The sequence below is a fragment of the Dysidea avara genome, chromosome 3 (genome assembly GCF_963678975.1).
Source record: "Dysidea avara chromosome 3, odDysAvar1.4, whole genome shotgun sequence".
Lineage (NCBI taxonomy): Eukaryota > Metazoa > Porifera > Demospongiae > Dictyoceratida > Dysideidae > Dysidea > Dysidea avara.
The window spans coordinates 39958693-40102871 of NC_089274.1; the positions used below are offsets into that span (position 1 = coordinate 39958693).

The 144179-nt window shown below is 37.2% G+C and overlaps 12 protein-coding genes and 2 non-coding genes across 19 annotated transcripts in view; 6 read left to right on the forward strand and 8 right to left on the reverse strand.

The window, feature by feature from the left end:
• Positions 1–17501: 17501 nt before the first annotated feature.
• On the reverse strand, positions 17502–33885 carry LOC136250959 (TATA element modulatory factor-like). Its single transcript, XM_066043315.1, has 23 exons — positions 33716–33885; positions 32417–33645; positions 29857–29960; positions 27439–27556; positions 26892–26938; positions 26332–26408; positions 26083–26179; positions 25472–25557; positions 25309–25370; positions 23692–23756; positions 23594–23645; positions 23223–23327; positions 23011–23103; positions 22858–22912; positions 22683–22784; positions 22358–22550; positions 22141–22210; positions 21030–21116; positions 20900–20974; positions 20478–20627; positions 20271–20396; positions 17744–17854; positions 17502–17671 (listed from the first exon to the last, which is right to left on the reverse strand). The coding sequence occupies exons 1-23, from the start codon at positions 33837–33839 to the stop codon at positions 17642–17644; spliced, it is 3258 nt and encodes a 1085-aa protein (XP_065899387.1). The 5' UTR covers positions 33840–33885; the 3' UTR covers positions 17502–17641.
• On the forward strand, positions 33873–43254 carry LOC136250960 (putative RNA-binding protein Luc7-like 1). Its single transcript, XM_066043316.1, has 11 exons — positions 33873–34029; positions 34532–34626; positions 34684–34782; positions 34837–34941; positions 35070–35133; positions 36460–36539; positions 39114–39223; positions 42415–42487; positions 42663–42910; positions 42971–43066; positions 43118–43254. The coding sequence occupies exons 1-9, from the start codon at positions 33969–33971 to the stop codon at positions 42813–42815; spliced, it is 840 nt and encodes a 279-aa protein (XP_065899388.1). The 5' UTR covers positions 33873–33968; the 3' UTR covers positions 42816–42910; positions 42971–43066; positions 43118–43254.
• Positions 43255–54438: 11184 nt separating this feature from the next.
• LOC136250965 (phosphatidylinositol-glycan biosynthesis class W protein-like) lies at positions 54439–61289 on the reverse strand. Of its 2 annotated transcripts, XM_066043321.1 has the most exons (8): positions 60939–61289; positions 60535–60887; positions 59880–60118; positions 58723–58970; positions 57864–58008; positions 56967–57112; positions 56882–56912; positions 54439–54777 (listed from the first exon to the last, which is right to left on the reverse strand). In XM_066043321.1, exons 1-8 carry the CDS (start codon positions 61091–61093, stop codon positions 54442–54444), a joined length of 1653 nt encoding a protein of 550 aa, XP_065899393.1. In that variant the 5' UTR covers positions 61094–61289; the 3' UTR covers positions 54439–54441. The 2 variants fall into 2 exon arrangements, with proteins under 2 accessions (XP_065899393.1, XP_065899394.1); XM_066043322.1 differs by lacking the exons at positions 56882–56912; positions 56967–57112 and having other exon boundaries at positions 60939–61284.
• Trnae-uuc (transfer RNA glutamic acid (anticodon UUC)) lies at positions 57318–57389 on the reverse strand. Its single transcript has one exon. It is a non-coding gene; the product is annotated as a tRNA-Glu (tRNA).
• On the forward strand, positions 60989–71217 carry LOC136250967 (SUMO-conjugating enzyme UBC9-B-like). Its single transcript, XM_066043324.1, has 8 exons — positions 60989–61246; positions 61340–61430; positions 61490–61553; positions 61616–61635; positions 61690–61762; positions 66585–66694; positions 67173–67252; positions 71002–71217. Exons 2-8 carry the CDS (start codon positions 61365–61367, stop codon positions 71063–71065), a joined length of 477 nt encoding a protein of 158 aa, XP_065899396.1. The 5' UTR covers positions 60989–61246; positions 61340–61364; the 3' UTR covers positions 71066–71217.
• Positions 71217–76772, forward strand: LOC136250964 (sphingosine kinase 1-like). Its single transcript, XM_066043320.1, has 5 exons — positions 71217–71652; positions 71758–71901; positions 72224–72318; positions 73915–74030; positions 75708–76772. Exons 1-5 carry the CDS (start codon positions 71217–71219, stop codon positions 76597–76599), a joined length of 1683 nt encoding a protein of 560 aa, XP_065899392.1. The 3' UTR covers positions 76600–76772.
• Positions 76773–76909: 137 nt separating this feature from the next.
• Positions 76910–79301, forward strand: LOC136250966 (sphingosine kinase 2-like). The gene is made up of 2 exons (XM_066043323.1): positions 76910–77932; positions 78275–79301. Exon 2 carries the CDS (start codon positions 78333–78335, stop codon positions 79182–79184), a length of 852 nt encoding a protein of 283 aa, XP_065899395.1. The 5' UTR covers positions 76910–77932; positions 78275–78332; the 3' UTR covers positions 79185–79301.
• LOC136250961 (85/88 kDa calcium-independent phospholipase A2-like) lies at positions 79225–85439 on the reverse strand. Its single transcript, XM_066043317.1, has 7 exons — positions 84511–85439; positions 84151–84390; positions 81452–82016; positions 81171–81336; positions 80683–80768; positions 79845–80173; positions 79225–79636 (listed from the first exon to the last, which is right to left on the reverse strand). Exons 1-7 carry the CDS (start codon positions 85366–85368, stop codon positions 79400–79402), a joined length of 2481 nt encoding a protein of 826 aa, XP_065899389.1. The 5' UTR covers positions 85369–85439; the 3' UTR covers positions 79225–79399.
• A 4423-nt stretch (positions 85440–89862) lies between these two features.
• Trnae-uuc (transfer RNA glutamic acid (anticodon UUC)) lies at positions 89863–89934 on the forward strand. The gene has a single exon. It is a non-coding gene; the product is annotated as a tRNA-Glu (tRNA).
• Positions 89935–95461: 5527 nt separating this feature from the next.
• LOC136248512 (uncharacterized) lies at positions 95462–97702 on the forward strand. The gene is made up of 2 exons (XM_066040287.1): positions 95462–95896; positions 95949–97702. The coding sequence occupies exons 1-2, from the start codon at positions 95462–95464 to the stop codon at positions 96744–96746; spliced, it is 1233 nt and encodes a 410-aa protein (XP_065896359.1). The 3' UTR covers positions 96747–97702.
• A 9790-nt stretch (positions 97703–107492) lies between these two features.
• On the reverse strand, positions 107493–122162 carry LOC136250962 (85/88 kDa calcium-independent phospholipase A2-like). 2 transcript variants are annotated; one of them, XM_066043318.1, is made up of 8 exons: positions 122076–122162; positions 113446–114286; positions 112997–113236; positions 110763–111198; positions 110548–110713; positions 108626–108705; positions 107832–108161; positions 107493–107774 (listed from the first exon to the last, which is right to left on the reverse strand). In XM_066043318.1, the coding sequence occupies exons 2-7, from the start codon at positions 114274–114276 to the stop codon at positions 107959–107961; spliced, it is 1956 nt and encodes a 651-aa protein (XP_065899390.1). In that variant the 5' UTR covers positions 114277–114286; positions 122076–122162; the 3' UTR covers positions 107493–107774; positions 107832–107958. The 2 variants fall into 2 exon arrangements, with proteins under 2 accessions (XP_065899390.1, XP_065899391.1); XM_066043319.1 differs by lacking the exons at positions 107493–107774; positions 107832–108161 and having other exon boundaries at positions 108631–108705; positions 110548–110602; positions 110661–110713.
• On the reverse strand, positions 120326–121573 carry LOC136248513 (uncharacterized). Its single transcript, XM_066040288.1, has one exon. It carries the CDS (start codon positions 121571–121573, stop codon positions 120326–120328), a length of 1248 nt encoding a protein of 415 aa, XP_065896360.1.
• A 1495-nt stretch (positions 122163–123657) lies between the features above and the next one.
• Positions 123658–134206, reverse strand: LOC136250968 (85/88 kDa calcium-independent phospholipase A2-like). The gene is made up of 8 exons (XM_066043325.1): positions 134114–134206; positions 130466–131318; positions 129112–129369; positions 125018–125429; positions 124804–124960; positions 124534–124622; positions 124159–124490; positions 123658–124109 (listed from the first exon to the last, which is right to left on the reverse strand). Exons 2-8 carry the CDS (start codon positions 131294–131296, stop codon positions 123897–123899), a joined length of 2292 nt encoding a protein of 763 aa, XP_065899397.1. The 5' UTR covers positions 131297–131318; positions 134114–134206; the 3' UTR covers positions 123658–123896.
• Positions 134207–143068: 8862 nt separating this feature from the next.
• LOC136250971 (uncharacterized) overlaps positions 143069–144179 on the reverse strand; it is a 184812-nt gene continuing 183701 nt past the window's right edge. For 3 of the 4 annotated variants that reach the window (XM_066043328.1, XM_066043329.1, XM_066043327.1), the window contains 6 exons: positions 144105–144179; positions 143893–144046; positions 143715–143807; positions 143547–143660; positions 143401–143486; positions 143069–143344 (listed from right to left, as the gene is read on the reverse strand). The exon at positions 144105–144179 is cut by the window's right edge and continues 207 nt beyond it. In XM_066043328.1, the coding sequence (XP_065899400.1) occupies positions 143152–143344; positions 143401–143486; positions 143547–143660; positions 143715–143807; positions 143893–144046; positions 144105–144179 (715 nt within the window). In that variant the 3' untranslated portion in view covers positions 143069–143151. Of the gene's footprint in view, positions 143345–143400; positions 143487–143546; positions 143661–143714; positions 143808–143892; positions 144047–144104 lie in introns of those variants that run through there. The other variant, XR_010698857.1, reaches the window with a different exon arrangement.

The following is a 144179-nucleotide window of genomic DNA, read 5'->3' on the forward strand; positions in this document are numbered from 1 at the left end:
AATATTTGGGGGAATGAAGGAGACGTCAACTTTAACAGTATTTACAGTTAGTCATAATAATCTTTTTACAACAGCAGCAAAATCAATAGCAAATGTTTTATCTCACAATCCTAAATTGGAAGAACTTGATTTGAGTTATAATAATATGCAATCAGCAGGGGTTATAGTAAATATGAAAGGAATTGTGAACATTTCAACCCTGAAGAGATTGAATATTAGTAGCAATGATATAACTGAAGAAACAGCAAATTATATAGGTGATGTTTTGTCTCACAATACTAAATTAGAAGAGCTGGATTTGAGTTGTAATAGCTTACAAGCTGCAGGTGCTATAAAAATTTTTAATAGTATGGTAGAGATTGTAACACTGAAAAGGTTTAGTATTAGCAAGAACAGTATCACTGATGAGGTAACAGACTATCTTGTGCCCTTTTTGTGTTGCAACACTAAATTGGAAGAAATTGATTTGAGTTACAATAGGTTACAAGTAGCAGGTATTGTACAGATTTTGAAGGGATTGAAAGATATTCCATCTCTGAAGTTATTGAAAATTAGTAATGGCTATATCACTGATGAAATAGCAAGTGATATTTTAGCTGTTTTATCTCACAATAATGAACAAATCAGTGATGAACCAGCAAGTGGTATAAAAGCTGTTTTGCCTAACAACAATAAAATACAAGAAATCGATTTGAGCGAAATTGAAACATCTATCGCTTTAATTATTTTGAAAGGTGTGACCAACATTTCAAGTATTAGTGTGAATAATAATAGTGTCAGTCACATTGCAGCAATGGAGATGGCAGTTATTTTATCTCACAATAAGAAATTGGATAAGCTTGATTTGAGTTGTAATCAGCTACAAACAGCAAGTGCTATAGAAATCTTCAGCAGAATGAAACACTTTTCAGATCTGAAAATATTTAAAATTAGAAACAATGACATCACTGATGAAGTGGCAAAGTATATAGCAACTATATTTGTGCATAACACAAAATTGGAAGAACTTGATTTGAGTTGTAATTGTTTGCAAACTTCTGGTACTTTGGATTTGTTGAATGGGATGAAAAACATTTCAACACTTAAAGCATTTAGCATTTGTAATAATGGTATTACTGATGATGTAGCAGATGATATAGTAGCTGTTCTGTCTAACAACAAAGCACTAGAAGAAATTGATTTAAGTTACAATAAATTACAAGCACCAGGTGTTATAAAAATTTTGGAAGGGATGAAGAACTCTTTAACTTTGAAAACAAAGAAACTTAATCTTAGTTATAACAATATCACTGATGAAATTGGGTCTAATTTATATAACACCATACTAGATGAAGTTGACAGTGATATTGAATTACAAAATAGATTAGAGATTTTCAGTGCTGTGGGAAATCTATCAAATTTAGTGAACATAGCAGTTTGCGTCAATCATGGCAGTACATTCCAAGGTGGTAATTGCATTGTTGTTATCATGCCTGGTGACATCATATCAGATTTGTATTACAGTGATTTACGAATTGCCACAGTATTAAAAACTCTGAAAAGAATCAAAAATATCTCATATCTGATAGAAATTTCTATTGTTAATTGTTTTATCAATGATAACATTGCAAACGATCTATCAGTTGTTTTGTCTCGTAATGTCAAATTAAAGAAGCTTGTTTTAATCCATAATAATTTACAACCATTTTGTAATACAAAGATGTTTGGGGAAATGAGGAGAATATCAAGTTTAACACTTCTTACAGTTAGTCATAATAACATTTCTCCAGCAGCAGCAATGTCAATAGCACATGTTTTATCTCACAGCCCTAAATTGGAAGAACTCAATTTGAGTTGTAATAGCTTACAAGCTGCAGGTGCTATAAAAATTTTTAATGGTATGGTAGAGATTGTAACACTGAAAAGGTTTAGTATTAGCAAGAACGGTATCACTGATGAGGTAATAGATTATCTTGTGCCCATTTTGTGTCGCAACACTAAATTGGAAGAAATTGATTTGAGTTACAATAGATTACAAGTAGCAGGTGTTGTAAAAGTGTTGAAGGGATTGAAAGATATTTCATCTCTGAAGTTATTGAAAATTAGTAATGGCTATATCACTGATGAAATAGCAAGTGATATTTTAGCTGTTTTATCTCACAATAATGAGCGAATCATTGATGAACCAGCAAGTGGTATAAAAGCTAGTAATAATGAATTAGAACAGATTGATTTAAGTGAAATTAAAACAACCATTGCTTTACTTGTTTTGAAAGAATTGAGTAGCACTTCAACTTTGAAGCAGTTTAGTATGAGAAATAACAATATCAGTTGCAAAGCAGCAAAAGATTTAGCAGTAATTTTATCATACAGTAATACACTGGAAGAACTTGATTTGAGTTGTAATGATATGCAGTCAACAAGTGCTATGGAAATCTTTAGTGGAATGACAGCCTTCTCAAATTTAAGAAGATTTAAAATCAACACCAATAATATCACCGATGCAGTAGCATTGAATATAGCAGTCATTTTATCATGTAACAGTAAATTGGAAGAGCTTGAATTGAGGTGTGATCACTTTGACTTACAAACAACAAGTGCTATAGAAATTTGTAATGGAATAAAAAGGATCTCAACACTTCGGAGATTTAGCATTAGTAACAATTTGTTCGGTGATTTTGCAGCAGATTATTTAGCAGAAGTATTGTCTCACAGCACTAAATTAGAAGAGCTTGACTTGAGTTGTAATACCTTACAAACAGCAGGTGCTGCCAAGATATTAGAAGCAGCGAAAAGCCTTTTCAATTTAATAAAAATTAAAATTAGCAACAGTGGAATTTTTGCAAAGGATATTACGGAAGCTATTTTGTCACGCAATGTTATGTTACAAGAGCTTGATTTGAGTTGTAATTTCTTGCAAAACTCTGGTACTGTGGATGTGGTGAATATCATAAAAAATGTTTCCACTCTTAGAAAGTTAAGCATTAGCGATAATGGTATTACTGATGATGCAGCAGATCATATAGCAACACTTTTGTCTGACAATGTGACACTAGAAGAAGTTAATTTGAGTTGTAATAGATTACAAGCAGCAGGTGTTTTAAGAATTGTAAAACAAGTAAACAACACTGCTACAATGAAGAGGCTTGATCTTAGTCAGAATAATATTACTAGCCATGAATTTTTACTTTCTCTAAATAGCACCAAACTGGAGGAATTTGATGATAATATGGAAATGCAAAGGAGATTAGAAATTTTCTGTGTAATAGAAAATCCATCAAATTTGGTGAATATGATTGTCAGTAATTTTGGCACAGCTTGTCAAACTACAAATACTGTAATTGCTGTTATGCCATTTAGAATACCAGATCTGAGCCACAGTGATGTAAAAATAAAACTTTTAAAGCTTCTTAGAGGAATGGAAGCTACAACTAACATTACAAAACTTCAAATTTGTCATTGCTATATCACTCATGAAGCTGCAGATGACTTAGCAGTTGTTCTATCTCACAGCCTTGAATTAAAACAACTAGTTTTATGTAACAACAATGTACATTCAGCTGGGACTGTTAAAATTATTCAGGGATTAAAAGGTTTATCAAATCTAGCACATATTAATATTAGTGACCATTACATTTCAAATGAAGCTGCAGATGATTTAGCGATTGTTCTATCTCACAGCAGTAGATTAGAGCAACTTATTTTGTGTCACAACAACATACAGTCCATTGGAGCACCATTAATACTCCAGCGTATTGTGAAAGACATTTCAGGTTTGAAACAGCTTAATCTTAGTGGTAATGGCATTGAAGATGATGAAGCAATGCATTTAGCAAAGTTTTTGTCATGCAATTCCAAATTGGAGTTAGTTTGTGTAGGTTCTAATCGGCTTCAGTCGCAAGGTATATCAAAGATTTTCAAAGGAATGAAAAATTTACTGAATCTTAAGAAAGTTGACATTAGTAAAAATTTTATCACTTACGAAGCTGGTGATACCATTGGGGATGTTTTATCACATAATCGGCAGTTGAAGGAACTCAATTTCAGTCATAATAATCTTGGTGCAGCAGGCATTAATAAAGTCTTTCAAGGACTAACAAGTGTTTCATATTTGACCAAACTTAATATTAGCCATACAAACTTAACTGACAAAGGAGCTGATGCAGTAGCAGCTGTTTTATCCCATAATGACGATTTAAAAGAAATTGATTTAAGTTCTAATGTTTTACAACCAGCAGGTATTATTACAATTTTTAATAGCATGCAAAATATTTTCTGCTTGACAAAGCTTGTTGTTAGCTACAATAATGTCACAAATGAAGCAGCAGACAGCATTGCTTCTGTATTGTCTCATAATTATAATTTACAATGGCTGCATTTGGAAAAAGCTAACATGCAGTTGGAGGGAATGTTGGTAATTTCCAAAACTATAAAGTACATTCCAATAAAGCTACTTGATATCAAGAACAATGGAATTACTCTTCTAGAAGCAAATATTATAAGTAATTATTTGCATTGTGTTACTCATCTAGAATTTAATTAATAGCATTTAGTTATTGTGTGTACACATCCCCCTAATTCTGTGTTTTTGTGAACATATTTATTCTCTGTGAACATATTACACTATACTGTACTTTAATGTGGTCATATTGTTGTTTTATGGATGTCACATTTTGTGGTTCTAGACCAGTATTTTCGAAATTAAAAGTTTGAGAAGCAATACTATCATGTTTGTTGCATGGTATGACAGTATAACATTCAAATGCCAATGGTGAATCCAGGATGGGGCATTTGGGCAAATCCCTCCACTCCTCTCAGTACCCTTTCAGGCTTTTTAGGAAGAATTACACTACACATTTACCTGGAATGAAACTCAAACTGTCACCCAGTACCTTTGTGTGTCCTAAGCACCTTTAGAAATAATTATCATGTAGCAGGTGTAAATAACCATTCATAAACCTTCTACAGTCGCCTAAATGGCACAATTCAGATGTTTCTGCTTGTGACATCTCAGAGAGTGTGAGTTTGATATTTTTAATGCTTATATTACTCAAAAACATATCAGGCTAAATCTGATCTGAAGTTTCTAAACTTAAGCTGCAGTTGCACTATCCAGTATTCTTTCTGTTGCTAACAAATTGGAGAAACTTAACTTGTCACTTCATTACTCACAAGAAGAAAGTATTGTAACAATTTCAAATGCTCTAATGAAATCACTGTGCACATTAAAAAGCTTCGACATCAGTCACAATGATATCAGTAATAAAGCAGCAAACCATGTGGCTGCTTTGTTATCTCATAACACCACACTGCACACTTGTCGCTCAGTTGCAATTGTCTTCAAAGTGCAATAAAGATTTTAAAAGACATGAAAACTTCTACACATCTAGTTTTATCAGTAACCATATTGCTAGTCTAGTAAATTGCATGGCAGAAATTTCATCTCACAATGATCAGTTAGCCAATCTGAGTGACAGTAGTTTACAAGCAGTAGGTATTATAAAACTTTGAAGGATGAAAAATGTCATGACTGAAAAGATTATATAAGTATCTGTAGCAATAACATTGCTGAAAAAACAGCAGCTAAGTATGTAACGTAGTTTTCCCATCTAACCATGCTCAGTTAGTTGAAGGTAATAGTAATCTACAAGAAGCAGGTACTGTAAAACTTTTGATAACAACAAAGCACCTTTTATGCATGAAAATATTTGATATATATTTGCCGCAACAATGTTACTGATAAAGCAACCGATAAAGTTATAGCTGTTGTTAATCACTAAAAAATTAGCTTCCAGTCACAGTAAATTATCAACAAACAACAAATTGGAAATTATCAGTGCAGTAGAATGCATATGTCCATTTTATTTGACAACTGTTGCTGTTGTTCATAATTTTGATAAATATAGTGTCGCTGTTATGACATTCCATTAAATGTGAGTTACAATACTTTACACCATAAATGTTTTGAATTCGAAGTCATTAAGAAGTAAAGAATACCACTGAACATGCACAGTACCAATTACAGACAAAATCATGCCATGCATTCAGATTGTTAGAATCATTTTGTAACACTGCTTCGCTCCTCCATCATGTGCATCCGTGGTTCTCGATCACGCTCTAAGCGTCCTGGTGTGCCCCCAGCAGTAGTTCTCGCCGTCGCAGAGGGGCATCTACCAGTTCACTAACATTCCCTGGGCTTCTGTAGGTTCTTTTAGGTGTCTTTTCTGTAGGTAAATTCTTTCTTTTTCCCTTTTTATGTTATTTGTTATTCTAGTTTGTTTTCCATAGAGACGTGTGGGTGGAAGGGAGTGCCATTAGTATGGTAGGCCATTTGTTTCAAAATGATTATTTGATATGTGCAATGAATTATTTGGTATGTGCAATGAATTATTTGGTATGTGCAATGAATTTGAATTATTTGGTATTTGCAATGAATTATTTGGTATGTGCAATGAACTATTTGGTATTTTCAATGATTTATTTGGTATGTGCAATGAACTATTTGGTATGTTCAATGAACTATTTGGTATGTTCAATGATTTATTTGGTATGTGCAATGAACTATTTGGTATGTGCAATGAACTATTTGGTATGTTCAATGAATTATTTGGTATATTCAATAAATCATTTGGTAATTTTAGTGTTTTATTTTGTGAACTATATTTTTGCGAATTATATATTTTGCATTGGTAAATATTTTGTGTTAGGTATCGTTATCATAATCGGGTTGTTGTTAGAGCTTATCAGAGGGCGTGGTAATTATTTCTAAGTGCCTAGCTCTCACAAATTTAAGCCAACACGTGTTAGGGCTACTCCGCCATTTGCCGTAGGGGATGAAAGATGCCAAACTATGCCGGACGGGAGTGTTGAGTTTTTATACTTTCCAAAAGATCCGGATCGATTATCAAAATGGATTGCAGTGCTGCATGTCAATAGAAAGGATTGGTAGCTCGCTCAAGCATACGGTCATATGTAGCCAGTAAACAAGCAGTCATTAATGGAGAAAAAGAGTAGCTAACAACCAGTTTGCATCGAACTACGTCCCTTCTATCTTCAAACGTGTTGACAGTCCGATGAGACAAAAATGGAAGCTCAGCTAGTCGCGGATTTTCAAAGAAGAACATGCAGCCTCCAGAAAACGAAGGATACTGGAATAGACCGAGAACTCTCTGATAACTGAATAGCAAAAGGAAAAGGCAAAGGAGTGCAGAGTCTAGCAGAAGGAGCAAGAAAACTGGAAGAAGAACAGCCGGTAAAGATTAGAGGAGGAGAGGAAGAGACGTCGAAGATGAGAGGGAGAGATTGTTAAGAGAAGAAGAAACAAGAGAAGGTGAACGAGGTGCATGTGTGCGAAATAACTTTTACATGCCTTCAAAAGTTGTCTTATTTTCTTTGTATTTTCTTCTCAATCTTCTTATTATTATTCTTCTTCTTTTCGTACACTTTAGAAAAATTGTAATAACTTGAGTGTACTTTGCTTGACTTCCTTAAAAGTTGGAGGGCAGTAAGAGCATAATACTAGTACTCAAATGTAAACTACAGCACTTGTACACAAATTTTAATAGTATTTTAAGCTATATGCATAGTATATTAAAAATTATTGGTTTATATTAGTGTTGCTTTAGTTAACTATAACTAGTACTTTTAGTAAGGCAAATATGTATTAGTTAACTAAAACTATTGCTAAAAACAAATCCATATTTAAATCTATAACTAACAACGTGTTAACTACGTGCATGTGTTTGTTTATGTTGAAGTAAAATGTAACTTTATCATTGCCATTTCTAAGCTTGAATAGTATTCTTACTTAATAACATAGATTGATATTGGCCAAAAATTGTCTTGATGAATGCCCCCAGTTTATGGTAAATACAATGACACAAATCTTAACTCCATAGCTTGTTGCACTCCAGCATTGAAACCAGGTCACTACTGCTGACCTGGATGACCTGCTGACCGGATAGCAATCCAGGTCAGATGCAGTTGTGACCCAGATTAATTAGGGTGCTTGACTAGTATGTTAGGTAGCTATATGAAAACTAGACAGGTTAGGTTTACTATTAATGATATCAGTCAATGGGCATGGTTCCTTGTAAGTTTGCAAGATACGTTTTAACACACCATACTTACAAACAGTACCAGTGGTTAGGCTCACGAAAGAAGCTGGCCTTCTTCAACACTAGACCATGTCTCAACAATAATGGGCATGGTTCCACATAAGCCTGCAGGCAGCTATGGGCATGGATTCATGCATACCTACAGACTGCAATACTACCAATAAATGGACATAGCTGTACATATGGTTGCAGATAGTCATCCTGATAAATGGACATGACTCATGAAAGAAGGTGAGTTGCATCAGGACTGGACTATGATGTGTTTATACATTTTTTGTATCATCATAGTAATTAATTTACTTTACACGTGATCTCAGACCCACATAGTCTGTAAAACGGGTCAGACCTGGATGACCCGGATAAAATGTGATCTGGTAGACCTGAATTACCCGGGTGACCCAACCCAGTTTTAATACTGCTGCACTTGTGACTTATGATCAAACCAAATAAATGAGCACCTGAAATTTATTTTCTGTATATACATATAGGCACTGTACAATCAATAGGTTTGCTCTTCTTGCCGTCTATTGCTTTACTTCAAAAAACCACTCACCAGATAAGGCTGAAACCATTGCTTTTCCCTTCTAGAGAACAAAGAAATCATAAAATGAAGTTCAAGAAAGATGCGTCAGCTTTTTGCTCAGTGGGTTGAAAACACACGATATGAGCAATGGTATTTATTACATGAACTATAAGGAAGTATGTCTTTTTTGGCATTAAGCAAATAATGGTAATAAAATAGCTACCAATGTAGAAATTTTCTCACATGGCTGTATTGTAGTGCTATCATTCACATGTTGTGCTTTGTTCCTTTTTATTATTTTGTGGTCCCTTTACAGCAGTAAATTCAAATTTGTATTATACATGTGTGTGTATTTTGTGAATGTGTGAAGATGAAATCACTATGTTATATACAAAGTCACATCAATTTGTGGTCAATAATACATCTAATTGTGGTTATTTATGTGTTTGTTTGTTTGTATACAGATGAACAGGTGCTGCCAGCCATAGACCACTTATGCAACTCGTATGTTAAAGGTAGATTTAATTTTAAATGTGATGAATGGCCACCATACCATCCTAAACATTATACAACATTAGCTCTCGTACATTACAAAGGAAGACATACAGACACAAGAGTTGTTACTATTTCACAGGAATTAGTGTCTAAAGGAAAGATCTTACCGGAAAACTATTCACACTACCAATCTGTGGAAAATAGCAAGATTTATACTGAAGATATCTCTGAAATCTTTTCGTTGAGTATGCGAACTTTCGGTGATTCCAGCTTTGTTCTAATAGAAGGAGCACCTGGAATTGGAAAAACAGTTTTGTCCAAAGAAATTGCTTATCAATGGGCAATCAAAAAATTGCTCAACTTCAGAAAACTTGTGTTTCTAATGTATCTCCGTGATCCCTTTCTTAAAAATGTTCATTTAGTAGAAGATTTAACACAGTATATGGCTAGGCATGGTAAATTAGCATCTAGCTTAGCTGAATACCTTTGTAAAACCAAAGGTAAAGGCCTTTTGTTATACTTGATGGTTATGATGAGATGTCTGAGCAAGATAGAATAAATTCTTTTGTTGCTGATATAATTAATCGGGTTATATTGCCAGAGTGTGACCTAGTTGTTACATCTCGACCCACTGCTTCAGTGCACCTTCGCGACAAGGCAGACTGTAGAGTGGAAGTGTTGGGTTTTACTGAAGAGAACCGACTAGATTATGTAAAACATGCTCTAGAAGGATCAGATGATAAAATTAAGGATCAGATGATAAAATTGAGGCTCTTCAGTCATATCTGCAGTCAAACTCTGTAATAAATGCACTCTGCTATATACCTTTAAATATGACAATATTACTATGTCTCTTTGAGGAAGAAGATGAAATGTCTGATGCTGACATCAGTGTGCAAAGTGATTGCACACAAAGGCTAGGTAACTTACCTACTACTCAAACTGAAATGTATCGAAAATTTATTTTAATGACAATCAATCGGTCAGTGAAAAAAGAGAAGCAATCATCTGATAGTTTGTTGCTTAAAGATCTATCTGACTTACCTGAGCCACACAATAAGGTATTTGAGGACTTGTGTCAGTTAGCATTTAATGCTTTAAGAGCAGATAAAATAGTATTTGAGTTTGATGAAATCAAGAATATTTGTCCAAATTTAACAATGACACCTGATAGCTGGAGTGGTCTTGGCTTATTAAAAGCTGTTAGGTTTGTAAACACTGTCTCATTTCATTTTCTTCATTTCTCTATTCAAGAATATTTAGCAACTTATCATATTGCATCATTGTCAAACAGTGCACAAATTAACTTATTAAAAAGAACATTTTGGGAAATCCGTTATTACAACACTTGGATCATGTATGTTGGGATTACTGGTGGAAATAAGTTTGCATGGAAGCATTTTATTTCTGGTAACTGGTTCCAACTGTCTACATGGCTTTTTGGAACTTCTGCAATTTCTAGAAAGTTATTAGGTGATAAAGTTAAATGCCTTCACTTGTTTCAATGCTATGCAGAAGTTGGTGGACATGAAGATATTAGAAAACTGTTTGATGGGCAAGTACTTGATCTCAGTAATCAAACTATGCTACCCAAAGATCTCAATACCCTTGGCTTTTTTCTACTGAGGTCAAGTGAAAAGAAATGGGAGTATCTTAACTTGTCAAACTGTAGTATTGGAGTTGCTGGATGTAATATTTTACGTCAGCAATTTTGGAATAAAAGTACCAGACAAATTGTAAGCTTTAAAAATGTTAATTTTTCCAACAATCAATTGCATTTTCAATCAGTATTAACACTAATGGATGTATTTAAAGCTTGGCACATATCAGAGGCTGTTATTGATAATAGACACATTGGAATAGGTAATGAATTCCTGCTGGAAGTGTTTTTAAACAAATTTTTGGAGTTCATTGACGAAACTTTACCACAAATAATCTCTGTTGGTCCTTATTTATTTGCACACAGGGCAAAACAAGAAGCTATACAACACCATCTTACAAGGCCAACAAAATATGATGGTTTGTATCTAAGAAACTGTGAATGGGATATGAATGATGCAGAGATGAAAGGATTGTCAACAGCATTACTAATGCAGAATGTTAATCAAATTCATATTGCAGGAAATGCATTAGCTGGGCACATCCTTAGAGACATTGTTGCAACAAATTTTAGTAGTGTTTTTGTGTGTGACTACACATTACCCAATGAATACCTGGATAATATTGCTGATGTATTACAGTGGATACCAGATGCATGTAGTTGGTTATTGATCGGTTGTAATAAAACCCTTGGCCACATATGTAATTCTACTCAGAACCAGCAGTTACCAACCTCAAGACTCCTTGAACTTCTAGTCAATGTTGGCAAGATACAACTTAATTCTCCTTTAGACATCTCTGACAAACTTGAGTCTTTTTCATTCTTTTATGGGCACAAGTGTGTATTTCAAGGCTTAGTGCAATTTTGGCACAGTGAGCATTTTAAAGGTCAAACCAACTTATGTCTTGTTGAAAACAATGTTTTAATTGCCCACAAGGTTAACTTTACTAAAGTGCTAGAGTCATGCGCATATTTTTTGACTTTCATATGTATTGTGCATTGCAATATTACTACATCTGTAATTTCTAATCTGGTTAGTGAACAAGTATCGTTTCTGTACATCTTCAAATGTCATTTGGATACACAGTTTGTAAGCAGAGTTTGCATAAGGTGGTTGGATCATAAGCCTCCATTAAAGGAACTGTTTATTCATACCACTAACTCACATTGCACCATAACTCCCAGTGTGCTTGCTTTGTTATCAAGTCATCATAACACTTCAACTGTGTTACTTACAAAAGATACTCTTGCATGCCAAAAACCATCTAGGGAACAAATTGTATTTGCATTGCAGCTAGAACCAATGATAAAAATTTGGAAATTTGGTAATTGCTATCTGAACGCTGAAACTTATTATCACATAGCCGACCTGTTAACCAATAATGCAACTAATTTGATTGTGCTAGATGTTTCTGCTTGTGGTCTCGGAGAATGTGAGCTTGATATCTTTAGTGCTTACTTAAAGAAAAAAATGTGTAAATTGAACTTGAAGGTTCTAAACATGAGCTACAATAATGCCAATAAAGGAATTGGTACACTTTGCAGTGTTTTGTCTCTTACTAACAAACTGAAGAAGCTTGATTTGTCATATAATAAATTACAAACAGCAGACATTGTAAGGATTTTAAAACCATTAATAAAAATGACATCAATGTTAAATAGTTTTGATATTAGTCACAATAATATCACAGATCGAGCAGCACAACATATAGCAGGTTTGCTGTCCCATACTACTACGCTGCACACACTTGGCTTAAGCAGTTGTCTGCAATCAACAGGTGCAGTAGAGATTTTGAAAGGCCTAGAAAACATTTCAACTCTTACAACCATCAGTTTCAGCAATAACCGTATCACAGATTCTGAAGTAAATTACTTGGAAGTTATTTTATGTCACAATGATAAATTGAAAGAACTTGATTTAAGTTGCAATTGTCTACAAGCAGTAGGCACTATCCAAATTTTAAAACAAATAAAGAATATAGTTACTCTGAAGAAACTTGTCATCGCTGACAATGGCATTACTAATGAGGCAGCAGACTACATTGCAGTTGTTTTATCTCACAATTCTCTATTAGAAGAAGTTGATCTAAGTAACAACAATTTACAGGAAGCAGGTGCTCTAAAACTTCTAAAAACAATAAAAGACCATTCAAAGGTGAAAAAATTTAACATTAGCCACAATAATATCACTGATTCAGCAACAGATAAATTGACAACTCTCTTAACTCAATCAAATTCTAATGTGGAGAACTTGAGTTTTATGTGCAGAAAACTACCCAGTAGAGGCTTAATGGAAACTTTTTGTGCAGTAGAGAGTCCATCAAAGTTGGACACTCTTATGTTAAGCTGTAATTGTTATAAGGTTTGTGACAACTCTGTTAACGGCATAGCTGTTATATTATCATGTGACTTTGTATCAGATTTGAGCTATAATAGTTTACAGCCAGCAAATGTTATAAAATCTCTGAGAGGAAAGAAATTGAATCTGACAAAAGTTTGTTTTAGTCATGTTTATATCACTGCTGAAGTTGCAGATGACCTAGCAGTTGTTTTGACTCATAGCAACAAATTAGAGCAACTTATTTTGAGCCACAATGATCTACAGACAGCACGAACTATGAAGATTTTCCAGGGTCTGCAGAATTTATCAAATTTAAAGCATGTTAATATTAGTAATAATAATATTGACCATCAGGCTGCAAGTGTTATAGTAGTTGCTTTATCTCACAGCACAAACTTGGAAGAACTAGATTTGAGCTGTAATACTTTACAAGCAGTGGGCTTTCTGAAAGTACTAGTTAATACTTTAACTTTAAAAAGATTGAATTTTCATAACAACAGAATCACTGATGAGGCAGCAAATGACATAGCAGCTATTTTGTTCCAAAATACTACATTAGAAGAAGTTGATCTGAGTTTCAATAGTTTGCGAAAAGCTGGTATTTTAGAAATTTTACAAGTAGCACAAACTTGTTTGAATTTAAAGAATTTTGATTTTAGTTATAATGATATTACTGTGCAAGCTGCAGATGAAATAGTAAATACATTGTCTCCTAGAACTAAGTATAATTGATCTAGTATTGTCATTGTTATGTTAAAATAATCATTGTTTAGATTGGAATAAGAGTATAGAGCACTATTCTCAATATTTTACAAGATGCTTAAATAGTTGTGGATGGAAGTCACTCAACTATCTGTTCTAGTATAGCTGTTGTCCTATCACAAGTCAAAGATATACCCTGCCAGCATTCTACTTGTAATCAGTGAAATTTTATTTAAGATTTGCAGAGATCCGAAGTATGTGGTAAACTTGGTACTACTGATAATATCACTGACTTACACTTATATAGCTGCAAATTAATCATCAATTCTCCCTATACAATGAAGCTGGAGATGTCATAGATGATGTTTTGATACACAATTACAAGTTGAAAAAACTCATGATCATTAATTGTAAACAGGATTACAATTATTGCTACAGGATGAAAAAGTATTACTTCTGTCCGTATCTTATATTAACATGAATCAGCTATTCAAAGGTTGCTGGAGGCATTAGATATAATTATGTTTTAATAGAACTTTGTACTGGAATTACTCATATTCTGCTATACACAGCAATACATGTACAAAACTACTATGTGCACATATAGGGATAGACTTTGCCAATGTAATTCGATTGTGTTTACATTATGCAACACTACACTGCAAACATGTAGTAGTTACAAAATAATAATATGACATTCAGAAATAAAAAAAAGAATATTTTGGAGGTGTGTTGCATATTACCATATATCTAATCAGCATATGCATTGGTGAGATAAATTTTTCAGTTTGGCCATGGAGTAGTTACAGTATGGTGTATTACCATGTACAACAAACAAAATGTTGCTGTAAAATTGTCTATATACAACCAATAATGCTTTACTATATTTTTACTCCTTCAAACTGTAATGCATAGGTCATGATAAATGTAATCATTAAGTACGCATACCATTTTTACTTGGTTAGGTGCTGCAACAATCAATGCAGCAACTATTCAAAATTGGCCACCACTTGATGCTTGAAATGATGTTTAAGCCTTTATTTTCAATGAGGTTTTGTATATTGAAGTAAATGAAGTGGACATATTAATAAGGTTTATGTAAAGAGGTGATTTTTTAACCACCATGTACTCAACATTACATATGTCTTAGCTACCATTGGGAGCTAATTACAATGTACATTGTCTTTGTACAGAGAGGTGATCTTTGTAACATGGAGGTCTTTGAGAAGTGGCCACTAAGCAAGGGTTTTACTCTAGGATGCATAAGTTTATGAGATTTGACCATTTCCATTTTACAATTTCAAATTCTTCCCCAAGGCAACTACATGTGTGTCGGAACAACTGCAGGTTTGTCGGATCAATGTATGACGACAATTCATGATCAGGTAAATTTGTGTTGCCTTCTCCAATTTTCACTATAGGATTCGGCACCAAATTCACCTGAATTGTTATAATTAAAACTTTTGCCATTAACTACCATAACAGCCATTTCTTGGCCACCACCTTGGATTTCACATTACGGATTTTTTGAGAGATTGCACCATTTTTTACAACTTAGCTGTTTTGCATCTTTTTGTAATTATATATTCCAAATCTGGCCTATGGTACTACAGAGTGACTTGTTACATATTGAATGCTCAAATAGAACTTACTAATGCTACTGGATGCCCTAATAATTATGGTGACTGTACTATTAGAGCATCTTGATCACTCTCTTGCTACACATAGTATATTATATAGATGTTCCAAACTGTCACAAATGCCATCTTGGTAAATGTTCATCTGATATCAAGACATCCACCTGCATACTCATTATTAGTTTGACCATTAGTGGAATGCGCATGTGTTATCTGGGACTATACAAAATACCATTTTTGGAAAAGGTACTGACTGCAAAGTGGGTCCTTTCTGACTATAACTATCACACTAATGCCAGTGCTATGCTGGAACAGCTTAATTGGTTGCCATTAGCAAAGAGAAGGAAGCAACAAAGACTTCACATCTTTTACCAATAATGTATGCGTAATTGGCTTATCTCTATCTGATCACTATCACTTCACCACCACACATACTAGACAATAGGACTGAAACTATCATGGTTTTTTAGTATTCGAGTACTCTATAGAGTTAACGATTGAGTACTCACAAATACTAGCTACTTGTAGTCATACCCATTTGACATGTTTTGTACCAACCTTAAACAGTTTACAGCTTTTCAAGTAACAACAATGATACACACAGTATTAAATTAAAGTACTGATGTTAAGTGTCCCTGACAAAAAATATGCTAATCAAAACTCTACAGCCTTCATTGTGTCACTCCCTGATGACAAATACATTATGTGAGCTGGTCATGTGATCTTAACGAGTACTCAAGCACCAATTTCACTATCCGAGTACCAAATCCTTAACGAGTACTCTCCAAGTATTAGTATTTGTTTCAGCCCTACTAGACAGCATTACCAATTTCACTTGATGGTACTTTCCCATATAAGTATCTTATAATGCTTCATTTCACTGCTCATCTGTTCAAATGCAGGCCAGTATCAAGTGGTTTGGACAAACTGTCACAGAAGAATCGGTCTGGGTAAAAACTGTCCTGCCGGACCAACTTTGAATATCAAAACTGGTCCAGCTGGACCGATTTTAGTTGACCAAATTTGGTCTGGTCGGACCAGTTTTGGTATCCAAAATTGGTCCGCCCCCTGACCAAAAGCAGTCCGGGCCTAGCTACACATGTGAATTCGATGTGGTCCGGCACTGCATGCCCACAGGGGCAGCAGAGAAAGAAATTGTGGATGTAAAGGTTCCAAATGTCATTCAGAGATAAATAAGCTATACCCTTCCTTAAACCAAGCAAGGTGGCCCATAAAAGGCTTCATGCAATATCTGCCTTTCTTCCCCGCGTGCACCCATGACTGCACATGTAGCAACTTGTTTGATCATAAGATACTTATATCTATATGGTTTGATTCACTTTATTGGTGGAACTGAATAGTCAGTGCCAGAGCATATGTACAGAAGATATCACCTACAACATACACTGAGGTGTGATTCGGCCGCGAGGTAAGTCAGTCTGCATGCTTGCAATGGATGGCTAACTTGCACCAGCACTGTACAAAACATTAAAAATTTCATAATGTAAGCCAGGCATGCTTATCTAAATAAACACTTACTTGAAAACTACCATTACTTAAAGTTCTTGATAATCCTGACTGTGTCTTATCGCAGGTCTCACTCGTTCCTAAATTGAATCAAGACTGAGTGTAATATGTATAGTAAGAACCTTCTCTTGAGCTACTTCTTCCATTAACCTCTTCATTTCATTCTCAAACTGGATTCTTTCATATTCAAGTTGTCTCTGAAATACTTCCCTATCAAGTAAGAAATCAAGCATGTAGTTGATATCACAGTATGATTTCTATGAAGCTAAAGGCACCATAAATAGTACAATCATTATTCAAATATTCTAAATACTGTGCTGTGTTGGTGCTCACGACCAAAATTTCAAGTCAATAGCTTTTTTAAATCTCAAGTTATAGATTGTCAAAGTTGATAAACTGGATGCGTGTGTGGAAAAACCCCTTTTCGCAAGTCTGGTCACATATAATATCATACATAATGGAGTAAAGTTTGCAAGGCCACTTGTGCAAATTGCTTTTGTAAAACTCAGGTTACCATCTGGATTCCATGCAACCAACATCCATGTAGTGTTGTGCACACAAACTGACAAGATCAAATGGCTATGGGTATTAATTAATTTTAAATAATAAAATTCATGATAACGCAAAATTGTTGTCCATGTACAATAAGAAAAGTAATTCATTTCATACACAAATTACAGTACACTGATACACAGTACAATTGTAGTAACTGATCAGTTATCATCTTTGTTTGTTCAGTAGCTCTTCAATCTGTAACAATAACAACAGTACCACTGATAAATAACACTCTCCTCCACACATAACATATAGCAGGATGATCACCTGTGATCTGTACATGGCCTTGACATCTAACAAGTCTAACTTGAGCTCCTCTGCTTCCTCAGCTTTCTCCCCATACATTAGTAACAATGCATCATAGTTCTTCTGTAGTTTCTGAGTGTGGACACAGCATGTTGTTATATAGTAGATTAGTAGTATTGAAGTGTTAGCAATTATATGACAAGTATAAGAAAAAGTTTGGAATTTGAAATTAGAGTAGGGACAGTATATAGTACTGCAATAAAAAGCATTGAAACAAGCTGAATTGTAGTACGTAATGTCCAAATAAAACAATAGGAAGTGAATATCCCTACCGTGCTACATTCAAAATGCACAGTAGGGATATTCACTTATTATTGTTTTATTTGGACACTACATATTACTCCAATCTAGCTTGTTTCAGTGCTTTTTATTGCAGTACTATACAGTGGCATAGCTAGACTCTTAGTGATGGTAGGGCCTAGGTGGGGCACTCCTTCGTATCAACTCCACCCATGCAATTATAAATACACTCCATCTTACTGTGGATACATTTATATAGAAAGCTTATTAAAGTGCATGGGTGTGCCTAGCTAGCTAAATTACTGCTATACACTGCTGTTTCTGCAGCTAATTGACACTACACCCTACGTTATTGCACGATCAGCATGCAACTTTACCCAATTCATTCTTCCACAGCTCTTATGGATTAATTCTTGATCTAATCTTTAATCAGATAGCAACTTGTATTATCAGCTCAGCACCACTGACGATTCACTAAACCATAGTGGGCATTAAAAGGAATGTATACACCGAGTGCACGAGCCTCACCAATCTTCTTAGTATAATTCCGATCATTACCATCGTTTTAGGCATACCATTAGCATCATTATCAGCTCAGTATTCATAATCCTTTTTGCAGCAGGCATTAAAAGGAATATATCCTTAACAACTTGCAAATCTTCTATATCAAGACGAACACCTCACTCAACACCTCCATTATAGAGTAGTGTGTTGTCACCTTGACTTGATATAATCACTATTCTCACGTAGTGATAGCTTCCCTCCGACTTGCTTACATTTGAACTCGTGATCACGTGATGGTGTGCATTGAATGGAATTTTAAGTTTACCTTGTCTATTTATGTTATTTGTGGTGAAACAACAATGAAATCGTACATTCAGTGGTGATATTCATATGAAAAGCTACGAGATATCATTGTGAGAGATCGTCACGTCAGATCACATGAGTTACAACATTTACTGACGATGGGGCCTGGAAAGCTGATGGTGGGGCACAGGTCCCAGGGGGGGTGTAGCTACGCCACTGGTACTATACGCTGTAATTTAAAATTCCTAATTTTTTCTTATACTTGTTCTTAAATTTTTTTTGCAAGCTCATGACTACTAAGTACCCTGGAAACCAGTCACAACATTATTATAGAGTTAATCACAGTACTATATATGATGCAAGCAATCAACTAGCATAACACACCACTATAACCACTATATAAATTGTTAACTGTAGTAAGTTGGATTCATGTAACTAAACATAGTGTTGGTCACAGCAAAGAAATGCGTTTAGCTCGGCATTTAGAAACACAAGCTACTTTGCCAGTTAACTTTGCTGGAAAACAACATACACTTGCAAATCACTAAACTATATTCACCTACACATGTCTAGTTCACTGTGATATTGAACAAGTCACTCTCACTGAACGATATCAGTGTTTCACTGAGTGGAATCCTGTTGAAACATTACCATTACAATATCAACTGCCAACTTCGAAAACAACTGAGCCACGTGTGCTCAAACAGTTTGTTGCAATGCCATGTGTATTCGAATAGTTTGATGCAATGTACACCTGTAGATGGAAGCCCTACTGTAGTCTATTAACACTATCAGCAGAGAACCTTGACTGATGGCCATGGTAAAGAAGGATAAAAGGTAACACAATAGCGCACTCATTGTACGTTTATCAATATACCAAAGGTTTTTCTTAAGCAAACTAGAAACGTTTCTGTTAAAGAATCAGGGTAGCCAGTTTTCTGCTATGCTTGAATGAAGGCGTCAGGCAGGCAGGCAGTAGAAAATTCCGATGAATATATATATATTTAAAATTCTGTAGCAACTTGACAGAAACATTTCTGAAGACACTTTTGGGCCCAACCAATACTGTCATGATGTTGTGAGGAAAAATCGAGGCAGGTTTTTTGGGTTATATTATATCACAGGCCACGCCCACACCTTCGTTGTCCCCACTATACAGTACTATCGTACTGTATGATAACAGACACTTTAGGACCAACTGTTGCTAATGAAATTGTACCACATTAAAGACCAAGAATTAATAAGGATGTTGTTGTTTTTCAGAGGTAAAATAATAAAATTATACTGGTACAGGTCTATAGGGACCTCAGAAACTGTCCTTTATAGAGGGGTTAGATGTACAGTGTCCTCTTTACGGAGGGTCGTTTACATAAGATTTCACTGCATTAAGTGAAGTGATCAAACACTCTAATAATAGAGCATACAGTTGTCATCTACTCACTTGTAAATTATCCCTCACAATTGGAAGTATCTTCAGTTCTTCCTGTAAGGACTGCACTTGAGCTGAAGTGTTGGCTAAATCATTCGCTAGTGACTCTCGAGATCTTTCCAATGAGGTCACCAATTCCTGAAATAAATGAAAACAGTAAGTCACTAACACACTACTACAATAAGTACAAGGGTATACTCATGGGTACAATCTACACACTTGTATATTGTGGAGTTCTCCTTCTCTTTGTTTTAAAGTTGATTGTAGTCGATCGACAGTTGAAGCTGATGTCAGTGATCCCCTGAGGATACTATCTCCCAGTCCAGTAGAGTAACCATCCATTGATACTGACCGATCATAAACACTACCCTACAACAACAATAATGTGTACTGTATGGAGGAGATGTTTCAACTAGATACTAAAAGGTAGCTATGCTTGTTTACAGTAGTGAAAACGTATTCATAACTACTCTAATAGAACAATCACTGATTACTCTATTAGGATATTTTGTCATGGGTAATAAGGGGTCCTATTATAGCACCACCACAAAACATGATAAAAGCAAAGGTTACAAAGCATTCAAGGGATGTCATAATGTAACATAATGTAAGCCAGGCACGCTTATCTAAATAACACTTACTTGAAAACTACCATTACTTGATGTTCTTGACAATTCTGATTGTGTCTTATCAATACTAGCAAGTCTCTCTCGTTCCTGTATCAAAAACAAAGAATTCATAAATAACCATTATAATATGTATAGTTAGAACCTTCTCTTGAGCTACTTCTTCCATTAACCTCTTCATTTCATTCTCAGACTGGATTCTTTCATATTCAAGTTGTCTCTGAAGTGCTTCCTATCAAGTAAGAACACAAACACATAGTTGAAATTACAGTATGGTTTCTATGAAGCCAGACACCATAAAATAGCACTACTGATACACACAGGTGATCATTAATCAAATGTCACTCACTGAGTAAAAGGCTGTTTTAGCAAATTACTCAAAATTCCATTTTATTGCTTCTCTGTTATCTATAGTAACAAAGGAGTGGACAGCCAAAGTTTCAGCCTTTTGTGATGAAAAGTCTTGCATTATAGCGCTAGTAGACAGTTGGGACAGGCATAAACTCAATTTGGACAGCAAAAATACAGCAACAATACAGCAACTAAATTACAGGTGCTTGCTTAATCGATCATAACTCACGATTGAAACAAAGTACGAAAATGGGATTTCCCTGTGTGTCTCCGTAAGAAGGCCATTTCAACAATTAAATTATGACAGTAAACTTTATATCTACCGCATCATACATGAGTGCCCATAGCTCACGTACCATACGCTGTACAAACACGAAACAAAGATTTTCTTACTACGTGCATAAAATTTTTATGTAGCATGCATATATTTTATCCAGTTTATCTCAAAAGAATTTTTCCAGTTTTCACTCAGAGGGTCACAAATAGTCTGTGTAGGCTAAAATTAACTATTTTCCTGTTACTGTCAATATTCTGGTGCATGATTTGCATACAGGAAAAAAGGAACTGTGATACCATTCTCCTGAAAGGACCAGACACATTAAGTTAATGAGAAGCTTTTATTGAGCAACAAATTATATGAGAAAGCCACACTACTGCACACAAGTGTTTGTTAATCAAATAGAGCACTGCTACAAAAGAACTACATACAGAGAAAAAGGAACTACATAAACTCAGACTTCCTCTAATATGGCCGGACAGATTATGCAACTTTAGAAGTCTTCACAAGCATGAGGAACATTTTCACAATATCACACATCAACAAACTGTCACAAACTACATTGTATCAGGAGTTCATAATATATATATTATGAACTCTTGATTGTATTCAACAGAATTGTACTAACTTTTTCCTTTCTGGCATCGGTCAGTGTTTGAGTATAGGAACTCTTAAGACTGTTGTGTTTTGCACGTTCCCTGTGGTTTAACATATGATATGATGTAACAGTCATGTAACACTAATAAAACCCAATACATTACTACACACATATATGTACAATATACTAGTACATGTATAACTGATATTCATCATGTGTACAAATTACATTTACACTATTTGGATACCTCTCCAGTTCCTCTTGTACTGCTTCAGCCCTTGCCTTCTCCATCTCAAGTGTGGCCAGTAGTTGTGCTTTTGCTTGCTTGGTGTTAGTCAATTGTGTCTCCAGTCCTGTTTGTTTTGACTGGATCACATGCTCCTTCTCCAGAGCTGCATGTTCCCTAGCAACTGCCATGTTTAACTGTGACTGGAGGGAAACTAAAAAACAACAACAACAGTTTAACAGAAAAGAAGGGACAATGGGAACATGTTGTTGCAAAGGGTGTTTCTTGACCAAGAACAGTTCATAAACTCTGGATACTAGGTAGAGCATGTACAAATATTCCTTACCAAGTTTTTCACTCAGACTCTCCTCAACACGTTCCCAATTGATGGTCTGTGCATTGTGCACCGACTGAAGGTTGTCAATTTGACGAAGTAGTGGTCTTGTAGCTATTGAAAAAACAAAACCACAGTAAGAGTCATCTAACTGGGTATATGAAAGTTTCACATGAAAGTACTCTACCTTGAGATACACTCTGGGTGAGCTCTTGATTTCTGGTTTCTGCTTCTTGTAACCTCTAAAGAAACAAAAGTACTGATATACACATGTTGTGTACACTTGAATCATACATGTACAGGTATATGAACACCACAACACTATACACACAATATTTACCTGTTGTAAATCAGAAATTTCTTGTTTGAAGTGTTCTTCCTTCCAGTTTGTTTGATGTTCACTTCTGTTGAGGCTCATTTGTAGTTCAGCCAACTAAACAACACCAACAACACTACACTAACACTTTTACTAATTTACAGCAAACACTGAATGTGTCATACCAGCAAATGCACTGAGTTTTATAAGCAGGATGAAACCACAATAGTACATACCTGCATCGTTAGTGCCTCTTGTTCTCGTCTGGCTTCCATCTTGTGTTGTTCCAGTACCGTCTTGAGCTGTTCTTTAGCAGCTATCTCAGCACTAAGTGTAGCTTCCTACAGTGAAATACACAATAGATACAGTGGAGTGCCACTCTGGACACCTTGTAACCATGATGAAGTATCCTTATTGAAAAGATGTCCTGATTTTAGGGGCAAAACATGTGTATATATGTGTCCTAAATGTCAATGTGTCCACTTTTTTCAGGGTAAGGTTCAACTGTATACTACGTATACCTAGACCATAGGAAGTGATTTGCTAAACTGGAAACATATACTACATCACTTGCAATACATTGTATTACTGTAATGGATATACGTACTTGAGCTGCATTCTGGGATAATGCATTAGTCTTGTGAAGTTCTCCCATTTCCCTGTTACAAGTTATGCAATGAACATAACTGTAGGTGACCATCTTACTTGTAAGCATTGTCCAGGTTGGTTTGTAAACCTCTTGCCTTGTCTGTCAATGTCTCACATTCAGTCTGAAAAATTTACATGTAGTAATTATTGGTTTGTGTGTGTTTAATTGTGTGTGTTTAATTGTGTGTGTTTAATTGTGTGTGTGTGTGTGTGTGTGTGTGTGTGTGTGTGTGTGTGTGTGTGTGTGTGTGTGTGTGTGTGTGTGTGTGTGTGTGTGTGTGTGTGTGTGTGTGTGTGTGTGTGTGTGCATGCAAGAGCTGCTGCATCCATAGTATTTAGTGCACTACACCATGCAGTTTTTCACACCAGATCTCTGTCAGTTACCCTCAAGAGACATGTTTATCGGGTATGTACACAATTGTGTGGAGGGGAGTGTTGGACACCGTACAAGTGACACTGCTTGTCTAAACCATTTTCACCATTGGTGTATAAGCAGAAACAAATAATGGAGTAGAATATCACTTTATCAGATATGGGGTGATTTTGAGACCATCACTGAGAAGCATACTAGTGGACTAGCTGGGGCATTTAGCAAAAATGGGAGACCACAGGACCCCCAAGAGAACATCATTTAAATGGCAGGACCAGTCACAAAAATGATCAAGAGATGTTGTAAATACAGACCTTCAAATGACTGCACTATTGGATACTTGGTACACCTCGGCACTTCAGGGATCAATGGGACAACCTGTACAATGAAACGGTATGCAACAGTCAATATCTATCAAGAGCAGCTTTGCTAACAGTGAAGCATACGATACGCAGCAGAACTTTCCGTAGGGAGCAGGATAAGGCAAGACAAGGAGAGATTGAAGCCACTGCACTACCAACAACAGTGCACTGCCTGAGGGGAGTAAGAGTGGTCTTGCTGTACGTAACTGTCATGATCTGAATCAATCCAATCAATTGTGACATCACAGAAAATGTACTTACCTTAGCAGTGGACAACAGAGTATACTGTCAAAGAACAACCTGGTAATCTAAAACGACACAAGTGTTTGGAAGAAAGATCACTGCCAGTTGAAGACAACAGGGAGCTATTAACTGTTCACTGTGTCACTGTTGGTTCCGTAATAAAGGAGGACTAACTGTTCACAAGTACAAAGCTAGAGACACTGCCTTGAGCTTCTTCATGCAGCTCTACATGACTTTTATGGTAGTGGAGAGGAGTGTGTGCAGGTGTCTGTAGTAAGTGTGTGTGTACATCTGTGATGCATGCGCATGCACATGTGTGTGTGTCTGTGGGTCTGTATATCTGTGTGTGTGTTTGTGTGTGTGTGTGTGTGTTTGTATGTGTGTGTGTATGTGTGTGTGTGTGTGTGTGTTTGTATGTGTGTGTGTATGTGTGTGTGTGTTTGTATGTGTGTGTGTGTGTGTGTGTGTGTGTGTGTGTGTGTGTGTGTGTGTGTGTGTGTTTGTATGTGTGTGTGTGTGTGTGTGTGTGTTTGTATGTGTGTGTGTACATGTATGTGTGTGTGTGTGTGTGTGTGTGTGTGTGTGTGTGTGTGTGTGTGTGTGTGTGTGTGTGTGTGTGTGTGTGTGTGTGTGTGTGTGTGTGTGTGTGTGTGCGCATACGTGTACGTATGCATGTGTACATGTCCTTATTAAACACACCTTATATGTGGTTAACTCTTTTGCTTGCTGTTCAGCAATAGTATTCAACTGTGCCATGGACTCTAGAGAGGGAGACAGTTATAAAGTTACATACAACATTACACTTGCTAAAAAACTACTTACCTACACACACATCAACACTAACATGAACATAACAACATACCTTGATATTTCTTCTCTTTCTCGTCTTTTTTTTTGAGGGCTTCAGATAATTTCTCAATTTCTGCTTCATTTTCAGACACCTGCTGCCTGTAGTGAAGCAATACATGAAATTGGTAGTGATTCCAGGAGTGTGCAATATGTAATCAGTATGTACACACACTACACTACCTCACTCCGCACATTAAATTAATACTGCAAGCACTACTATACACACTGGCAATATTCTGTAATAGAATTATCGACTCCTGAAACTATGAAATTTGTACAGCTAAGAGTATTCAGAGAAGGTTGGTCGCATATCATCAAATATCTCATGTGACACCTCAGTATCGACAGGAGCTTACAAGTGCCGACTTGCGGCAATTATGAGCTCCTGGTATCGATATAAAGTATTCTAATGCAAAATTAAATTGTAGCCTCTTTCAGCCACCTAACACATTGTGTAAACACTAAATTGTAATGCACACTTCTCACTGACAAAAGGACTTCACAGTTACAATGCCTATTTCAAGTGCCATCTTTGGTTACAAAATCATATGTAGCACTACACCATAGGGATGTGGTCTGAAGAGTACTATATACTGTACGTATGATTGATAGATGTTACTGTACCTCAGTGAAGCAATGAGTTTCTCAGATTCTTTGTCCTTTGCTTTTAGTTTCTTAATGATGTTATTACTCTGTAGCTGCTGTTTAGATAATCGCTCACCTGTTAAGGGAGGAAATTAAAACCACTAAAACCGACAGCCTTACTACATACATTGCATGCATATATGTATGTACTTAACCCTTTGAGGGAAGCCAATAGTTATTATTTAATAATACTTAGAAAAGGAACAAGCGTGCATGAAGCTTAGTTACCTTCCTCAAGAAGACCAGTAACTTGTTCTTTGGCTGACGACAGTTCTTCAGCTAGCTGCTTCTCAGCTGAAGTCTTCCTATGTTAAATGAAAAACAACTTCGTGAAGGTAAAAACTTCCACTGATAACCTACAGTGTGTAAGTGTGTGCAGATATGTGCATGCGCCGATATGTGAGCCTGTGGGTCTGTCCACAGACTTTTGTATTGTATGTAAAATTAGACATTAAAACTTTAATTATTGCTGGTAATATATTCAGTGGCAAAACAGAAGCAATACAACCTAATTGTAGTAATTGTAATCTAAAGTCACATATTCTTCACGGCTCATAGGTGTTAATACTCAGGCATGTAAAGACGGAAGTCGTTGGGTGTGCACAATTTGAGATCTATCTGGTATAGTTTGGGAAGAAGCCTACATGTATGCTTTAAGTGAATTAATTATTCTACTGCAAATTTAGAATTAACACACCAAGTTTTAGTCTGCATTTAAATAATTCTGGAAAAATGTTTTCACTATGGTAACAGAACAGCTTGACCCAATACTCACAAGCATCACTTACTGGTCCTGCTGTAACACTTGTACTTGATTCTTTAAGCTGTCTCTCTCCTAGTAACAATAACAAGCCACAATCAACTTATGATATGCCTAGTGTGCCTGCATAGCGGGCTAATTTCGAGAGGTGGTTTATTGTAAATGATTTCTCACAAAAAAAATTGAACACAATAATCAGCATGAATACATGGTAATAAATTACTGACAAAAGTAGCATGTATATAACACAAACATAACACACTGGAATAAGTCCCTAGTAAAGAGAACGGGTTCTTTTAGTACTGTCTTAAACATCATTTTCCAATAAACTATTAGTGCTACACCATCATGTATCATGATATGATATACCTTCAGGTCTGTAATTGAATAATTACGCTTTTTAAGTTTAATTCTGTACAGTCCTGTAAAGTATTAATCAATAAAATAAATAAATAATAAAAGAAAAATTATTTAGTAATCACAATATAGAAATTTATCATGATAACCAATTATATTGTACAACACCATAAAACAAGTCACCCTCATCTGGTGTGAAACGAACACATGCAGTTTACCTTTATTACTGCTTGAAGTTTCTTCTCTGATGTGGCAATCCTTTGGGTGAACTCAGTCTTCAACTCCTCAGTACCAGTTTGGTCAGCTTGTAGGTTATCTTCAGCTTGTTGTAGTTGACTAGATTATAATAGTGATACGGTGTGGAACATGATCATAGCACAAGTGTGCATGCAGACACTTGCATACATGTACACACGTGTACATATATGGCACATTTGCATGTATGCACACTACACGTATACTACACAAATTAGGGGTATGAAATTGCCATCCTAGCCGGAACAACGTAACTGAGTGGTTAACTGGATGTAATAAAATATCAGAATTGTGTAATGTGTACCAAACAAGTAAACTATTTCCTTTGATGTTTACAATAGTACCTACTTTTCTTGTACATATGATATGTACGGTGTGTAGTTGAGAAGTGTGATTTACAATATTAAGTAGTAAAAGGAATCATAAAAATATGTCTGTACCTGTTGCACAAAACATCCTGAGATCTGATCAGTCAACCAGTCAATTTTTACAGTTTTAACACAAGTACATTCTACTATTACACAGGAAACACCTGCAACATCTCCAGTGACATGACATAGATAACTAGGGAAGCTATTGAATATATGAGAAATCTACCAAGTTACAATTTTGTTTCATTATACATATACTGTACTAGAACAGCTACAACCATACATACAAGTAATGCAACACAGAGCTACAGTAAAGCCACTATGTTGTTTAATGGAATCTATGTATTCATCATTAAAGCAAAAAAAACACAGGTTGCATTTGGTGAATTTAACCTGATGCTTTGTACAGAAACCCAAGTGTGTAATTGCTCTTGGGGACAGATTATATACAATGTGCAAACTTGAAGGTGTGTTAGACTTTGGTTAACTTAGGTGACCGGATCTGCAAGAATCTGTAGTTGTCTAATTTTACAGTAGAATGCATTGAACACAATTGGATGAAATATAAATTACAAAAAAAACTTCTGTAAATTCATTTTTATGGTGCTAATAGCAAAAACCTTGGTATCATCGTATTCTGCAGTTCAAAACTCCTTTGTTTCATGTCAGTACTACCAAGGAGACAGAAGATAAGAGCCTTATTTTAGTTTGCATTTGACATGTGGTTCATTAGCTCTCATCTTTTTCTCAAAGTTGCCCTAGTCATAGGAAGGACCTGTAAGACATGACTTATCCACCAATGGATTCGCCTGTTTGTGGGGAGCATGATGGTGTAAGTTACATCTCCATACAAGACTGCATTCGTAAACTACAACCAATTAATTAAATGCCTTTCCATATTATCACTGAACAAATTGATCTTTCTGTTGTCACCACTTTGTAGCGTAGCTTCGATAGCTCTCAGCTTCTAGGGCTGAAACTTTACTTAACCATTCCTATCTATTGTACATAAATAACTATGTAATTCATACACATCTACAAAAGTATAAGGTTTAATTCTAATGAGCAAACTATAAACCTACAGTGCAATTTGATCACAACATCACTATACCATATGAAGCAGCTGAAGGCTATGATGCACAGGTGTAACGTATTTGCTAACTGCAGGTATTGGTTCAAATTATCAAATTACAGTCATCGTAATTTAATAATAATGCATTGTTATCAGTGCACATGCCACCATGTTCTGACTGAGTTGTCATGAACACAACAACAGACACTAGTAAACATGTTTCAAACCTTATAGAAGTTATAGTATGTGCTGACTCACATGTATGAACATTCTCATGGCTCTCAATTTTTTGCATCTAAACATTGCAGACATGGACTACATATATATGAAAGAAATTCTAGTTAAGGTGGTACATCGCACAAAAAGTAACGAAGTAGTCATAATAATTTGTACATGTTTGTTAGGTGTGAGGCTTTGTGAGCTGGTCACATAGGGTTTACGAACAAGCCCTGCTGATTTGTACTGAATAATCAAGCTATAAACTATAAGTTGTTGTTATGCTTTGCTCCTAAAGGTGCCATGGGTAACCTAGCAACAGATAAACAGCCTGCAATAAATAACCAAGTTGATCATGTTTCTTATTAGAGGTAACACACGGGTACATTGGCATTAGAAAAAGAGGGTATATACATACTTGCTGTGTCTGTACACATGAGAAAAAGGACTGACCAACTCATATTCACATAACTATTGTCAGTGGGATGTGATAATAAAATTTATGCATATTTGTACAGATACCCAAAAATTATACATCCCAATATGTCAGTGATACTGTTGCTGAAGTTGTGTGATGATACGAATGTTTTGATTGGATGTACTGTATTTCATTGACATTAATACAATAAAAATATACTTCCTAATTTACAGTATGCATACATGCATGAAGCATACTGTGTGGATGACTGTGTGCATGTAAGCATAAACAGAAGACAACTTACTGTCTCAGAATTTCTTCAGTTTCCCTCAGGTTGATGTTGTTCTTGCTTAACTCAACTAATTTATTTTCTCGTGCCATTAACAGCTCATTCAGCCTTGCAACCTCCTGTAATAGTTATTATAATATTACAATAGGTACTATACAGCTACTGATAATATTATATGCATCAAGGTACAGTGTATACCATAGAGTCTGGATGACTGGCATATAACTGCTCGCATTAACATGTACCAGCAGATAAGTCATTATTGTACAGGAGCAATCAAAATTATTTTCATGCATCAGTGACTTAGCAGTGCCATTTTAGCTGTAAAAGGGTGGGGTATCTCCTATATCTAGTTTAGCCAATTACTGAAATACACATCTTTAAAAGTCATCCTATTTTCATCGTGCTTTTCTACTTTATCATTCTCTTTTCATAATAACTCCTGCATATTTAATCAGCTCAAACTCGGATAGTAAGAGCATACTACAGCACATTTTTACTAACCATTTTTTCATGCAGATTATAGGAGAGTTATGCACAGTTTTAAAATAACAAACACAAGTGTGATTTGTTGTAAAGTGTGATTTGTTGTAATATCTACCACCTAAACTGCATAAGTGAATATTCTCTTGAGACTGGGTAAGCTGAACCTTCTTTAATGGAAATTGGATTGTTAAAGATCTCAATATCCAAAAGCACACAATCAAAATAGTACAGTCAAAAGTTTGATTAGACACCCCACTACTGTCCAAGCTACTTATGAAGCGGGCTGCCAAGTTAAATCAACTACCAAGATACAAACCATCTGTGATGGAATAGAGTCAGATCAATAAGTTACATCAAACATACATAAGTGAACAATCGATATACTCTAATATAGCAGTCGTAATTTATTTGCAACAACAGATTTGATGTTGCAGAAAAAATGAAAAATAAGCCCCAAAGCCATCTTCACTCCCACCTTGGGGTTCACATACATAAAAAAAATTAACAACCCATCAAAAACAGATTCATTTGCAAAGCATGTTATACAGTGGCTGCAAAGAAACGGCTGCAACAGTGACATAACCAAAGGATGGGTATATATACCCATCCAAATTTCTCTATGTCAACAGTGATAGCTAATAAGCAGCTGTAGTGCATTTCTTGTTCATTACATTTTAGCTCTAATTTCTTTTAAAGCATGACAAAATCGATATGGCGAGGATGAAGATAACTTTGAAATGAGGATACTGCAGGAGTCTATATAGTACTGTACCCCCCCCACAGAATTAAGTCATCACAGAGCACTGGCTAACTGATGGATAAATCATATCACTGTTGATGAATTGCAAGTTGGATGAACAATTCAACTGGAAAATAAAGAGCTTTGTGTAACCAAAAGAAGATCAAAAAAAGGGTTTATGACTAACTTCTATATCATTCATGCAGAGCATTAAAACTAGTGAAAAAGCTACACTAAACACCAGTGTGGTATATACAGTAGGATGCACAAAAAACTTTGCAATTAAGAGATGAATTTTCATGAACACTACTCCAAGCATATGTCATAAACCATTCGTGAAATATGTTTCACGACTTTGTCATGAACATTGTTAATTGACTAAACTTGCATAGCTGCACAGCTGTTTAGAGTTCTGTTACCTCTTTTCTGAAATTCATAGAGTCTAAGTTCATGAATCATCCACAAATTTAACCAGCCTAGCTGCTTCTTTCAACCTTTACTTTGGCAGGACTAGTAACAACAGTCACTATAGTTCATGAACATACAACGGGTGTGCACTAGTTTACTTGATGAACAGTTCGTGAATTCACCAACTGTTCATGACAAGTAAGCCTTCTGAATGTTCATGAAATATTTTGTCCATGCCACAAAGTTTTTTGTGCACTCTACTGTAGTTAGTTTACAGCTTGTTAACGAAATCTGTGTAGAGTCACCAAATACAGACTCAAATTTTGTGCTAGTTATAGTTGCATGGGGCGGGTCTGTGGATACAGTGTAGGTGCACCCACCCATCTCCGATGGTCTAACTATACTACCAGGCTACAGTTTTATTAATGACCATTATAATTTGCAATGTTGAGATTGATTTATGTGACTTTTTTGCATTTTTCTCGAACTTTATTTTATGACTTTTCTGTTGTAAAAAGCAATCGGCTGTTAAAGTTTGGTAAGAGCTCTCGGAGTTATAATGATAGAGAGCAAGGAGAGTAAACTAATCGATTTATACAATGCCTATATGAAAAAAAATTACAGGTGCTTGTTTAATTGATCATAATGTCTTGAGTGCAACGGACTACAGAGTTGGGACTTGTGCCATTCTATTCATGGGACATTCATCAAGGTACAGTTTTTGGCCTAAATATATCCATGCTATCAAACAAGAAGGCTGTTCAAGCTTAGAAATGGCAATAATAAAGTCACGTTTTACCACAACGAAAAGAAACACATGTAACTCATATTTGCATCATGGTACAGAAATGAAACAAAGATATTCTTACCCTCCAGGAAGAGGTACATACACAAACTAACTAACTAATGCAACTACACAGTACACACACATAGTAAACTTACTTTGTTCAGGTTTTGCAACTCTTCCTCGTATTTCTTAACTTGATGATCTGGTACATCAGCTGATCCTTCATCACTGCATGAAACAGTTTGAGTTACACCATCAACAGATGGATCATCATTCCTATGATCACTGACATCTTCCTTTGATTTCACTTCAACTTCTACCAAGTCTCTGGGTTCAGGAGCATCACTACTTGCAGCAAGTGTTTCTACTGGTGCTGGTTCAGTCAATTGTTTGCTGACATTTTCATCATCTAAAAGTTCATCTACTATATTATCTTTGGACACTATAATGTATTCAGCAGTGCTGGATATCTCACCAGACTGAGGGGCATCAATTTCCTCTCTAATTCTTGAAGTGTTTGATGATGATAAAATCGCTTCCTTGTTCTCACTGCTATCAATGATGTCAGCAGCTTTCTCATCACTTGTGATTACATTATAAGAATCAATTGATGGACTACTAGTGTTTGATAACTGACTGCTATCTGGTGCTTCACTGGACGTGACAGGTAAAATAGCCACTGCTTCATCTTGAGCGACATTAGTTGAAGCTATCAGCTGACTATCTTGCTTGCCAGCCACATCATCAGTACTACTTGATGGTAATATGGCATCACTTCCTGTACTCTTTGGTTCTACTAACTGCTCACTAGAGGACACTGGTTCTAGCGTTCCACTGTGACTAACAATATGTTCTAGCTGATTAAGAGCTTGTGATGTAATATTTTCATGCATGCTGGATGAGGATACTATAGAAGAGTCATCATTAGTACTGGATGCTAACTGTGGGGTGGCTTGTGAAGTATGGTCTGAATGTAGACTTGGTTTCTTTTCATGTACCGCAGACTGAGTCGGTTTAGTATCACTCTTGCTCTTGGGTGAGCCCAGTTTTAGGGGACCAGATTTTGCAACTCTAACACCAGGAGATGGTAAACTCTTCGTTACCTCAGAGCTCTCTACCACATGGGGGCTTTCATTATGTTTCTGTACTGTCTTTCCTTTGGCCTTCTTTGGAGCAGTTCTTGGTAAACTAGCAGGCTGTGGAGTGCTAAAATAAGCATCCCACTGTGAGTCTTCATCAAAGCTCATAAAATCTGAACTAGCAGTAGAATGACTAGCACCAGTCTTTGGTGTGGAGTGTGTATTAGGTTTGTACAATGACCAGAATGAATTGTCATTACTACCAGTATCATCTACGACTTCTTTACTAGTGGGCTGATTACTCCCTATTAGGCCAGACGAAATTTTGAGGTCGTAACACATAAAATAAGAGGAAACATGACATATTCTTCTTACCCGTGGTGTTAGTCCGACCTTTACTATCTTGTTGTTTACCATTGCCTTCTTCTATCTCTAGTACCTTATCAATGGATCGCTGGGCTGTGGATAACGCGTTTTTGGCGATGTCAAACCAACTCATCTTTATATTACTCTAATTAATGCATATCTACTATATTTTATTCTAATAAACACGCAATTCTTAGCACGTGATCCGGTCCTCGTTGGCGGAAAATTGTCGAGGAAGAAGTAGCGGAGAGGCCTTGGGAAAATGACCGCCCAAGATCAGATGAGGAAGATGCTGGACCAGTTAATGGGCCAAGATCGGGACGGTAAGGACGCAAACACTTTGTGCAGTCTGTGCGCTCTAAACGTTCTGTTGTTTTGTACTTGAACCAGAAATGTTTTAGCGTTAGATTATCATCCTCTTAAGTGTAATGTATTAACAATGTGGTTACCGCTTTTGTAATATGCTTTTTGTTTTATGGTGATACAGATGTGGAATTGCATGGGTTGTCGCACAGACATTTAACCGTTTTGTTTTGCTGTAACGTAAGTTATTGTTTGCGAGGGCACCGCGTGAGTTATGAAACAGCAAAGAGCGTTCATGTGTATTGTTTGTGTGTGCAGTGTATGGGTGTAGTTCTGACTGATATGGTATTGATAAAGTTGTCTCTTTGAAAGTGAGTTGATTATTAATCAACGGTATAGAGATTTGTGGCTCTTGAACAAGCTAGGCTTTTAATATGTCACTGTCTTAACATTGAAGCTAGTTTACAATGAGTTATTGTTCTGTTCTATTTAGTGCCCAGTGTACATTGTTTTTGTTAACAGGAGGGAATGAACATTCCAACTTGAAGTTCACTGACAAGGAAGTGTGCAGACCATTCTTGTTGGATATTTGCATCAATGATCTCTTCACGAATACGGTGAGTTGTGAATGACTATAAGCTTTCATATTGTTATGGACTGTCTTTCATCAACAGCGTGCTGATTTGGGTGAGTGTAATAAAATCCATTCACTTGCTCTACGTTCAGAATATGAGAAGGCTACTACTAAACGTGATTATGAATATGAAGAAGAGGTAAGGTGTTACTATTATTTTTCCTCTGGTTTATTGTCATTTTTTTGTTACCAGATTTTACAGTATCTGCAGTCATTTATTAAAGACAATGAAAGAAAGATTGAGCTGGCTAAAAAGCGTCTTGAGATGCAGGAAAAGAATCCAGAATTAGAAGCTAAGGTTTGTTATTTGAGTTTTTGTTTGTAATTCTTGGTATTGTATAGTTAGTCTACATGTATAACAACATATAATTGGTTTTCATTGTGTACCATAGAGATTAAATAGATGTATTCTTATTGTTTCAATAGGCCCAGGTTGTACATGAGCTGGGTATTCAGATAGGAGAGCAAGTAGCCAAATCAGAAGCATTGGGTAAGTACCTCTTTGTCGTTGTGTGGTAAATGGTGGTCAGTGTTGTCTAGAAGTTTGTTTTTCACAGTGTTCAAGGAAGACCATTATTGCTGTTTAGTGCTGCAGTTTTCACATCTTCAAAATAGCCAATGGTTGTTCAACAATATTGAACTCTCCTTGGAGTTTTATTGAAACAAGTGATGCTGTGCTACTTCTAAAATCCAGGCGCCCAGTAAATACTATCCCTTGAATTAAATTTATCAACTCTTTGTAAATAAACACACTGCATGCTATGGCTTTGTTTCTTGCCTTTTTCATAACAATACTGTATGGAGGGAAAATTTGGCGAATGACCATGAATTCGCCGAATGACCATGAATTCGCCGAATGACCATGAATTCGCCGAATTTTCCCCATCCAAATATTTTGCAGATGAAGAAAATAGCAAACCAAGCCCCGAACTAATCAATTTTCTGCTCGATCAAGGGCTACTGGGCCAGGCATCACGCTAGAGCCAAGCCTACCTCGGCTACTTCACTAGACACTAGGTAGCTACTGTACATGTGGTGTCCTCACTGAGCCTCACCTTGAAACGGGCGTGACGAGTAGCAAGTCCTACCGTATTAAGTACGATATTCACTATTCCAGAGGGTGTAGATCTACTGCATGTCTATTATAAAGTATTACCTTTTAGATGATAGATGACTCCAGGCGCCGAAGAGGCATGGTACTCCGAGCTCTCACTTCAGACACAGCAATTAGTAATTCAACTAATTAAATAAGGCGTGTGCTTTGCTAACAATTCGCCAAATTTTATTTCGCCAACAATGATATTTTGCTTTATTCGCCAAATTTTTCCTCCTCCAAACTTTCTCTCCGTACAGTACTTGCAGTACATTAAAATTAAAGGTATTGTAATTTATTTAATATTTCGTCAATTACGTTGCTATGCAGCGCTAAGGAAGTGTAACTCGAGCAAATGACTATAAAGTACAAATAATGCACATAAGTATCTTCAGTGTGTCTATCATGTATTCATATGCCAATTCTCTACACAAAGCCTCATGGCTACTCTTAATTTTCATTCACATACAAAGAGGATAATGCATACGCCCTCTGTCAACTCAAGAAGATAACAGCTTACAAAGCCTGATAATATTTTTCAATTGTTATATGCCTGTTACAGCATGTAGGCTAGCCCCTTCTGAACTCTCTCACCTGGTTTCAGTTACCGGCCGCACACCCAGAAAGTTGAGCTTTAATACAGTACATAAACAGCCTTTATTCATTGAATGAAGATTTATTGCTACTTTCAAATAGTCAGCTACTGATTGTTATGTTTTTCAGGTGCTGAGGGTAAAGTGGATGAGTCCCTAGCAGTGCTAGCTGAAGTTGAAACACTAAAGACAAAGAAGAAAGAAGCTGAAGTAAGCTGTGTTGATTGTTTATATGCAAGCACCTTGCACAGAATTTTGGATACAGTGAAACCCCTCAAGAATGTTCCCATGAAATGATATTAAAGTCATTTGTCCATGGTCCCTTTTGTATTAGTTAATAGACCCCTAAAATGTCAAAATCATTTTCCAAGTTAAAGTTATATGGGGTTCCACTGTATATGGGTGGATATTACTAGTGGTGTGCAATACATAGTGATGTGTCAGAATATCATATGATACTCTGGCAGTATCGCGATACCAATATCATGCTCATGTATCGATATTTTGATTGCACAATTACGGAAATGTGAAGGTTTAGTTTGTGCATTTAAACAGTGTAGCTTAGTTGTTTACCAATTCCTAGACTCTTTAAGCTTGTTATAAAGTTGGTATATACTAAACCATGAAAATTATCAGCTGCCCATGCATTTAATTACATAATTAACCCTTTCACCGCTTCAACCGGATTTATCTGGTTTGACACTATAAAAGGTGCTTCGAATACAATTCTAATGCACTACCACTTCTATCATGCGTTTTATAGTATGATGCACTTACCCTGAAACGGGTGTGCCCACAGAGGTCCCTGTTTCTGGGATAACCGGATCCTTCGCGCACTATTGCGGGTTTGTTATATAATACCACAAAGTTTTTCTTGTTAGAAGAGACAACCCTCGAGTGGATAGTCGTGTTTTGAATTCCACTGGATTGTTATTGATAGGCTAAGACGGCCAAGGATGACCATCGGCTGTTTTTCTGAAGTGTGGCGTGATTCGCTCATGTGCATATACGCATGCTTGATACAAGATTTGGGATAAATCTCAAAGAAATCAGCTCAAGAAACGATTGCTCAGTAAGGAGACTGTTTAGAATAGTTGTATGGACTGTAATACTCACCTGTAACAACTTAATTTGTAACTGACTACTTATTTAAGCTGCTTTTACCGTATTTTTCAGTTTTGTTGTCTTGTGATTACTTAGTGGTTTATTTACATAAACAAAAACAACCTAGTCGAGGTCCTTAGTGAATAGCGGTTACTTAGAGGTATGGTAACTAAGTAGTATAGTGTACGGTTCACCAGAAAATTCAGCGGTGAAGGGGATAATTATTAACTTAAGTCTATATTTTTTAGTGCAGAACGATAGTAGAAAATTCACTATCACGATAGATATTGAAGTACTATTCACAATACAATAATATCACGATAATTGCACTTTGAATGATCTTCAGTCAAGTTCCAAGTATACAATGCATGCTAAGCATAATTAATTCACTATTTGCTTGGTTTTCTTGAAAGTGCATCAATTAGATAATTAATTGCGTGGGTGGCCGATATTTCTACAATTTTTGTTGTAGCCTTGCAGCCAAACCTTTCCATGATAAAGCAAGCCAAGTAGTTATAAAAAGGCTAAGCCAGCTTCTCAAGCAGCAGTTTTAGTGGAATTCTAAAGCCTTTGCGAAAGCAATCAACTAATTGCGTGGGCGGCCAATAAAAATACACGGCTTGTTATAGCTTTGTGAATAAGCAAGCAGAGTTACAAAACAGTTAAATAAACTTGGTAACAATGTTTCTAGTAAGGTTACAGCAATATCGCGATAGCAAGAGTTAATAATAGCCCTCCCTCTATTATTAACTCTTAAGCTGTATTTATCATATTGTGATAGTGATTTTTTGATTGCAAGTATCGAACTATCAATATTATTGTTCAGCACTAGTATTTTTGCACTATAATAGTGTAGCTGGATTGCTTACCACTTTCTTGAACTCTTTTAAGGCTTGTTATATTAAGCCCACATAGCACTTAAAACACTTTTAGAAAAATGTACTGTATCATATCGGTGACTACACAGCTGTTAGATACAGATACGCTCTTTCAGTCGTATTGCACATCACTAGATATTTACATTGGTATGTTGAACTTTGTGTATATATCTGGGTTGTGTTTATGTGCTATGAAATTACAGTGGAGAGTTTTAATGCCTTAATTATTATTTTTTGTCTCGTCAAAATAAGATAACTCGTAGTAATTTCCACTGTATTTTCACATTTTATTGTCATGCTGGTGTAATGTAACTAAAGTAAGTTAATGACTCGCAAGCTCTCATCCCTGCTGGAGAAATGTGCTGGAGATTATATGCAGTAAATAAACTATCGTAAAGTGGAGAAATTTGGTTGGCTGGAGAACCCTTGACAGCAGAAGTGTATTTGTCACAATAAGATTGTTTTGCTTGGCCCTGCTATGTTAAAACTTTTTTTAAATTTATTGTATGTAATTCTCTTGTTCCAAAGTTTCCCGCTTTACGGTACTTGGTGCATATAATTGTACTGTGAATGTATTAGGGTCATTAATGTACAGTGTTTTAGGTGGATAGTCTAATATTTCCAGGCCTTAAAACTTCTTTGTGTATTTTGTCTCACTCAGGATGACTATCGTAATAGTGTTCCATTTAATGCCCAGCAGCAACAGCAGCTGCGAGCTTGTGAAGTGTGCGGGGCGTTCCTTAGTCTTTATGACAATGATAGGCGGTGAGTGTAGATATGGGTTGTCTCTCTTAAAATATAGGATGCATACTTTGAGAGCTTGCCCCGTAATATAATGGGAATGAGGGAGCAGATTTTGAGGCCTTGTGATGTTTGTGGGGCCATGCTGGGGCTGTACGAGAAAGACAGTGTGTAAGTTAAGCAAGTTTTATGGTATGACTTGGAAGTATTGTATTAGTAAGTACAGTAGACCCTTGTTTATTTGAAGCCAAATAAAAATGGCAGGTGATAGATATATACGTCCTATTAGGGTGTTTAATGAATGAATGGGTTTGAATTATCCAAACTTATTAATATTGCTTGTGACTGCAGCTGTTTTTAGCCAGGGTCTGCTGTACTGATGTATGCCATAAATATTAACAATTGTATGAGTGTCATTTTATAAATGTAAGTTGTGCTGATATCATCTGTGTTATGTTTTGGTTGTACTGATCATGTCGTCATGTCTATAGTTTAGAGGTGCACCAATATAATAATCAGTATTAGTACCAATATCGCTTTCAAAATAGACATTTTAGCAGATATTACCATATTTTCCCAGGTTGGTCTTGTAGTACTGTGGGTTTGACTTTCGAGATGACCAAGGGTTGAATTCAAGCCCTGAGTTTTTTCCCTTTGCTCAGACCTCTTCATCACCTTTTTCATGCAAAAGTGTTTTGGCAACCATCTTTTTAGTTTTTTGCATCCATAGCTGACCACCGGCTGTGAGCATAGGCCTGGGTTTCCTAAAATTGGTATGGCGAAAACCATGTGTGTTTCAGTATGTCTGTTCATGTGTGCAAGAAGGCTCAGTATGGGATAGCCTACGTGCTGTTGTATAACAACTGAAAATATATAGCAGGCCTTGTAAGCTACCAGTAATGACATATCTTTTTGAGTTGAAAGGGCACGTGTCCCCTTTGTACGTGAACCTCAACGAAAACTAAGAGCAACCGTGAGGAAATTTGTGTATGAAAACATGATAGACAAAATATAAAACAGTTATGAAGTTACTCTTCCTTAGCGATGCATAGCAACATAATTACGTTCAATTTTAATTACATTATGAAACAAAAGTACAATATGCTGTGTGTTAATTTATTAATTCAAGTGATAGTATAAATTTATGTGAGGAATACAACCCCACTCGGGACAGCACGATTGATCACGTCCATGACATTGTAAATCACAAAAACTAATCCTACCAGTTTGTTCTGTGAGTAGTTACATGAACACTTTAATAGTCCGATTGCCAAAAGTCAAGCAACAACCCCACACAGACAGCATGATGGATGACATGTGTGATACTGTCAAATGCTTGAACTAGCCAAACTAAAATCCTACCAGTTTGTTCTACAACTACAAATAGATTATTTGACAACTTACTGATAGTTTGATCACTGAAAATTGAAGCGATTCAGGTACTCAAGAAAATCACTTCAAGCAAGACATCCAGGAAGGATATCCAGAAAGTATCACTTAAAGCACTGCCTATGCTTGAGTGTACGAAAAATACAGCATTCTGGGAATGTGTCTAGGCAATACAGCACTTGGCTTTGCCTCGTGCTGTATTAACCTCTCAACACACACCCTCGTGCTGTATTTTTCCGTACACGTGTGCAGCAGTGCTTTAACTATAGCATAAAATGTTGTTGGACTTTTTTTAGTGTGTGATGTGTTGTCCTTAAGCCTTCAATGTCATGTCATTGACACACAACATATACAATGCATTATGTAAACAAAATTGTGAGCATGGTAGTACTGTTTAAGTAGGAACCCCCAAAAATGCCATGTGCCACCTTTAAAATCATCCTAGAAACATCTTGCGTGACAAAAATCACCTTTATGGAATAATATTAGTCCATCTAATTCAAATACAGCATTAAAGACAAGAAAACAGCCAGATATAGAAAAAAAAAATGAAAATCACCCAAACTCAAATTTTTGCCTGCCTGACCACAGTTGCAAGGCTGGAAGCAGTGCATGGCCATGATGAATAAACATTTATACAGCAACAATACTGCTAATAAAATACAGGTGCTTATTTAATTGATCATAACTCACAATGGGGTTTGGCTTAATCTGTTCACCATAAATTGGCACATTGATCAAGGTATAGTAGTATTTTCCGTGTGGACAAAGAAGAAGGCCATTTCAACAATTAAATGACGACAGTAAACTTTATTTCTATCGCATCGTAAATAAGCGCCCATAGCTCACGTACCGTATGCTGTATGAACACGAAACAAAAGTTTTTTTTCAACTCCCAATGAACAGGAGGATCTATAGTGGTGAATAGGTTTTATTGATTTGAGCTTTGTTTCAGTATATACCAAAGCGATTAGAACATGTGTAAAATTTATATGTAGCATGTGTATTTTTTACCCAGTTTATTTCAATACGTTTTTATAGCAAAACAGAATTTTACAAAAATGGCCAGTTTTTTTTTGCTCAGCACGTCACAATTATTAATAGAGAGATGAATTCTGGTATTACAGCATAGCTCAATGGGAAAATCCTTACTTTGGCATTGAACAAAATGATTGTTATAACATGCCAATGTAGGGATTTTTTCACCAAGTTATGCTGTAATTCTTTTTTCACTTTTTTTTATCACTTAGATATCTACTTCACTTTAAATTAATACACTAGTATATTTAAATACTGTATACCCAGAAATTTTCGTGGTATGTATATTTCACGGTTATGTTCTTAGTCATGATTTTCACATTTTAAATTTCACTGACGCTTCTTAGCCCACAATTTTTGCGTTGTAAATTTCACGGATTGCTGTTGCTCATTTTAAACATTTTTGTTCTTTAACACATAGCTACGAAGGGTCTACATTTATATTTACTTCAATCATCATACAGATTGCTAAAGCACGTCTGAACCAAGTAGCACAGTAGCGGTAATCTCTGTACGAGGCATACCGGTAGTTTATAGTCTTGCAGTAGGCCAGCTTCGTTCGCGAGCTACGCCCACTTTACAATCGGGAATGTATGGAGTCCACATATGCCTACAACACTATTACACACCAGGAGCCACATTAATTTATTAGTAAGGTGAGTTGAAGTTTGTAGGACACACATAATTTTCACGTGATAAAATTTCATGGTAGTTTTACTAACCATGAAAACCGTGAAAATTACGTACTGCTAAAATTTCTGGGTATACGGTAGTGTTAGTTTGGGGATGAGGTGTGAAATACCAAATGTCTTGTGCTATATAGTTTTATGTATATTCCATTGGGATGGTTTTGTCTTTATATATATATATATATATATATATGCAACCCTGCATTGTTAAAGGGAGGTTCTTACCATGTATTTGTGCTCCTGTAGACTGGCAGATCACTTTGGTGGTAAACTGCACATGGGCTATGTGACCATCAGGGACAAGATCAAAGCATTAGAGGTGGGGTAGTCTCTGCTACATGTATGTATAGAACAGCTTAGTGTAATAGTGTATTTATGCTTGAGTTGGTGGACTAACGAGTCAGAGAACTCTTTTATTGCATCTGCTGTCATGTAGAACTTTGTCACCTTTTACAACAGCATGTGTCAAGGTTGTTGTGTTTGTATCAATATAGGCACAGGTTGAGGAAAAGGCCAAAACTCGGCGAGAAAGGCTAGAAGAGAGACGGTTGAACAAAGAGAAAAGTGACTCAAGGGAGGAAAAAAGGCGAAGCCGTAGCAGATCACGAGAGAGACGAAGGCGTAGTCGATCACAAGACAAAGATTGACGCAGGGATAATAGAAGGAGCAGATCAAGGGAGAGAGACAGGTCAAGGGATAGAGACAGTAGAAGCAGCAGAGATTACAGAGATGACAGAAGGAGGTATGTCCTTTCTGTGAAGTATTTTGCTTGTTCAATAATCATTTCTCCCTATTTGTATAGAGATCGTGACAGAGACAGGAAGCGATCAAGATCACGATCAAGGGAAAGAAGACAATCAAGATCATAGCAAGGATATAAACGATAGAAATAGCCTAGGTATGATTATTGAAGTTAAAGGGGAAGTAATCATGATGTTTCCTGTTCCAGATGATTACCAGTAATCCAAGGACTGCACTACAATAACACACAATACATATAAATATCATTGATAGGGTTTGAAGTTAATGTTTTGTGCTGTTTGGTATGTGTAATAACACAGAAATTACTACATGAATATAATACAAGGTTAACACTAATGTTAGCAGTGGTACTTTCCAGGGTGGTAATCTTTTTTTAAGGTTGTACTGGACTAGTATTTTAGCACACAAGTGTCCAAACCACCAGACAAAATGGGACTACTACACTGCTCTAGTTCTATCTCATTAGGGATCTGCAAGAACTGTGAAGCAGGGAGTTGGATACATAACACCAAACACTGTTAAATGCAGAAAAATAGGTACATAGTCATATGCATGTATATACATACAACTGGGTTTAGCTCTCCTTCAGATACTGGTGACTGGTATATATATATACAATGTTGCAAGTCAGGTAGCAAAATACTCTAAATGTGTGAGAATACAGTTAGTAGTAGGAGGCAAAAGTTGACCGAATCAACTCATTGAGGCCAGGAAATGGATCTGGACTTTGATACTGGTCAAGGTCAGCAGCTGAAAGCTTGTCATTGTCAGATGAAATGTCATCAATGGTAGCATACATCAAACCTGGCTCACTCCACAAGGACAGTAGGTTTGTGCCATGTATTAGCTCTATAGGATCTGTGTCCAGTAGTTTGAAACTTCCCCTGGTAAACAATTTTCGTTGACTAAACTTTTTCAAGAGCAACTGCAAGATGTTTTTGGATATATGGTATTCTTCTGCCCGTGATGTGTACATGAAGAGTAAGTAAATTAGGAGAGTTCTTTATAAGTACAGTAACACCTTCACTGGTCACTGATCTTACACACAGCACTACATGTACCAGTTCACCATTAGCCGATATTGTATTCATAAAGTTGTCAGGAGCACTGATATCAGTTGAATCAATGTGTAGTTGCTGTAAACTGGTAAAAGTGATCTCCCATTTACAGAGCTACTACAATTCAAATACTTGAGCTCTTTACAGTTGTTGATAATATGCTGCAAAGCCAAAAGGTGAATATTATTTATTATGCAGAACTCCAGAACCGGGAAGTAGGAAAGTAGCAGTGTCTCCCTGCCACTAAGTTTTTCATGCTCATAACAACAATAATCTGGTGAAGATGTGGAATGAAATTCCAGTGCTTTTAGGACCACAAATTTCTGGTACACCTCAATAAGTTTGTTTCGGTCATTGACTACTACTGGTTCCATAACACACAAACAGACTGCTAAATGGGTCAGTTGTATATTACTGAGTATTTGCCATAACTGTACCTGGTTCTCAATCTCTGTAACTGGTATACCTAACAAATTTAGTCCTTGTAGATTGTCACAGTACGTAGCAATGGCTTGAAGACCTCGTAAATTTCTCAGACATTCATCACTGTCCATCACATTCAGCTGTTGAAGGTTAGGACAAGTAACGGCCAGTTGTTCCAAGTGATCAGAAAGCAAATATTCACAACATGATAAATCAAAATGAATCACAAATTTTAAAAAGGGAGCATCCACATAACTAAAATTCTTATTTCTGACTAGACCTAGCCAGCTTGGTGTTATACATGCTACCTTGTACACTGTCTCATTCTCATGAACACATTCAGTTACCAGCACCCAATCACTGTCCAAACCTAATATACCAAAGTGACTGGTCTTCACCATTGGAAGCACAGCTGCCTGACCAAACTCCAGCTGGAAGTCTGGAATAACAGGGAGATTAAACCATGTTTTGTTATAGTACTTGAGAAAACCAGTACGTCCAGCTGGTGAGTTACAATTTAGCTTTAACCATACTCTTAACAGTTCACTAAGTAAGTTACACTCAAATCCTGGATTGACAAAATTTATATTCTGTGGAATAAATCCTTTAAGCATCCACTCTTTTATCCATAAGTGTGTTGAAGCCACAAAAGCACCAGTACTGTCAGCAAAGTGTTTCATGTACTGAAACACCCTTATTGTTAGCTCTTTCAGGTTACCATGATTACCAGTCAACTTTAGTATATGCCAAATCTCAAAGCTCCACTTGATATCCAGCTTCTGTAATAGGTTCATGCGGTCCAAAACATTTCTTAACTGCGCATTATCTAATTTGGTTGTTGGGATATCAAGTCGTAACACGTTCTCGCAGTGGCTTAGCATCTTCACTGCTTTAGAAGGTGTCACGTGATCTGGAAAGGATAAAAACTTCACATGTTCACCACACCACTTTACTACACTTTTAACACACAACTCGTCGCGAACGTCGTAATTCGGCCATTCAAATTTACGCCAAAGTGATGGCGTTTCACAAATGCTTCGTAGCCTTCTAGAAACGCACATAAGTGCTATCTTGTCACGCACTGCTGGTAAATACAACAATATAAAAGCACTAATTCAACCGGTAATGAAGTAAACATCCTAAGACTTCCTGTCCACAGCGAATTGTAAAGTATAACACGTGAAACTCGGATTCTATATGAAGTGCATCATGAGCTAGGCCGGATTCATTCCCAGATAGTTAACTGAACAATATTCCGCAGTAAATGGCCCTGTGTAAGGCACAATTAATTGAATTTCGGTAACATTAAAAAAGAGTTTAGCCTGTACTTTTTACGCAGTCGAATAGCTATATAGCTAGCTAAGTGGGGTATGGGTCGGGCGCGCGAGACTAGGGGCTCCCCAGAAAATTTTTGATTGAATCAGTCAGGTAGCTAACAGTTTTTTTCATCCAAAATATATCTTTTATTATTTATTTTATTTACCTATACTGTACAACTTCAGAAATGAAGAAAAATGTACAGACAAATCACAAAAAAAATAATAATAATTCAATACAATAAGTAAATTATAATTTACTTATAGATTTAAATACTTCAAGTGAATTAGAGTCTTTAGCTAGGTTAGGTAAATCATTCCAAAGTGAAATTGTTGCTGGAAAAAAATGAGGACTGATATGAGGTCTTTGATGCTTGCAATGATAGGAGGTTAAAAGGATGATAATTTCTTGTACTGGAATATGTTGTACTGGTATCTACATATATACGATTGATATAGCTCGGCCGACGGCTGCTTATATTATGCTTGTCACATTTCTGCTAGCATATAGTATCACTGACTCAGGCTAAGGACATTAAGGCCCTAGTCTCGCGTGGCCAGACCGCTTTTTCTCCGTCACGGCGCTTATCGATTAGAGATTATAAGCGCCTACTCCGAAATAGGAGTAGGCGCCTATTTCGGAGTAGGCGCTTATAATCTCTAATCGATAAGCGCCGTGACGAAGAAAAAGCGGTCTGGCCACGCGAGACTAATTAAGGCCCCTATTTGGTGATTATTAGTTTCTCATCCACCGCCCGCATCCTTCTTAAGCTACCGCATGGGAAGTCATTATTTACTCTGCGCATGCTCAGAAGAACACGTGATACCAAACTGTTATAATTATTGTTGATGAACGCTACAATGCGCTATATATCACCAGGAGAACTGTAGCAAATTGCTGCAGTGCCAGTTGCAATCGTGCTCTATCGACTTCATCAAAGCAGGCTTTCAGTTGACTGTCGAAAAACAGTTGGCGATCACGAAAAGTAGAATCAGCTGGTAAAGGAAATGTTTGTAGTAAGAAAGAAAGACAATGTGGACAAGGTCTGCACATCAGTGTGTTAATATTATAAAATAATGGCATAATGGTAATACCCTCCCGCCCGCATCATAATAATTAGAAAGGCTGGATGAGAAACTAATAATCACCGAATAGGGGCCTAAAAGGTGGAACTATTATCTATGTGAAGTTTGAGCATACAATCAGTGATTCTGGGGGCACGGCCCACAGGAAAATTTTTTTAGGTCTTAAATGTTGCAACGTACTAAAACCGAATCGATCCATCGACCCATATAAAGAAGCATAATTTTGAACAAACGGCACACCAAGCGAACGGGTTGGTTTTTGCAGAAAATCAACCCATTAAAATAGACGTAATTTTGAAACAAATGGTACACCATAATATGTGACTGTTCTATTGAGGGAGTTGACTACTCTATTAGAGTATTTCAATCTGAATTTTCGATCATGCAGTACCTACCTTCAAATCAATTGTAATTAGCTACTTGACCAGTTTCTGGAGCCTGCCCCTGATTATGATATAGCTATAGTATGGTTACATACTGGTACTGACCTCGGTGTCGGCATGATTAGCACAGTGGCTACACTGATTAGCTAACTAGCTATATATATACTCAGTTCTATCGGTCAACTAAAAATTCATACAGAATGTAGCAACCACAACCACCTCTGGATCTGTTGTCACAATTTCAGCAAGTGGAGCAGGGGTGGAGAAATAAAGGGAGGGGAGGCAGAGCAGCACCTAGTCTCACCCTCGACCACAAGATGAGACTATACACCTCCATTTTGAGAAGTGGAGGAGTAGCTCCTCTTCACTTTTTTCTCCTATGCTCAGAATCTAAAGTATACAGCAACTGTTGTAAATCTTTTTAGTCACAGTAGACAGTAACTTTTTAGCATACTATGTAGTTTCACGTTATCTATACTAACCACAAGATTGAGACACTCTAATAGAGCAGCCACAAAACTACTCCAATGGAGCATTCAGCAGAAGCATTAAGTTGGTTAAGTTCTGCTGTGCACTTTATCCGAAATCTTTCAGCATTAAAATATGCATCTATATAAATTATGCAATCAAGTGCATAGATCTATTTCAACAACCTTCATTGTACAGTATCTTTCCCACTGAAAATAAAGTAACACTGAAAGTATATTCCATTTGAAATGTTCAATCTCAAAGCATTCAAATTTAATGTGTGGGGCATACTCCTAGATCCCCTTGATATTGGAGTGCTTTTCATGCTATAGTGTACTTCTCTATAGTGTACTTCTCTATAGTGTACTTCTCTACAGTGTACTTCTCTATAGTGCATGTACTTCTCTATAGTGTACTTCTCTACAGTGTACTTCTCTATAGTGTGCTTTGCACACTAAGGTGCAGTTAAATACTTCCTAGGGCCCCGGGCTAATAAAGGACTTTGTGGTAAAAAAAAATCTAGTTGATATATGTGACTTTTGTAAAGTAACTGTAGCAAGCTGCACTACAGGCACGTACAGAACAGTATAAAGTCAAAGTTATGGCATATTTGTATGTGTGCATCTTATCTCAGTATATTAAAGCATGGGTTTGGCTATATAAAAGTAGCTACCTCAAGATTTTACATATCTTGATTATTAAAAACACTCTACACCATTTGATTAAAAATTGTCATCAATTCAAGCTATAGTCATCGTTACATTCTTTTACAGTCCACTATAAAACAATAACTTATTTAAAGAAAAATTGCTTTCAAACCCTGTATAACCCTGTATAAACATAGTTCCTTTACAATTTTGTCCCATCAACTCACTATTTCCTTAAAATTACTTCCAGATCTCATGAACTCTCAAATAGCTTCCAAATTTAATCTCATTTCAGCTATTTTTCAGCTATTTCCTTGGGGAGTATGCCTTCAGACCCCTAATTAGTTGGTGAAAACTTCCTTCATGCAGCCTTCCCCTCCACTGACACTTTACTACACAAGCCCTCTCTTCAGTTTGGACATGACAATATAGTGCACAAACATAAAATTAATGCAAAATTTGTTTCTATGTAACAAATCTCTTCCCCTCCCTTCCTAGTCTTATGTTTGGCTAGTATTGTTTAGTCACAGATACCTCTTAAATGACAGCCATCCATTATGATTTCCCCCCACTTTGGAGTACTGTTCTTCACCTCTGAAGTGTCACCAGTTTCAGCATTATTAAGGTAGATGTCCTCACAAGATGATCCAGTATAAGTCATCCCACAGTACACATAGCTGGGTCCATTAGTGATCCAGACCAATCATGACTCTCCCTATTCTTGTTATAGATGTCCTCACAAGACTTACCGGGGTAGAAAGGAGTTTTGAATTCATACCGACTGCAGTAAGTGATGTTATTTAAATATAACGTTTCCTATATAGCTACACTTTGTGAAACTCCTACATGTATAGTTGTGACAATGTTGTTAATTGAACAAACAGGTTATGGAATATATAGCACAATAGGTACTTATCAACAGCATAAGAGTGGGTAGTAGAATTGTGACTGGTTTGAAGTTAAATGCTGCTGTATAATTATCATGTTGCCCATGTACAGTGACAAGCTTAAATCTGTCAATTGGTCACATTGCAAACTTATTGATTGCTAGTTACCATAGGTATTATACACCCTGTCTATTATCAGTGCTGCAGCTACATTAGATTGGATTCACAGCCATTTTTTGAAAGCCACATGCACCTTTATTTCATCACCTTGTGTCAGTTGTGTGCAGCAACAGTGCTGTAGCCAGTGAGGTCCGAGGTGCTGTTATTTCTAATTAAAACTTGAACTTTTCATTGCTTGTCTGCTTTTGGCATAAATTATACAAACTCAAAATCACTACAATTAAGATAATCCCGGAATGACTTTTATATGTCAAGCCTTAGTAATCCAGTCAACCTTGTGATATACTTAATTGTATCATTTGTGTACAAAGTGTCCTGTCTAGTGCCACCACCTGTTTCATTGTAATATAATTATACACAATAACAAACTTAATCACATGATAATGACAGTCATTTGATCAAACTGTGTCTGTAACAAGGTGAACAACCATCAATTCCATCAAAAATTAATTATGATGTATCTCGTCATAATAGTATGTATAACATCTTAGATTACGGTTTGTACTAATATCTCAAATATGTCCAACATGTCGGATTGTAGGTAAAGTACGTACCACATGAAATTTTGAACCTTGGGATTTTACCTTACACAGTTGAGAAACCTCTGGAAATCTTTTTTGTATTAAAATGTTGTACCTTTTTCCAAAATTGTGGACCTTTTTCTTCTTTAGAACCCCCCCTCCCCTCCCCCACATACGGGCCTGTAGACAGGTAGACTGTAAATGAAACCCAATTGTTCTATCATCTTTTTATAAATACCTTCTTTATTAAGTCAAATCCCACCACATTGTATTTACATAGGTCCACTCCACACTGTTTATTTATGTATGTGGTTGTTTTGGCACAATGGAACTCCTCAGAAAGGACACTCTTAAATGAGAACCCCTTCATAGCTGGGCCACTTATTCATGGTCCCATGTTAATGGTGCACATATCAGACACTTCCGTGACTTCTGTAATAAGAACATATTACATAGTCCCGGGGTTCCACTGTACACATATGTACACTACTTGTAACCAATGTGTGAAAGTAAATAGTGTAATTACTAAGGCACTTTTAAAACCATCCATCCATCCATGAACACTTTGAAGAACAGTACAAGTCTTAAATACACATACAAAACATTTATGGCATATATTTAATAACTGCATGTACATTTTAAGATTTGCTTACACTGATTTTCAAAGTGTGCACAGCTGTAAAACATATTTTTAAATTTCTCAGCAATTACAGCAACATTACTAGTTTCACACATTAATTACAAGTAATGTAAATATGTATACAGTAGAACCCCAATATTCCTGTGGCTATGATTTGTTCCTATTAGAGAAGTCATGAAGTGTCTGGGATCCAAATGTACGTGCGCCATTAAAATGGGACCATGGACAAGTGGTCGGCTATCAAGAGTTTCTCATTTCAGGGTTCCTTTTTGAGGAGTACCAAAGCAGCCACATATGCAACATAAACAGTGTGGAGTGGGCTTATGGAAGTGCACTGTGGTGGGATTTGACTTAGTAGAGCATTTGCATTTTCCTGGACATGGTGGTCATCTGTCTACTAAGGAAGATTTTGGGATTAGCTATACAGGGTGGCTGTGTTGGACTTATAAAATAACTAAAATAAACTGTAGCACAAAGGTGGTCTTTCAATACAGGTGGTCACAAATACAGGTTGTACTGTGCTTGGACACCTTCACTGTGTGAGATAAACTGAACTGGAGTGGTTATTGGAAGTGCAATAATAGTTCATTGCATATCACAACGTATTCAATTATATCTTGTGGTCCCATCACAAAAATTTTATCAAACGACTCAATCATTATCCACAAAACGATTCAAAGCACTTTTAAGTAACACTTTCTGAAGTATTAAGGATTAAAGTTTTCAATGAAATGTTAATTAAGTAGATATTTTATGCTGAAATTATTCTTCAGCTTGGAGTGGGGCTGAAAACCATGAAAAAGGTTGATATCAGATACCCTAATAGTGCAGTTAAAGTACTTCATAAATATGTGTTCCTTCAAAAAATGCAAAAAAAAGTTTTTCCTACAGTGGGAATCAAACCACTGATCTCATACATTGAGAGTTGGTGTCTTACCACTGTACCAAGTGTTTCCACCAGATGTCTAAAGGCTGTTTTGTACTACTTTTAAAGTGGGAAAGAGTCACATTATGTGACTGAATATATATACACATGCTAGTGTAACAATATATCACACAAAACACTAATTCCTGGCCAAAGTTAGCAGAGTGGCTGCCTATGTAGACATCACCAGGTTTGATATCAGGTACAAAGTTGTTGTTACCAGACTATACGTATGTAAGCACACAGATGGCACAAGTGTATCCCACTCAGAAGGGTCAACTCCTCACTCCTCCCATATATATATATATACGTATATATATATATATATATATGGACTTTCTATCATCACTCCTAGTACCTGTATACTAGTGATGGGTGGTATTGAAGAATTCTAAGAATCAATATGGTATTAATGAAATAATTGAAGTTATTCAATGATGATTGCAATTGGCATTTGTGATTATGTATATCTAATGGACATTAAACTGAAGCAAGGGGGTATGTAACAACTAGGATATCAATACTCATTGAATAAAAATGTTGCATTTTGAAGTTACAAATTAATAAAATGCTTTGGAATGGCTCACGTGTAATGTTTATGCCAACGGTATCCTGCAATTACTCTCGGTATTTGCAATATAATTATTGTGTATTTCAATTATCAAAATACTAAAATACCATTCGGTGTGTATTAATACCTTAATCATATTGAAATATTGATTTATTTCCAACTCTATCGTATACATATATCTCGTCCAACAAACTAATCATCATTAACACTGCATGGACTATATACCAGCCATGGCTAAATTATATGAAAGTGTTATGGGTACCCTAAATGTATGTAGTAGAGTTTCTTTGAACTTATATATATCATCACTTAACACTGTTGCAAAAGTCCAAATGTGCTCACGAGGCATACCACGAGTGATCAATACTCCATCAACATAAATACCATCTATTCTTGATGTTGCAGCAAATGCAGATGGTCCTCCCTTCTGATAATCTCTAACTTTACCACAAACATTTTGGCAACTAGTTCCGTTTGTGGAGAATGATGTTGAAGAACAACTAGCTTGGTTAGTTGGTGTTCGACAGAAATTTTGGCTATTGTAGCTTTGGTCCATCCAGTTGGGAATTTGTCTCCTGCTTCAACATCAATATGAGCAACTCTTCTCCATCCTCCGGCACATGTCGGGATAAAGTCACCAGTAGAAATTGCTGTCTTGTTACAATAAGTCCATTGATCAATGCTAATACGATAGTATCCTGACTTGTCACCAGTTTCAGGATTATTAAGGTAGATGTCCTCACAAGAAGCAAGAGTCATGATTGGTCAGGATATTACTGGATCACTGATGGACCCAGCTATGTGTACTGTAAGATGACTTATACTGGATCAATTCTTGTTATAGATGTCCTCACAAGACTTACAGGGGTAGAAAGGAGTTTTAAATTCATGCACACTGCACTGATCAGTTGCCATCACCATGTCTTTTGTAAGAATTGCCAATACAATATACAACAGGACCGACATTATGCCTCTACTAGTATTAATGATAGTAAGTAATGTTATGTAAGTATAGAATTTCCTATATACACTTTATGAAGTCTCCTACGTGCATAGTTATGATAATTGTTACTTGGAACAGGTATACAGAACACAATGCTAATGTAAATTCTTTAGTGACATAATTAGTGGTCAGTAATAATTAAAAGCCAGATATGCATGTGACTGATTCATTGTTACACTGACATAATTCAAAGCTTGTATGTGTTGTAGTAAATATGCAGTATGCAATTGTCTTATGTTATGAAGAATGGTAGCCATGACACACTGGAGATTGACTGTTGATCATGCCAAGTTAATGAATGGATTTGAAAACTTCTTTTACAAGAATAGTTAGCAAACAATATACTGTAGCTACTTGCTTAACAAATAACTTAGCTGGTATCAGACTGGTAATTGTGCATAATCCTTGCAAATGAACAAGCATGCAGTAGTTCCACCACCCCCTATGGTGACAAATGTAATTCTCTGGTCTTGTGATTGTATACACTATAAATGAAGTTTTTCACAAACATGTGCAGCCTTACCTGTCTGTTAGATAGTGTGTGTGTGTGTGTGTGTGTGTGTGTGTGTGTGTGTGTGTGTGTGTGTGTGTGTGTGTGTGTGTGTGTGTTGTGTGTGTGTGTGTGCATGCGTTGGAAAGTGTTTTCTGGCTAAGCAACCGTTAACCTTGCACACTTGTTACAACTTACAAGCATCAACTGAATACACAGATCTAGACTGCTGAAAGGCTATGTTACTTAATGTAATGTATGGTGTAAAAAAAACTGACTGAATTTTATGCTTTTTTACAAAAGAAAGCTGGAGCAGATGTAGCAGTGTTAACATGGCACATATGGCAATACTTTTAATCACAGTGGTTGTTTTAAAAATTAATACCATACATCACGAGATACAAACTTGCATGAAATCTACAGTAAAACCACAGTAAATATAGTTCATAATTTGTTTACCAAAAAAACAAAATGAACCTGAGTCCAGTGAATCGATACACCACAGCCAAGTACACGATATGTAACAAATTTATTGACTGCCACATACTGTACATTCATAGTTCATCTATAGATTATAGCAAACCCATTTAAGTTTTTTACCACAGTGATTATGTACGTGTACGAAACGTCTGAGGAATACCAGACCTAATCACATGACAACTAATTAATTGTATTCTTCACCAAGGTGAGTAACTACAGATTCCATATACCGTATAGAAGGAAACTTTGGTGAATAACAAGCTAAATTGCATTTGACAAAATAAACTTTGGCAAATTCAAGCTCAATCTATAGCTATAAAGATGACAATCTCAGGCGCTACGAGTAATTGGCGGGTTAAAACTTTGACAAATTGGTAGCAAATCGCCAAATTTTTCCTCCACCTCTATACAGTAGATTACATAACATATCTCATCACAATAGTGTAATATTAAAATGTCTTAGTGCAAATGACACTGTACCTAAAACTAACATATACAATAGAACAATTATCACCGACAAACTATTTGATATTGCTAATGTGTTTATGGATAAGTTCACTAATCCAGTCAACAAATTACCTGCCAAAAAGAACACCAGTTGATTGTAGTCAATGGCAGCCAATAAGCTGGTTGGTGTTGTCTTCTTGTTGTCACCATTTGGGCAATTGTAAAGGTCAAAATGTGATTGTAGATTAGTGGTGTGCTCTATTAAGAGTATTACAGTATCCACGATGATCAAGGAAGCAAGCACAGAAGTGATAATAGCAACCTAGTGGAACACATAATTTCTATCTCACAACAAACCACAAACTTATGAGCCTAAAGACATGTACCGTATATGACCGTATAGAAGCCCGGGCGTTTATTTCCTATAAATCATTTTTGACCCGGCGTTTAAACGAGACTGGCGTTAATTTGGACCCGGGCGTTTATTTCTTATTAGCCACTCGTTGAGAATGACAGGTGCCAGTACAAGTACCTACGAAATACGAAATCCATAGCCCATCACGTACATAAACCCATATGGACTCCTCTGCTGAGTGAAACGTTGGAAGTCAGGCAGAAAGATGACAATGACGACAATAAATACGCTATGGCCATCACCAGAAGAGAAGGCATAGTCGAACAAGACAAGACATCATAAGACTGGTGACGAGACATCACTGTATAGTTACTAGCTGACACGAGTTTAGAACCCATTTCAGTGCATATCATTAGCACCCCGATGTTTAAATGAGCCCCGGCGTTTATTATGACAGTCTCCTAGCTGTACCCGGCGTATATTTGAGCCCCTGCGTGTATTTGAGCCCGGCTTTAATACGGTCATATACGGTATACTGTATGCAAGCTTGTCTATGTATATGATAGTGTCCATAAACTATATATAGGATTAAAACAAATACTACAAACACTCAGGTACTTGTTAAGGACTTTAGCAGAGGAGGTTGGACGCGCTTTAAGCGCTACTTAAATATATTGCTCTTAATTGCATTCTTTTGTTTGGTATTTCGCGTGACCCTCAATAGTTGCAATACTAAACTGAAAATGATGGGGTTTGCTGGGGTTCATTAGATATTCAGATTGTCCTTCACGTAAGCTTCAAGGCAATGTAGTTTGTTTTCTAAAAGCACTCTAGATTTGGGGTGAAATTAATAAATTGCGATTTGATGCATACAACTTCACCAGACTTGTCATGTACATTTTCTATAATGAAATAACGACCCTTCACTGCGTTATACTGAGACCGCTGTATTACCCTCCTCAATAAAACAGATTTTGCGTAATTTATTTTATTGGTGCTTTTTACCAGCTTAATCAGTGGGGTTGACTGGGGTTTATCATGCCGTTAGATTTAGAAATACATAAGCTTTCAAATGCATTAATCAAACTTCACAGTGTCACTACCTGATAATAAATGCATCATAAATATTGGATCACATGATCTTAACGAGTGCTCGAGTGCCAATTTAATATCTGAGTGCTAAAGTCCCAGAGGAGGTTGGACATGTTCACGTGAGCTGTACATTTTCATTGGAAAATCTTCATTTCAAGACAATTTTATTAAAACTATTGTGCAGTTTAAAGCACTTCGCTTGTCAGGAACATTTACTTGGTATTTAATGCAGTACAATTAGCATTGCTGGTTTAAACATACAGTATGGTATATGTTACAAAACATGTCACATAGGTATGGCTAATATAGTAGCAAATATTCGTGAGTACTCGATCATTAATGCTAGAGAATACTCGAATACCAAAAATCCATGATCGTTTCAGCCCTACCACAACCAATCTCTCTTTAAAAAGGTTTACTGCAGATGGGAGGAGTTCCCTTGTAGTCCACATGGCTGCTCTGTGTGTATTGGTGTATATGGATTCCACATTGATTTACTCTAATAGAACAGTCATACGCAATAAAATATACTCTAAAAGAGCAGTCATAAAACTGTATAGTAACCTTTTTGCAACTGATTGCAGTACCCAAACATTTGTATTGCATTATACTACAGGGGGTGTGTATATTCCCTTCTTGACTATCATAGCAAAATGTTACCTCACCCAATACCTCCTAGTACCACATTAGCACGGCCACTATATTTTGTGACATCAGCAAATCATCAAAAAAATGTCATTGCAGATAATACTAATTTTGATCAGTCACTTTAAAGGTAGCATCTCTCCCATCAGATTTAACATGGACATTTAATTAATATAAAGCAGCAATTTAAATAGTGTAATCAATCTTTTAACGATTAAGTCACTTGCAAAAGATCTAGAGCATTTTGGCCTCTTTTTTAGCCCACATATTTGTGTACATATTTAAGAATTTCGGTCTACTTTCCATGTTTTACATGGTCACAACCACTTCTTACCTTTGTTACCTCCTGGTTCCATGTATAAAAACTACAAGCAATATTTGTTTCGATTACTACATGCCAAAGTCTGTCAAGCCCTCACAACAACATGGCCATTTTGTCAATTATGACATCACATTTCATCATTGCAAATATCGTCCATTGTAGCCATGCCACAATCAGTGATGACAGGGGATTAGAAGCATTATTAGGTGCAACGCAAAACGTTTCCTGAAACTGACTGTTATACTGCAATGGAAAAACATTCATAGAAAACAGTTGAAACCAACACTGCATCCGTACACTCACACATGCACAGACAGACACACACATAATATCAAGAGAGTAAATAATGTATCGTGTCATCAGCTATAACCAGTTGCAAATACTGTATTTACTTCCAATACAAATGAGGCAAAACACAAAAAGTGAATAATAATAATTTTTTTAAAAGTTCCCATTCCGGGAATTGAACCCAGGCCGCCTGGGTGAAAGCCAGGAATCCTAACCACTAGACTAAATGGGACAGCCACAACATCTAACATATTATAATGAAAAATATTATGAAACATACTTGCCACATAATACCCATGTTTACTTTGTAACATGTGCACACATAACAGTTACTATTCAGTTATTCTGTACTGAACAAACTTTCCTGCAAAATGTGTGTGGGAGATAATTGTGAATCTCAAGAGGAGTAATGATTAACTGAAAAGACTATATAAAATACATATGCCAAACAAATGATTCATTTGGGTGGATAGATACAAAGCCAATCAGAACCTTTAATTTTGCACTGTATAATTGGGCACAAGTTATCTCTAACTGATGATGACTCTTACAAAAAAACAACAACATCCTGTTTACCTACTGCAAGACTTTTAAAGTGAAGCGTAAATGCCGACCTGTTACATGAATTCTATTTATAGAGGGGGCATAAAGTTGTAGATACATACATATATGGTATGATTAGTATAAACAACTCACAGTTACTCACCATCCATAGCACAAATGTAAGATTAGCCAATCTTCTTGAACACTGCTGGATGTAGTGGTCACTTAGCAACGTACACACCCACAATACTACAGTGACCAGCATCAGTCTTATTCCCACCAGTAACCATGACAACATCACTGATGGTCTAAAGTGAAGCATTTAAGAAATGAAACCAACAAGGAAATGTACAAGAACCGTACCTACAAACAAAAAAATACACTACATAATTCTTGTTAGTGTTATTTTGGTAATGTGATCATCTACTTTAACAGTTGGGCAATGGAGAGTGAACACAGAAGGCAGAGCCTGTAAGCGTGTTTACCACTAGCCTAGGAGCCTAAGCATAAAGTGAAATGGGACAAATACCTAGAAAGGGTTGAAGGGAAAAAAGTCAACCCACATCGCAGGCCACCGGCCAAGCACCACACTCAATGCCAACCAGGGAGGCCACCTAAGCAGGGAAATGTTAAGGGATTTTATAGTGAAGTAATCCAGCATCTACTGTGAGGTACTGCAGTATCTACTAGGATTTAGTGATACTTGTATACACTACAGTTTACTGTACTGTATGGGCTTGCACCTTCCCACAAAAAAAATATATTGTCCAGAAACCAGCCTTAAAACATCTTCACACAGAGTGGTTTGCTCACGTTTGTTTGTATGTACCCTACACTAATACACATTACAAATAATTTAACAATGCAGGTTTTAAATATAATATGTACCAAGGATAGTGTTTTCCATACATGTATATATAGGAGCTTCTGTCCAAGCAGGTAAAAAAGACTATTTTAATAGTGTTGTTGAGTGTTTATGTAACTTGCCAGTACAATGTACAGATGTGCCATATCTTACACACCTTGGTTTAAACACAAATCTTCCAATCTCCATCCCGAGGAAGTAGAGGGAAAGATATCCTAGGGATGAGACTATCCCTTCTCGATTGGCACTAATTAGATTATCCCGTGTGTCGTCGCCATGGGGACCATTGATGACATAGCTCGTCACACCACCATAAGATAGTAATGACTGATGAAGAGTTATTAGGACTAGTCCAGTAGTCCAGGATGGGATGATCAGTAGAGGGTATAATAAGGTTGATAACACCTGTTGGAGATACATTAAATGTTTATAATTATCTCATGTTTAATCTTATGTGCTCACTGCTTATATACAGGTATGACAACTGTGTCACTCCCCATACCAAGTTTAAATACACCCATACCTGGTACACAAAACAACTGACAGAGACGTGGTTACATCTGTATGCACCACATACACACATGCACAGACATTCACTCCCTCTAGTTTAGATTTGTGTGCATGTGGTACATATCTTCGTAAAGTCACACATATCATATGTATAAAAACAGTCTATATAGCTATATGCTACAATGATAATTTGGATATCACATAGGAATCAGACTTATGCATGTGCGCACGTGCACACACAACCATCCACCCACACATTCACAACTTCCTTTCTCTCATCTAGCCTCTCTGGGTCATGCGGCCTTCCTAATTGGAATGGAGCAAAAGTGGACAGTCACGTCACCAGTACACACCTGGTTTACATGGCACAGCCGCACGGAAACCAGAGGACCCATTGAACCCCAGCAGCAGCATGTCTCCTGGCAATATGACAATGTCCATCCTGTCCTCAGTGCAGACTTCAGTATCCCCTGGGAGGTTTGTAAAATCTCTACAGGGACACCAGGTTGGTATGTACCAAGTGATACCAATCATACTTATATTACTTCAAAGTCTGCATTAGAGCAATCCCTAATTATGTGGGTGACTAGATGACACTTTACTTACAGACACATTTTAGAGCAAATATTATCAAACAGAAACCTTGTTGAAATGACAACATACCTGTATCAACAGAGCCATGAACATGTGCTTAATTATACTGTGTATATATACTAACTTGACCACAAACAAAATTCTATTCTTTGTATGCAGATGAGGCCATGATATGTAGGACAAAATGTTAATACAGGAAACAACAGATACCTTAACAATTGCTAGGGTAAAGAAGAAGTTCCAATGTACACCATACTCAGTTACATGTTCTTGATAACGCACACCCCAGGTGGCTATGAGCCGAGCACATCCCAATACAATCATTGGACTACTAGAGATGATCGCTTGTAAGAGATCTTGGAAATATTGTCTTAGCGATGTCTTGGTAACGTTACGACTTCTTACTTCCCTAGCAACCACACCATGGAAACAGACAAAAAGTCCAACACCTATAAATAAAACATAAATCTACACTACTCTAATCAACAAAATACGTACACTACTTATGGTACTGAGAGTGCATATGAATGTTCTATTGATATAGTTAACAGTGGTAGGGTACCCCATGATCATTCAATAGTTCTAGTAGTATTGAATGACACAGCATACCACAGATTGTTAACTTTCAGTTTGGCCAATCATGGTCTTTTGTATTTTTTTGGAGCTTTACACCCTATAGAAGTGCTGCAAAGCATTGCACAGTGCATATGGACTCCTGTTTATACATGTACAACTAATAATTTCACTGAATATTTAAGTTGCTTACAGATAACTATTTTCAGGGCCACCCAAGCTGATTATAATTGATACCAGGAATTATCACTAACCATGCATTAAACTATTTATACACTATACAATTCAATACCTGTGTCCATCAAACCTTGACCAAATGTCTCTGTTTTAGCAAATCTTCTTGGAAAGACATTAAAGTCAACTGCAAGTATTGCAACACAACTGAGAATGATAGTATAACACCTGGCTACCGACAGAAATGGCACTCTGGCTGGATAAGGTATCACGTTGAGCCATTGTGATAACTTAGCACTGCTAACTGGAGACTTGAGATGTTGTGTTGTGGCCTTAAAGTGACTTAGTAGCAAAAGTGTAAATGAGATGAGCATTATTAAGAGTGCAAATAACGTCACGTGATCTGATAGTAATGTTACATTTAGCACACAGGGGGCTATCAAGGACATAAATTCACAAGCTAACACCAACCTGTAGCCACAAACAATAAAATATAATTTAACAATAAGCTCACAATGTTACCATTTATTAAATCCTACTAAGGTGCACGTGAAAATTACTGTAGCATGTCGGAAGAGCAGGCAGACCGGAATCACAGATATTATTGCGGATATTTCGCTGAAGCTTGTGCCATTCAAGTTGGAAACGAACGCTTCTTTGGTCTGCTTGTAATCCATCCCTTCAAAACCGAACGCCACAATCCAACGGTTTAAATTTTCGTAAGCGCGCGGTTTAGTACGAAGTTGATGCTTCAAATATCACGTTGTTTTAGTTAGCTGGTCCGATACTAGATCACCTCAGTACACAGCGGTGCAAAGCAGAAAACATCGGTGAGTTTTGTGGTAATAATAGTGTTAATCGATTTGAAACGTTAAGACTCTAATATTTTGGTAATGTTAACTGGCTCGTTTCTGTACTGGCAGAGTACCCTGTTAGCTGGCTAACAGAATGTCGGGGATAGCCATTGGCAGATTAGGCGAAGAACGAAAGGCTTGGCGTAAAGACCATCCTTTTGTGAGTAAAATAAAAGTTATATAAGTTTTGAACTTCTTAGTTTCTCCGTGTACAAATAGGGATTTGTTGCTAAGCCATCAAAAAATTCTGATGGAACTCTTAACTTGATGAGCTGGGAGTGTGGTATGTTGTAACACAAATATAGTGTGTGTATTACATAATATTGTACCTATCTATCTACCTAGCCATTCCTGGCAAGAAAGGAGTAAGTTATATAAAACTTAATCAACACATAATTGATTTGCGTGTTCTTTCACAGACTCCTTGGGACGGAGGCTTATACAAATTAAAGATGTATTTCAAAGACGACTATCCTACGTCACCACCTAAATGTAAGCAGCACTTTTACTCTGTGTGTGTGTGTGTGGTGTAATCGATTTTCAAGCGTAGGATGTGTATTTGTGGTAGTCCATTGCCCACTACAATGGTATCAGGATGCCTGTGGTTGTTAAAGACATTCTTGTGGTTGCCATGGTAGGGTTTCTGGGATTTCAGGTGCTATACTTTTATATATGACCGAATGGGATGCCATTAATCTCATCCATTTGAAATATTACACTAGCATTCTGTAATGTGTGGGATTTGCACAGTTGAATTAACTTAATTTTAACTGTTAGTTAACTATAAATTAATCAAGAGTATATAATGTGCCTCCACATTATATACTCTTGATTTAATGCATTCTCTTGTAAGAGAAATTTAGTATGTTCATAGCTGAAATTAGCCTGTATATAAGAAATTTTTGTTACACTATAGTTCTAGGTATTCACATTAAAAAATAATATTTTAGCAAATCAAATTATGCTTTATAGTCGCCTTAGTTACTAATCCTGTTACTTGTAATGTTAAAATTGTATAGCATACATAGAGCCCATGATTCTGATAGATTTATTTCTCTCTGTGCTTCTATATTGGTCAATTTCGTAATATGATATTTATAGAAAGTGTAAAATACAATTTTCACATGTTGAGATAACCATTGTTGTTATTACATCACCTGGTGGTTTGGTGGTTAAGAGTCTTGTCTCCACTTTCCTTGACTCCCACTATTTTTCAATTCCTTATATGGAAAAACTCGATTACAAATAACTGCAAGTAATCCATCTGCCCTTCTGACACAACAGCCTCCTTCGTAGCAGTTGTTGCCGGAGTGTATTATTTAATGTACATGTGTAACGTTTGTTGCTAAAGCACTAGTATATTGGTGTGGATATTTCAGTCCACGAGCACCCACTACAATATCAGTACAAGCATCCACTACAATGGTGTATGGTTGTAGGCAGTATTTGTACTGTTGAGTTTGAGATGTTGAACAATACCTCCCACTGGTCTCACTTTTAAGGTATGCATAATATTGTAGATACAGCAAAAACTGAAGTTTGTAAACAAGCATTGGGTTATTGTAATCCCACGTGATGGCTATAATCAGGTGCCTGTGTCCCTACCAAACTTGACATGCCCCAGGTGTGAAGTTGTTCACAATACTTACAAGGACTAGATCAGTAATAACCGCCTTAATTTTGCTGGATACAATGGGTAAAATACTAGTTTATTGCTGAAAATGTAATTTTTGCATTTTATTCTTTTTGAGGAAAGGTTCTAACTGGATATCATCTTATTTGCTTAATTGGTTATGCTCAAAAACCTTTGTTTTGTTGTAGTAGATTAAATGAAACATAAGATGTGAATGTTTGTAATGTCGTTGCAGAGATAGTGTGCGGTTGATCTTTCTTTACTGATTTCGTCTTTGTCTGTGGCAAAAAAAACAACAACATGATATGGCTAGGGAGTAACTTACCCAGCAGTGGATTTACCTATTCATGGTGAACAAGACTTCTATTCCATTATTATCATTGCATCCAAAATTACAATCGTTAAATTTATTTACCCTATAGTTGCTGTACAAGTCGCTCATTCTGTTGTTGCTACTTTGTATTGTAGGGCTGCAACTCCAGCATGTGAAGCTAAACTTCACCGGAGCATACACTTGAACAAAGTAGATATTGAATAGTAATGAATTCCGAAAATGCACTAATATGTCAAGTTTTGCAAATCTGGTCATTAATTGACAATCAGCGTAAGAAGCCATTGATGCTTTACCTGTGAATCAGTCGGTCAGTCAGTAGAAAATTGTGTCAAATGGAATCTTGTTTGGATCACTCTAAAGGCATGTTTGGCTTAACTATGCCTAACCAGTTTTGCCAAAATGGTTATGAAGAGAAAGGAATAGACAAACATGAAGTGAGGGCTTTTACAGTTATATGTTACTTGGTATGTCGCCAGATAGACAATGTTCACTTTCATTTGTCCTTCTTTGTGTAATGTTTCTTTTTGCCTCTGGCACAAAGGTGTAGATTTGTGCAAAAGTAGTATGTCAGTGGATTAAGTTTTGCTATCACCTATAACAAAATTGGACTTGTAATTTCCACAGCATGCCTACTACAGTTAAAATGATGCAGACAGGATTTTTGTATTCTGTGTATGTTTCACTTGTAGTGGACAGAGCATACCTGAACACTATGCCAGGGGCTTCCCTAAAGAGCGGTAGAGTGGTGCAGCACTGTTCTACTTTACTCAAAATTCCTTTGATGTGGTAATAGGAACGTATATAATTAACAAATTGACTTTGATGTTGGTAGCAAATTGACAGTTTCACCGCTCTACTTTATTTTTCTGGGGAAAGCTCTGTATGCTAAAGCATGGCTAGTATGGCATGTGTATCCTCATATTCTTTCCTTTAATATATGAGCTCACTAATGACCTGTTGTACGTCAGAGATTTTTCAGTCACGCCAAAGGCACACTTGGGCTTCATACCTACCGAGTTGCCATGAAGGAAAAGTGAGGCTGATTTTTTGGCAACTTTTATGATCTCTATCAAATTTTCTTCTCTTGATACATCGTTATACACTATTGTTTACTATCTAATTCCTTGTGACTAGATACATAGCTAACAACATGTGGTATTAATGGTGGTACCAGGTGTAAGTTCATCAAACATCTTTTGATCTTATGAAAAACTTGAATCTATCAACATGTTGACACCAATGTCAAGTATTCTAATCTGATATGCCAACTGTTTATGTCCAACTGCCCTCACAATCCTCTTAACCACCATCCCAACACAGGTATTGCATTGCTTTCCTAATTGTGAAGCAAGCCCTCTAGCAAAGAAATTCTAAAGTTAGTAAATTCAGGGGCTCTTGATCAAAAGTATGATGTAGATAAATGTAGTAATCTGTATCATATGAATAGAGTTGAAAAGCTGTCTGTCTGTCTGTCCATCATGCTGCTAGTAGCCAGTCCCTGTGCATAAGTACACAATTTGTTAGATTAAATTATCAATTTTGTCAAAGACATGGGTACACAGAAGGCATTGCCTGCAAAAGTACTCCCCACACATACATACAAATATACATACACAACACATTAACAATTACAACAACAGACAAAACAGAACAGTTTAAAATACAGAGTTTACACAAAAAGAAAATGACGAAGTGCAGTCTGGAATGCAATTGGATTTGACAGTTGTAGGATGCAAAGGGAAATGGTGTTCCATAGGAAGGGAGTGTTGACAGAAAAAGTGAAATGGTGAGGATTAATAGCTGAGGATGGGATACATAATGTCATTGGATGAGATCTAGTGATGGTGGTAGAAAATTAAGAAAATGGGATGGCGACTCTGTTATATAAGATATCATGGGTTAGGCTGATAGAAAAGAAAGATCTCCTGGTATGAAGTGGTGACCAATTAAGTTCTTGCAGACAAGAATCTGAAGACTTAGACCAATTATGGCTGACAGTGTTCAATCTACTACTGCACAGCACGACGTTGAATCAATTCTAGTTGAGACACATCTTTTGCAGAATATAAGCACCAAATCGGAGAAGCATACTTTAGAACTGGTCTGACTACAGCTTTGTACGCAGTTGCTTTGACTGATGCAGAACATGAAAACAGTGTATGGTGCAGGTAGTTCAGTGAATGGAACGCCTTGGCTGCTAGATGCTTCACAAACACAGCTGCTAGATGCTTCAGCTCAAAATGAAGCACTCATCACCTGGCTACATTTTGTCACCACCTTCTGCATGCTTCCATTTGTCCATTTCACCATATTGAAGGCTATGGTATAGAAAAACTTGAGCTACAAAGCATTGCACATACTGTTTAAGTGGTAGAGTGCCTGACTAGCATGCAGGGTTTGAATCCAGCTGGTGGCATTTTTTTCCTGTACCTTTTTCTCCAATTTTTAACTAGGGGTTACTCAACAACCAAACTACATTTCAATGCAGAATTTTAGTGAAATGAATCACTCATCATCTGGCAACTTGAAAAATGGTTGCTATGAATTGATAATGCTTTTGTTCATTCTTTTTGTTGATAGGGAACACAAACCACTTTGTTATTTACGAACCTTCCTTACTTCGCCAACTTATGTTCAATTCCCCACCTAGATCACAATTTTTTTTTCACTGAGCTTTTTGGTATACATTTTTTTTATGCACAAGTTATCCACTAACTTTTTTTATGGTCAAAGTTTTCAGGACTGGCACAGAATATAGGAACTCTTAGTACACAGGACAAGCAAATTGCAGGCATGTTGCTTATTCCATGTTTTGTATTGGAGTAGGCAATTTTTTCACGAATTAGTTTGTATTTGTGTTTACACTTTTTTGTTACACCCAGAATATCTGCACCTGTGTATGCTGTAAGCGTATCACTGGCATGCAAAACTGTTGAACGTAATAGTTTATCATTCACAAAGTTAATAATAAAGATTTTCAACAATATCATTGGTACCATGTAAATGCACTCATGAGTGGTGTGTGGTATTACTCACCTTGTACTTTACCAAGTCATTTCTTTTTTGTTGTTGTCAGCAAGTTGAATGTTGTGTAGAATCTAAAATGGCATTACATGTACAGCCTGCATGCCAGCTACTACTAGTACCATATAATTACACCTGTGTGGTAAATATGCGCTACAGTTGTCTTATCTCAACTACACAAAGCTCTGTTGTTTAACTTACCTGCATACTCATAAGGCAGCCTTATGTTCTTTAACACCATGCATGCTACATGGCTAGTGCTGATGCTTAAGGGCAGGTACCAATGTATAAGGTATTCATTTTGTTATCCTGGTTTATTACAGGCAAGTTTGATCCACCGATATTTCATCCCAATGTATACCCATCAGGAACAGTGTGTCTGTCATTATTAGATGAGGATAAGGATTGGAGACCAGCTGTGACTATTAAACAAGTGTGTTGTGCACCCAGTATATAGAGCAGTGTGCTTTATTTGTATGAGTTGGCTGCATGAAGTATAAAAGCTAGTAAACCTTTTAGAGAAATACTGTACATATATTTATTTAGACACAATTGTATATGTGATTTAATTTAACCAAAAGTCCATAACATTATTTGTAACATTTACTAGATACCCTTGTGTGTACGTGCACGGTTAAATATATGTCCAGGTTACTGTTTTGTTTAGCATTACGTGTTCACTTTCCAGTGTACTGTCAAATCTCTGTTCTACTGCTAACTAACAAGGTTTCTTCCTTCCTTCCTTCACACTACATGGTTTCACTTCCAAGTTTAATTTTATAATATGTAATCAGGAAGTGTTTGCTATTATCAGTCTTCTAGGGCTCCCACGACTTTCAGTATATGGTTTCATACAGTCATGTAGATCACTCATGTGGTAGTATCAGTAACTCACATTTCTCTATCTGTAGATATTGTTGGGTATTCAGGACTTATTAAATGATCCTAACATCAGGGACCCAGCACAAGCAGAAGCCTATCAAATCTTCAGGTATGCATTTTGATGCATGTCTGGTTTGTGAATTTTTGTGTTTTAAATAAGGGCACTGTGGTGAGATATCAAGCCCAACATTGTTTAGACCTTTTCACACTTAATGCACATTGAATCTGGATCCAGCTGTGGTCAGACTGAAAGTCATCAATCCATTTCACACTACGTGTGCAGCAACTGAATTCAATTCGCTTTCATAACACGTTATTAATTACCCAATTGCGTAACGAAAAATTAAATAGCATCGGTCATTGTACTACCTTCCTCATATTCCATTGGAGTCAGAAAAGTATTTTCAGTGGGGAATGTTGTTAGTACACTTACAAAACGTTGGGTGCCGAGAAGCTGGCTAATTATTAGGAGGAAACCTGTACCAGGAACGATGATTTCAGAAGGGTACGCTATTCTTTCGATACTCACTCATGGTCACTGTATCGCTTCCACAATCCGAGTATAGCACTAGGTATGCTGTCACTTTAGTCTTGGCACAATAGCCATAATTTGTGCAAGATATCTGGAGACTGTATGGCGCCCCCTTGCTAATGGAGCTAATGCACATCAAGTCTGGCCAATTCACCTCTTGAGGTGGATTGATATGAAGCCGGATTAAATGTGCATTGGGGTCAATCCGGCTCAGGTGTGAGATTGTTTGATCCGGCTTCGATGCGCATTTGACTGTAGTGTGAAAAGGCCTTTTTAGTTACTTGTGATGTGTGATTTCAGTACGGCCAATTAGTTTTGGGTCCAGCGGTTAATGATTTTGATACCAATTCACCAACACCAACTTTATGCAGGTTTTCAATCATGCCACAATATATATATATATATATCGCCACCATTCCCAGGCAACTGTAGCAGTGAATTTTGGCTGCGTATTGTGTAGTACTCATTTAGTGTATAAATGAAAAGAAACTGATAAGTAATGTTAGTGAGATAGCCACTTAAAGTTTGTCATTGTAACAACTAAAAAGCACTAACCATGTGTAAAACTGTTAGGAATGACATTGCCATTGCTAATCCCATGTTATCTCATGCTTGTTCTTGCAGTATGGTGTTGGGAATTTGCTGTCATTTCATATGCAGCATGTTCAAATGTGTTCCATGTCACTAGTGAATTTTACCTTTTTATTGTTCCTGTACTCTTCTCAAACTGTCTCCGGTTTATATTTGTTGTTTGAAATGCTTTGTGTACTGAAATCCTTCATTCATGTTTAAAACATTAACATGTTTTCCTCATTCGTGTTTCCTTTTTGCTTGGTCATGTTGCTAAGGAGCTTCCCTAAATATTGTGTTGTTGTTTATTAGTGGAGAAATTGAATTGGAGTATATGCCCCAGACTTAATACTTTAATATGATGTCACATGATGTCAGTGTGATATGTGTTAGAAGATTCTTCAGATTAGTGATACTGCACAGTAGTAGCTCAGTAATGTGCCTTTGTAAAAATTTTAATAATGAAATCTACAAAATTTTGAATAATATGTGACCTGTTTTAGTAAACAGTCTTGGTAGTAGAACAAAATGATAGATTTGTACAGTGATATATTACAGGTGCTTATTTAATCGATCACAAAGACTTTTCTCATTGCCAAGGTATAGTTTTTGGCCATCATCCACCCTAGCAAGAGAGCTGTTCAAACGTAGAAATGGTAACTACATCATAAATAAATACATGTAAGTAATAGTTGTAACACAGGCATGAGGGCTTTGCCTGACCACAATCGATTTTGACCTTAATGTCTATTTAATCGCTGACCAGTTGTAGCCCAGTCTACATTCAGATGTGCCCAGGCAAAGTCGCCAACTGGGCTACGCAGGTGGCTCCTTTGATCTGAGGTGTGAAAGTGATAATCTCATGTTTGCTTCATGGTACAAAACTGAAACAAAGATATCCTAACTTGTGGCGAATCTGTAAGTTATATCAATTTGAGTGTTATTTCGCTGTTGACTGAACTGTGCATTAAATTATTTTTATAGAACTTTGTGTGGGCGAGATCTAAGGGAAAAGTGTACTTTACATTTCATAAAGTACACTTTCAGCCGGCCAACAGTGCTTTATTGCACTGCAAAGAGTGCTTTATTGAACGAATAAAACACTCTTTGTGGGCAATAAAGCACAGTTGCCCACGTGCTTTAGTGCAGGCTAATAGCCCGCGGGGCTCACGCCAGTACGGCTAATCACCCAAGCTGGTGAAGGCTGATAGCCTCGCCACGCTGAGTGATCAATCACCCCAGCCAATACGAGTTCTACCACTGGGTAGACATACCTAAATGCTTCGATGATGGGTGGGAGAAGGTAACGTTGCTGTTACGTTTGTTAATGTAAACGGACAAGTCCTGGTGCTATCACAGAAATACTTCACCATGTGTCACAATAGAATTGATTGTGGGCTACGACCCAATCCTACCAAAATATGCGATGAAAGTCTGTCATGCCAAACTATGGTGAAATACGCGTGAGTTACTTTGTTAAACTAGTTTGTGTGCATTCAGGCTGCTAATAGTTGGTACAACATGTGTTAATTACGAGTCCTAGTGTATGGTGAAGCTACATGACTAGAAAGTTCCAGAAATCATTTAAAGCATAGCTGCGAGTGCTATATGAAAAATAAAGCTCGAGGCGTGTGGCCGAGATGCTAATAAAGCATCTCAGCCGCATACCTTGTACTTTATTTTTCATGTAACACTCGCGGCTATGCTTTAACATATACATATTGTACTTTACGTGGGAGGATCAAAGCGATGCCGTGTATCGTATTGTCCATACAGTACTAATCAACTACATAACTGTACTGTATGAGTCATACAGTACAATCATGTGCTTAATTGGGCAAATACAGCACACTTGGGCAAATACAGTACAGTTATACAGAGAATTTATTTAAGGAATGTTACGTAAACAACACCGTAAATCGCTAAAACCAGCCAAACTAATCCTACGAGTTCGTTCTACAGCTAGGAATAGATTGTATAAACACTTGCTGATCGTCTGATCACGAAGCTTTTAAACGCGACTTCACTAAGACAGCACAATTGATCACGTGCGTGACATTGTAAATCGCTAAAACTAGCCAAACTAATCCTATTAGTTCGTTCTATGACTAGAAATAGATTAGTTAAACACTTACTGATATCCTGATCACCAAAAATTGAAGCGGTTTGAGTACTAGAGAAAATCGCTCAGAGCCAGACGACCAGGGAGTACAATGTAACAGGTAAGCACCGCCTATGCTTGTGTGTATGAAAAATACACCACTCAGGGGTGTCTCGAGGCAAATACAGCACTTGGCTTTGCCTCGTGCTATATTAGCCTCTCGACATGCCCCCTTGTGCTGGATTTTTTTGTCTCGTGCTGTATTAGGCTCTCAACACGTCCCCTCGTGCTGGATTTTCCATACACACATGGCGGTGCTTTAACTATAATTTGTGGCATGTGTGTGTTTTAATTTATCGCATTTTTTTCTTTACTGATTTGGTCACATATGTCACTCTGTGGTATGTGTTTGCTTCATGCTTGTATCCAACACCCTTGACTGTTGTGGTGTATGCTTATAAACTGTGCATTGTGATGTACAGGTAGTACAGCAGTAAATACAATACTTTTGATTGTGTGTTTGTAGATTTGTAGGCCTTGAAATTCTCTGTACAGAGATGTTGCATATCTTCATGAATGTTGTTATTGTTTTTCTGCTTGTCCTCACTATAATAATACTATAATGTGTTTGCTTGTGTTTTTTTCCCCTCACCAGTCAAAACAAGCTTGAATATGAGAAGCGGATTAGAGGACAAGCATTGAGACATGCTCCTAAATGAGATATCAACATTTGCCATCAACGGGGGCCCACCAACGCTTTTAAATAACTTATATATAATATGTATATGTGTTGCTATTCATGTAAATTGTACAACTGATCCATGGCAACGAATTTTATGCAATTTTACGTTGATTTTTTGATTTACAGAAATGATTGAATTCGAGAAATACAAATTACTAATTAGAAATCTATATATAACCAGGTTGTTGAATTACATCACAATCATTGCCGAGATAATGGCTAAAGACGAAAGTGCTGGTTCTTCGCCAATTGATAGTTACGAGAACAGTAACGGTTATTCTATTGTACTCAAGAATGAACGAGTTGAAATTTTAAGAGAGCAAAAGGAAGTTGGTTCGGTGTTGCTAGAAGACGTACTGGGAGTTCATCAAGTAACGCAGGATGATGGTGTAAAGTTGGTGGTCCACGGTTTCCCTAAGACTAAGAAAATATTTCGTAGTGAGGCGAGGTCGCTTATGAAACTGGTCGTTCATTTTGATTCAGACAATACCGCGGAAGAATGGAAGAAAAAGATTATTGTTCAGAGTAGAAAAGTGATACAAGAGAAGTACGATTGGTACCAAGGTGAGTTCAATTCCCCGCGCAAACTTCAGAAATTCTTTGATGTGTATATGAACCATGTGATGTGGTATTTACACTATTCAGTATTCAATTGTTGTGTTAACACAGGCAAAGAGCCTAGTGCAGATCCTAGGAAGTACTTAGTTCTGATAAACCCTGTTGGAGGAAAGGGAAAGGCAGTTCACATTTTCCGGACCCAGGTACAGCCACTATTGAACTTGGCAGGGGCTGAGTGCCAAGTTGTAGTCACAGGTGTGTGTGTGTGTGTGTGTGTGTGTGTGTGTGTGTGTGTGTGTGTGTGTGTGTGTGTGTGTGTGTGTGTGTGTGTGTGTGTGTGTGTGTGTGTGTGTGTGTGTGTGTGTGTGTGTGTGTGTGTGTGTGTGTGTGTGTGTGTGTGTGTGTGTGTGTGTGTGTGTGTGTGTGTGTGTGTGTGTGTGTGTGTGTACAGTATGCATATGCATATGCACAAGTGCGTGTGTGTACAGTATGCATATGCACAAGTGCGTGTGTGTATATTTTATGTGATTCACTTTTTACCAGTAGTTTACTTGGATATAATTTGTTTTCCTGACAGAGTATGCTGGACATGCTCAATCAATGATGAAGACTTTTGACCTCTCCAGTGTTGATGCTCTCATTATTGCTTCAGGTGATGGTCTATTGTTTGAGGTCAGTATTGTGTGTAGCAAGTGTGGGGTATGTATGCATGCATAGTGTGTGAGTGCACGCGTGTGTTTGTACATATGCGATATGTGTACTATCTGCAAAGACACGCACACACTTGAACACACACACACACACACACACACACGCACACACACACACACACACACACACACACAAAGTACAATTATATACTTATTGTGTGGGCGCACAATGATCGATGTTTGTGGTTCAGGTAGTCATACCAAAACTCACACATCATAGAACCCACATCATAGTAAAAATCCCTAACACTTGGTACAAAGAAACTCACTTTATATGAACCCATACTTCCTGTAAATGTTATCCACTGTCACATTCATCTGTATATTTGGTAATAGCACAGATATATGACTTTTAATAGGTATTGGAAATGGTGTCATGTACCAGTACAGTGAGTACATTACTTGTTCGTTGGATAAAAGGCACGTTTCGCTTGCTACTGCTTTGAAGAGCATGAAAAAACTAATGTATCTTATTTGTCTAGGCTGTTATTGTAGGTTTTGTATAATATGAAAGTTCTCTAAGGTTTAGTGATATGAGCTTCTTTGGTTGACTGGCACTCTTTATATCGTCACCAAGCCTGTAGCCTCTGTACACACCTTCTGGTATCAACAATACATGGCTTTTTGGTCATTAGAATTTAACAGAATGATTAATAAGTCACACTCATAGTTTCAAATGCTGTGTATTTATGACTTTGTTCAGTGTTGTCATACTGTCATATTTCTGTTCTTGTAACTCGACAATGAATTTAGTATACGGTGAAAATTACAGAAACTACATGCATATTTGAAACATGGCGATTTCTAGCTTGTGATGCCATTCCAGTCCCTATTAAGAGTCATATATCTACGATCATGTTTATGTAGTGGTAATGAATATGTTGAAATTGATATGTGCTATTTATTCATTTGTGCACTATTTAAATTTGTACAAGCGCACAGTACAATAAATATAAAGTGTAACTTGTTTAGGTGGCTACCCGTATAGAAAGCCAACCCCTCTATAAGCAATAAATTATCACTATTTCACCTGCCAAAATTGACCAGCTTAGACAGGTTCCACGACTGACAAAAATAGGCAATGTCATGTGCGGAAAAGCTACTATAGTAAAGATGTGTTTCAAGTCAATGAGACATTAGTGAATATGTACACCTTGTTTATGCATACCTAGATGCACTGTGTAGCTGTATAATGCTGAAATGACAACATTGAACCATCAATTGTTTGTTTGTATTGGTCATTCATATCATAACCAGATTCATTGGTAGTTGGTAACTAATAATAACTAATGATCTAATGGTCACTTGTCTGACCTTACTTAACCATATAGTGGCTAGCTGTTGTTTTATTTCAGATGATAGTTGCTACAATGTGTCACTGTGTTATAAGGTTACCCGAAATTACTATTTTCCTTACATAAAATTATGACGTTGCTTACTTTTATGGTCAAGGTAATTTCACTTGTGACTGCTTAAGTATGTGTTTGTGTACTTGTTTGAAGTTCATGCATATATAGAGAGTGCATACATGGACTGTTACAGCCTTGTGTTGCTATAGGTTGTCAATGGCATTATGGAGCGTCCAGATTGGGAGAATGCCATCACTACTACGATAGGGATCTTACCAGTTGGATCAGGCAACGCATTGTGTGCATCACTGCTATATGAAGCTGAGTATGTGTTGTGTGTATGTGTATTGTGTACACAACAATATAGTGCGGCACACAAAAATACATGTACAAGAGCTAGAGTATTGTACAAGGCATAACAACATCTAGAGTCAGTAAACAGGGTGATGCAACTTCTGTACTGTGAAACTATGAACTCTGGTTAAATGTCTTTGAGTTTGCAAATGAAATCATACTACTGTAATGAAACCTGCCTTGTCTGTTCACCTTTGACTGACCTGACCACCTGGTTTTACAGGTCAATTAGTGTTTGAAATGGACAATATGTATATCATAGCTAACCTGTCTTACCAGTTAGTTGTCATTGTTGGTGAGGTTGTCCATGTAGACAGGTGAGTTGCTGCATAAGGCAAAAAGGCTGCCCAGGTGATGTCAAACAGTGAAGAAGTTATGCTTAAATTAAGCTTTATTCATCCATGGTCAAGTTATGCTTGGCTAAAAGCATATTTAAAGCTATATTAGGTTGCTCTGAGCTAACGATTATACCTAACCAGTGCTGCCAAGTAATCTTGAAAGAAAAGTGAGGGTAGTTTTCAAGTGATATTTTCTGGCAAGAATATGTGAGCATTTATGTATGTGTACTTATACTATTGTACTGTGTTTCACATCTACTGTTCTTCTCCAAATACAAAACTAAGACATTTTACTTCATCTCGCTTATTACTAGTGTTGAAATGTTTTTTTACTATCAAGTACTCTATAGTGTTAATTAACCCTTTTAGGACTACAGTAATTTATGCAGTGCCTACCCTGAAAACCCACATGCTTAATGAAATTTGCGTATTCTATTACTTAGCAAATTTGTAGAGTCACCAAAACCGCAGGAAGTAGTAAGGGCTAATACAAACTGTAGTACAGATTCGCCTATCAATAATAAGCAGAACTATCTAAGTTATAAGTGTGTAGAACTTACTATTTTCAACTAGCAAAGCGATTTGTTAACATCGGTGACGATATGTCTTCTTTGCGATGCGATCTGTTACAAGCCATCACTTTACTCCTTTTAAAGAACACCATCACGTGATCTTGTATATCATTAGATGCATTCTAAATGAAGAGCGCTGTGAAATTTATTGTAGTTCAATACCAGCAACAAGGTGAAAGTTATGGACGGATTTGTACAAGGTTAGTTTTGAATGTAATATTCTTAAAATTAGAAGGCTAGTTCTAGGGTAGTTTCACGTAATATATTGGCATTGTACATCAAAAGAATCCCCTACTAATGGCGAATAAAATCGTCATTGTTTAAAGCCCATAGTTTCTAATATTGCGAAGATATATAGCTCTTTGTTTACTGCTTAATATCTTGGACGTACATGTACTATGCTGGTCCTTAAAGGGTTAACGATCGAGTACTGACGAATATGACATGTTTTATATTGTACCTTAAGTAGTTTACACTGTATTAAAGTACTGATGTTAGTAATCCAGACAAGCAGTGTGTACCATTCAAACTCTACAGCCTTCATGGTGTCGTTTGATGACGAATACATCATGAGAGCTGAGTCATGTGATCTTAACAAACACTAGTACCAGTTTTACCATCCAAGTACCAGTATCTTCTCAAGTACTTGAACATTTATTTCTCAACCCTACTTTTACATTATCTGCTACATGGTTGTACAACTAATTTTTTATACTTGCTTCTGTACTATTTGTTTAGAGAGGAGTTCAGTGTGGCAAATGCAACATTTCAAATCATTTGTGGAGCAGTGGCACCGATGGATGTTCTCACCGCAAACACCGTAGAAGGAACAAAGTATTTCTGTTTACTAGCTGCGTTTGGTATAATTGCTGATATTGATATTGAGTCAGAGAAATATCGTCGCATTGGTGAACTGAGATTTATCTTTGGAGCAATTTCTTGTATTCTCAGAAAGAAAGCTTACCCTGGCAAGTTATCATATTTACCAAAAGATGCAAAGCTTCAAGACACAATTAGTTCAGTGGCAGACTCTCAGGTAACATCTTCTCCAAAGGAGGATGGTGAGCTTGTAGTCACAAATGGCGTCGAGTCCCCTACAAATGAAACATCTGATAACTGCATAGAGTCACATCATGAAACACCATCAAAAACAAACAATGATGTTTCTGAAGCAGCAGCCAACCCTACTGTTGGCATTGAGGTCAACAGTGTCCAAACTGGACCACCTACTCCGTTTATGAACAAGCTGTCTGAGCCAGTACCCAGCAATTGGGTGGAGATAGATGCTGAGTTCATGAACATTAGCGTTGCCACCATCTCACATTTAGCACATGACTTTTTTAACACTAAGCAAGCATATGTTGGCTGTGGCACCATCTATCTCCTTTATGCTGAAGCTAATCTCACATCCAGGATGGATTTGTTCAAGTTGATGGACAGAATGGGTAAAGGCAATCACACAGAAATGAATTTTGTTAATATGGTAGAGGCCAAAGCATTTCGCATAGAGCCTAGTGAGAAGTCAGGTATTCTAACTCTTGATGGTGAAATGATTCCATTTGGGCCATTTCAAGCTCAAATCCACCCCCAATTGGGCCGAGTGCTGGGACGGAGACTGAAGCGCACATAAGCCACCCACCTTAACGCTACGTAAATGAACATAAAATGTCATTTGCTATCCATTTACATACCCACTGCCATATCATTTTTGCAAGGAGTGCATCTTTACATAACAGCACAGATTCTGTACATTATATTGCAGTGCTATAATCACTTTAAAATAATGAAATACCTGTGAAATCAGTATAGTAATTTAGGGCTATGTACAATTACAAACGTAATCTAGTAGATACACTATGTGGTAGAGAAAGAGTGTGTGATGCCAATATGTCAATCTTCTTGTAGTTGTTCATGTGTTTCTGTGTCTCGTTTAATTCCATTAAATGTTTCATCTCAGCTTGAATGTACTGCTTTGTTAGATTTAGCATGTCAGCCAACTTCCCATCATTCCTTTCATCAAGCTCAACCTTTGTATAGGTGACAGGCAGTAGAAAAGGTTACCATTCATGTCTCATCATCTAGTAATGATAACAGGCTGTCCATTCAATATCCTAAAACATGTTGATTCCTTGATTGTATGTAGTAAGGCTACAAAAGTTAACGTCTATTGTTCCCTGTCTGGTCATTTTTTTGGAGAACAAAATTGTACAATCATGTAATGAGATGCTGTAACTTCCCTTTCTTATGTTGATTATACATCAACCATGTCAGTCTAGGCACTGCTAAGTGCAATGTATGGGTAAATAAAGACTATACCATAAACGGGGAAAGTTTCATGATTCAGGACAAAGCTTAAATAACTTAAATATAGCTAGTAAAATTATTGATTTACTGGGGAAACTGTGACAGTTTGGATTGAAAACGAGAAACTTTGTCTAGCAAAACTCCCCTTTTACGGTATACTGCTATGGACATTCATGTAGCAAATTTGTTGCACACCACACTTCAGCAAGTTGCCTATGGCTATGACCAAGTCATTAGCATTCTTAATGATGCTTAGTGGTTTCCAGCTTTAAGACAAACTCTTGTGTAGTACATCAGTGCACAACGTAGGAGCTGTGTGATCTCCACAATCTAGTGACATTACTGTTGAGATTTTGTAGCTAGTTAGTTTCATTATGTTTATGAACCCTAGCCAGTCAATTTGTAATTCATCAGCTAGTTGAAGTTGTTGCAACATGATTATGGCTGGTGAACCCGTGTGCCCGTGTGTAGTGTGCCCAAAAAAAGATATATTAATCAGGTGTCCTAACTATCAGTTATTGAAAAGGTGCTTCATGTTACAATGAGGAAGAGAAGTGCCTATGCTATCATTCCACTCACTACAGAAGTTATTATCATGTAACACAAGAAGCCATTGACATGCTACCCACAGCTACATAGTAGTGAAGAAAAAAGCAAAGGTAAGTCCATGATGCTTGCATTGTAGTTGCTACATAGGCAAAAAAAAAGACACATCTCCTACCTATATAAGCAATATCTAACAACAAAGAATTCAAGCCCTTAGCTTATCTGTAGCTAAGTTAAGGCCAAGTACTCTTGAAAGAAAAGTGAGGCTAGTTTTCAAGTGATATTTTCTGGCGCTGAGAATATGTTAACCTTTACTATACTGTACTACTGTATAATTAGAATGTTTCGTGTTGTGTTATTTCTAATGTTCTGTTAAAAATACAATGCTCGTTACATTATCTGTTACATGGTTTTGTAACAATATGTTTATATTTGTTTGTGTACTATTTGTTTAGAGAGGAGTTCAGTGTGGCAAATGCAACATTTCAAATCATTTGTGGAGCAGTGGCACCGATGGATGTTCTCACCGCAAACACCATAGAAGGAACAAAGTATTTCTGCCTACTAGCTGACTGGGGTATAATTGCTGATATTGATATTGAGTCAGAGAAATATCGCCGCATTGGTGAGATGAGATTTTTCTTTGGAGCAATTTCTTGCATTGTCAGAAAGAAAGCTTACCCTGGCAAGTTATCATATTTGCCAAAAGATGCAAAGCTTCAAGGCACAAATACTTCAAAAGCAGCTACAAATGACTCTCAGGTACTCACAGAAGAAACATCTTCACCAAAGGAGGATGGTGAGCTTGTAGTCACAAATGGCATGGAGTCCCCTACAAATGAAACATCTGATAACTGCATAGAGTCTCATCATGAAATATCAACAACAAACAATGGTGTTTCTGAAGCAACAGCTGACTCTACTGTTGGCAATGAAGTCAATAGTGGCCAAACCGTACCACCCACTCCGTTTATGAACAAGCTGTCTGAGCCAGTACCCAGCAATTGGGTGGAGATAGACGCTGAGTTCATGAACATCGCTGTTGCCACCATCTCACATTTAGGACACGATATATTTAACACTAAACAAGCCTATGTTGGCTGTGGCACCATCTATCTCGTTTACGCTGAAGCTAATCTCACATCCAGGATGGATTTGTTCAAATTGATGGACAGAATGGCTAAAGGCAATCACACAGAAATGAACATTATTAATGTGATAGAAGCCAAAGCATTTCGCATAGAGCCTAGTGAGAAGTCAGGTATTCTAACTCTTGATGGTGAAATGATTCCATTTGGGCCAATGCAAGCTCAGATCCACCCCCAATTGGGCCGAGTGCTGGGACGGAGACTGAAGCGCACATAAGCCACAAACTTATACTACATAAATATTTTGTCTACCACGTACATAAATTAACACTGTTATATATTTGCTCATTGTTTTAAATAACAGCACAAATTATATATTATAATGTTACAGTTACTTAAATACCTGTGCAGAATATCAGTACAATACAATTAAAAATATAATCTAGTAGATATACTAGTGGATTAAATACAGTAAGAGTGTGTGTTGATATGTCAATCTTCTTGCAGTTGTTCATGTGTTTCTGTGTCTCGTTTAATTCCAATAAATTGTTTCATCTCAGCTTGAATGTACTGCTTTGTTACAATGAGCATGTCGACCAACTTCTCATCATTCTTTTCATCAAGCTCAACCTTTGTCTCCAGTTTGGGTGACAGGCGGTAGAAAGAGCTTCCACTTTTGTCACATAATGTCCTTGTAATGACAACGGGCTGTCCATTGCTTTCACTAACCTAAAAAAATTAAAAGGTTGATTGGATTTCTTCCTTAAGATATAGAATGTATTTTCACAAAGAGCAATTTTTCTCATGTGTAAGTTGTGCACTCTATTGTATGGACAAATTGTACTGCTATAGATGGTAAAAAATTTCTTGCAAGGTTAAAATCTTATGTTTGCAAACATTTGCACCAGTGAATGATAAACAATAGTTGTACACATACCTCTTTTTGTAGCACTTTCAGCAAGTTTCCCATGGTAGTGAATAAGTCTTTAGCATTCTTGATAATACTTAGTGGTTTCCAGCTGTTAGACAAACACTTGTGTATGTCAGTGCACAAAGCAGGAGCTGTATAATCTCCACAACCTAGTGACACTACTGTTGAGATTTTGTAGTTGGTTCTTCCTGTTTCTTTGTAATATTCATGGATCCTAGCTAGTCCACTTGAGCTAGGGTTGTTAGCCTTGATTCCACCATCAGCATAGTTCTGGTAGTGTTCAAAGAAAACTGGAGCTGCACTGGTTGCTCGTGCTGCTACCCAAATCGGCATGTCTGTGAGAAAAAGAAATAGATTTGTGGTCAAGAGTTTTAATATTATGAACTCTTGGCTTGGTACTTTTTGGTATGTACTGATATACAAGGTGTTAAGACACAATTTTGTAGCAGATTATTGAGTGTCCTGTCCCTCAAAACCTGTGTGATAGTTGTGAAAGGATCACAGAATTGTCATTGTGTTTTCTATTTTGACACTAAATTACAGAGAGTCTACGCAAAGTAAAAAAATATGATCACCCAGTAAAAATTATATTGGTGTAATTCATTGCCAAGGCCTCTTATTTAGTGTGTGCATACAACAGGTGGTTGTGGAATTTTCATCCATTCTCACTTTCACGAGAATCATTGAGACAGGTACATGGAGGATATAGTGTATAAAGCACTTGTAAACTTAGTAAAACCACAAGACATCAACTTAGTCCTTCAAAGGTTCCTTACAGCATTCATTAGTGCATCAAATTGCAATACCACACTGGCATACACTAGTACCATACAATAATACAAACCTTTTCCAAGTTCACCATCCTCATAGTTGCTGAAGAACACCAGTTTGGGTGGTACACTTTCAATATCAGTAGCCGTGATCAAAACCCTACAAGTGTGTATTGACATAACCATGACACTCCAAAAATAAATTTTATCTGCTGTAGTGAATGGTGTGTTGAATGAATAACTATTTTGATTTGTTATGATCTAAATACTAATAAAACTATCCGGAAAAACAAAAATTGCTCTGTATTTTTTGTACAGATGTTCTATTGAATATCCATTACAGTGGAAGGTGTCAGATAAACAGCAAAAAAAATAGTGATAGATTCCATCAGTTGAAAAGCTCATGAATTATGAAGTTTGTAATGTGACAGATTTTGAAATTGCCGAAGGGTAATTTCTTCTGGCCGGGCTTTTAGAATGTGACACTGAAAATATGCAATAGCATTACCCATTTGTATTGTATGTACATATGTACACACTACACAACACGCATAATAGTCACCTGGGGTGTGTCTTGCATCCAAGTGTTCTGTGTTCACTGACTAAACTCTTGATCATTTCCTCAAACACTTCTGTGTCACTATGGGGAACTATGTCCCACACTCGATGAAACACTTTATCCTTCATTCGGAAATAAAGGCAGCGTAGCTCATTCAATGAAAGGTTAGCTAAAGTACAAAGACACAATACAACTAAACTCAATTGCATTGTGTAATATGCACAATAGATAGCTAAATCATTAATAAATCAAATTCCTTGGTATAATATTATTGTTATACTTACTATAAACTAGGGCCAGTGCTAGTATCCCTCCTGTACTGGTCCCAATGATCCAGTCAAACAGGTCAACAATCCTTTTACCAGTTACTTTCTCAATAGCACAGAGTAGCTCAATCAAGATCAACCCTCGGATACCTCCACCATCAAGACACAAGACTCTGTCCCCCTGACGTGGCCTACTTCCAATTGGTTGTTGATTTACCGAGTAATCAAACGTTTCCACAGCACAAGCCAATAGTTGATCTAGTGCACACTGGTCTACTGTACCCTGCAGCTTTTCACATGTTTTAATGAGTGTGGAGACAAGTGCCTCTCGTTGAGTGGCAACTTCAGTAGGACATTTTGGCTGTTCTGCGTATGAATTGCGCCTGCTAAACACTGGTGGCCAATTACTTGTAGGTTGTGTGAGATTTTGATCCAAAGAGTCTTCACCATGTTGTAATAAATTGATGGTCTCTTTAAAGCCAATCTTAGTAGCTATGTCAAGTGCCGACTCTCCTTGATCATTGACAACAGAAGTATCAGCATTGAATGCCAACAATGCCTTCACCGTGAGCACATCACAAGTCTGCATGTGAGTAGAGTACATTATAGAACAATACTATAGGGAACACCATTATTTTATTATGATATGGTCTTCAACTATTTGCTGGCAAGTTGCATCTAATGTAATATTTATTGAGTATCTATTTTGCATTCCAGTACTAGTGCTCAAAATAACAGTTGGCAATTGTTCATTTTCTGACCATCTTCAGCATAATTATGATTGATCGAAACACTTCATTGGGAAAGCAGTAAAATATATATACTGTACAAAAATTTTGTCTTCTAACCAATCAAATTTTTACTCAAATAACTGTCACAAAATTCAAAATTGGACCTGGAAGAACTTTTTAACCGAACTGTTGGACTGCAGAAGAGATAATTAAGTGTAAAAATATTACATTAAAATAATGACAATTACCCTCTTGTAGGTTGGTAGTAGGAGAGTGTGTGAAAGTTACATATTGATCAAAGTACAGTTTATAGATCATCACTTAAGATACATACTTTAATATTAGACTTAATAGCAACAAATTGCAACAAATGATGAGATCGCTTTCTGAGCCTACATTCTACTATGATGTTGATGACTAGACAAATACAGTACACCTTATTGATCATTTGTCACTGTACCAATTTACTCATTACAGGATGTGTTGCTATTTTGATCAGGTGTCAGTAATCTTATGAGATTAGAGCATAAGACTTGTAATTATACAGCCAGCAGTTTAGTAATAATAAGCATGTCTCCCTAATGTGTGTTCACTGCATTTGCAAACTATGAACTTTCATTTTATAGTAATACCAATAGTATGTCTACATAAACGTTGTGGGTGTGATGCATATGCGTTTTTATCTATTGCTTGAATGACAGAGGTCTGACTACAATAGAGTGATAGCCAGAACAACAACACATTTTCTGTTCACAAGCAATCATCAATTTATTGAGTGGTAATTGTCTTCTAAGTACCACAACTCACTTTTACTTTGCAGACCAGAGTTCAACCCTTCTAGCTTTGTAGCTCACTTATGATTTTGAGGTTCAACCCGAGTTAAGAAAAGGAGCTCATATGAATGCATTAACCAGTGACCGTATGAAAAGGGTGTAAGATAAAGATGGGATAAGGGAAGACATGGACAGATGTTTTCTTGAACTTTTGTTTACAATCATTAATTTGTATCACCATCTTTTGCCTATGTGGGTCTCGTGTGTGTTGTCATAGTGGCACTAGTGTTGATGATATAGTACCCTTCTGTATTACTGGTCCCTTTATTTTAATTAGTACTTAGTTGATAATATCATAACTTTATCAAGTTGGCTACAAATAAACTGAATACATTCCAAGCTATTGACAAGAGTTTACATTCCACAGTATATCCAAAAGGGAAACCACGTGGTGTCTTTATGTAAGGGAAATTAGATATCCAGTGGTATTCATGTGTACTACATTTAAGGGATAAATTTCCCCTAAACACTGTACAGGATCCGCCTCTTTAGTGACTAAGGAAATGTTGTATTATCCACTATCCCATGATAGTACAGAAAAGTGTCTGTTTATTTCCTATATTTGTGCCGGCAATATTTTCAATATTTCCTGGCTCAAATATCTCAAGCCTTAATCATTGATAACAATGTTGTGCATCTACATGGTGGAGAAATTTTAAAATCCACGAACTGTCATTATGTTGTACAGTATTTTGTGCCTACAGACATGATTAAGCATTGTGAGAAAGTAAGAAATTTGGTCAACAATGTGTCAATATTGATGCTTAGTAGCATGTATAATTGCCAAAGAAGTAGCATAAATTTGACAAAGGTTTGTGGCCAAGCAATTCACCACACCAATCTGTGTTTGTGTTATTAAAAACAAATGGGTGAATATTAATTTTGGTAAAACTATTGATACTAAAACTATTGATATCTCAGAACTTATTTTAGGAGCTACAGAATGACACAGAAAGTCTCACGATACACATTAGTTAGTGTACAATGAATACCCATTATAGCCCACGTGTGGTTTAGAAATGGCCCGAGAAATTTACAAAACCACCTGATCACATCAGCAGATTTGTGAATTTCCCTCACAAATAAAAAACCCATGCACAAGTATTTATTTCATTACATAATCCATGTAATACTGGTAGTCAAACAACTATACCTCAACAGCCAAATGTAGTGAGGTCATTCCACTCCTAGTTTTACTGTCTGGATCACAGTGCCCATAGATCAAAAGAGCCAGCACACATTTCTGTTTCTTGACTGCAGCTTTCTTCCACTTGTCATCCAAGGAATCACCTTTTATTGGATGAAGTGTTTTAATAATTGTATGCAGAGGAGTTTCATGTTGAAGATTTCGAGTCTGAGGATCTGCACCTTTTTCAATTAAAGCAATGATGGTCTAAACAAGATCAGCATTTATAAGTATGAAAACTGCAGACCTGTCTACACTGTATTAAATTGTCATGTATGGTAATTGATGTATGTAGTACCATAATTATAATCTACAAAATTTAAATACCTCATGATCATGAGCTTTATGCAGACTGATGCCTCCATCAATATGGCCTGCATTGGCAAAATCAGGATTGTATGATAACATCTTTCTAACTGCACTAGGGCGTCGTCCTTCAACTGCACCCCAGAACTGTTGCAGATCTGTCTTGCCAAAGCTAAACTTCCTTAAACGAGGTGGAGTATTTGGATGAGAAAACGCATAAGGCGACTGGCATTGCAGAAGATACTCTAAGCAAGCCCATGCCTTGTGGACGACAGCTTTTTGTATGGGGTTCACACCTTCATAATCCTCAATATGAAATCCTGGATCACAAATTAACCAATTGTCACTACATCTCATAATGGCTCGGCATGCAGACACTGAATTCATCTCAACAGCTAAGTGGAGAAGTGTGTATCCTTTGGGATGATGTGTGGATGTGAAATGATCCTTGAAAGAGTCACTCGCCAGGAGTATCATCATTGTGTCCTCTGGAAGAGGAAGGCTGACACACATGTGTGCTACTGACCAACTGTTGCCATATAACCTCATCAGTTCCACCAACTTGGTTAAAACTTTATCTGTGAACACTGCTGAGACATGGGACGAAACCTTTGGGCTCCAGAAGCACGGAATTACGTCACAAGCAATCTGTAACAAAGATGCGGCATCTTTCTCGTTAGCAGTGCTCAGTAACTGAATTTCTTGGTCTTTTATCTCCAAGATTATGCAATAGCGGTTGCCCACCTTTTTGCTTTCGTAAAGGCTATACACTAATCTTCTCCATGGGTTGCGATCGGCCCTTTTGATCTTTGCAACTACCGGAACTTTCTCTCGTAGCTTGCTTGGTAAACGCTTAACAGCGGTGTTACTTGATGCCATCACGGTGAGGGTAGATACAGAGAACTGGTACAAGCTGAGAACAGCCAGGGATTTATGTAGAGCAGCGAAATAATTTAATTACATATAGCTATGAAACCATACTAAAACGGAAAAGCTTAGCTATAGGCTGCCAAGCAGTCGGAGACCTGTGCGGCATATTTTGCGGCGCCCGCATATCGCCAGGCTAACTAAAAATTATTTCCGGATTTAGAAATTTCTAAATTTGATGTTATTTCAGACAACATTGAACAGAACGGAATGTTTTGCACTGCAAACTTAATGTGAAGTGAACTCTCCATAGTTTTAATGAAGTAATAATTACCATCTTTAGTAGCTAGCTACAAATGATCAAATTAATGTAGTTTATCTAGAAAGTGACGTTCCCACAAACTTATATGTTCATGCATGTTTTGATCCAGCATACAGTAGATAATATAGTAGCTATAGGGATTAGCAATGGTGACAATATTTATATATGGATCCTGCAACAGTTAATAATAGTAGTTCTGGCTTATCTACTTGATTGTCATCTCTCCCAACTTCTACCAGCTAGGAATCCCTCAGTGAGAGCTCATAAGCACCACAGGGCCCAACACTCAAGCAGAATAACATAACACTCTGTATTTTAACAATAATTGTGGAATGCATATGTCCTTATAGAGAGAGCAGTATAACTGCCTAGCTGTGCATGGCCTAGTTATGTGAACAGGTGTTATAATAAGCAGTTAACAAGCAGCCATATAGGTATCTGAAAGGATGATGATTTCTGTTTCTTATCCCCTGCAGCAGAGAGAGGTTATACAAAATGGTTACTGAGTTCAATGCGTACAATAATAAAATAGTTAAGCGCATAAATAGCACACAATTGTAGGGGCGTCACTATTCAGTGGACTGGACTACTGGACTGGAACACTGGACTGGACTACTGGACTGACATATTTTTGGTTTTTGCACATTCTATGGTTGGATTTATGGAGTCTTGCTAGTAAGAACCCTTTGGGCACCTGCAGCCCACTTCTAAACACTTCTAAATACTGAAGACAAACAGTGGAATATGCGAAAACTGTCTCTTAATAATTTCGCTACTGTTCATTTTGCTACTATACAACACTTATTCCTTACCTGGTGTGTAGTAATGTTGCAGGCAGTGCAGGGAATTCCGCCAGTGAATGTGACAGCAATAGTTAACCAGCAATCAACTAGCCAGTAGACAATATCCTTCAAGATATATCCTTAGAGCAAGCTTGAGGAGCAAGCTAGTCTCATTAGTCTTGCTCTCACTAGTCTCGCTGTTTCAGTGTAGGGGCTTATCAAATAAAGATTATAAGTGCCCATGCTGAAAAATCTCTAATTGGTAAGCCCCTGCACTGACTAGAGAGGTCTGGCCATGCTGGCGAGACTAGCTTGCTCCTCAAGGATATCTTGAAAGATTGTCTACTGGCTAGTTGATCGCTGGTTAACTATTGCTGTCATATTCAGTTCCCTGCAGCATTACTACACACCAGGTAAGGAATAAGTGGCATAATGAACAGTAGCAAAATTATTAAGAGACAGTTTTCGCATATTCCACTGTTTGCCTTCAGTGTTTAGAAGTGGGCTGCAGGTACCCAAAGGGTTCTTACTAGCAAGACTCAATAAAACCAACCTCAGAATGTGTAAAAACCAAAAATATGTCAGTCCAGTCCAGTGTTCCAGTTCAGTAGTCCAGTCCACTGAATAGTAACCCCCCAATTGTAGCTACTTTGACTCATTATGGTTTAATATCATAAGAAACTGTAAGGTGATGATGTAACAAACTACTCATCGAGCAGCAGTGAATAACCTATGAGGATAACTGCCCATTGTGGACTTGAGTAATTGGACTGAATAGTGGTATAGTATCATTGCTCTTTCAAAGGTGCTTTTAAGCTCCTGGCAGTACCTTTTTAATAACTCTCCCAAACTTCAAGAAGGTTTAACAATCTAAGAGCACCAGATGGATCTTCTGTTTGGTCTTTCAGAATCTTTCTGCTTTCTTTCAAAAAAAAAAAAATTCAGTATCTTAGGCCACAAAAAATTTATTGTTCCGCAAAAAAAAAAAACCAACAAAAAACAACAACAACAAAAAAAAACAAGATTAGCGCTGATCAATTTTTGGGGAATTGGTAGGACCAGCAACATAATTATAATTAACTTTGCATGGCCAGTAATATCAGTACATCTCCATTCTACAGTATATTGTTGAAAGACCTATATGCGCGCACATTATTTTATCATGCCAACTTATCATGGGATGCCCATTTGGCCCACTATATAATCAAAAAATTATACCAGGTATACTTGGACTACAGTAGAAATGTTTTCTCTATAGCCTGATCACAGTAAACACCTTTCTTAGTTTTTGTACTGCTTGGTTGTCTGGAAAATGCTTCATCTCATTAAGCACAATCAGTGTTCAGAGGTGTGCAACTACCCGCATTCTAACTAATTATTCTAATGGCTACAAATCTCATCTTACTAGACTCCATATGTTTCCACTCATCTACATTCTTACCGGGTGTAAACAACTAGTCTGGTGTAGCTGACCCACGTGCTACGCGCGTGGGTTGGCTACGCCAGATTAGTAAACAACTTGATGTTTTTCATTAAACACCTCCACATCCAACACAATAGGTTTATCCATTGTGTTGGTTGTGATTTGGTTTGTTGAAAAATTGCAACATGGCCACATATCTAGCTACAGGAAAAAAGCTATACCAGACAATTCCAGCAGAAATTTTACTTGGCTTCCACATATCTGAAATTTTCCTGGGTTATCTATGAAATTATTTCACCACCATTTTACCTCCAATCCAGAAACAATGCTCCTCTTTCATGTGACCACGTATCATGTTCAAGTGTTCAAAAACTCCTCATCAGCCTAATTAACTCTAACCAACTGTCAGTTTTTAAAGCACTTTTTGTAACCATAACTTTATATAAGTAATGCAATTATGAGTTAGTTAAGTTTAAATTACAAAAATGAATTACAGCATACCAAAGGTGATAACAACTTTACCAAGAGTTCATAAATAGCGAGCCCTCAATTGCATTATTAACTCTTGGTGAAAAAGTATTGAGCCAGGTCAGCCAATGCTTTGTAAGCCTTGCAGTGCTAATGGACTCTTGGCTGATTCTTAAATTGTGAACGCATGCCTGCTTTATCTTAGAAGGCAGAGCCTGTGTAGGATTAGTTAACCTTAGCTACTAGACCATAGCGGAGGCGATAACATGTTATATACAGTTAAAAATTGCCAAACCAATCAATAAACAATTCTCTTTCCATAGATTTATAGACGCACGCAGCATTGTGGGCAGTCTACTGGATGCACACTTCACAAGGTGATGGCTAATTAATCAAATGGATATGTTCAAAACACACCGAATAAACTTGGTACCCAGTTTGATTGCTGCATGTATGTTCAAAAAAGTAAAGGGTGCAGACTGTGTGTATTCATGATTATCAGTAAGCTATTGAGGACTGGTGCCATTACCAATGTCAGTTTTGGTATGCAAGTGAAATAATATTTTGGAAGACAAGTCAGTGTTGGTTCCTAACAGCGTTGAAACCGGGTCACTACTGCTGACCCGGATGACCCACTGACCCGGATAGCAATCCGGGTCAGACCCGGATGTGACCCGCGGATTGACCCGGATTAATTAAAGCCGAGACGTGTTTCGGCTAGTCTCGGGTGAGCGAACGAGTCTACATTTTGAGCGTTCGATTCGTGTTGAGTAAATATTGCAACTTCAGCCTAGCTGTAGGTTGAAGACAAAAAAAAAAAAAGGTCTTCACCTACTGACAATAGCTACCCCTCACCATAGATACCCTCAGTTTCGTGCTATATACTGCACTTACTAACAAATAGGCGTGGCTGAGCATATGTTGGTAATTCGATAAGTGGGCGTGGCTCACGAAAGAGCTACGTTTATAAGTTCCACGTCGTCAAACGAACAATTTCGTTTCTCACGTGATCCAATCCGGGTCAGACCCGGATAAATTGTAAACCGGGTCAGACCCGGATGACCCGGAGAAAATGTGACCCGGAGAAAATGTGACCCGGAGAAAATGTGACCCGGATGACCCGACCCGGTTTCAACGCTGGTTCCTAATCAAAAGTATTTCATTTGATATGTAACCATCAATTATAATAATTATAACTACTGCCACGCAATATTCTTCAATACATGAACAAAGAAAACAACAGCATCAGACATTATTCAATGTATCACAGATTATTTGCATGGCACAAAGATACACCACAAATAAACACACCATGTGGCAGCTTACCTAAGTTACCACATGCATGGTAGAGAACCCCAGAATTTCTGAACAATTCACACCTGCACATTTACAGATTGGGGTTGCTTATTATGTTACAACAAGAGTTCATAATAAGTATTTACCCATACTCTGTGTATATATTATGAACTCTTGGTTACAAGTGTGAATAAATAAGTGAGGTGATGTAGTTATCCCATTTGGTCTAGTGGTTAGGATTCCTGGTTTTCACCCAGGTGGCCTGGGTTCGATTCCCGGAATGGGAACTATTTTTTAAATATTTGTTTATTGTTTGCATTTTGTGTTTCTATTATATATGGCCTCTTTTATTGATGGAACTGATTACTGCTGATGGCTAATTCACATGGTGTATGCAGAAACTCCCAAGGGGATGATGAAAGAAAAACATAAGGGGGAAAATGAAACTTGCTGCTCAGTTGCATGGATGTTCATATAGCAACAAGATATTTATTCAAAACATGACATATGATTGATAGCTATACTGGATGAATCATCCTTGAAGATTCCATGACATTTTTTCTAAAACCAGAGTCCAGGGTCAATGAAGGAGCTGCATGCAATTAAGTTTTCATGAGTACACACCCAATGAAAATTGTAGCAGAAATTTATTTTCAAAATTCATCCAGTAAAGCCCTGGCTATAATATGGGAACATAACAACAAGAGTTAATATTTTACTTTAGGGTGATTAGGATTTTCTCTACTGGGTGGCAATTTCAAGTCCATGTATCAAAGAAGTCTGGTGGTGTATGAAGTTAATAAATTTGAATCATGATGTAGTGGCATCATGATGCAGAAAAGAGATAATAGTCAAATCATTATATCAGTGCAAGTCTAACACAGAGGCTGCATGATGATGATAATGTGATAACACGACGATTATGTGTACAATACAATTACAAAGGGTCAGGAATCTAGTCTCAGGGTTACCAAGTTGCTTAAAAAGGTAATAAGAACTGGAATCCTGGCAAGACAAAAAAATATTAAATTGTAGCTAGCTACTTATCAACAATTCAATTACATCCCATGATACCGAAGCCCATGAGCTAAATATGAAGAGGAGATGGCAAGATATGAGCTGCTTGCCGAAACTCTTTGGTAGATGGCATACATTGTCTTACTTTTATTTGTTGAACCACAAAGTTACGGTAAGGTGAGTACAAAGCAAACACCTATAGGAGTATCATCTACAAAAACACAAGATACAAAAACAAACAAACACACAACACACTGCCACATCAGTACAAAACACGGAACACAATTCCAGATAAAAAGAAAACCAGTAACACATGAGTGGAATCTTGTGGGAGAATTGGAAATGTAAAGTGTTGTACTGTAAGTGTAGCTAAGGTCAAGGAAATAGTCACTGGCATAATACCTAGACAGCCTGTGATTGTGCACACTTATTTGCATCTGATGTTTCTCCTTTTTGCTCTGACACTAAGGAGAGGCTGCAATTTGTCACAAGATCAACTGGAACATGTTGAAGGCCCGTCCAGCAGTACTAATTAATCGATATCACACTAACATTTTATAACTATGGTGTGCTCTTATACTCTATTTTGAGGTCTTTCACAGTAATAAAAAAAAGTATAATAATAATAATAATAATAATAACAGAAACACGTGGGCCAACACCTAGTTTGTCGGCGCCCGCTAATCAAGGAGGGAAGTTTAGCAAATTTGGCGAGTGAATGATGTTTTAATTGTTTGTCCGGTAGCTACTAATAATTTGCCAAGCTTTTTCTAGCAGTTTCCTCCCGCCAGCTATAGTGCATCACGTGAGAGCAAGATCGCATACTCTAAATGCACGAGATAGAGAATGCATTAAACCAACTCATTGCTACAGACTTCCCAGATTTTATCGCAACCAGTTTTGTCAAGCATTTTGACGTGGATTCCTCCGAATTCTTCAGATACCAGCATGTCGTCACTGCAGGTGATGATTTGCATAAAAGTGGAGCTATCAGCTAGCACCTCACGATAACCAGTAATTTCCTTGCAGATAGCATGTAATTGTGGCTTTATCATGGCAGTGATCCGTGTTGTTGCTATTTCATTGTCATCCTTCTTTGTAGCTCTGCTGCTGGGATTGGTGTGTGTTTATCTTGATGTTCCAAACTTTTTCATGCTGGAAGGAAGCAACGAGAATCAATTCAAACCCTTGAGGGTGGGCAAACATCACAAGAGGACTGATCGTAGTGGAGGTATATATAGCCATGAATAATTATAGTAAAGTTATAAACCACCAAACCATTAGGTACACCTGGTCCACTTCCAATAGAAGTAGCTGATCAAGTAAAAACATTTGTTTTCTTCCTCGGTCATCCAAGGAGTGGCCACAGCATTGTGGGCAGTCTTCTAGATGCACACCCTCACATGGTGATAGCTAATGAGGCAGATGTGTTCTCAAAATTGTTAAGAGGTCAGATCACACCACTAAACAATTATGGTATATTGAATGTCATATGGACTTCTTCACTGGATGGACTGAGGTTAACCGATTCTAAGGGATACAGATTGTTTGTAGATGGTCTCTTTGAGGGAACATACTTGGATTATATTGATGTTATGGGAGACAAAAAAGCTGGTATCACTACCGAACTATTGCTACACCACCCAACACAATGGAAGAAAGTGTTCAAAATTTTGATGTCGCATTTCGATTCCATAAAGGTCATTCATGTGATACGCAATCCTTATGACAATATAGCTACTGAGGTACTTTATCATATTTTTTCGATACCTAAATTTTCTGAAGTAAAGAAAAACAATGAAACATTAGCAGTACGGTCAAGCATTATACAGCAACACATTGTAGATTATTTTGCGTGTCACAAAGCTATTGTTGATGCACAGCAAACTTACCAGCTTGACTTACTGGAAGTACATGGTAGGGACCTGATAGAAACTCCGAAGGAAATGATGATAAAAATGTGCGGTTTTCTTGGAGTGAATTGTTCTCATAATTACTTGGAGATTTGTAGCAACAAGGTGTTTAAGAGTGAATCAAAAACACGACATCTCATTAAGTGGACTGATAATCAAATTAAGCAAATTCAAGCAAACATCAAGATGTACAGGAGTCTAAAGAGATACACTTTTGATTTAGGATAGAACATGCATGCAATGGTTTTAACTTTTCAGTATAACCGCTTCAGTTCAGATGTGTATTATGGTCTAGACTGTTTAAACCATCTGTATAATATGTAAGCTCTGCTAGTAAACGTGTGGGTAGCCTGTCTGTCTATATACATTATTTGTGCTGCACTCAGCTTGTGTGATGGTGTTGAGTTCACATGCAGTTCAAGCATCAAATGGCTACAAAACCATTTACAAGCTACTATAATGTATATTATAATGTGTATTAACTAGCTCATTAGAACTTAAGACCAGTAGTAACCTTTCCGGATGGTGCATCTACCCTCATATAGGACCATGATTCTTCTAAACCCTATTCCCCAGTGCTGTGGGTCTAATACTAGATAGTCCCATGTTCATGCACACCTATTCCGAAGGCTACTGCAGAATATTTCAGTGCATTCCACAGAGTTTTAGTCATGTGTTTCTGATTCCCTTTATTTACAGTGTAGACTTCTCACAGGTTCCTGTATTTCATAAAGTAATCTACAAATGCACTTCCAGCAAAAATTTCTGGGTGCTGAAAAGCAGTTTTGGGTGATTTTTATAACTAATGTAGGTAAGTCACTACTGATTTTATTGCACCTAATTTTTAATGTTGAGGCTCTTCCCAAAAGGAAGTACTCCGTGTACCCCTTGATCTTCCCCTACTGCACTTGGTGGTAATGTTGTGTCAAGGGAAAATATTACTGCAGATTCTATTGCCCGGGATAAGGACACAACAGCTAGCTTGTTTTTTGCATACAATCTAGCATGTAGTGGCCCATGGTACAGTTTTATTAACTATATTATATAATACCACTACAACTGCATTGTACCTATGATCCTGTGGAACTGGAATAAAGAGAACAAATTTATAGCTACCACTGGCTGCTTAATTAGAGTATATTTAGATAGAAAATAAATGCATGTAACCAACTGTATGGCTGAATACTGCAGGACAATTGCCATAAAATGTGACAATGTAGCTACTGAAATTTTATATGATTATCATATCTGAATTACAGTTCATTGGGCACATTTTGTGTGAATTTTTCATGTTCCTCTGACAAGAGTCACCCATTGCAAGCAAGAAACCATGAATGACTAGAAATTGTTAACACGATCTACGAACTGCTTATGTGTATAGAGTAATTATGTAGTACAACAACCAATTGCAAGTTTTCAAAATATCCAATCAACTAGGTGTATATGTGTGCATGTGCCAATGCTTGATAGTTAAAATGGAAAACTGCACAAATTAGGTGACAACAAATTCAGCCTAATACCCTGCATGGTGACAGACTCTTTGCTTGCCTGCAGAGAAATTTTGGATAGGCATTAAGCATTTGAAAATCAGTAATTGCTGGTTCAGTCAACGTCAACATGCATGGTCAAGTAATGCAGACATAAAATAACTTCATGCAAGATTTCTTACCAAGGCTAAAGCACATTTCTGTTTTGAAATACTGTGAAGTTATGCCAAGCTATACGCTATTTAAGAAATAAATGTGTAACTGTCCAATTCTTTAGACTTCATGATATTATGTTGTATTTCATTTAGTTGATCATCAGTCCACTCAATCATGTGTCGTGTTTTAGATTCACTCATGAACACTTTGTTGGTACAGATCTTCAAGTAATTGTCTAAACAAGCCACTCCAAGAAAACTGCACATTTTCATGATGGTTTCCCTGGGGTTGTTGATCAGGTCTCTACCATGGATTACTAACAAGTCAAACTTGAAGATTTGCTGTGTACCAGTAATGGTCTGAAGTCGTTTAAAATATTCTGTAATGTATTGTTGAACTAGACTTGGATTGACTGAAAACGATTTGTTATTTTTCTTGGCAAGAGCAAATTCATCTTCTTTCAGGAAAGCGCATAAGATACCAGTGGCTATATTGTCATAAGGATTGCGAATAACTTGTATCGCCTTTACAGAGCCAATAGATGATTCCAATATTTTGAAAGCTTTCATCCACTCCTTTGGATGATAGACTAACATTTCAGTGGTGGCACCAGCAGTCTTGTCTCCCATAACTTCAATGTGCTCTGAATATGTGCCTTCATATAAACCATCCACAAATAGTCTGTAGCCCTTGGAGCTGCTAAACCTGATTTTATTCTTTGGACACTCCCAGATAGCATTTAGAATATCAAGCCTGCTTGGTGTAACCTGTTTATCTGACAATTGTGCAAACACATTAACTTCGTGACCTATTACAATGTTTGGGTGTGCATCTAGTAAGCTTCCCACTATGCTGTGTCCACTTCGTGCATGACCAAGGAAGAAAATAAATGTCTTTACTCCGTCAACTACACTCTGTGGAAGTGGTGTAAATGTTGGTCCATGGTTTTTTCTTGTGGGAACCATTGTAGCTGACCCATTTTTGCTGATATTTCCATCATCAGCTCCATCCACCTTCCTGTGTTGGTCTTGCAAACGTTCAATCACAGCTATGGAATAATTTGGAGTCTTAAGCAGCACCACTATAGCTACCAAGAACACAGTCGTTGCGACAATTCTATTCTTCACCATTCCAACAGAGCGTTTTCATTTCCATAGTAACGAATGATGACGTTATGGGCGCCATATTGTTGAACCAGTATTCGAATGTGAGTTGTCATTGTCTTGCTCTGGTTTTGAGGTATGGCTGAGGTGACAGCTGTAGAATTGCCATTGAGTGAGTATGTTCTAGAGTTGTCAGTCAGTAATAAGAGGAGATATCTCGAGAAGATATCATCGGAAATTGACCAAGACCCTTTATTATTATTATTATTATTATTGGTAATACTGTGCAGACCTCTATTAGAGTATAGTGCACAGGTCACAACATACATACAAGTATACAAATTAAATAATTGCTACCCTTACTTGATTCCAGCTTCTGAATTGAGGAACGGCGATTTCCCACCTGTGACAAACACGGATATATTCAACTACCTTGTTCTAGGGCACAGTTTCTGTACCTCGCAACGGTTTAAGTCTCACAAAAGCCTGGACGCCTTCAAGTACTTCCTTTGTGGATTTGTTAAATACTTGGGTTCCAAAAGATTTGATGGAAAGTATGCTGCCATAGCAAAGGTACACTAAACGCTAATCCTTTATAGCAATTACACTGTATTATATATTGTAGATCAGGCATTCCCAGCGTGCCAATGATCCACCAGTGAACACTTGGGTATTGTGTGAGGTTGATGGTACTGTTGAGGCAGGCCACTGTACCTGCATGGCAAGCCTTGGTGAAGTTTGCTCTCATGTTGCAGCCATTCTATTTTATCTTGAATCAGCATCCCGTGTCACTACAACATGCACGCAGACAGACTGTGCATGGAAGCAACCTCGTCTGGTTGAGACAATACCATATGCCCGGATTATGGATATACCTTTTACCAAGCCAAAAGGCACTTTACGCTCTAACAGGAAAAGAGGAGCCCATTTATATAGTGACACCGTGCCATTATCAGATTTGCCAAAACCCTTGGAGACACAAAATTTCTCCGTTGTTGAACTTGCATCTGAATCGGATTCAAATGGTATGGGTACAGAGCTGCCTTTCAGTGAAATAGGGCAAGAGTCATCTCAGCATAATGCTTTACAATCACCTAATGAGCAATTTTCAGCTGAGTTTAGTTTTTTACAATTGTTGCAAGTTCCCCCTACTGATGCAGATAAATTAGAATTCCTAACAGAGAATGAAAGTTTTGATCCTGCCATTAATTCAATTATGCCACCACTCTCAGAAAAGTTCAAGACCAGCTCACCAGCTATCAATCTGCCACCTTCCTTGAGAGATTTGTACCGTCCAGAAAACGAAGAGTTAACATACCTTGAACTAATTGCTGTATGTGAGCAAGTAAGTTTAACCATTTCAGATGAACAAACTAGGATAATTGAGGCTGCAACCCGTGAGCAGAGCAAAACTACAGCCTGATTTACTCAGCGAGCCGGCAGAATAACTGCATCTGTTATGAAACAGGTCTGTGCAACAGATCCAGGAAATCCATCACAGAGTTTGATTCATCGAATTTGTTACCCTGAGTTGAACAAGTTTTTCACTAAGGCTACCAAATGGGGGTGTGACCATGAAGATTTAGCCAAGTCTGCTTATGTGGATAATATGAAAGATGTTCACACTGGATTTGTATGCAAGGACAGTGGACTTGTGGTCAGTAGCACACATCCCTTCATTGGGGCAAGTCCTGATGGTAGTATTCAATGTGAATGCTGCACTGGAATAGGAGTGCTGGAAGTGAAGTGTCCTTATTGTGTTCGCGATGGGGAACCTTCATCAGCTCCCTACATCCAAGATGATGGGACTCTAACAAGAACACATACTTACTACTACCAAGTTCAGACACAACTCTTGGTGTGTTCTGCAGATTATGCAGATTTTGTTGTGGCTACTTTTTGTGGTGGAAATGTGAACATCTCAACACAAAGAATATGTCAGGATGAAGGGTTCATCAAAGATATTGTTGACAAAAGCACTTATTTTTTTGAACTGTGTCTTCTTCCAGAATTAGTAGCAAAGTGGTATTCTCGAGTTCAAGTCATGCCAGCTCAGACTGCAGCAGCTTCAACATCGACTGATATGTACATTTATTGTCATTGCAAGGACGATAAGGGCAGAGATATGGTAGGCTGTGACAACAAAGAATGTGAACATGGACAATGGTTCCACCTTGAATGCCTTAAAATGAAGAATCCCCCTCGTACAAACAAGTGGTATTGCCCGGATTGCCGCAAGTTGCCTCAGTTTACAAGAAAGAAACAGAGAAAATAATGTTATTTTGTTAATTGTAATTATTATGTCTGTGAATGTAGTGTGCACAAATGATCAATTACTAGGAACAACAGATTTACATAAATTATTTAGTGCAAAACAAATAATAATGATTTTGTCAATAGTAGCTCTTTGTCCTGGTACTTTAGGCTTGACAAAGTCTATCGGAATGCAGCTCATGAGTATGGACAACTTCTGTCTTGTAGCACCTATCACCCTTTCTATGTGAATTCTGACATTCGCCAGTTGACGGGTTTTCTCGACATCTAGCGGACACAACTGCGTACATCCTTGTGTAAATGCAGGTATCTGTAATGTGGCCTGCATTCTGGCAACATCTTCCTCTATATCAAATCCTCGATCCGCAAGGACGACATCTTCCGGTAACAGTTTAGAGAGAAAGCCACTGTTCACAGTTAAGTGTTTGTCACTCACTCTCCCTCCCCAGGCACAGGAAAAAAAGAAGTGACTCCTTGTGGACACATTGCAATAAATACTTTAGCGGTATTTGAATGTTTATACTGTGACCACGTTGCTGATTTGGCCACTAAATTAGATGGAGTTTCAATCTTTACCTCATAGCAGTCTACAATTGCAACCACCTTAGTTCCATAACAAGCACGGAAACAATTGGGCATGGTCTTCCATAACTCTTCCCTCGCTGGCCATTTTATAAGCCATGCCAATCGGATCATCATGACATCTAGAGTTGCATGGAACAGCCGTGAAACAGTAGCCAATGATACGTCCAGTCTATATGCTATATCTTGCATTCCTAGGTTCAACCTCAACTTAAGAAAAACTATAATGAAGGAACGCCAATAAAAACCACATTTCTCACCATGGCAGAAAGGTTTCATAACAAATTCAAATGTAGATAGAAACAGTGCACACTTGGGCAATCCAGTATAATAATGCACCTTTAGTAGAGCTTCTAAGTCTTAAAAACAGGCAGGTTTGTGCAGTTTGTGATAAAAGCATGAAACTTGGTACATAGTTTGTATATACCATAAAGATCATTTTAAGATCGGAAGCCACCTCAGGTTTGACCTTTGGTGACCTTTGTGTCCAATTTTATACTTAAAAATTGATAGTTTTCCTCTATTTTGCTTATACATGACTAGAAACCCACAAACTTGGTGCCAAATTAATGCTTTTACTCTAAAGAGCACGTTGATGTTTACAGAAAGTCTGTAGCTTTCTCTATTCAAGAGTTACAGTTATTTGTAAGATCATATTTTCACCTGCCCATGCACACCATGCATGATAGTTGTATATATGTATACTACAGCATTTTCACATAGTTCTATATATTACATCCTGAGTAATTGCTGTAGTGGACCCTGTCTTAGTAACCACCTGTGTAAAGAGACCACCTCTCCATACCAGGGACACTGGAACAGCAAATTCAAAAAACTGTATTGCATGGTAAAAGCCTGCTTGTCTAATGCAGCCATTTGTCTATCTACATACCACAGCAAAATAACCCTGAGGTGATTACAGTAACTATGTATTGTATCAGGTTACATGATTTTGTTTAAGTAGCCTAGTTTACAACTGTATTAATTTTCAGGATAGGAAAACTATAATATGCAGTAATATGCACCGATTAAATCCTGTGTAACAGATTAAGTGATATCAAGTATAGAAGGCTAATCACTCCATGTAGTCTGCAGGAGAATAAAGTGAATAGCATATATTTCATATATTAACCCTATATATGGCCATAATATAATTTTATATTGACATAGCTCCAAGGTAGTTTGCCTCTCCATATTTGTGAACGATGGTTGCTAATAAATCTGTACAGCAGGATATTTATATTTGAATGTTAAAAAGTGATGAGCATTTTATGATTATGTGGATATACTTTCATTTTTATTGTTGCCATTCAAATCTGTTATTATACCATATAGACAGAATCAAGGGATGAGCAGAATCATGTAAAAAGTGATTTTCATTATTCATAAAATTCTAGATTGTGCGGCCTAGCAAAATAATATTTTAAACTCAACCATATTCATTCATGATCACAATTACATACGTTTTCACAAATTTGTCATCATTCACTCATGAAATTAGTGAAAATTTTCTTCCTTATATTTTTAACCTATAAAGTAATAGACCTTTCTAACTCATGACTGGTTTCATTTTTGGCCTATATAGAGGTTAGCTATAATTACGTATCACCCAATGTGCCTTGACTTTACACATTAGAATACAAATTGAAATTATAGAACAGTATCACTGTGTGCATGGCTGGACCAAAATAACATAAGTAGATTTCTCAGTAAATAAATCAACCTTGACTGTGAAATATGTCATAAATCGAACGTACATGTGAGTAGCTATTAGACCAACCAGCTAAAAGGCATGTTTCAAATGTAACCAAATGTTGTACTTCCATGCTAGTACACCAATTCTACATAAAGCTCTTCCTAAGGTGATTTTATAGATACATGCATATTCCAAACTATCAGCATAACTATCTTAACCTGTAAGTGTACATACAAGTCTAATAGTAATAGAGATGCCATGCAAATAATCTCCTTTACACTTCTGTAGGTTCCTTGTTACAACCATAGATTGTAGAGAAAGGGGATTGGAAACCGCATGTTCCATCCTCACCTACAGACCCAGTGTAACCTTCGTGTTATTACAAAGATATATAGCCTATAGCATAGAACTAATGTACATAAAGTTAACTTGTAAATTTTATTGCAAAATGTACAAGTACAAGCCCAATAGAGGGAGGACAAAATGTGCAGTAAAAAGTGAAATCCAAGTGAAATACTCTTTATTCACTTCCGCTCAAGTTCTACATAAATACTACCCTATACTCAAGAAATAGACAGTAATAGTATTAAACAAGTCACTGTACAACTTTCAGTCAAATCTGGGCTAGGGAGGACAAAACCTTGTGTTTCTGTAGTCATGGATCAGAATGCGTACCAACTGTATTTTACCCTATAATCTATGTTACAACCTTAGCCTATACCCACTTGGTTAATAGAATTATTTAAAATTGGTCTCTACTTTATATAATTTAATATATACTGTGCAAGTGGGTTATCCCAACCCCCTACCCACCTCCTATTGTACTCCTACTACGTACCTTATATGCACCCTTTGATAGTTCATGGGTCTGCTCCTGATACTCATGCCCAATTGAGGTGATTAGCTGCCAAATAGTATGATAATTGAATAAACAACCTTCTTTCTTTTACATATCAAAAGTATATGCGTGGGCGGGAGGAAAATGGCATTTGTTATATTTATACAATATTCTATAACTTTTGGAATAGAGAAAGCTACAGACTTTCTGTAAGTATCAACTTGCTCTTTAGAGTAAAAGCATTAATTTGACACCAAGTTTGTGGATTTTGAGTCATGTATAAGTGAAATAAAGGAAAAACTGCCAATTTTTAAGTATAAAATTGGACACAAAGGTCACCAAAGGTCAAATCTGAGGTGGCTCCCGATCTTAAAATGACCTTTATGGTATATACAAGTTATGTACCAAGTTTCATGCTTTTATCAAAAAGTGCACAAAGAAAGTGCTTAGCAGCTCTACTACTTAGCATCATCGCTCAAAAAGTTTTTCTCATGAAAAAAGTGACAATCATCTGTCTGAACACCAACATCGCTAGTTTGGGGTGGACAGGTTTGCACTGATTTGCTACGACTTAGCACCTCACTGTTGTCAACACAAGTTTGAGTTCCCATATCAGCAGTTGCAAAGACAGCATTGTCTTGCTCGCTTTGAGATTCACTATCACTGGTAGAGGCTGATAACTGCTCACTTTGAGTTTCGCCGTTTTCTGTGGAGGAGGACTCCGGGGTTGCTACAGCTTCCTCTATTCGTTGCCTTCTTTGTTTAGTTCGTGTAGCCCTATCACTAGCTGCCTGCAAGGTACTCATATTCACTTTGCTATGGCCTAGGTTCTTGCATGGAGCCCAGTCAACATCGTGTTTACTCATTTCATAAGCTGGCTTTTCTAAAATAAGTAATAAATACTGACAAGCTACAACTAGTCTATAACCTCACCTTGCACGAAATGATTGCTACAAACGTAAACATTTTTCTAGATTCTTCAAATCTTCTCTAGAGATAGCCGACAGCCAAGCTCTCCTCCTCTCAGTCGTTATCTCCAACATCTGGGGTCCTTCGTGAGTTTTAACGGCTGGAAGTCTATAAAACGAAACTTTGTCTCTTCCAGATTTGTTGTTACAGCTTTTAATAGCACAGCCTACCATTGTATTGACAATATTAAACGCTGTATACACAGCTCTTAACCACTACCAACACTGTGCACTACCACAACGTGGTTCAACAATATGGCGGACGTGGGTGTGTCCGCAACGTCATCATCCGTTACTATGGAAATGAAAACGCTCTTGTAAAGAAGGGTGCGTACAGCTATGCTTGGCATGACAGGTGATAAATTCCTGCGAATTTACAGCTATTTACGTGTGTATGATAGCTACCGTACAGCTACAGCATAGATACTACACCCACCGGTGTAGTATCTATGGCTACAGTAAAAATGTTCGAAGCCCGGTCGTCCAAGTCTGCTCACGTGATATCATAATGTGTGGCCAGAAGTCCCAATGTCTTCAGATCGTTCTACAGTTAGGCTGTTAGCTGAGGTGTATCGGAGGAGCTTTCAACAGTTTTTCAGAAGGTGTAATAATTGTATCAGTAATCAGTTACTTGTGGCTCGACTTAGAGTATGGCAATCAAAATACTCTAATAAAGCAGTCAGGAATCCATTAGTACGTCTGTCTGTGTGTACGGGTGTGTGTGAGTGTGCGGGTGTGTGTGAGTGTGCGGGTGTGTGTGAGTGTGTGTGTGTGTGTTGCATAGCCTAGTGGTTAGGGAATCGGCCTGATAATCATAAGGTCCCAGGTTTGGTGTTGTTGTTGTTTCTTTGAGCAAGAAACTTTATTCACATTGCTCCAGTCTACCCAGCTGTTTAAATGGGCACCTGGTGGTCTGGGGAAGCAGCCCACCCAGCTGTAATCCATTAGTACGTGTGTCTGCGTGTGCGGGTATGTGTGTGTGTGTGTGTGTGTGAGTGAGTGAGTGAGTGTGTGTGTGTGTGTGTGTGTGTGTGTGTGTGTGTGTGTGTGTGTGTGTGTGTGTGTGTGTTGCATAGCCAAGTGGTTAGGGAATCGGCCTGGTAATTGAAAGGTCCCAGGTTCGGTGTTGCTGTTGTTGTTTCTTTGTCACCCAGCTGTAATATCAATGGGTACCTGGCGTAAACTAGGGAAGCAAATGCCCAACTGTCCTTGTCTCGCTTAGTGGTGTTGGGGTTGTTGTGGAACTTTAAGTTCCACGATTTCTCTCCATGAGACCTGGACAGTTCTCTTGCAGATTACTAGCCCTGCCCCAGGAGGATTTTGCCTGCACAAGGCCCAAGTGCCTGAGTGGTGCACAGGCATCCCAGTGCTGATTCACTGGGTGGCAATAGCTATGTTTCACATGGCTGCTGGAAGCTTTGGTGTGTATGTGTGTGTGTTGTATGTGTGTGTGTGTGAGGTCTGTATAACATCCTCCCTGAAATAGTGAAGGCTGTGGTACCAATAATATGGGTTTTATAATGATGTTGAAGGAGTTAATGGATTCTGCCTGGGACAAGAGGAAAGTACCAAAGGAGTGGGTTGATACAATACTCTCATTCTAATACCTAAGAAGGTAACCTAACAAGCTGTGATAATTGGCAGGGTGTTGCTTTGTTAGAGGTTGTGGGAAAAGTAGTGGCCAGAGTTAGGGTAGGTTACAGAAATTAGCTGATGAACCGTTACCAGAATCCCAGTGTAGTTTTAGAAGAGGAAGAGGCTGGGCTGTACTGACATGACATTCACTGTTAGGCAAATTGTGGAGAAAGCAATTGAACATCGTACAAAGCAATTATTGACTTAGTTGAAGAAGGCCTACGACTCAGTGCCTCAAGAAGGTTCATGTGTAGTTTTGAGGAAGTTAGGTGTACCAGAGGTACTAGTGGACATCATCAAATCATTTCATGATGACATGAAAGCAAGAATTAGATTAGGTCAAACTCTTTTGGAGGAGATTAATGTAAATAATGGGCTATGTCAGGGATGTACAATGGTACCTATAGCTACTCTGTTTAACTTGTATGCAGGGGTGTACCAAGGGGGGTTTCCTTTGAATTTTACACAGTAATTGAAATATTAAGAAATTGAAACTTAATTAGGTTTCCAGAATCTGGAATCTGTCATGGAATAGGACACATTTTAAACTTTTGTCTAAATAATAGTTTCTCACATGATAGCAACACTTATATATATAGCATTGTTCTAAATTATGACTTTGGTGAAAAGATCGAGATACTCTAATCAGTAGACTAATCAGGCAACATAAACCACTCTGAACAGTCACTTAGCTGTTGTGGAAACCCTTTCCTTTGTATGCCCCTGCTATGCATGTGCAATGGTGGAAAGGTGACTGGAGAGAGTGCAGGGGATAGAAGAAGTTGTTACGTGTGTATTGTACAAGTTCGACATACATTTGTTTAGAAGAAGCACCAGTGGAGCCAGTAGTAGTAGTTTGCTAATGATGTGGTCCACACCAATGTGGTCCATCTTTGTAATTTACCTTAAAGTTAATGTAATTTTTTTTGCTTTGTATTTGTGTCCCATGTGTTAAGTTTTGTACTTGTCGGCTTGCTGTCTGTACAATTGTCAGAGGGTAATTTATAAATCAATCAATTATTCAGACAGCAGAAGTAACTGTCGATACTTACCAGTCAGTAGCAAGGTCCTTAGGGCTAATTGTTAGTCTACCAAAGACTAAATTTATGGGTGCTGGTATTGACATCACATAGAAGAGGAAGAACCTATTGAGGTGGAAGGTTTGACTATGTTGAAAGTTTCCAATACTTGGGCTCAATCATAGCATATAATGGTATATAGAATTGATACAGAGATTGATTATTATTTATTATTAGCACTTTACAGTGACCAGCACTGAAGGTCTGACAGCAACATGTACTGTAGCCTTAGGATTACCTAACCTATTTCAGGACTTAGACTTAATGACTTGACCTACTGACTGATAAGATGTAACAGAAAAGGGGCCAAAGTAAGGAAAAAATTCCTCCAACCCCAGGATAAACGCATTGTTAGTGCATCAAGAAGATTTGGTACTCTGTGTTTAAAGATGATAATTTTGTCAGTTGTCACCAATAGGAAAGTTTATAAGGCATGTGCATTATCTGTTCTACTTTATGGAGGAGAGTGCTGGACACCTTTGAAATGACATAATTATTAGAAAGCTAGATGTGTTTCATCATCAATGTGTGTGCACTGTATTGGGAATTATTACTAGATAACAGTGGGAAGGATGCATCTCATCACACAATGTCAGAGAAAGATGGGGTGATGTGGAGTCCATTTCAACAAAGTTAATGAAATGAATGGCTTGGACATCTAGTCAGAATTTCAGATCAGAGAACCCCTAACTTGGCCCTAAGAGAGTCCTCTTTATTTGGTTGAAGAAGACTATATAGTCCAAGATGTGGACCAAAGAGAAGATGTAGAAATATTGTTAAGAAAGACCTGATTGCATGCAGCAAACATCAATGTTGACACTTGGTATGATACCGCTGACTGCACTTAGTAGAGGAGAATAGAGAAGTGCAATTAGAGTTGAAACTGATAGTAATATTTACTATCCAGATATTCTGAACTACACTGTAAATCTTTCTGGATATCCTACAGATATAGTGACATCATCATTCACTATAAAAACATGACATATTTTGCGATGAACCCACTTGCTATATCTCAAATTTTACTTGAGACCAGAAGCAAGAATAGCATTTGTACAATAATTGGGATTGTGGTATAATAATCATTGTACAGGTTTTGTTTTAAGGGTGCTCTGTACAGTCCGCTTATATGGCTTCCCATGAAATTTAATTTGTTCTATAACTTACAAATGGTTTTAGCAAATGTCCTGTACTTTTTTACTGGATATAAGCTAACACTAGTACACAGTTTAGTCCAAACCCAACTGCTAAATTTGCTTTAGAACATGAGTTACAGTTTTTCCCTTTATACTAGAACTAGTCCTACCGTTTATGCACAAGAGCCTTGATACTTTTATGATACACTATGCTAAACAGCACAAACCATTGTGCGTTTTTATTTTTGTCTTTTAGCTTCTCAATCATCACATATTTATCTTTCGGGTTGACAGTCCCAGAAATCCTTTTTTCACTTCTACATTATTCATCATCTGAACTTGCTATTTCAAAATGGCAAACGCTCTTCTTTGGTAAAATTACTAAAGTAGCTTGTGTGAAAATTTCATGTCTATTGGATTAAAAATGACGGAGTAGTTCTACTTTAAGTGATAGGGTGTAGAATAGCAAGATTCGTGTGCTTGTTGCTATGGGATACCTAATTTATAAGTACTAAAATGCGTCAACGTGTCACAGACTAATTAAGTGACCATAATATTTCTTTTAGTGCAAAAGAGACTATGTTTTGGGAAGCCTTGTACGAACTGTACAGAGCACCCTTAAATTATTAGCAACTATAATCCTGATGGCTTCAAATTATAATTACTATCCAGATAATATGGATATCTCTAAGTACAATACCATGATGCTTGCCACTCAACAGGATCTTTAATATTATATCAAGTCCTCTCAGATGGATCATTTCTTATGGCTGCACCAATGTTATGGAACTTGATACCTTGTCTCAACCAACTGCAGGCAGTTTAGGTATAAACTTAAGCATTTTCTTTTTGTAATTAGACATTTCATTGTAATTGTTATATAATAGCTAAGTATTTGTTTGTGTCCAACTATGTATGTTCTGTGTTGGGGACCACCTTGTACAGGTTTTGTGTTACCCTTATTTGGAGAAAATTATAATAACAATCGTGACAGTTGAGCAATTCATGTTACTATAAACTTGATATGTGACCAGATCTGCGAAAAGGCCTCAAAAGGGGTCTTATATATAGCCTTTCCAATTGCATGTACTTGGCAATCCATAATGTGACTTGTGAGTATAATGTTACCAGCCTGAAATTTGGTCACTTTACACTACTAACATAGCACTATTCCTGGAATGTAATTTAAAGATAATAGGTTAGACACATGATGAATTATGACTCGTTAAACTTGGAAAGGCTATCCCTTTTTGCAGATCCGGTCACATATACTCGTAACTCCTTGCACCTTCAGGCCACCGGGTGTGGTGCTTCCTAAATTATACTGCATAATAATTATGTGGTGTTAAAGTCATGAGAAAAGCACTGAGTATGTATGTGGCTAAGAGTGGTGTTATATTGAGCAGTGTAATTTTACAGTTAGAGAAACTAAATGATGACTGGTTGTGGATTGCGTTCAAGGGTAAACTATGTACTGTAGTTATAAGTTCCAATCTAGGTCTCTAATTTGTATAGGCCTTTAATCTGGTAAACCAGGCTCCCAATGTGGTAGTGATGAGGATCTGTTGTTGGAGATTTTGATGGTAGTCACAGCCAAGAACACTAGTTCTATAACTGAGAAGAGTAAACTATGTCGTTATAGGTTCCAATCTGGGCAGGCTTCCAATAAATACACTATTACAATAAATATTTCTGCTTTAATGTAGCTTTCTTTGAAGGTATAGCCTCTACATTATGTAAAAATATAGTACTGTAGGTAGCGTTCAATGTGGAGAAAGTAACACTAAGATCTTATCTGTTTCTAATACATGCTATTATCTACATTTGGATGTTCAGTACCATTAAAGCCAAGTGCATGGTGAAGGCAAACAAAGTTTGACTATGGTGGAATTTTCTGTAAGTGGAGATGTTATGATTTACTATGATCAACCTACATAATAATATTATACACAACATAACAGTTCCCTCTTATATGGTGTTAATAATACTTTACATGTGCATCCAAATTAAAGAGAAGACCTAAGAAAATCCTGGTCAGTTAGACAACAAATTGAAGTCAGCCGATCAATTTCCTTTGTTAAATACTGCCTTGTAGTAATTAGCATGTCAATCAGCTTCTCTGTATCTTTCTCATCCAAGTCAATTGCCTCTTGTAGCATGGGTGACAATCGGTAGTATAAAATCTTGTTTGTTTCACAAAATGCTCTTGTGTTTTTAACTGGTTCTCCATCACTCTCACTAACCTACAGAATACCATCATTAAAGCACACACACTAATATTGCAAGCTAGTCATACATACCTCCGCAAGTAGCACCTTACACAGATTACGAACTGATGACACCATGTTTATTCCATTTGTAACAAGTCCTCTAATGCTTTTGAGGTTGGACCAACTCTCATGAACATCATGCAGTCCCTCCAACCAGTCAGTGAAACATTCCACAGCCCAGGGATACAACACAAGCAATTTTGTGACTTTTGTTAGATGTCTTGTAGTACTGGTGAATCCTTGTTAACCCACTCATACTAGGATTGTTGGCCTTAATTCCTCCATCAGTGTATATACCAAACTGTTCAAAGTACACTGGAGCTGCACTAGTTGCCCGGCCAGCTTTCCAAACATATTGATCTATGCATAGTATAGGTAAATACTCCTAATGAATCTATAACGTAACTATTAGACCATGCAAAGTTGATTCACAGCTTATTGTACAAAGTGTATCAAATTGCATGAGGCAGAAGACCATTTTTCATTTCTTTATTATGAAGTACAACCGAATGTAATGGGCTTTAAAGCTATTGACAAGGCATTAATGTTAATGATATTGTACAGCTATATATGCTATACTCATACTGACATTTCACCACATGTGACACTAAATTTTCTCAGTCCCTGTTCATTCCAAATGAAGTTACATAGGAAACAGCAAAAAAAGTGGATGACCAACAATTTCTACACAACATAGACTGGGGGTTGTCAATAGCCCCTTTTTGCTATACCTATAAAAAAATGCCGTCTATACATAATTCCAATATTTGGATGAACTTTTGAACTGTGAATTAACTTTGCCTGGTCTTATAAATATATTTAACCTTTGCCAAGCTCTTTATCCTCCTCAAAATTGTTGAAAAACACCACCTTTTCTCCAATAATGGTAGATGTAACCATAACTCTGTAATGATTCAATATTCTAACAGATAATCTTACGAAAACAATTATTTTTGCAATTTTATAATTTAGCCCTTTTACCATAAGCAAAAAATTTTCTTCTTCGTTTTATGCACTGCTATAAAACATAAACTACACAGTATCTTTGTTGCTTGAAATTTCATGTACATAAAGGTGTATAAATGTGAATTAAAGTACTAAGTTTGGTAAACCTTTACAAAGTTATGTAATAAGAAATAACTTTATTTGTCATGACTACACAAGGTAAACTGCTTATGGGATTAATGTGCAGTGCCTTTGGTAGTTTATAAAGAAATCTGAGTAGAGTTACAAAGCAAAATCTAACAAGTATATAGAACAGTCGCCCAGAATTGTATACAGTATATATATGAATAACATTGAATGAAGTTGCTTGGAATTAAACCACAGATGTCCACACCTAAACACCGAACCTTTGATAAATGAGAAATTCCTGCTAGTTTTTAATTTCTACCTTACAAATAAAATTCTACTGTGTAGCTAAGTGAAGGTTTTATAAATACCATATTTCTTTGTATAAAAGTCCAGTTTCCTATTATTTTTGACCTGGCCTGCAAGTAAAATGATGGAACCTTTATTTAAGACTGCTGGATAGAAGTGAGTGATGCCTGGAATTTAATTGAATTCACATTGTTGTAGAAATTCACATTGTTGTAGAGTGCCATAGAGCCCTTTATACAATGTATTATAGTAGGGTTTGTTGTGGCAAAATTTTGCCAAAATTGTGACATGTTTAAATTTTATTGATTTTAATTTTTGCTAAACATATAGTTTTGTTTAGGCCATGTATCTTTTACACAGAAACATAATATTTTAATAAAACTATTATGGGATGTCATGGGAACTATTAACCTTTGGGAATGTGGTTGTGGTTAGGAAAAAAGTTATTATCCATATGGAACCAGACTATTACAAACAAGTGTATAGCGAAGACAAAAAACATCATTTGCAAACAGTTGTATGATAGCTACATCTCTGCATGCATGCGTGCAGTGATCAGTCACGTGATTACTCATAGCACCTTTACCCTCAGATGATTCTAAACTTGATGTTGATAGGTTTTAGGAAACAGCAGTAGCAAGGGAAAGAATTACAGTAGATTCAACGAATAGCCTGGGCCTCTATTTGGGACCAGGCATTAACTTTCTCAATGTACTAGAAACCCCTTGGTTTATAGTCAAGACTAGCATTCGTTTAGATATAATGTTGCAATGGAAGTTCTAGAACATTTTCTGTGTGGTGTTACTATTTCAGAACAGATTAAACATAACAAAGTAATATAGCTACTATATACATACAATTGTAATCAGCTTTGGGATATACATGTAAAATACAAAAGGGAGCATGTTAAGACAGCACAGCTGTAAACAAAGGGAGCAGTCTTTACAAAATTCAGGGTTTAAAGAATGGTTACAGTAATTATCAGTTTTAATGATATATGGCAAGGCTTTCATTCATGGGCAATTATAGGAGAAACCCTTCAAAGTTGAGAGTTAGCACTTTTAAGCTATAATCTGGTTGGCAACTTTTAGTAAATATATGTCATTTGCTGTCATCCAAACTGCGCACCTTTTTTTTGAGAGGATTGCGGGTGAGTTGGAGATCTGACACAGCTAGGTATTGATGATGGAGCTGTTCTCCCAGCTGTTATGCCCGTCAATCTCTAAGTGTTGATTTAGGTTAAATAAGAGATTATTCTAATTTTTAATGATTATTTCACAAGTGATGACCTGTTTTGATTTACTGTTTAGTGTGATTGGTCTGATGTGATAAATACATGTATATAAATGTCACTGACTACACTTACTTTGGATGAGTTCTGGATCCCAATTTTAGTTCCTTAAATGTATCAACTAAAATATCTGTAAGAATTTCTGTGTTACTATGTGGCAAACCAACAAATTTAACTTTGTGGAATACTTTATCTTTTAGTGAGAGATACATAGAACGCAGACCACCTAGTGACAAATCAGCTACAAAAAACACTATATAATGAGACCTTTTAATTTATATATAACTTACTATAAACTAGGGCCAGTGCTAGTATTCCTCCTGTACTGGTCCCAATAATCCAGTCAAACAGGTCAACAATTCTTTTACCAGAGATATGCTCAATTGCTGCAAGCATCTCAATCAGCACAAGACCTTTGATCCCTCCTCCATCAAGGCACAGCACCCTGTCTCCTTTTTTAGGAGATGTGTAAGTACAGATTGGTCCTATTGAGCTTGCATATGCTGCTGTGTGATCATCCAGTGGTTTAGTAAAGCATACATGGTTCAAAGCAACTTGTTCTGCACTTATAACTTGATTATTATCAATAGCAGATTGTAGTAGGTCAATGGCAGCTTGATATGCAACTTGTTTGGCCATGTCCAGTGGTGTTTGACCATAGTCATTGACACAAGAAAGGTCAGCTCCAAATATTATTAGTGCTTTAAGAGTGAAAATGTCTTCACCCTAAGCATGTCAATATTAATAATAAACATTTGCTATCAACAAGCATTGAATTATATCATGACAATACAGTGGGATCTCTCCATAACAGACACTTCGAACGCCTTGGATTTTTGTCCCATGTGGCTTTTCACTCATAGAAGTAAAAACGTATAGAACTGGACCAAAATCTTTGTCCTTATTATATTGTCCTTTATTTTAAGAGAAGCTCTACTGTAACATAAATAAGGAAACAGGGGTCACTACTGCTGTCCTGATTTGACCTGTAAAACGAGGAGCTACATTTTGGGTATTCCACTAGTGTAAATGGGAAGTTATACTATAACAGGTAAGTTTTATGACTAACAATCAGTCAGTGGATGTGGTTCAAAGTAGGGGCTGATCCAATCTGTGCCAGACCTGTAAAGAAACAGCGAAGCAAGGGAGCTAGGTCATCTATCAAACAGTATAGCAGTACTGTTAAATTAGGGATCCCCCAAAATGACACGCACCGCCTAAAATGCTGCTTTTACTATTAGCATTAAATACAGCATCAAAAACAAGAAAACACTTATAGGCAACCAGATATAGAATTTAAAAAAAATCACCAAAACTCAAATTTTCATCTGCCTGCCTGCCTGCCTGACCACAGTCACAAGGATGGAGGCCAAACAAAGCAGTGCACGGCCACCATTTTATGTCACAATAAGTGGGATGTACTTTTTGGGGTTCTGACAGGTGTGTGTCCTCTGCGCTTTGTCTTTCCTTTCACCTTCAATCAGTTTAGTCTTCTTCCTTCTCCATGCAATGAAACCATATTGAGGCATTAATTTTTCCTATCAACACTTTTCCTTGAGCAGCACATTTAGATGCTGCAAACTAATTGAAACATTTACACTCGGTAAATACCTGTAACTTCAAGATGGGTTAAGTGCCATGCCTATTAACACAATCTTGGTTGCTTAATAATGATCGAGCACCGAGACCACGCCTCTTAACAATCTATCACGATGACACATCCTTATTGGCCTAGGTGTATTCATAAAAATAGTGACACACTTCCTGGTAGTTGGTGAAAAGGCTGACTTGAGATACTCTAATATAGCAGTCACTCTAATAGAACAGTCACATGTGTATAGCTGGATGCTATATATTCAAATGCTATATAACAAACCAAACTAGTATTGATTTTAAAATAAAGTAGGGATCCAAGCAGTAAAACAAGAGATGAATGATGGTATCACAGTATAGCTTTGTGGTAAAATCCCTACTTTGGCATTGAATAAAATGGTTGTATTTCATGTCAATGTAGAAATTTTCCCACCAAGCTATGCTGTAATACCATCATTCATTTCTTGTTTCACTACTTTTTATCGATACCTACTTTATTTTTATTTTTACCTGCAGCTATACTAGTGGATGTTTATTTTCTAATCATATAGCCTGTCTATAAGTCTCTTTACTAGCTGAGAAGTAATCTCAGTTTTTTATTACTTCACTCATGATCAGCTATCGCTTAGTCGTTTACGTATTCCTACCCTCTGTCTTCAAAGTGTCACTTACTACTGATGTTGTTTGCAGAGAGCAAGATGGATTCATTTGATAATAATCCAATTTTCAAAATGTGATGTCATTTTAATAATTTTATTTTATTTTTTTGTATTTGGACTTGATTATGCCTACCCAATATTGCCAAGTTTGTTGTGAAGGAAAGGTGAGCTGATTATTGATAGATTTTGTATTTTGTTGTGGGAAAAGCAGACCCCTACTATACTAGCTTATCTAAGACTTCAACAAATCATATACTGTGAATACCTATTACCTCAACTGCCAAGTGTAGTGGTGTCATTCCTCTGTTGGTTTTACTATTGATGTCACATTTCCCATGTGCTAATAAAGCTACAACACAATTTTGCTTTTCTTTGGTGGTCCTCTTGTACTCATAGCTTGTACTACTACCACTTACAGAATGATCATGTCTAATAATTGCATGTAGTGGAGTTTTATTTTCCTGATTTCGAGTAGAATCATCAGCACCATTATCAAGCAGATGCACCATAGTCTGAAGCAGAAAGAAGACAAATATAATACTTTTTTGATGCACAATCAAATAACGACAAATCATTTCATATATACATAATACAGTAGTTTGTCATGTAGTTAAGGGAGTCAGTGTTGCTACATGACAAATATAGTGTGTAGCTATTATATAGGAACCAGTATGGTCATACTTAGATGGAAATGGATTACAATATATTCAAGTAGTCTTACCAAGTGATCACGAGTCTTGTGAAGACAAACACTCCCATCTACATAAGGAACATGGACAAGGCTTGGGTCAGTATTGAGCAGTGTTTTCACTGTATCACTCTTCTTATCTTCAATTGCTTTTCGAAACTGGTCTAGTACATTTCCTCTTCTCAAAAAGCTTGAACTTTGCTGGGCTTCATGTGGTGACTGTGATTTAAGTAGATAAGTAAGGCATTCTTTCGCATTTGATTTTGTGGCTCTCTGAATTGGAATTAAGCTTTCTTGGTCTCTGACATGAAAACAAGGATCAAGATTATACTCATCACTGCACCTCATAATAGCTTTACAAGCAATGATGGACTTTTGTTCAATGACTAAGTGGAGTAGTGTGTATCCTTTGGGATGATGTGTGGATGTGAAATGATCCTTGAAAGGGTCGCTCGCCAGGAGTATCATCATTGTGTCCTCTGGAAGAGGAAGGCTGACACACATGTGTGCTACTGACCAACTGTTGCCATATAACCTCATCAGTTCCACCAACTTGGTTAAAACTTTATCTGTGAACACTGCTGAATGGCAAGGCTTTACATCCCAAAAATGTGGAATGACATTACAACAAAGATTGTAGAGATGTTGTGCTTCTGGCTTATTGGGAGTATCAATTAGACAAAATATTTCATTTTTAATTTCTAATACCACTGAAAACCAGCAAGAGCTTTTAAAACATTTCTTATAGCAGCAAAGTTTTAACTGCCTGATAGGATTTTTGTCTTCCTTCTCTACATCTTCTTTAAACAATTGTGAATGAATTTCATTTTGCTCTTCTGCAGTCAACTTCTTGACACACTCCATTAATGCATCACTGCAATAAATTAAACATGATATAATCGTAAAAGTGCATACATGGCAAGGAGTTCGTAGTATACATGAAGTCAGACTTATTCTTCAAATAACATGATTTATGATGTACACATGCACCATTTGCTCCACTCTTACTATGTAGCTAGCCATCAAGATACTGCATGCTGTCAAGCCTATACACATTCCTAACTATAAAGGTTTAAAGAAGCAGTGCATTAGTAGATAGTGCATATATAGAGGTATGGGATGGATACTTGGGATTAGTATTATGATGGGACTATTCCACCTGTACTAGGTGGTACATTGGGATGGATAAAATTCTCATTGGCGGTATCATTGGACAATTGTGAGGAAGTGCATACACATAATGTATGAAGTCTTATGGATTCCTTGCTGGCTTATAACTTATCGAAACAACTCTATCTTGCATGGAATAGAAAGACTTGTTATTCCTGAGCTGAGAAATAGTTTGATGCATATCTGGCACACTATATAAACATTGTTTCCTTGGAAAAAAGTGGCTAAATCTGATAGTGAGCACAGGGAAGTCCTTAACTGTGAATTTACTGGATAAATTGTGCTGCCAATGAAAAGAAACAGGACACAAAGGAGGACAAAGGTAAGTCATAATGCATGCATTGTATGTACTGCAGTATACCAAAAGGCACTTGTCAGGCTGACAACATCTAACAGTGAAAAAATCAAGCCTGTAACCATTAGCTGTTATTGAGTTACGTAGGTCTAAAGGCACCAGTTAGTTAGTTAGTCAGTCAGTTAGCAGAAAATTCCACTGAATAATTTTTTCAGTATTAAACTTTTGTATATAGTAATTTATTGAAAGTGTTTTGGATTGTACTGAAGGCACCACTGGGCTTGACTTTGCTTAACCACTACTGCTAAGGTACCATGATGGAATTGTGTGGCTAGTCAATCTTTTCTAAGACAACATCAACCATAGCTGTGCTGTGTCTTGAAGCAAGCATACATCTATACATCACACATACATAAACTACAAGTTGGAATTGCGACACTCAGCTATGGTAAAATTGAATAAAGGAGAACTAGAGTCACAAAGCATGAGTATCTCCAATCTTCATAGGTGGCCAGTATTAGTGGGAACCCACACAACATTACAATAATCAATTACTGGCAAAATGTCTGCTTGATATAATGTCTTCATCACATTAGAGGTCAGGTTATTTTAATTGAATACAATTTGCTGTGAACTCACCGGCTGGTCAACATAGCATTGCCAAGTTAAATGCTGGTCAATATACACAGTACAGTAGAAACTTGTCTCAGTGCAATACTATCAAATGATAAGTGCAATGTCCTATCAGGGTGTGTTGTTGAGACGCAGTATTATTTCAGGTTGATCTGCCCGATTATATTCCAGGATGGTAACATGAAGGAGATGCTTATTGTCTCAATCTCAGCCAGGTCACAATGTAAAACTGAACTAGGCTAGTAGCAATAAGTGATTAAAGCAATAGAATCTTTGAACAAGGCTTTTTCGGTTTCTTCTAGATCACTATGACTGAAATGTAGTCAGCAAACATTGTCGTAATTCCAGACAAAGATAGTATTACTGTAACATAAACAGAAAGGTCCCAGCTACCAGGATTGCAGGAATCTTGAGGGACTCCATGCAACCGTTATATAACCGGCCAGATTGGGCATGGAGTTACTCAACCACAAAGCCATGCAACACCTTAGCCTCCATTTGTTGAATAGTGTTAGAGCATGTACATCATCTATCCTTCCATCAGCTCTCATCTGGAGAAATACAGTATCAGGATGAGCAGCATGGTGTTGAGAAAAAGAAGTCCCATGAAACAGCGTTGAAACCGGGTCGGGTCATCTGGGTCATCCGGGTCTGACCCGGTTTACAATTTATCCGGGTCTGACCCGGATTGGATCACGTGAGAAACGAAATTGTTCGTTTGACGACGTGGAAACTTATAAACGCTATCACGTAGCTCTTTCGTGAGCCACGCCCACTTATTGCAATACCAACATACGCTCAGCCACGCTCATTTGTTAGTAAGTGCAGTATGTAGCACGAAATTGAGGGTATCTATGGTGAGGGGTAGCTATTGTCAGTAGGTGAAGACCTTTTTTTTTTTTTTTTTTTTTGGTCTTCAACCTACAGCTAGGCTGAAGTTGCAATATTTACTCAACACAAATCGAACGCTCAAAATGTAGACTCGTTCGCTCGCTCGAGACTAGCCGAAACACGTCTCGGCTTTAATTAATCCAGGTCAATCCGGGTCAAATCCGGGTCAAATCCGGGTCAGTGGGTCATCCAGGTCAGCAGTAGTGACCCGGTTTCAACGTTGCTATGAAACACAACTTATTTGCACTTTTCATGAATTTGCAACAAGATGCAACAACAATGGGGAATAGATGCTATTTCTGGATTTCAGCAAAGCTTTTGATACAGTCCCCATGTGAGACTTCTTCTATAGCTTGAGTATTATAGAATATGCTCATAACTGGTCAATTGGGTAAAAGATTTCCTAGACAACAACAAGTAGTACTAAATCGCTTATCAAGTGAGCAGTTTATGGCCATCTCTTGTGTACCACAAGGTACAGTACTGGGTTACATTTATTTGTTTCATCAATGATTTACCAGCTATTATGAATTCTTAATACAACTGTATGCTGATGATACAGCTACTTCTTTTTGAACATATTCATTTTACTGAGGATAGTTTAGTATTGCAGAGAGACCTTGATGCCATAGTGAAATGGAGTAAAGACTGGAAAATGTTTTCAACTTCAGCAAGTGTGAGATTAGATTTCAACAACTGATTCGACATACTATATCAAATCTATAGTTCTAAAAATGCTACTTTACAATCAACGAATACCTTATGTGGACAAACCACATCCAACTTGTTGTCTGCAAATAGCTATAATTATGCTTTTCTACAATGAAACATCATCTCTTGCACTCTACAAAGAAAATGTATTACTTGGCAATGGTGCACCCCATTTTGGAATATGCATCAATTGTTTGGTCTCTGCACACCAACAGTAATATACATAAGTCTGAACCTACCAACTCTTGAATAGCGATGCAGTGACCTGAAACTGGTTACAATGTATAGAAGAGTATAATGAAGAGGAGTGGTCATAAAATGTGCCGCGTGTGCAAATTACCAGCCATTTTTGTAGGGAAAAGGAAATTTGATGCCAACCGCAACTAACCTATCATAGTTTGAGCACTAATAAACTTGGGCATGGAATAAATCAGTTAATTTTAAGACACCAAAAGTAAGTTTTGGGAGGTACATTAAATTTTGCATTCATAAACCACCTGTACAGGAAAGTCATCCTGTTATTCTTTTTCAGCAAAGCCTGAGTATTGATCAAAGTATGACTACAAAGTTTCTATTTCAGGTAATGATTAATCGATGCAGTAATACAGTGATTTGAAAAATGTTTTCCTGCATCAATCTTTTTGCTCTACACAAATTTGGATTGCATTATGTAAAAATGATGTAATGCAGTGCCACACTCGTCTATAAAATTGCGCACTAAGTTGAAAATGGAACCTCAAATAGCAAACCAAGCCCAGGTTATAATCAATGATTTCTACAGTCACTCCAGAACCAATGCATACCTCTACTCACAAGGGCATAGCCAGGATTCTTTGAAGGTGGGTTCCAATAGCAGTATGAGTTACCAGAAGCAGGGGTCTGGGGGTGCAGCCCCCAGCCGCTGAGAGACTTTCAATATTCTAATGAATCAAAGCTCAGCAAATTGCTATATTTTATGCAAAAAGTACATTAATTATAATGCATGTAAGTGTCTCTAGTACTAAATAAAGCTACCTAGTGGAAACAGACAGCATAATACATAGACACATATAGTAATCTGTAAGTGATAGTTATCTCGGAACCATAAATCCACTGATACAAATGTCATGACTTACAATCAAAATATTATAACTATACAAATATGCATAGCATGAATTCATTTTGCATAACACGAGTGATAAATTACTGGAGTTCTATATCTTTAAACACTGCACACCAAAGCTACAGCAGTATAAGGTCATGCTCAGTTTTGCATTTAATGTTAGAATGTCTGAAAAACTTTTATGGATATTTACATGCGTGTCCTATTAGAGTATACCCGACTGCTCCATATACCTGACTGTGCTATTGATCTTTTAAACAAGTTTTGAAGAGGGCTCATGTTACCTCTGTAAATCCTTCCCTGAGAGATGAATGCAAGCTTTATCAATTGTTGTGCTGTGCCATTACACTATATTACACGCTCATTTTGTCCTGCCACACTAAATGGTGTGTTAGGGTCCTGCTTGCAGAAGTCTAAATTTTACAAGGGGGTTCCTGAACCGCTTGGAACTCCCCTCCCTACGCCCCTGTCTCATATTATCCCTCCACAATGTTATGGAATGGTTTCTCCAGCAGTGTTGTTGAATACCACTTTATTGAGCAATGTAGCTAGCTATCAATTATAGCTAAGTAGTCACAGTTTAATTGTACTGTAATTATATACTCCGCATAGAGGTTTCAGTAAAACAAACAAAACAAAAATAATAACACATAAAGATAAAAAACAACCAGACCGTGAGGCTTTTTGCCACAACGTGAGCGTCGTCCTGGCCTGTGGTGCAATTAGTCTCGCATGGCCAGACCACTTTTTTCTCTTTGTCATTGGATAGGGAGAAAAAAAGGTCTGGAACAGTTCGAATCCCACAGTCGTCTTGACACGTCACGAGGCTACACCATAAGTTGTTTTTTTTGTTTTGTTTTTATCCCGGGCTTGATGGACTGCCCTTGCCTACCATCCCCAGCATATAAATGGCCTGTGCTGAACAAACCGGGACTTTCTTAGTCCATGGCAAACTGAGACTCTGCCCGAATCAGCTCCACAATTGGGGGAGTCTTAACATAGTGACTGATGGATGAGCGGGCTCCGCGGATGCATTGTATGGAGGACTGCAAGAGAGAAAAAGATAGACAGCACCTTAACCACCCCATGACAACAGAGTAATCATCGCCCCACTTATTTGAAAGTTGATGAGCCAAGCGATGATAAAAAACAGAAGCCTCATGAGCCAGACCACCAGAGGCAGACATTACCAGGGGGGTAAAAGAGGCATGCTCCTCCTCACGAATTCTCTGAGCATACGCGCGTTTCTTAATGTTCCCGTGCCTCCGATAACAGGAGGCCAGTGATGAGGACGCATTAGTAGCAGCCAGGGGGTTGAACACCTGCACATCCACAAAACATCTTTCACTTCTTCCACCCCAAAAACCATTCATGGCGATGTCAAGACGGGCACCATCTTGGATATTGGCAGAAGCAGGGTAGTCCTGCTGTGAAACCGGCTGGAGCTCTGGTTCAACAGCTACCTGAGAGCATACTTCAGTCAACAGGGTAGCAGTTAGATCTCTGATCTCATTGTGTCGGATAGAAGGTAAGCCACCCTTGGGACAGGATAAAGCATGCTCCACTGAAAAGGAAGTCCCACATGCATAGTGAGCAGGAGTCCGCTGAGGAGACCACCCATAACGTAGTGCCACAGCATCGCGAAACGCGGACTTATGCAGAGCAAAGCCATGTTCCTGTAGGGGCAGGGTGGTAAGCCAGTTGGAGGCCCCTTTGGCTGAGGCTAGATCTAAAGCGCGCTGAGAGGAGGGATCTAAGTGGGTACGCAAACTGGAAGATCTATCCGAATAGTTGGAAGATTTGGCATTGCGGATTGCGGACTTGCAAGATAGCTGTTCTGTTTTAACAATAGCCGAATTGGTACCCCGGTCCAGAATGAATTGTGAAAGAGGCTCAGTAATGTGACACGAGGCTGAATACTCCTCAGCTGCAATAAGAGTTGGGTTTATGATACTCAAACCACCATATCGAGGTGGAAGGACAAATAATTTACGGATTGTGTCATTTGGTGGAGAGCATCCCATCAAAGTAGGGATAAGTACCAGCCGGATGTTGTCCTCAAGGGGTTGTAAAGCCTCTGATATGTTTGGAGTAGTGCGACAAAGGTAGAGCTAATGGCTTGACAAGCCATGAGTGAGAGCGGAATAAGCAGCATGCGGCTGAACTTGTGCGAACTTGGCAAGCCGTGTAATCTCTGCTGACCAACCAACAACCTTGTCCCTCACAAATTCCTGGACATAAGCGTTTGAACCAATGGCAGCCCCAAGGTAGGAACGGCCCGCGGAAGTAATTTGAACATCAGTATCTGAGAACAGAGTAGTAGCAATTGAATGGAACCTTTCCTTAGAAACTAACCAAGTTTTAGGAGCATTCACAAAATAGCCAAAAGCAGGTCCCTTAATACAGAGCTGGTTCCACCAGATGAGCAAGTCCTGTATACTGCCACAAGCACAAGCATCATCAGCATACCAGACCTGGTCCACTGTCCCATGAAGTTGATTGATTAAAGGCACTGTAGCAAGGGCATACATAGGCATAGCTAGTGGGTCTCCCTGTGTAGTACCCTCCTCTGATAAAATAACCTCCCCAGAAACAAGCAAAGAGGCTGGAGACCTATAAATATTGATCAGAATAGTGGAAAGTGGCGGGCACAGTTGTCTGTTGTGTAGAGCCACCAAATGGTTCAGCGAGTTAAAGGCATTGGAGGCGTCCACCAGCAACACAGCCTCAGTGCTTCCTTCCTCAAAAACCCTTCGGACAGCATGAACCGCAGCCTCCGCCCCAGAAAGTTGCCCCGCACAAAGTTGGTGTGAACCAGCTGTCTCCTGAATGTCATCCCGCAGGATGACCAGCACAGCCTTAGCAACAATACGTCTCATAACCTCGCACACACCAATAGGCCGCACCCCAGGATTTTTATCCAAAGCAATGAGGCGACACACCAAAGAAGGCGAGAGCAAATCTGGGGAGAGGAAAACAGTACATAAACGACGAGTAAATGAGGACATTGCAACACACAATTCACCTGAAGCAGAGTGGAATGAGGTACAAAGTCGACGCCAACCACGAGCGTCGATCCCAGAGGGTCCAGCCGCACCAGATGTTCGCAAAGCAGCAGACCTGATAACAGCAGCATTAAGAGAAGAGAATATAACAGGGTGTACGGATGGTGGGTCAGCCCAATGCTGTAGAAGACACTTAGGATCCAAAGGCTGAGCTGGAGGATGTTTAGCCCGCAGAAAATCGCGAACACAATGGCCGGGAGAAGCAGAATCAGCTATCTCATCCAAGTTTAGAACTCCACCACGTTGGTAACCTGAGACTAATCGTAAAGCAGCCTTGGTTTTACCCTCAAACATTAGCTTAGAAAAGTTACATACAAGTTGTGCCTCACTTAGTTTTGGCAAATGGCTCTTGAGACGACCCTGTATAGCTCCTCCCTCAGCAACCAGTTCAAGTAGATTCCCATCCTTCCACTGTTTTAGCCGCTGCTCCAAAAGTAGCAACCCATGCGCTTAAACTCCATTGTAACAAGAATGCCACAGCACAACAATAAACAAAAAACTTAACTACTAATAATCGATTCAATCTATTATCGCCTCAAAGGCAGCTTTAGATGCCGATAGGTTTATAAATACGCGCTTGTAATTGATTGACGCAAGCGGCTACTATTTGAAAATGCATCACGTTTCTTTGGTTAACACCCCCAATTATCCGGGGAGTGCCAAGACGAGTGTGGGATTCAAACTGTTCCAGACCCTACCCAATGACAGAGAAAAAAAAGCGGCCTGGCCACGCGCAATCACATTAAGGTTATGATAAGGTCTTTCGCTTACTACAGGTTACTATTCAAATATGTACCTTTATATTCTCAAGTAGCCAGAGGTGAGTTTAGCGAACAATTCCTCAATCGTCCCTCAGTATGCAGGTCCATTGACTCTGATTGTGGGATACAGTTCTAATTAATGCATACCGTAGTTTTGTTTCATTCATGGAAGTGTTCCGCAGGGGTTAGTTGTATAGTTACAGGAGGAACGCTACTACTAGTTACTATGGTTTCACACCAGTGCAAATTGATGGTTTTCATTAATCTCTGCTTGCTTTCCACTTCCTTTTCTATCCGCATCAAAGCCTGTCATCACTGTCATCTCCAGTAGTATTCACTATAGCTAGCTATATATAAGACTTGCTTCTTGTCATCTGCTACCATGATTTAGAGTATGCCAGGAAGTAGCTAGCTAGCTATACGTGAATTTTTAAAGTAGCTACGTAGCTAGCTATATACTTGTGCTGTTGACGGAATTATCTAAACTTTTCTATGAAAAAATGGCAGTCTCCTTAAATTTGATTTTCTGAAACTGTAGTAGCTATAATTATACTGTTTCCATATAGCTATACTTTAAAGATAATGCTATTGGGAGCCTGAGTTTTAGCTGCACTGTAGAGGAAGTATCAATTTTAGTGTAAATATCACAGTGCTCTCAGTTTTATTATTTATTTATTTGTGATGTACAGGACTCAGAGTTGAGCATAACGTACATGTACAGATACCTTAAATATATAGATGATTTTCTAAAAATGTTTTTTAATGATCAAAGTCTGGTGAGGTAACGGCGTTCCAAAGTCGGATGGTGGATGGGAAGGGAGAAGTGCCGCAGATATGTGTTTGTTCTGGCTGACATCTGTATTATATATCATGCTGTGACCTTGGGTGATTGACTGGGTAAGATGGTTGTACATGTGTGGTACTGATATAAGATTTATTGATGATTTTGTAAAACATATTTAGCTTGGCTTGGTTTCTCCTGAGCTCTAGAGTTGGCTAGTTTTTTCAACCATGCCATAATTTGTACATGCTTTGGAGTGTATATTCCACTCAGATTTGCACTAAATGGAAGTTCAATGTCTTACCTACAACATGTGTTATTTAGATTGGTTTCACAGCCTCATATATTCACAGAAGCCATAGAAGATAATTACTTGTCCTCTTAAGTAGCTACTAAGGTTAAGTAACACCAGCTGGCTAACGTAGTATCATACATATTCATTGATGGCACATCATTTATGGGGAGCCTGGCTGGAAACTGACATATTTGATCGCAAAGCAATAAAGAATGGACTGTACTGTGCTTGGCTATTTAATGTCACAGCGAGGCCAATCCAAGTTTTTATGCTGTTTTGTGTTCTAGTCCATTACACTACTGTAGCAACATAGCTGGATATGTATAAGTACTACTGTTGTATCTTAAAACAGGTAACTATGATTAAAGTGTCTCAGTCTAACACAACCAGTGCCAGATTGAACAGACTTAGCTGTCCACTGGTAGCTAAGGAAAATGGCTGCTGAAATTTAGCTATCTATCAAATATCACTGTATGGTGCATGTGTGCAGGACATACTGTAATCAGATGACAGTATACACTAGCTAAATATATATGACATCATTTTTCTATGTATATAAGCTACACAATTATCTGCACAGTATAAGTGAAACACTTAATTTGACCATAATACACAGCTCTACAGTATACATAACTGTATAAAAATTATGATACTTTAATAGCAAAAATTTGTATCGTAACTATTAATATAAATGTTGTATTGCCTCTGTATTAACAAATTACACCACACCTTGATAAGTGCATGAATTATACACACATGTGTGTCAATATTAGAACAAACTTAAGAAACATTTTTGACAATAGCCCGAAACTGATTAATTTCTGACAACACATACTGTCTAGTGGTAATCAACATGTCAACCAGCTTCTCTGTGTCTTTCTCATCCAGCCCAATAGCCTCTTTTAGCATGGGTGACAACCGGAAATATGAAATATCATTTGTTTCACAAAATGCTCTTGTGTTGTGAACTGGTTCTCCATCGGTTTCACTGATCTATATAAAATAATAAAAACTTATCCTTTAATAAACCAGCTACAAGTACCTCATTTAGTATCACATCAAATGCAAGATTTCGTACTGACGACAGTATACGTATTGCATTAAGAATTCCTTCCTTAATGCTACTAATTTTAGACAAACAATCATGAATGTCAGTGTCTCCAACTTTTTTCTGAAACATTCCACAGCCCAGTGATACTACACAAGCAATTTTGTAGCTTCTACCAGTTGCCTTGTAGTATTCGTGTATCCTTGTTAACCCACTCATACTGGGATTGTTGGCTTTGATTCCTCCATCAATGTATGTATTGTCACAGTGACTGAAGTAAACTGGAGCAGCACTAGTTGCTCGGCCAGCTTTTAAAACACCTTGACCTGTACAGCACTTATAAGTATTAAATTAATATCCAAATATTACCTTTTCCCAGCTCATCATCCTCTTCAAAATTATTGAAAAACACTAAACTTGGGGGTGAATACTTGATATTGGTAGCTGTGACCATTACCCTATTGAATATAAAAGAGTAGTTAGTACAAAAACCATTAAAAGATATGTATGTATGTCAACCAACAACTAGTCTCAGCTAGCTGTTGTGAAGGTGTACAGAATAATCCCAGTTACTGATGACTTGGCACTGTATGCTTCCACCCTCGAAAAGTTAGAACATGTAACTAGTGTAAAAAATACCTTGGATGAGTTTTGGATCCCAATTTTATATCTTTCACTTTATCCTTAAGAATCATTTCCAGAGTTTCTGTGTCACTGTGTGGAATGCCAATACTGTGTAACACCTTGTCTTTCAAAGAGAAGTACATATCACGTAACTCATTCAGTGTCAGATCAGCTAAACAAAGTAATGTATTATGCAACATGGCTACCTAATCCATAACACACAACTCACTGTACACTAGGGCCAGTGCTAGTATCCCTCCTGTACTGGTTCCAATGATCCAGTCAAACAGGTCAACAATCCTTTTACCAGAAATTCTTTCAATAACTGCAAGCATCTCAATCAGTACCAAGCCTTTGATCCCTCCCCCATCAAGGCATAGTACTCTGTCTCCTTTAGGATACGCACTGACTGCTCCTTTTGAAGACATCATGTCATCAACCAATGTTTGATCAAAATCAGTACTATCAGCAGCAGCAAGTGTGCTCATGACTTGATCATTTTCAGCAAACTGCAGTAGATCAATGGTGGATTGGTAGGCAATGTTCTTAGCCATATTCAGTGGTGTTTGATCTTGATCATTGACACATAAAATATTGGCTCCAAATATTAACAGAGATTTCACAGCTAGAGCATCACATCCCTATAATAGTACATATTATGGTTAACAGTGCTGGGAGTAATGTGGTACGTAATATTATTACTTTTGTGGTAACTAAGTAATATAACGAAATACGCTATAAAAACAGGCAATATAACTCAAGTTACTTTACTTACAAATGTAATGCGTTACCTAAGTAATATAGTTACTGTAACGAATCTAATATTACATAATATTATTACTACAAGTAACGAAGTTACTAATATCGTTAGTAATCCACTGAGTAACGCCTAGCCACAATGAAGTAATGAAGCCTACTGAATGAGGCTTATTCACCAGCTTCTTACTTATAATCAAGATTTTCACATTGTCCAACAACGCAATTGTGTCACGTGATAAGGTGGTAGTTTCACACGAGGCTGCGGACATAAAGTAATATAATATGTAATATTATTACAGTAAGTTACTTTATTTTATGGGTAATATGTAACTGTAACTAAATAGTTCAGCTGCAACTAATATGTAATATGTAACTAGTTACTTTTAAAAAGTAACTTGCTCAACACTGATGGTTAAAACAAGAGTTAATATTGCTGTGTAAGACTTTTATCTAAAGTGAGCTATTATTTTATCTATAGCCAAGTAATTATGTTTCTCTCAGGATTACTGTGCAATTGTTTTTGCAAACAACACTTGTAGTAGTGATACCACGATATAGAAATTTTATATCATGATATAATGTAACAAGTTAAAGGAAAAATTTTAAGTTTGATTAGGGATCATAGAAAAAAAAGTAAGGAAACAAGGGAGATCGCATACACCTGCAAATACACTAGTGAACATGTAATCCCTAATCCAGTGTATACCCCAAGACCAAGACTGAATTAGGGATTAAATGTTCACTAGTGTATCTGCAGGTGTAGGAGATCTCCCTTGTTTTCTTACTTTTTTTTCTATGATCCCTAATCGAACTTAAAATTTCAAATTTTTCCTTTAACTTGTTTGCTTACTTTTTTTGTAACATTATTATGACTGGTGAACCCACGCATACCGCATCAAAAGAAAGGATGGCACCGTAATTAATGTTTTCATCTGAGCGAGCGCTCCAGATATCAAAACTGCTTCAAAAGTGCAGTGGCCATTACGCTTCGCTTCAGCTGTGTTCGGCCCGATCCACAGCGCTACAGACGAAAAACAGTAGAAGAAGTGCCTCTACAACAATCCAGTCGTCTCAAAAATACGACGATTCGCGCGCCCCCAACTATCAATTACTGCCTCGGAAGTGCAGCGGCCATTACTCTTCACTTTCAGCTATGTTCAGCCCGTTACACAGCGTTACACAGCGCTACAAGCAAAGAACAGTGTTAGAATCGTCTCTGCAATCAGTCTGTTCACCCTGGAAAATACAGACGATTCCCGTTTACAAACATACTGTAGGGAAGCCATGCATTGTGCTACCACGAATCGACACTTTAGGCTGTCAGCAAAAAGAAATGGGACACAAAGGAGGACAAAGGTAAGTCTACGATGCATGCATTGTACGTACTGCGGTATGCCAAAAAGCACGTCTTGGGATGAAGCGATGTCGAACAGTAAAAAAATTAAGCCTATAGCCTTAGCCGTTATCGAGTTATGCTTGCCTGCAGGCAGGCAGGCAGGCAGGCAGGCAGGCAGGCAGGCAGGCAGGCAGGCAGGCAGGCAGGCAGGCAGGCAGGCAGGCAGGCAGGCAGGCAGGCAGGCAGGCAGGCAGGCAGGCAGGCAGGCAGGCAGGCAGGCAGGCAGGCAGGCAGGCAGGCAGGCAGGCAGGCAGGCAGGCAGGCAGGCAGGCAGGCAGGCAGGCAGGCAGGCAGGCAGGCAGGCAGGCAGGCAGGCAGGCAGGCAGGCAGGCAGGCAGGCAGGCAGTCAGAAAATTCCATTGAATAAAGATTTTTTTAAAATTTTGTAACTATTTATTGCAAGCCTTTAGGATCATACTGAAGGCACTTTTGGGCTTGGTTATACCTAACCAATACTGCCAAGGTGCCAGGATGGATTTGTGAAACTGGTTTTTGGGTGAATTTTTTGGCTAGGAAAACCCAATTCTTCATGATCCCTAATATACAGTACTACCATACTGTATGATAAATATCATGACAATCATGATACATCATCACTAATGCATATAATGGTTTTAAAACAGGTACAAAAATAAAAGCTAGAAAAATTAATAATATTTTGTGTTTTTGTTGATATTCTATAACGAATAATTTTGAGGTACACAGCAGACAATACAACTATACTTTGTTGTAACTATTGCAATTCAATTGTAGTCTCCAAATTCCCACCAGAACTATTATGCAGCTCATATTGATGATATTCACAATGAAGTTTTCTGATATCACAAAACAAAATGGCCGTACTAGTGTGGGAACTTTGTACAGGGAGGTATTGGGCGAAAAAGTGTTTCCCTATGATAGCGTTTAAAAAGGGTGAAGGTGAGGCATATAGTATATAACGCAATACAAAAAAGCCTAGTTGCATCCAAATTAAAAATTTTAGGCCTGCTTTCCTTGTTGGAGTGCGTTTTGCATCATCAAAGTACATGTACTATTTGTTACCTTTATTATCTTGTGGTTCCATGCATAGGTGGTGGAGACGGGGGGGGGGGGGGGGGCCAGGGGGGCCATGGCCCCCCCACTTTTATGGGACACTGTTTGCAAGAAAAGATCGAGATACTCTAATAGAACAGTCATAGTATTCAGAGAAGCGCAGTGTAGCAAGTTACTTACCTACATGTGTGTAGTTGTAAATGAGGAGATATGATTGGTGGAGAGTAGCTATTGTCAGCAGGCAGTGACCTTTTTTTTTTTCTTTTTTGGTCTTCAACTTACTGCTGGCCTGGCCCCCTCACTCTTTGGCCTGCTCCACCGCCCCTGGTTCCATGTGTAGAAAACTACAGACAACATTCATTTCGGATACTGTGTGCTAAAATCTCTGAAGCCCCACACTAACACGGCCATTTTGTCAATTATGACATCAAATTTTGTCATTGCGGATATCGTCCATTAGTGGCATTTAACTATAACATATCCAAGTAAATGACTGTAGGCACTTTGATGTATATGGCTATATATTCAGTTTACATAAACACAGTTATGCTAACACTGCATTTTGATTGCCAACATTGCACATTTGGTGTTTAATACCTTACTGGACAATATGGTGTGATAGGATACAATAGTGCAATGCCTATACCCTGATACTATGTCATTTGTACATAAATAATCAAAAAAACTGCACTAAAAGTAGTGATGCCATGATATGAAAATTTAATATTACAATAATCACGATATCATGGACTTATATCACGATAGTCTGAATTGAATATGTTAATGTTTTCACAGGACAAGTTCTATTCAATCAATTTATAACAACGATTTGACAGCGTTGACACTTGTTTTTTTATGCATCTACACATGTTGCCATAGAAATATCCTCATTTTTTTGGCAAACATCAAGTTACTTCTCACTAAATAATTTGTGTTTTTATATCACAATATAGGTTTTTCTCTATCAGAATTATCATGAAATGCTTCTATCATGATTATCGTGATATACAATACATCGTCGCATCACTAGTATGTAAATACTTTAGATGGTCTAAAACAACATTCTGTTTTCTTTATAGTTTATGATTGTAGATATGTACACCTTAAATTGAGCTGTGCTCATAGGGTATAATTACCTCAACTGCTAAATGTAGAGGTGTCATTCCTCCTTTAGTTTTACTGTTGACATTGCCTTTCCCATTTGCCAACAGAGCCACTATACAACTTTGCTTTTCTTTAGTTGCTTGTTTCTGGGAGTCTTCAGCACTTGAACTGTCTTTCTGTCTAGACACAGTGGATGGATTTTCACGTCTAATAATTGCATGTAGTGGAGTCTCATTCTCCTGATTCCGAGTAGAATCATCAGCACCGTTATCAATAAGATGTATTATAGTCTAAAACAGGAAACAATTGGCTTGTTAATTTGGCAGAGGAGGCACAACACATGCAAGTAAACTGGCGTAGGTATTTTTGGAGTCTTAATTTACTTGAATGAAATGGCCAATGAGACAATATGCTATGATCAGTAACAAAATGAGGAAAAGATGAAACAAGAACACTACTGAAATGTATTTAAATCCACCAAAGGACTGGAGTTTAAATTTTTTAGTCTTTAGGTTGTATTGTGGCTGTTCAAATTTCTAAACAATTGTGATGAAATATTGCCACAATGGGTATAGCCCTTATTTTGCATTGTACTCATATTTTACCAAATAACGCTGCCTAGGGGCATTTTCTCAGTTTGAAACTTTGGAATACTGAGATCAATTCTGAGGATAATTTTGCTAGACAGATGTTCAGCATTGAGGGAGGCAAGAATTTGAGAGTACAATAGGTAAATACAGGTGTTCTCATAGTACGATATGTGCTGGTGACTAATACAACTGGATATTTAGCAATGTGGAGATACTGTTACATACTGAGTGTCATTACCAAAGGGAGAAAGATATGTATAGGCCTTTAGAAAATCAACTATATTCCCTTCCATTGTACATCAACAAATACATGCAACAAGTACATACAGAGAAAGTTTTAAACTTAAGCACTTTTGCATAAAAATCTTAGCCATGATGAAAACAATATACCACCATACTAGAAACTGACGGTGGCTAAAGTCTAGAGCAATGAGAGCAGTAGCCATGCTCCTTCCTGGATGCAATGACTTTATAAAAAATGTATATAACCATGGCATACATATTAACCAGTTAAGTAACCCTTAGATTGGAGTGCTACACACCACAAGTACACCCTATGCCACACTGGAATACTTGGCTGTAATATTACTGGGGTTAGAGAACCTTTACCTTAAAAGTATAAATAATACAGGGCTAGTGTTCCTGTTGCCACCCACACACATGCAAAATTATGGACAAAGATGTACCTGATAGCTAAGTATGCGATGTTTCTTACTTTTATGCATGTACTAAGTGTTTATGTATAATTATGTAAATTGTACTGTATGTACAGTTATTATATATTCTACACTCTTACCATGTGATCACGAGCCTTGTGAAGACAAATACTCCCATCTACATTAGGAACATGGACAAGACTTGGGTCAGTAGTGAGCAGTGTTTTAACCGTATCACTCTTCTTATCTTCAATCGCTTTTCGAAACTGGTCTAGTAAATTTTGTTTGCTCAAAAATCCTGAACTGCACTGGGCTTCATGTGGTGACTGTGATTGAATTAGATAAGTGAGGCACTCTTTTGCATCTGAGTCTTTGGCTTTTTGAATGGGCAACAAACCGTCTTGATCTTCTATGTAAAAACAAGGATCTAGCCCAAGCTTTTCACTGCATCTCAAAATGGCTTTACAGGCCAGAAGCGAATTTTGTTCAATGGCTAAGTGGAGAAGTGTGTATCTTTTGGGATGACGTGTGGATGTGAAATGATCCTTGAAAGAGTCACTAGCCAGGAGTATCATCATTGTATCCTCTGGAAGAGGAAGGCTGACACACATGTGTGCTACTGACCAACTGTAGCCATATAACCTCATCAGTTCCACCAATTTGGTTAAAACGGTATCTGTAAAAACCTCATAAAGAAAATCCTCTACACTCCAGAAACATGGAATAACATCCCAACAATGGTAGTACAGAGTTGTTGCTTCTTCTTTCTTGAAAGTATCAAAAAGTACGAATTCTTTATTTTCTATTTCTAACACTATCAAAAACCATAAGAAAGCATCATTTCCACGTTTCTTGTAATGGCAAAGTTTTATCCTCCTCAAAGGCGGAATTTTAGCCTCTTTTCCAATCTCTTTATAAACCACATTGATGCTATCCAACTCCTTCGCAGAGAGGCATCTAACTTTTTCCATTTTTAGATATGGTCACTATCCACTGTAATAAATACACAGAAGCAATTTTTATGAACATCCAGTGTGTGTCATTATTACAACTTGTAAACCACTCATTCCACAAAATATTAATGTTTATTTGCTAAGAGCTAAATTTACAGAAAATTTGCTTCACATGCAAGGAAAAATTGGTCTGAATAAAGCCGGTTCTTGCTAGATATTGGATACCATAACTGGTCCTGCTGGACCAGTTGTGGTCAACCAAATTTTGTCCATCAGACTCTTCCCAGCATCTAAAACCAATCCATCCTATTGTAAGCAAAATGGCCTGGACAGATGTGAAGTTAACTCCACTGGCTTTGAAGACATAGTAACTATATAATGACCACATAAGCACATGTTCACTTGATCGTAACACATCCAGCACATGCGTACATCATGATGAGTTGTGTAATCATAGATAGTTCTAGAACACAATCAATTGTAGTCACATGTGTATTGAAAAACTGTTGTATTGTTGATTGAACTGAACTATGATTATTGAACAGACACAGTAGATGCAATTCTGAGGGGAAAGAAGACATGCCCATAGGAAACTTTTCAGAAATCAATACTTTAATACAAAGTACTATTTACTGTATTAGGATTAACGAATTGCATAGACTTTTTTTTATAGCTACAGGATAATAAATATAACTTCTTGTATTAAACACACTTACATAAGCCAGCCATGATGAAATGTTATTTAACTGAGAGGTATATAATTTTATTGGTAATCCAGTAATGCTGCTAAGAAACATTGTGCTATAAAATAACATAATGACCTTTATAATCAATTGGTTGTTCCCATTTCCTAGAATTCCACCTCTGTGATTCTCATTCTGTTCTTCATTTGTAATACTGTGTAACGGGCTGAACATAGCTGAAATCAATTGTAATGGCCACTTAGGACTTTTCAGTAATTGATTGTCAGGGTAGACGTTCAGATGAAAACAATAAGTCTGGTACCACTGTTTCTTTTAATGCAGTGTGCACGAGTTCACCAGTCATAATAATGTTACAAAACAAGTACAAGGAAAAATTAGGAACTTCAAGTTCAATTAGGGACCATAGAAAATAAGTATGGAAACAAGGGAGGTCGCTTGCACCTGCAGATAAACTAGTGGACATTTAATCCCTACTTCAGTAGTGGGTATAAAATTATTTGCGGATGTAGGCAACCTTTACTTCTTATTTCTGATCGCTGATCAAACTTAAAATTCGTTGTACCATATACAGGGAAACTATGGTGAGGGTAAACTTTGGTGAATAACAAGCTAAATTACATTTGGAGAAATAAACTTTGGTTAATTCAAACTCAATGTTTAGCTATAAAGATGCTAATCTGAGGTGCTACGAGTAATTGGCGGGTTAAATTTTGGCGAATTTGTAGCAAATCGCCAAAGTTTCCAATACATAAATTAAATTTTGGATTAACAAACCATTGAAAAATTAAAATTAATTATTGTGTACCGCCTACCTCGAGTCTGTTTAATAACTTTCTGGATGTGATACGTGTAGACTGTAGAGCAACTCTCTGAAATTGCAATGATGCCAGAAGGAGTCAAATTTTGGTGCATCAAAATGGCGTAAACCAGCCTGGTGTAACAAATTTCCCCATACATTTTGTATTGGGCATTTCGGGGGCATGCATAATAACTTGGGACACGTGATAGATACTTCAGATTCCGGACCAGATTAGGAAGAGCAGTGAATAGCGATTAAAATGAGCTATAGCAGGAGGAAACTTAAGTGTGTCATTTTAAGGTTGAAAGTCACTTACTTTTTCTATGGTAAAAATGAATGATGGATATTTGGAAGGGAACACTCTGAAGCTTCACTACAGTAGTCTTACAATGAAATAAAAAGCACTGTGAATTAGCTCTGCAGGTTAGTTTGTGAAAATTACAGTGTTCCGTGATTAAGTAAAATAATGTCCGTTCCATGTAGCAAACTTCTTCATATTCTTTAGATTGAGAAGCAGCTGGTCCACTGTGTAAACTAAATTGCATTTGGCAAAATAAACTTTGACGAATTCAGCTCAATCTATAGTTATAAAGATCAATCTCGGGCGCTACGAGTAATTGGCGGATTAAACTTTGGCGAATTTGTAACGAATTGCCAAATTCGCCAAAGTTGTCTGCCACCAAAGTTTCCCTCTATATGGTATTATCTGCAGCTGCCGTTCACCTAACCAATGTCAATTATTGATAATTGGTGACTTGTGTACGCTATAGTGGAGTAAAAAACAATTGCTGTCATACTTTTAGTTTCTCCTAGACTGGTAGGTATACACCTTAGTGTATCGTAGGTTCTGTCTTCTGTGTTTGGAACTTTCCAGTGCCAAACTGGTAAAGAAGACAATGCCATTTCCCTACATCATGTGTGGCGTTTGGTGAAAATCCGGGTGGCCTGCAAATACATCCCTTCTATTTGTCCTGTTCCAGCTAGTTAATCATTCAAGACTTTCATTTAGGCTTCTAGGTTAGTGGTAAACACCTCGTATATTCTTCGCTCTACGTTATGCGTTCTAGGAATAATTAAATCTACAAAAAATTCAAGCTGACGTCAATTACCAGATCTTTCAAAAAGCAGGTTACTAAACATGTAAGCGAAATTAAAAGGTATAAGTCATAAATTAGTCACTGGATCGTGGGGATGACTGCCTCACCCACGGCTGGCCGGCAAAACAGCAAAACAATAGCGAAGTAGCCGATCGCAAAGTGTAAACAATATTAGTCTTTATCTACAACATGTAATTACTGGCAGGATATAGCTATAGAGTAATACCGTACGTACCTGATTCTCGGTAATTCTTAAGCAATACAAAAATTTTCGGCAACGAGAGATCGCAAGACAAAGAAGGACCGCGCCACACCTTTTTGTGTGTTGATTGTGGGATACAGTTTCTAAATAATACACACCCATTTTGTCACTGGCTTTGCCTGTACATAGATAATGGTTGTGTATGATATATCGGATATCGTAGCCATTCCGTGACAGAATGGCCTGAATTCCATGCTAGCCAATGATTGAAAGAGTTACGTGATCTGTGCATTGATAGTTTCATTAGTTTATTAGATTAGATTAGATTAGATTATCCATTTTTGTCAAAAGACAAGGGTACACAAAAGGCTAAGCCTGTAAACGTGCTCCCCTTCACAAAAAGCACATACAAAACAACACACACACATGTACACTGAATAAAAAACAAACAAACAAACAAACAAAAAAAAACACTAAACAGATGTATTAAAAGCTTATACAAAACTGAAGACATATAGTTGATGCTACACAAAAAGAAATCGACGAAGAGCAGAGTGAAAAGCAACACGATTCGACAGTTGAAGAATACTGTGAGGTATTGAGTTCCACAGAAAAGGAGTGTTGACAAAGAAAGAGTGACGATAAGGGTTGATGGTCGATGAGGGAATGGAAAGTGATTGAGGGTGAGATCTTGTGTTTGTAAAAGAAAATTGGAAATACTTGTTAAATGGGATTGAAATTCGATTGTGTAAAATATCATGAGCTAGGCTAATAGAACTGAAGGATCTCCTAGAGTGGAGGGTAGGCCACTTAAGCTGATGCAAACATGAGTCAGAGGATTTAGTCCAGTTTCTAGTAGCAGAATTCCACCTGCTACCACAGACCTAGCGTGCAGCACGTCTTTGAATTGATTCCAGCTGCGAAATATCTTTAGAAGAATGAACACACCAAACTGGAGAGGCATATTCAAGGATTGGCCTGACCAAACATTTATATGCTACTGCTTTAACATGTGATGGACATGAAAACAAAGTGTGTCGTAGGTAATTAAGTGAACGAGTTGCCTTAGCTGTCAGATGTCGAACATGATGGTCCCACTTAAGGTGGGAGTTGATGAATACTCCAAGGTAGCGTACCACTGGCTTCAATGGAATGGTTTGGCCAGCTAGGGTATAGTCATGTGTAAGAGGATGATGCTTATACGAAATACAAAGATATTCACACTTGACTGGATTCAGGTTCAACTGCCACAGTTGGCACCATTCATAGATTGAAGTTAGATCTTCTTGAAGAAGAGATCATCTACCAAAGCTAAAAAAACAACAAAAAACATTGCAAGCAGGCGGATTTAGTCTAAATTACAATAGATAGGACACGGATAGCCATATACTCAGAAAATATCATGATTAGTCAGTATGCAGCCACCACGCCCATGACCCGGCATACCTTGTTGCACTGTCAGTAAACTTGAATGGCCTGGAATCAGTGGTGCAGTACAAAAATGAATATAACTGTAGCCGTCCAGTTGTGAGTTTAGCTTATTATTGTTATTAGTGCTTTACAGTGACCAGCACTGAAGGTCTGACAGCAACATGTGCTGCAGCCGAGGATTACCTAACCTAATCTCATGGACTTAGACTTATAGCTGAAAAGGTGTAACAGAAAAGGGGCCAAAGTAAGGAAAAAATCCTTCCAACCCCAGGATTCGAACTGCAGGTCACCCAATGTCTAGTCGGGACCAAACTGCCTAGTCGGGACCACACTGTCTAGTTGGGGCCACACTCAGTCTCCTCCAGGAGGGATGGATTTTCTTCCTTATAAACCTAAAGTTTTTATTGTTATTAGTGCTTCACAGTGACCAGCGCTGAAGGTCTGACAGCAACATGTGCTGCAGCCTTAGGATTACCTAACCTAATCTCAAGGACTTTATATAAATGGTTGTGACGTAGCTAGCTACATATCTACATTCCATTGCCATTCAGCATCCGTGTTTCTCCTCCTGTACCATCTAGATGACAGTTATACCTACCTAATCTGTCATACCCACACATCCCACTGGTGTTTATTCTAGGGCTGTTAAGGGGGACCCCTCCAAAGGTACGAGTGACTACTACACTATACCTTGGTTGACTCAGATTCATTCTCAGAGTGTTTAATATGTAGCTAACAGTTGCAAACACAACCTTAATTACTCTCGGATTTAGCAATCAGCATTTAAGTTTTAATAATCTCCTACTGTAGGGTGATGGCTATTCAAGATCTGAGAGGCCAAGTTTATATACCCAGTTTCTCGTTTTTTTCTAAATAACCCTCAAAAAATTTAAAACCAGTTTACTTTCAAAATGGAGTGCACAGCAAAAAAAAATAACCCCAGATTGAACTCACAAAGCCTCACTCTGATTTTAAGAAAATTCCATAACTATTAAAATACCCTAATATTCGATTTCAAATAGCCTAAGTTTCTTGGAAGACATACACCCCAGACACACAGATCTTTTGTTTGGTAGTACTTTCATACACTGGCAATGATGGTCCATACAATATCTCACACGTATTGGTTATTCAACATGATTCAACATACGCAGTGCACTACTAGCTAGTAGAATAACTGTGTAGCTACACGAGGTGTACATGGTTGTCCTAGATACTACATAATTATGTCATCACTATGCATCAAGTTCTACCAGCCATACAGGATCACCCAATCATAAAAGTCAAAATCAACACTCATGACACAACCTTAAATGACTAACCAGTTTTACCTGAACTACTGTTTTGCATAGTTGTGAACTTGACAACTGTATGTGTAGACTTTCACTTTCACTTGGTCATATATGTTTACATATATACATATACAGTGCCAGTATCAGAAACTAGCCCATTAATATATAGCAACTAAAATTTTGCAATTCTATAGTTGTGGATTTTAAAAGCCAAAGTAAATTGGAGGTTTTTATTTCTGAGGGCATGGTTTCTAAATGATTCTCTTACTAAATACCAAACTATTTGGTACGTATACTCAAAAGTTTCTCCATGTACACTGACACCTTGGTAGTACTGCAATATTAATGTATAGATAGCTAGCTAGCTACACATGTCAGGTTTTCATACAACAGCTTCATCATTAACTAAACATGGAAATTTGGTGTTCTTTGTAAAGTTTGTCAGTGTCAACTAGGCTATTACTATTTTTTCACTATTATCATTTTTTGTCACTAGATTTCTGTAGAGCTTTGCTAATCCACAGAAAATCTGCTTCCTCAAAACTATTCTGATTTCGCCGTACCGCTTAGGTCAAAAAAGCAGCAGTTGGTTAGTGTTGTGACAACTGCTCTCACCTTTTCTTGCTATTATAGGTGTCCCACTCACTGCCCTCTACCTGCCACCCTTATAATACAGTAGTCATATACAATGATATATTAGTTGCCTGCAGTATTAGCAATTAATCTGAAAAACTTGCCAAAAGTGCTGTTTTGGGGTGTATAATTGTACAATAAAATCTTCCACTTCTCATGTGATCCTGGATACATATATATACTACGTACAAGGATAGCTATATTAATGGAACTTGTGTAGCTGGTCAAAGTCAGACCTGTAACTACATAATCCAAGAGTGTAACTAATGAAAGTAGTTAGTAATTGCCCAGGATTCCAGAGTCCCCTGAATTTTTACCAAGGCAGATATGTACACACTCGCCATATTGCTTTAATAAACAAGTGAATAGTGCATATACCCACCCACTTCTGAAGGTCTGGAAATTCCACTAGCTTGCTACAAGACACCAAAATAGTAAACAATGGTCGGTACAAAGGTGAAGAAATGGTAAGTGCAATAAATAGCAGTGTGCAGTGCAGTATGTTTGAAATATACAGAGTTTCATGGGTGGATCAAGTGTGAGAACAAGGGTACATAAGGTGGTAAAAGATTAAGATGCTCTAAAAAACAGTCAGCACTGTAATAGGAAAGGTATTAAGGCTATACTAATACCGACGCTAGTATTGCAATTTAAGTTTTTGTAATTTTTCATTAAAGTACTATCAGCTATAAGCTTTATAACACTTGAATGGGTGACTCAGTAGGTAAGCTTTGGGTAGCATGCATGCATATTCTATTGGGTGTTGGTGTAAAATTTCAATAATCACACTGCAATCTTGCTGCACTACTTATCACCTAGGGTGTAGCACTTTTGAAACAAAGGTATTAAAAACATTAATATTTTCTGAACAGTTGGAGGTAATGTAAAATGAGTAACATCTCCTGCATGTTCTTCATTCACTGTACTGATGAGTTTTACTTCTCCAAATATTGACGGGTGTTCAAAATTTTGAGAAACCTTAAAGCTGTGTTTATTGTTTGTATATAATAGTTTAGCTAAACCCTGTTGTTTTCTTTAGATTTAGCTCACTGGACATTTGAATCAGCCCCACAAGGTCAGTAGTTTCAAGAATAGTATGAAAGAACACAAAGAGAGACATAATTTTAATTGCACAATTTTAAGTATGAACATGTACATAGCTACACATTCATACATACACACTCGCATGTATGCATAAATACGTGACTCCCTGTATTCCAGGCTTAGCTTTCTCACTAGTTCCTAGTGGGGATAACTTTACAAGATATGTTAAGTACAGGTTGAATTCTGAGAAGATTCTGAATCCCAGCTGTTATCACTCCTTTGGCACATGCCTAGATTGCATGTTGCTGAAGATCAAGTCACCACTGAGTCTGGAATTGCTTTCTGCATTCCACAGTGTTTCAGTTACATGTTTCTGACTCCCTGTATTTTAGTACCAGCCTATTATGCTGGCATAATTTTGCAATGTAATATGTGCTTTGAAACATTAGGCATAATGCTGGTAGGCAGATTTTTCCACATTGTAAATTGTTGTCTGGGAAAAATGCAAGTCATGACTTGTGGGAAAAGATTAATCAACATAACTAAGTCTCACATAGCCAGACTACTATTTTCCACCCCCAAAAGGTAGTGCATGATCTAGCTATATCTGACTACTCTGTATTAGGCCTGATCAGTAATTCTAAGAGCAGTCAGATATATATGGACATAGTATACTGGGTATTTTCAGTGGCTATATAACTGTTGCTCACAAATCATTACTATAATCATAATTTTGTTAGTACAACATGGAGGCTGAGGCAAAAGCTTGAGCATAATTTTGAGCATGATAGGCAGAAATGTTAAGCATATTGGGTAAAATTAAAAGCATAATAGGCTGGTGCTTACCTGTCTATTTACAGGCTTAGCCTTCTTACAGATACCTTGTGGAATAGCATCTAAAGATACAACTAACTACTTCAGTGACTGTCCATGCAGCCACCTCCAGTCATGCTCATTTAATCCAATGTAAGGAAATATTTATATAAGCCAGTCATAACAATATAAAGTATATAAGTGCTGAAACAAGTGAAATTTTTGCACAAATTGCAAGTTTAATCTATACCTTAACCTAAATGATTAGCAAGTATGGCTAAAGTAGGGATTATATAGCTAGATTTGTACTTTTAGATGATATCCTCCTTCTTCAGTACTTTTACTATACTGGAAGGGTTTTGTAATCAACTGTTTTAGAAGTGGTGTGAAAATTGTGAGCATGTCCAAAGGATTACCAACAAGGTCAAACATGTAAACAACTTTTTGTATTGTATCTTACACGAATGTCCTACTCACATTGAATGTAATTGTTTCAAGATTATGGTTCTTCCAATCATTGAATGTGCTGCGTCTGCTTGGGATCTCCCACCTTGTTGAATATAAGCAAGCTAGAATCAATCCAGAGAACTGCTGCTAGATTTTGCTTTAATGACTTTTCGAGATATTCAAGTGTTACTAACATGTTGTCTTCTCTTAATCTACAGGCAAGAAGAATCCAAGCTACATTAAGTACTTTTTACAAAATAATTAACGGATATTTGATTGTGCCTACAGATGATCTTACCCCTAAACTTTCAAGTTTAAGGAGTGGCTACTATCACCAACCAATGACTCTAATTTATGCATACAAATTTTCCTTTTCCCCATCAACCATCAAACTATGGAACCAACTCCCTGCAATATAATTAATAATTTAATACCTCTACCCCTAATGAGTTTTGTAATAACTTAAACTTTTATGATCACACCTGTGCGTTAATCTTTTGATTGCTGCACAGTAATAAATATAATATATTTTAAAATTATTCTTTTATTCCATGATAAAAAGAACAAACAAAATCCATTGATGCACAGTTAGAAAATCAAATCCTCTTTGTAACACTAGCAAATAGAATGGGGACACAAGAAGGATAATGGTAAATCAATGATGCATGCATTGTACCTTCTACAATTCTGCAGTATGCCAAAAGGCACATGTTGGGCCAGTGAGAAGTCAAAAAAAATCAAGCCTAGGTGTTCTTATAAGAATGGGTTTCTTGAAACCAGGTCAATTTCATATAAATGGAACCTCGTGCCAAATATTACAAGGACTCATATATATACACTTACCAAAAACTGACTTACTGATAGAAATTTCTATGCTCATATAACAAAAGACTGAGGGAGTCTTGAGTGGAACAAACTTTTATCAAGGTCAGTTTGATTGTATCTTTGCTAAAATAGTGACAGATGTTATTAATTCTAACAATGACCATTCTGGAGCAGATGTTACTGGCTATTGACTTAATAATTATAACATTGTTTAATTGCTACGCTAACTAATACTGAAGTAAAAGATGTGACCATTCATGCATGATTGGATCACATGAAGGAAAGTTATATTAATGTAAATATGGAAATTTATTTTCAATGAGCAAGCAGCAGGCCTGCATCAAATATACCAGCATAATTAAATACATAATAAGTTGGAGTGCTATGCCAGCATTATGCTAGCATATTAGGTAGATATTTCAAACTATGGAGCTTTATTCCATGAAAATAGATTGATATTCCCTAATAGAGCAGTCAGTGGAAACGCATTGTAGATAGCTTCTTAGATAAAAGATGAAATACTCTAATAGAGAATTCACTATATGATTGTAAGAAATGTTGCTAACTTAAAATGCAAGCATAATGGAAGCATAATGAGAACACTGAAGAGCATAATAGGTGAAATTCCTGAAAGCATTTTTTGGCAGAATTTTAAGCATATTTGACTCAGGCCTAGCAGCAGGTCTTTGGAATTTATTTTTGAGGAAAAAGGGCCTCTTCTGCAGTAGTCAAATTAGTTTACCAGTTGAAAGAAAAAATCAATTTATTGCAACAAATTAAACTTATGTTAGTACTGTATAATAGGAAACATGGAGGTTTTCATTTTCTTGCCAAGAAAATTAATGTCCATCCTCATTATTATTTGGATTGACGGACTGACAAACTCTTTGAGCTCAACTTACAGTCTGTTTATTTATTTATTAATGCTTTACAGCACAAGTGCTGAAGGTCTGTAGGGCACCTGGTCCTACAGCCTGCTCAAAGACTTTAGCTACTTAAGGTGTGTTAGATACAGTATAATCAAACCAAAACATGTCATCAGGGCAATATAATTTAAATGCTTTTGATACGTACATAAATTCTTATTATTTCTATATCATTGGCTCACTACTACTCCAGCTCACAGGCCCAAGTGTCTCTACCTGTTAAATATATTATCCATTAAGTACGATAATTCACTTTATTTTCATGCATAGCTTGTAATTATTATGATTGAAATACTTGGTAAAGGCAGAGCCTGTATACCAGAAGGCCTTATAAAGGCCTAAGATGTTTATATTAACTGCACTAAGTATGTTTGAAAAGTAGGAGAAAGAAGAAAAAATCCATGACTGGACCTGTAATCTTGTGTCTGAATTTCAATTGTGGTCTGCCTCAATCTTTTATAATACAATGAGGGAAAGTTTAAGGACTTCAGTCTATCAGAATAAGTCAGGTGTGCAAGATTATATGTACTCTTTGATTCAAGGGAAAATTTTAGATCAGTTGTAAATGTATAACACGCAAATTAGATCTAGATTCTTCAGTACATTGTTGGATTATAGAAACATTAATACTGACATCTGTAGATAATGTGCATTGTCTATTTGAATTAGTCTTGTTTTAATTTTGTCATTGATCAATGCTCACTGATGAATGCCAAGTTTACACAGCCCATAAAATATTATCTAAATTGGTTTTTGATGGTAAACAACTGTAAGTACTGAAAGTGGTCTGAAAGCTAATAATTGATGCATTTCTAGTGTAATTATAAATCCACACAAAAACAGTCACGTTGTGAAAAACGGTGCGGACTTAAAAGCCAGGGTGAAAAAAGTTGTAAAATCAAAGGTAGCGGCCAAGAACTCGAAACTTCCCATGTGCAATTAATTTTGATCATTTTACACAAATTATTTTATAATGAAAAGAGTGTATAGTACGTGTAACGTATAATTATAGAGAAGCCAAGAGGAATACTGCCTCCCTGATTCCTATAAACACTCTAGACAAGCTAGGGTGGTGTAGCAAATCAAAGAGTGGGGGGCAACTCTTTTGCAATGCATGTATACACAACATATAATAAAATTGTCATTCTGGGGATCTAGATTGATTTTTAAGTCTGATCTATATTCTCACTCTGTTGTTACATAAATTAAGTAGTTACTGCTTTCATGAGATTCACAATGTGTGATAATAGTTGACTGTTCTATTAGAGTATTTAAATATTTTGTTACAAACACCAATTGAGGGGGTATGGCACCCCTTCCGAAATTATTCACATTGTTTCTCACTTTGTGTACAACTATTTTCTTTAAAATTTAAAGCAAACTCACCTCACTAAAATGTATGGCTAGTAATAATTAACTGTAGCTAAAGGTGTAGCTATACTCACAATACTGCATGTGTAAGTAGAACTTAAAATACGCACAAGTGCATGCACACAATTTATAGAGCTGGAAACTGTACAATGTGACTATAATCTAGCACACTTGTGCCAACTAGTAGCTAAGTACCATAACTGCTATAAAATTTCTATAAAAGTTAATAAAAATTGTGCAATTATATTCAAAATTCAATTCATTCAACAAATGTGATTAAGTAATTTACTTATCCGTATGTGTGCTGTAAATCATTGTAAAGGTTCTTAGTGGACTCTAGAGGAGCCCCCAACTTCATAGCATCTTCACCACCAGTTTGTCTATCTTCATCAGACCAGCCCAATAAGTAGCCATAGGTACCACTACCAGCCAGTAACTTTGTGATCTGTGCAAACTGTGGACGTGACCTTGGCTCAGGATTCCTGTGCAATGAAATGTAGTTATAGTCTGTATTATAGTAGAACAACACAATGCTTACCAACATTTAACCATAATTCTGTAAATAGTTCGTGGACAACCGGGAGGTGGTGGAAGTCTGTATCCAGTCTCAAGTCTTTCCAACATCTTGTATAAAAAATAAGTGTTATACATGCAGTATGCAGGGAGTTACAAAGCTACACATACTTCTTGTGCTGTCATATCTTCAAAAGGTTTGTGTCCCAAACTCCATATCTCATACAACACACAAGCAAAACTCCAGATGTCACTGTACAATGAGTACTTTCTGTAGAACATTGCCTATTGTAGTACAAGTCTATGTCTAAATTGTATATAGCTACACACAGTGGATACCTCAGGAGCTGTCCATTTTACTGGTATCTTTCCGCCTGACGTGACATAGTAGTTTTCATCAAGTATATCACGAGACATTCCAAAGTCAGCAATCTAAGTGAAGTAATTATGCATTTATCACATGGAATCTATTTTGTACATACTACATAGGTATCTATCAAAACAATCTAAGGATTACCTTGCAAGTGGTTTTTTCAGAAACAAGTACATTTCTTGCTGCTAAATCTCTGTGTATAAACTTTTTACCACTAAGGTAAGTCATTCCTGCTGCTATTTCTTGACAAAATTTTAGTAAGACAATTGGTAACTGTGGATGAGGAGCACCTCCATCACTAATAATATATTTTAGAAATAACATACTGTGCAGTATACAAATAATAAATTACTAACCAAGGTTGTAACTTAATTAGTATTTCTCTCAAATCTCCACGTGACATATATTCCAGTACAATCATGGCAGGAGCA

Coding starts and splice junctions, on each gene's coding strand:
- LOC136248512 (XM_066040287.1), top strand. CDS start 95,462: ATGGCTGAGGTGACAGCTGTAGAATTGCCATTGAGTGAGTATGTTCTA. Junction 95,897..95,948: donor AGTATGCTGCCATAGCAAAG/GTACACTAAACG, acceptor TATATATTGTAG/ATCAGGCATTCCCAGCGTGC.
- LOC136250960 (XM_066043316.1), top strand. CDS start 33,969: ATGACCGCCCAAGATCAGATGAGGAAGATGCTGGACCAGTTAATGGGC. Junction 34,783..34,836: donor ATTATGAATATGAAGAAGAG/GTAAGGTGTTAC, acceptor TTTTGTTACCAG/ATTTTACAGTATCTGCAGTC. Junction 36,540..39,113: donor CAAAGAAGAAAGAAGCTGAA/GTAAGCTGTGTT, acceptor CTTAAAATATAG/GATGCATACTTTGAGAGCTT.
- LOC136248513 (XM_066040288.1), bottom strand. CDS start 121,573: ATGTTTGAGGGTAAAACCAAGGCTGCTTTACGATTAGTCTCAGGTTAC.
- LOC136250966 (XM_066043323.1), top strand. CDS start 78,333: ATGGATGTTCTCACCGCAAACACCATAGAAGGAACAAAGTATTTCTGC.
- LOC136250965 (XM_066043321.1), bottom strand. CDS start 61,093: ATGGATTACAAGCAGACCAAAGAAGCGTTCGTTTCCAACTTGAATGGC. Junction 60,888..60,938: donor TTAGTAGGATTTAATAAATG/GTAACATTGTGA, acceptor TTGTGGCTACAG/GTTGGTGTTAGCTTGTGAAT. Junction 60,119..60,534: donor TCAAGGTTTGATGGACACAG/GTATTGAATTGT, acceptor TTTTATTTATAG/GTGTTGGACTTTTTGTCTGT.
- LOC136250962 (XM_066043318.1), bottom strand. CDS start 114,276: ATGGAGTGTGTCAAGAAGTTGACTGCAGAAGAGCAAAATGAAATTCAT. Junction 113,237..113,445: donor ACAAGACTCGTGATCACTTG/GTAAGACTACTT, acceptor TTTCTGCTTCAG/ACTATGGTGCATCTGCTTGA. Junction 111,199..112,996: donor CACTACACTTGGCAGTTGAG/GTAATAGGTATT, acceptor TGACATGCTTAG/GGTGAAGACATTTTCACTCT.
- LOC136250961 (XM_066043317.1), bottom strand. CDS start 85,368: ATGGCATCAAGTAACACCGCTGTTAAGCGTTTACCAAGCAAGCTACGA. Junction 82,017..84,150: donor CACTACATTTGGCTGTTGAG/GTATAGTTGTTT, acceptor ACTCACATGCAG/ACTTGTGATGTGCTCACGGT. Junction 81,337..81,451: donor AGCACTGGCCCTAGTTTATA/GTAAGTATAACA, acceptor TTTGTACTTTAG/CTAACCTTTCATTGAATGAG.
- LOC136250968 (XM_066043325.1), bottom strand. CDS start 131,296: ATGGAAAAAGTTAGATGCCTCTCTGCGAAGGAGTTGGATAGCATCAAT. Junction 125,430..129,111: donor CTCTACATTTAGCAGTTGAG/GTAATTATACCC, acceptor GTACTATTATAG/GGATGTGATGCTCTAGCTGT. Junction 124,491..124,533: donor GGATGATGAGCTGGGAAAAG/GTAATATTTGGA, acceptor AGTGCTGTACAG/GTCAAGGTGTTTTAAAAGCT.
- LOC136250967 (XM_066043324.1), top strand. CDS start 61,365: ATGTCGGGGATAGCCATTGGCAGATTAGGCGAAGAACGAAAGGCTTGG. Junction 61,554..61,615: donor CTTGATGAGCTGGGAGTGTG/GTATGTTGTAAC, acceptor CTATCTACCTAG/CCATTCCTGGCAAGAAAGGA. Junction 66,695..67,172: donor CAGCTGTGACTATTAAACAA/GTGTGTTGTGCA, acceptor CTCTATCTGTAG/ATATTGTTGGGTATTCAGGA.
- LOC136250964 (XM_066043320.1), top strand. CDS start 71,217: ATGATTGAATTCGAGAAATACAAATTACTAATTAGAAATCTATATATA. Junction 72,319..73,914: donor GTGATGGTCTATTGTTTGAG/GTCAGTATTGTG, acceptor GTGTTGCTATAG/GTTGTCAATGGCATTATGGA. Junction 74,031..75,707: donor TCACTGCTATATGAAGCTGA/GTATGTGTTGTG, acceptor CTATTTGTTTAG/AGAGGAGTTCAGTGTGGCAA.
- LOC136250959 (XM_066043315.1), bottom strand. CDS start 33,839: ATGAGTTGGTTTGACATCGCCAAAAACGCGTTATCCACAGCCCAGCGA. Junction 33,646..33,715: donor AGGTCGGACTAACACCACGG/GTAAGAAGAATA, acceptor CTGGCCTAATAG/GGAGTAATCAGCCCACTAGT. Junction 25,371..25,471: donor GAAAGAGAAGAAATATCAAG/GTATGTTGTTAT, acceptor CTCCCTCTCTAG/AGTCCATGGCACAGTTGAAT.